At 39.9% G+C, this 144,179-nt stretch overlaps 4 protein-coding genes across 4 annotated transcripts; 1 reads left to right on the plus strand and 3 right to left on the minus strand.

Annotated features, from left to right (window-relative positions):
* Window positions 1–20,960: 20,960 nt before the first annotated feature.
* LOC134301276 (RNA polymerase II elongation factor ELL2-like) lies at window positions 20,961–23,761 on the minus strand. The gene is made up of 6 exons (XM_062985915.1): window positions 23,667–23,761; window positions 23,451–23,553; window positions 22,998–23,058; window positions 22,722–22,869; window positions 22,475–22,519; window positions 20,961–22,346 (listed from the first exon to the last, which is right to left on the minus strand). Exons 1-6 carry the CDS (start codon window positions 23,673–23,675, stop codon window positions 22,185–22,187), a joined length of 528 nt encoding a protein of 175 aa, XP_062841985.1. The 5' UTR covers window positions 23,676–23,761; the 3' UTR covers window positions 20,961–22,184.
* An 8,035-nt stretch (window positions 23,762–31,796) lies between these two features.
* On the minus strand, window positions 31,797–85,302 carry sgk3 (serum/glucocorticoid regulated kinase family member 3). Its single transcript, XM_062985614.1, has 17 exons — window positions 85,157–85,302; window positions 73,781–73,973; window positions 73,601–73,684; window positions 64,176–64,248; window positions 63,157–63,232; window positions 60,962–61,037; window positions 59,694–59,743; window positions 59,514–59,571; window positions 57,627–57,710; window positions 53,652–53,783; window positions 52,151–52,263; window positions 43,768–43,804; window positions 43,297–43,383; window positions 36,571–36,666; window positions 36,321–36,476; window positions 33,645–33,734; window positions 31,797–32,442 (listed from the first exon to the last, which is right to left on the minus strand). The coding sequence occupies exons 2-17, from the start codon at window positions 73,856–73,858 to the stop codon at window positions 32,272–32,274; spliced, it is 1,461 nt and encodes a 486-aa protein (XP_062841684.1). The 5' UTR covers window positions 73,859–73,973; window positions 85,157–85,302; the 3' UTR covers window positions 31,797–32,271.
* Window positions 85,303–90,279: 4,977 nt separating this feature from the next.
* mybl1 (v-myb avian myeloblastosis viral oncogene homolog-like 1) lies at window positions 90,280–111,531 on the plus strand. The gene is made up of 15 exons (XM_062985637.1): window positions 90,280–90,486; window positions 95,537–95,633; window positions 95,852–95,923; window positions 96,069–96,161; window positions 97,653–97,873; window positions 97,954–98,134; window positions 99,056–99,130; window positions 101,787–102,017; window positions 103,395–103,757; window positions 103,842–103,981; window positions 104,065–104,179; window positions 104,288–104,380; window positions 107,845–107,955; window positions 109,283–109,456; window positions 111,103–111,531. Exons 1-15 carry the CDS (start codon window positions 90,464–90,466, stop codon window positions 111,235–111,237), a joined length of 2,124 nt encoding a protein of 707 aa, XP_062841707.1. The 5' UTR covers window positions 90,280–90,463; the 3' UTR covers window positions 111,238–111,531.
* A 20,144-nt stretch (window positions 111,532–131,675) lies between these two features.
* Window positions 131,676–138,756, minus strand: LOC134301334 (uncharacterized; the record flags this gene model as incomplete). The annotated part of the gene is made up of 5 exons (XM_062985998.1): window positions 131,676–131,952; window positions 133,486–133,574; window positions 135,208–135,387; window positions 137,247–137,290; window positions 138,705–138,756. Coding segments are annotated over 5 exons (552 nt in total), but the record flags the coding sequence as incomplete, so codon positions are not given.
* Between the last annotated feature and the right edge of the window lie 5,423 nt (window positions 138,757–144,179).

A 144,179-nucleotide genomic window follows, 5' to 3' on the forward strand; every position in this document is an offset into this window, starting at 1 on the left:
TTTTCCAGGTAGGTTTCCAAATACGACCACATTTAAACTATGTTAATTTTTTTATATTACAATTCAAATGTTAAGATTACAACGATGCAATATTTGCTTAAATATAAGTATCATAATACAGAAGGAACGATATAAGTCAGGTTGTGTTTAGACTGTGTATAGACAGACAGTTAAATCCAAGCCTGTAATCGACACGTCCTGGTGAATTAAAGTGCTTGAGATGATTCCACATTTAGAGGTTCACATCGCCGCCAACAGGCCATGCAGGAAACATGACTGGAAATCAAAACCTTGTTCCATCATTAGCTACTGTGTTATACAACATAATAAACTACGTAGATGCACCAGACATATGTTTTTAGATTTAAAAGCATTTACTATGCCCATTTGTTTGACCACAAACTACACAAAAATTTAACATTTCCAATAAATAATGTCCAATTATTATCCAAAACAGCTCCCACTAATCAGTAAGTGGGTTTTTTTTAAAGAAAGAAAATACTATTTTAACTTGTATTAAATAATTTATTATTTGTACCCACAAGGATCTGTATTTATTATATGTATATTATATTTTTATGTTGCCTTGTAAAATAAGGCAACTTGCAGGAAAAATAAATATATATAATATATTTTATATAAATTAATATACCCATATGTAAAGTTTAAAAGTGCATTTAAAAGTGTGTTAAAGCAAGGTTAATGTTTATGTGTAAACTATATAAGTTATATATTTTATATTTTGTTATATATATATATATATATATATATACAGTATATATACTGTATATACGTATATATGTATATATAGGGCGGCACGGTGGCTAAGTGGGTAGCACTGTCGCCTCACAGTGGGTCCTGGGTTCAATCCCCAGGCGGGGCGGTACTGGTTCTTTCTGTGTGGAGTTTGCATATTCTCCCCGTGTCTGCGTGGGTTTCCTCCGGGGGCTCCGGTTTCCTCCCACAGTCCAAAAACATGCAGTCAGGTTAACTGGAGACACTGAATTGCCCTATAGGTGTGTGTGTGTGTGTGTGTATGTGTGTCTGCCCTGCAATGGACTGGCGCCCCGTCCAGGGCGTTACTTTGTGCCTTGCACACATTGAAAAGCTGGGATAAGCTCCAGCAACCCCCCCCCCCCCCCCCCCCCCATTACCCTAATTGGATAAGTGAGTGAATATATATATTATATATAAATTATTTAAATGAAGCAATACATTAAGAAAAAGGTTTTAGACTAGTAAAATAGTGTTCAACTACAGTGGTACCTTGAAACTCAATGTCAATTGGTTCTGGGAGTGGTGTTGAGTTTAAAAGGCGTTAAGTCTTATAAGGATGTATAGGAAACCTGTTAATGTGTTTCATGGTCCTGTAAAACTGCATATATTTTAGGCTCATGTAAAATAATGAGGTTGAACGACACTTATTCACTGAAAATAACACAAATATAATATAAAAGCACTGAAATAATAATAAAAAACAGTTAAAAATCAATCAAAAATACGATAAAACCTGCTCTTTACCTTTACTTCTTTATTGTTTTCTCATGCTTCTTAATTAGTGGACAGAACAAATAAGCAGTAATAAAAGTGTTTCTATGTTGTTCTTTTAATACATTAAGTTACTTTTTTTTAAATGATAAGCGTTTTAGATTCTTACAATTCAAACAAGCTGATTCTTAAAATTTCCTTGAGCTGTAACACAAGTTTAAAAATGAAACAGTGAGGAAAATCCAGATAAACACAGATACATGTGGAGCTTTCAGAGAGAATTTGACGGTAATTCCACACAGGTGCAGATTTGCTCAAGCCAAGCGCTTAATAAAATTACAGTATTTTTTTTACTTAACAAAGTCTGGATGGTCTGGAATCCTCTGACAACAGCACAAGTTTCCACTGTCTTTTTATCTATCTGAAATGATCTAGGGCCCAAAAAGAGTTTCATGATGCAGTTTTGATACGGTAGACTGTGTTAAGTGACAGTGGCTTTCTGAAGTACTCCAAGGCCACACGTGGCTAAATTTATCAAAATATCATGACTGCTTCTCATGCAGTGCCATCTGAAGATGAGAAGTTAAGCATATTTAAAAGTAGTTTCCGGCCTTGCCCTACACACGCTGACATTTTGAACTCAGTTGGAGTCCACCTGTTGCAATCTGAAATCATGGGACTAATTTTGGAAAGACACACACTTGGGTCTCTAGTTTACACTGCATTGTCAGGGCAAAAGACAAGCCATGAGTTCCAAGGAACCATCTGTGGATCTTCATGACCAAATTATGTCAAGGTATAGAACAGAACAGGGCTATAAAACAATATCTATGGCTTTAAGTGTTCCCAGGATGACAGTGGCCTCAATCAACCAGTTTCGGACACACAGCTATCTCTGGAGCACTTCATAAATCAGTCCTTTATGGCAGAGTGGCAAGACAGAAGCCACCATTGAGTAAAAGGCCTACAAAGGCATGTAAAGGTCTCTGGCAACATAAGAAAAAAGATTCTTTGGTCTGATAAGATAAAAATGTAACCTTTGGGCAGAATGGTGGTGGCAGCACCATGCTCTTGTGGTGCATGTCAGGGGCAGGGACAGGGACACTAGTAAGAATTGATAATATGATAGGGTGCATACAAATTTAGACTGGGGTGACAGTGACCTTAAACATACAGCCAAAACAACACTGCACTGGGTTCGAGGCATGTCTCTGAATACACTGTAAAAATTGATTCTGACTCGAAGCAAATTATACTTAAAATTTTATTAAAAATTACACAATAAAAATAAGTTCACGCTGTTTCTAAATATTTTTATGTTTATTGAACGTAAAGTTTGCAGTATAAACTGAACTCAACAAGCTCATCAAAATCTACTTAAATTTTGTAGACGTCAGAGCAACATTGGTGAACTAAGTTGGGACAACTTATTTTTGTTTATTTCAAATCTAGACAGAGAGAGAGGCAAGCTGCAACGGGCGCCATCATAAACGTTTGATTTAAGATAAGTTCCTTATCACCTCAAATATTAGTATGTCAGAACCTAATTTCTACATGTAAAATAACTTTGTAAGAGTATATTTGCAGATGTATGTTGACATTAAAGCCACAACTGGCTAACTGATTTGCTTTCTAAATTGTGAGCTAATTTTTCCTGTAGTTAAACTTTCTGTTGAACCACTACTTCTCATATTTCAAGGTTGATAACCTTAAATGTTGTGCTTTTTGGTGGGAAGATGGGAGGTGGATATGTAGTTTGCCAATGCCGTTTTGCTAGCGAGCTGAATCGCTATATTTGATGTCTGGAAATTGATTTATTTGAGTGGTAGTTAAGTGTGCTTGTATTTTAAGAAATACAAAAGCAAAAAAAATTAAGGCAATAGTTTGCATGGATCTTTCTATGTTGGGAGAACTTTAAAAAAATGAGTTGGTACAACTTAAATTTGTAGTCATTCATTTTGACTTTATTTAGTTGTATTTATTACAAAACCTGAGTAGATTCAACTTAAACCCCCCCCCCCCCCCCAACTCAAAATATTTAAGTTGACTCAACATAGTGATTTTAGTTATACTGTGATAATTTATTTAAGTATATTTTAAGTGGCTTAGATAGGTTCCATTTACTTAATAGAACAGAAAGTTAATTCAAATCAAAAAGATCCATGCAAACTATTACTATCAGCCCCTGCTGACCGACTGATGGTGCCTGCACAGGGTTGAGGAATAATGCTGATGGGGTGTGGCCCTCCATACACAGTGCCCATCAAATGCACTATCTGTACTGACTGTGCGTACCGGAGGGGGCGCATGTCAGTTGAGAGGTGTCCTCAGTCAGCGGTGAAGGGAGGAATCAGTATAGAGGACGCAATCAGGGTAAATGAAAACACGACTAGACTGGGGGATAAAAATTTGGGGAAAAAAGAGGGGGGAAAAAAAGACTGGTAAGAGTGAGTAATGCTTAGAAAGAGTGTTAGCAGACACGAATGGCACTAGTTCAGAGGTAGAGCCCCTGCTGCATAGCCATAGGGACAGACACCAAACTTTCCAGGTCGATGTGTCTAACACGTATTTCCTACTTAGTGACTCACTTGCTTAGATACCTGTTAAAAAGTGCTCTGGTTATAGAAGGCTCTCAGCTTTGACATGAGTGAATTGCCACCCCCGTAGAGAAAGAAGCTCTCATAGTCAACTGTATTCTGGACGCCAGCGAGCCCAACATCAGAGCTTAAAAGTGCTAGCTAATGATTAACATACATTTTTCTTTCGCGTCATGATTATTATTCACGTCTGTACTAATGATGTACATTTGAGACGGTCTGAGGTTAGAGTACTGAGTAAAGAGTAAAGTTAAAGTGGTGTGTAAATTAGCTAGATCAATGTTCGAGACAAGAGTATGCTCTGGCCTATGCTTAAAAAAGATACTGCAGCTTTTGTAGATAACTGGTCCACTTTTGAGGGAAGGCCTGGTCTTTTAAAGTAAGGTAACAGTGTTCACCTCTTGTGGAAGGGTGCTGCTCTCATTTCATGTAGCACAGTTGAGTTGGTTGTTAGTGTAGTGACAGATAATTTACAATCCAGAACCAAGACCTAGCACCTACAACCTTTAGATCCCAAACTATTAAAACTGGATCTGTTCACCCTGCCATCTGTAAAAAAAAAAAAAACATTCCCAAACAGCATGTACTGTATAATTACCTAATAAGATTAACATTAATCCAAATGATGTCCATAAAAACAATAATAAAGTTGAATTAAGTTTAGGACTACTAAACATAAGGTTACTTGCGTATAAGGCTGTAATCGTAAATTGTAAAAAATGATCACAGATCACTGTTTAAATGAAGTTCTTCTAACTGATACCTGGACTAGTAATGATTATTTAGGTTTAAATAAAGCCAATCATCTTGGATACAATTATGTACTTGTCACGCCTAAATGGTTGTGCAGGAAGAGCTGCCACAATTTATTACTGACTCCTTACTGTAAAACAACTTATTTAAAATTCTTGTTGCTGATGTAGCTAATTAATCTTCATTAGATACAAAAACTAAGCTAATTTTTTTTTAATTTATATCACCCCCCCCCCCCCCCCCCCCTCTTTTTCCCCCAATTTGTATCCCCCAGTCTAGTTGTGTCCAATTACCCTGATTGCGTCCTCTGTACTGATTCGACCCTTCACCGCTGACTGAGGACGCCTCTCAACTGACACACGCCCCCTCTGGCACGTACAGTCAGTACAGATTGCATTTTTCACCTGCACAAGTCGAGTTCATACACTTGACGGGCACTGTGTACGGTGGGCCACACCCCCATCAGCATTGTTCCTCAGCCCTGTGCAGGCGCCATCAGTCAGCCAGCAGGGGCCGCAGTCGCACCAGTTATGAGGACCTACGATCCGACTTTCTTACCCTCTAACCCTGAACAACAGCCAATCGTTGTTCATGCAACCACCCAGCCTAGTCGGAAAGGCAGAGCTGAGATTCGATATGATGTATTCGAAACCCCAACTCTGGTGAGCTAGCGTCTTTTACCGCTGCACCACCTGAGCGACAAAACTAAGCTAATTTTAGACTAATCATTATTTACTGTCCCTACTGGTTCTTACTCAGATTTACTTCAAGAATTTGCTGATTAAAGCTTTAATTGTTGGAGACTTTAATATTTATTATAAAAAGAAGCATGATCCACTTAATATCACATTTAGGTCTATTTTAGAATCTATGCATATCACCCAGAATGTAATATGACCTACTCACGACTGTAAAAATACCTTAGACTTAATATTAACTCGTGGTATTGACACAGACAACCTTGTAGTTCTACCACGAAATGACTTAATCTCAGATCACTATCTCTTAATATCTAAACTTTGTTTAACTAATAATTTGTCTACCACATCACTATCAGGTCTGCTACTGCAGCTGCGTTCATTGATAACCTACCAGAATAAACGACTGTATCGCCATCGAAGTCCAAACAGGCAATCCAACACTTAGATAATGTTGTGTAAAAAGCAACTAATGACCAGACACGTTTTTGTGTCTTTCATTTGTTACTTCAGTTTTCATTGTTTTGCCATTTTAGCACATACACACCTTTCTTAAACTCCCAGTCCTACAACTCTACAGCCTTACAACCCAAATTTTTCCCTGCCTCTGTCATCCCTGGCTTGCTCATTCGGAGTTTAGACCTGGGTTTAGGAATAGATTATAGATGGTTCACCAAGTCATCCAAGACATCTGTCTCCTAAGGTACCATACATTAATCAACCTAGGTGGAAATATATCCAACAATACTGGACTCTTAAAACATAATTTTGGGATCATTGGGACACCAACTGATGTAGTTGTACTTTCCAGCTTGATATCAAACATTTATAGCATTTGGTAGATTCTTTTATCTAAAGAAAATTACAATATATGACCGAGCAATTCAGGGTTGAAGGGCAACAGGAACAACTTGTGATTAACAGTTTAGTAGCTTAACTACTGAGCTATTATTAAGTTGCTTAACACTCTGTTATCTGTTATCATATATTGCACTTTATAATGTGATAAACATTTAAACTAAAATGAAGGCAGGCTAGTCTAGCACCAGCACTCTCTTAAAGCCACACTGTTGTACCATGTGCAGGATGGGGTTTGCCATTGTCTTGCAGAAAACAGCAGCGATGTCTCTGAAAAAGTAATCATCTAGATGGCAGCATAATTTCTTCCAAAAAGTGTATATACAGTATATACTCATAAGCATTGACATTGTCAGAGCCTCATACCATGACAAATGCTGGCTTTTAAACTACAATGTGGATCCTCATTCTATTTCGCCCAGAAAACGCAATAATAAACTGTGTTTAGAGACAAAGATTTTATAAAATATTTCCAAGTCTTTATGGTGTTTATTCTGAAAAGACACATGTGGTTTATAGTAAAGCAGACATTTATATATACACCGATCAGCCATAACATTAAAACCACCTCCTTGTTTCTACATTCACTGTCCATTTTATCAGCTCCACTTACCATATAGAAACACTTTGTAGTTCTACAATTACTGACTGTAGTCCATCTATTTCTCTACATGCTTTGTTAGCCCCCTTTTATGCTGTCCTTCAATGGTCAGGACTCTCACAGGACCACTACAGAGTAGGTATTATATGGGTGGTGGTGTGTTAGTGTGTGTTGTGCTGGTATGAGTGGATAAGACACAGCAATGCTGATGGAGTTTTTAAACACCTTACTGTCACTGCTGGACTGAGAATAGTCCACCAACCAAAAAAATCCAGCCAACAGCGCCCTGTGACCACTGATGAAGGTCTAGAAGATGACCAACTCAACAGCAACGATAGATGAGGGATCGTCTCTGACTTTACATCTACAAGGTGGACCAACTAGGTAGGAGTGTCTAATAGAGTGGACACGGTGTTTAAAAACTCCAGCAGCGCTGCTGTGTCTGATCCACTCATACCAGCACAACACACACTAACACACCACCACCATGTCAGTGTCACTGCAGTGCTGAGAATGACCAGTGGCATAACAAGGAGCTCATGTCGAGTCGAGGAGCCCCCCCCTCCATGGGCCCCAGTGCACCTGCCTTCCCGGTAGTTACACCCCTGAGAACCCCTTGTAACCCCTCAGGGGTTACAACCCCCCCCCCCCCCCCCCCCCCCCCCCCCCAAATAATGCCTGCTCTGTGGTGGTCCTGGGAGAGTCCTGACCATTGAAGAACAGCATGATAAGGGGGCTAACAAAGCATGCAGAGAAACAGATGGACTACAGTCAGTAATTGTAGAACTGCAAAGTGCTATTATATGGGAAGTGGAGTTGAAAAAATGGACAATGTGTGTAGAAACAAGGAGGTGGTTTTATAGATAGATAGATAGATAGATAGATAGATAGATAGATAGATAGATAGATAGATAGATAGATAGATAGATAGATAGATAGATAGATAGCACCTATGTGTATATACTATATATTTGTATATTATGACATATAAAATGACTTTACATGCTTTATGTGTCATATTTTAAATCAATTGAAAATTCGTAAAATCAATAAGAACAGCAAACAAAACATGAAATTTAACTATGGGTAGGGTTTTAATAGTTTAAACCAATACCATTTAACAATATGTGCTATATTGAAGTCTATGGCTTTATTTAGACATGAGATGTGGTATGTGAGGATTTATTTTGTCGTCTATAACCCTTTGGATGTCCTCTAACGGGATAAGACAAGGCCATCCTAATCAGCATTGCTTTAAATCCTCTCTATCTGGACATGACTGACCCTCATTGCATCTAATGTCAATCACTGGAATACATATACAGCATATAATGACAAACACTGTGTCACTAATACGCTTGATCTGTAATGGCTGTGATGATCAACCAACCCGTCTAGTCTCAACAATTAGAAGAGTAACTGCTTATTCCCCCCGGCAGCTGTGTACACACACGTGTCGACAGTTTATCCCACCGTCCAGACATTTTAATTTTCAGTGTCTGAGCATCTCTCCTGACATTAACACTGAAGGGGCGAATCAGTTTTTTTAACGACTTGTTTAGTGTGTAAAAGAGTGTACAATGCACGACATAGATTTTTAAACACATTTACACCCTCATATATGTTGCTTTACATTTAAAAGTTAGTAAAAGTTAATAATGTGTATTTACCTGTACAGGAGTGCTGAACTGAAGTGGCTGGTGTAGATGAGACAGTTAATTCTGCTTTAGGCAGAGTGAAGAGCTATTCCTTCAGGCTCAAAGACAGAGAAAAAAGCAATAAACACATGGTAAGACAGGATGTCGTCCATGATGGCGGTAAGTTTATCTGCCCTGCTGTGGTTATACTCCCCCTCACTCTCTCTCATCTTGCTGCACTTTGGGGGGCTGCTTTCCTCTATCGTCTCCCCTCAGCCTGACATTTTATATTCACCGACAGCGCATAAAGTCCCAGTATTTAACAAGTATTTAAGAGCATTAAACAAGTCAAAAAGTGCATTTAATTTTTTTTTTTTTTGTGTGTATTTTTTATTTTTATTGAATTGATGCTATTTTTACAATTACTAGTATGTACCATAACACATATTCGAGGTTAAATATAACCTGTACTTCCAATTCGAAATAATACAAGGTACTAACTAAAATGATCAAAAAAGGTAACCGTCTATGATATATAAAAGCTATTTTATTTAAGGAACTGTTTCATTCGCAGCGGTCGATGCAAGGTTTCGTTTGAGGCTTCAAACCAGCATGAAGTGTGCAGTGTGTGCATTACATACAAATATCCGCAGACGTGTAGGCTGTATGGAGTCTGTGCAACTGAGGGTAACCTTAACCACCTAAGTTCTGAGAGGCATCAGTCATACATTTCTTTCACATCTACATTTTCATTATCTATAGTCCACATTTCAATAGTGCACATGACACTACTGCACTATTTAAACCAGCACAAACAATAATGTATATATTGTATATATCTGCTGTACTTATATACTTTACTTAAATTATTCTTATTCATTTCTCTTTCATTTAGCCACTATTGTTTACTCATAACTCTGTAATTGTATACTAGTCTATACACTGTACAATCAGCATTACCTGTTTAATATTCTTGCCTTGGCCTGCAACACATTCCAAAAAAAGTTGGGACAGGGGCAATTTAGGGCTAGTAATGAGGTGAAAAAACTAAATAATGATGTGATTCCAAACAGGTGATGTCAACAGGTGATTGTAATCATGGTTTGGTACGAAAGCAGCATCCAGGAAAGGCTGAGTCTGTGATGAACAAAGATGATTAGAGGATCCAGTTTGTCAACAAATGTGTGAGAAAATTATTTAAATGTTCAAAAACAATGAACCTCAAAGATAGATTGGAAGGGATTTGCATATTTCTCCCTCTACAGTGCATAATATCATTAAACAATTCAAGGAATTGGGAGGAATTTCAGTGCGTAAAGGCAAAAGGAGCAAGCTTAAGCTGAACGCTCATGATCTTCCATCCCTCAGACGGCACTGCATCAAGAACCACCACTCAACAATAGCTGATATAACCACATGGGTGAGGGATTACTTTGGCAAACCTTTGTCAAGCACTACAATACAGAGTTACATGCACAAATGCCACTTAAAACTTTACTGTGCAAAAAAGAAGCCTTACGTTAACCATGTCCAGAAGCGACGTCGACTTCTCTGGGCTCGGAGGCATCTAGGATGGAGCATCACACAGTGGAAACGTGTATTGTGGTCAGATGAATCAGCTATCCAGGTCTTTTTTGGAAAAAATGGACGCCGTGTGCTCCGGACCAAAGACAAAAAGGACCATCCAGACTGTTATCAGCAACAAGTCCAAAAACCAGGGTCTGTCATGGTATGGGGCGGAGTCAGTGCCCTTGGCAAAGGTCATTTACACTTCTGTGATGGCAGCATTAATGCAGAAAAGTACATTGAGATCTTAGAGCAACATGTGCTGCCTTCAAGACGTCATCTTTTCCAGGGACGTCCATGCATTTTTCAACAAGGCGATGCAAAACCACATGCTGCACACATTACAAAGACATGGCTGCGGAAGAAGAGGGTACGGGTACTGGACTGGCCTGCCTGCAGTACTGATCTGTCCACAATAGAGAATGTGTGGAGAATTCTGAAACCAAAAATGCGACAACGACCCCGTACTGTTACACATCTTTAGACGTGTTTGCAGGAAGAATGAGACAAAATAAAATCTGAATCCTCTGTGCCAAAACATCAAGTGTGGTGAAAGTGGTAAATGCTTTACTGTCCCAACTTTTTTTGGAATGTGTTGCAGGCCTGAAATGCAGGAATGGATGTTTATTAAACATGAAATATCTCAGGTTCATCCTGTCTGCAATCAAATAAAAGTCAAAGTAAATGTAAGAAACTCCATGCTGTCCAAACTTTTTCTGATTTGTATTAAGGTACAGACGTAATGAAGTAAAGTACAGATACATAAAGTATTCAGTAATGAAGTATAGTAATTATGTACTTTGTTACTTATCACCTGTGGAAACAGCAAACTGATTGTCGCTGTTTGCAGATTATTATCAATTTAGGAGAAACTGATAGATCAACCATCTGCGCCTTCTTTCCTACTTTGATGATGAAGATTCTGCAACCAGGCCCAGCTGCTCTGGAAGTTGTCAGAGAAGTTTTATTCGACATTCTTTGGAATGGTTGTAACTGCTGTGTTTAGTGAATAAACAGTAGAAAACCTTTTTGTCCTTTATTACGTCCTATCTACTCTTCTTTCAATTAAACCTCAGTGTGTGCAAGTAACACAATCAGTGCTGATCTAGACTCTCCCGTCCATAAAAGGCATAAAGACTATATGAGATTTATATAAGAGAATCATTTAGGTAATTAAGGAAGACGATTCCCACAGTTTCTTCTTACTCTTCTTGCACTCTCTGTGTCAAATATTTGTAGTAGATGAAAGATAAGATAGTTGTGGCGAGGACCTTGGATTACCAGCTACTGCAGACCTTTGCTCGTTATAAAGCAGTAGATTCATTCCAGGCAGGGAGGAGCCTTTCAGTTTTTATTTTGAGGTAATAATTGGGTTGTTAAAGGTACAACTGATGGCTTTACTATGCCCTTTAAACTTATTGAATTGAAGCCCTTGGAACAACTGCATGGTAAAATACATTTGTAAGCATCTATTGGTGATTTAAGGGCTTTTATTAACACAAGCTCAGTGTGTTAATAAACATCCTGGGTCAAAACAAAAATATACAACCCCAAATCAGAAAAAGTTGGGACAGTATGGAAAATGCAAATAAAATAAAAATGCAGTGTTCCTTACATTTACTTTGACTTTTATTTGATTGCAGACAGGATGAACCTGAGATATTTCATGTTTTATCTGCTGAACTTTATTTCATTTGTTAAGATACCTCCATTCCTGCATTTCAGGCCTGCAACACATTAGGCAATTTAGGGCTAGTAATGTGATTCCAAACAGGTGATGTCAACTGCGATTTTATCACATGGAAGGTTGTTTTGTTGCTAAAACGTCTTTCCCGTGATAAAATCATAGCAGTAACGCACGGTCTCGAGTGGCTTATTGCTTTTATAAAACGGCGGTCAACATAAAATATAATAAAATACAACAATGTTCAATAAATAAATGTTTTTTATTTACAAAAACACGCGAAATCACGTAGTCCGTTAACAGTGTTGCAAGGCAACATGAGGGCGAACATAACATTCACTTTTTCTTTTCAGTGGCTTATTAATATGGAATGATGTGAGGTGGTCATAGGTGTGCGTTTATCGGGGATTTTACAACGGCTTCGAACGCAGCTCAGCCAATCAGATTTTAGGACCAGAACTATGCGTTTTATAAAGGTGATTGTAATCATGGTTTGGTACAAAAGCAGCATCCAGGAAAGGCTGAGTCTGTGATTAGCAAAGATGATCAGAGGATCTCCAGTTTGTCCACAAATGTGTGAGAAAATGATTGAAATGTTTACAAAGAATGAACCTCAAAGATAGATTGGAAGGGATTTGCATATTTCTCCCTCTACAGTGCATAATATCATTAAACCATTCAAGGAATCAGGAGGAATTTCAGCGTGTAAAGGCCAAGGGCGCAAGCTTAAGCTGAATGCCCGTGATCTTCGATCCCTCAGACGGCACAGCATCAAGAACCGCCACTCAACAATAGCTGATATAACCACATGGGTGAGGGATTACCTTGGCAAACCTTTGTCAAGCACTACAATACAGAGTTACATGCACAAATGCCACTTAAAACTTTACTGTGCAAAAAAGAAGCCTTATGTTAACCATGTCCAGAAGCGGCGTCGACTTCTCTGGGCTGGGAGGCATCTAGGATGGACCATCACACAGTGGAAACGTGTATTGTGGTCAAATTATTTAGCATTCCGGTCCGGTGTGCTCCGGACCAAAGACGAAAAGGACCATCCATTAGCAACAAGTCCAAATGTCAGGGTGTGTCATGATATGGGACTGTGTCAGTGCCCTTGGCAAAGGTCATTTACACTTCTGTGATGGCAGCATTTATGCAGAAAAGTACATTGAGATCTTAGAGCAACATGTGCTGCCTTCAAGACATCATCTTTTCCAGGAACGTCCATGCATTTTCAACAAGACAATGCAAAACCACATGCTGCACACATTACAAAGGCATGGCTGTGGAAGAAGAGGGTACGGGTACTGGACTGGTCTGCCTGCAGTCCTGACCTGTCCACAATAGAGAATGTGTGGAGAATTTTGAAATGAAAAATGTGACAACGACGACCGCAACTTTTTCTGATTTGGGGTTGTATATTATTTATGGTTTGTAGCACTAGTATTTTTATGCACACATAAATGCAGACTAGTTCTATGCAAAGACTCAAAGACTACTTGTAATAAGCAAGTTGTCTTGACCTATGGTCTTCTGGATAGCAAAGTCTCCTCTGAAATTTCAAATGTCATTTAACTTCCCGCTATGCCTTTCAAGTAACTTTAATGTGCCAAACATGCACATTTAAAAGGGCTATCACTTAACTTAAGATTGAACTGGTTGATAAAATTAAATGTGTTTATTATTCAAAGTCAGATAAGTTATCAGCAACATCAGTATTACAGCTCCCATCAGTCACTGGTACAAACAGTCAGCGCTTTTATTCTGGCGTCACTGTGGCTAACGATCGCTAATGCTTGCATGTACTGTATGTTCATGTGTGTGTGTGTTTTGTAGAAAAAAATACTATCCACCACTCTAATGAGTGTCATCTTGATTGTTTGTCACAAAGGTTCTTTTTATTGGCTGTGGTTTCAGTTAACCATTGGCTGGAAGTGGATGTTTAATTATACCAACATTATGGTGGTTTAAAGAGGCCACAGTGGTACCAGGTACCTATCAACTGTGATTTTGGAACAGGAAGAATAAGGGCAAAGGTTAATGCCAGTATAAGGCACTTGTCCATAAGCACAGATAGCACACATGTGCGTATGTGAAGATAGTACAATTGTTTTATAGCTTTCTGGAACATCCCTGCACCTTGACAGAAGACTAACTTCCTATTTACATATTTGCTGTCATATCCCTGTCCCACTCCTAAATCAAAATACACTGATCAGCCATAACATTAAAACCACCTCCTTGTTTCTACACTCACTGTCCACATCAGCTCCACTTACCATATAGAAGCACTTTGTAGTTCTCTTAACCTGCTCTCACCCTGTTCTTTAATAGTCAGGACCCCCACAGATCAGGTATTATTGAGGTGGTGGATCATTCTCAGCACTGCAGTGACACTGACATGGTGGTGGTGTGTTAGTGTGTGTTGTGCTGGTATGAGTGGATCAGACACAGCAGCGCTGCTGGAGTTAGGAGTTAGACACTCCTACCTAGTTGGTCCACGTTGTAGATGTAAAGTAGAGACGATCACTCATCTATTGCTGCTGTTTGAGTTGGTCATCTTCTACACCTACATCAGTGGTCATAGGATGCTGTTGGCTGGATGTTTTTGGTTGGTGGACTATTCTCAGTCCAGCAGTGACAGTGAGGTGTTTAAAAACTTCAGCAGTGCTGCTGTGTCTGATCCACTCATACCAGCACAACACACACTAACACACTACCACCATGTCAGTGTCACTGCAGTGCTGAGAATCATCCACCACCTAAATAATACCTGCTCTGTAGTGGTCCTGTGGGGGTTCTGACCATTGAAGAACAGCATGAAAGGGAGCATGCAAAGGGAGCAAAGCATGTAGAGAAACAGATGGACTACAGTCAGTAATTGTACACATTAAACTGGCCTGTGACAATGCAGCCCTATACACCAGGGTTCACAGCTATCTGGCCATAATGACTTGGTCTCTCAGGTATTCATGCTGCCCATATCTGCTGCATTCAACACATGTTCTTTGAGAAACTACCATCAGCCAACATTAATATATCCCGGTCTGTAACATGCATTTTTTAAAATGCATTTTCTCCCCTTTTTTCTCCCCCTTTTGCGCGTCCAATTGCCCAATTGCATCATGCTTCCTCTCTGCCTATGCTGATCTCTGCTCTGACCGAGGAGATCGAAGCTAACCCAAGCCCCCTCCGACACCTGGGCAGCAAGCCGTATGCATCTTATCACCCACACATTGATGAGTGTTGTGCCACCTAGCGTTGTGTACGGAGAGACACACCCTAAGAACACTCTTTCCTCATCTCTGTGTAGGCACCTCCAATCAGCCAGCAGAGGTCGTAATTGCACCAGTCTGACAGAGAGAGACCCCATCCGGCTTAGTCCCGCCCAGTGGCGTAACTACAGGGGGTGCAGGTGCACTGGGTCCCATGGAGGGGGGGGCCCTCCACAACATGAACTAAACCACCCACTTCACTGCCTCCCCCACTGGCTGCACATATTATGCATGAATTATGGCAAGCCAAACAGGAAATATATAGCAAACACTGATATATATGGAATGAAACTCGATATATTTGGAATGAAACTGATATATATATGAAATGAAAACCAATATATATATATATATATATATATATATATACATATATATATATATATATATATATATATACATATATATATATATATATTGGTTTTCATTTCATATATATATCAGTTTCATTCCAAATATATATCGAGCAAAATTAAACTTATATATGGAATTAAAACTGATATATAGTGAAACTCGATAAATATGGAATGAATACTGATATATTTATATATCAGTTTTTATTTTATATATATCAAGTTTCATTTTATATATATTGAGTTTCATTCCATATATATCAGTGTTTGCTATATATTTCCTGTTTGGCTTGCCATATATACTGTATATATAGGCCAATCGTATACAGGCCAATCGTTGTTCATGTGGTCGCTCAGCCTCAGCCGGCAGGCAGAGCTGGGATTCGATATGATGTATTCGAGATCTCAGCTCTGGTTGCACCTAAACGGCTGTAACATGCATTATTTTTACAAAATATGCATTGCCATGCACATTTCTAGGGGGTGGTCCTTATGTTTTGGATCATCAGTGTATGTGTTTGTATTATAAAACTGAATACCTGTTTACTGAATTGTACTAAAGACACAGTGTGTAAAAGATAAAGCTTTTTTATGAGAATAGTTCCATGGGAACTGAAGAAACCAAAAAGCCGCTACAGTTAACCAACTTGAAAACAACAACTGGAGAGCATTAGCAAAGAAGCTTCAAGAGACACAGGAAGTGTGTAGACTCAGAGATGAGTCTTTTTAGGTATGCTTTTACAGTAAATTGTTTACCCCAAGTGAAGTGCACAATTTATCTACCTATAAATTGACCAGTGTTCCCATAGATCACATCTGGGCATTGTACGGCCCGCGATCCACATCCGGCCCTCTGGCTGTACCCATCCAGCCCGCACGAGGTCAGTAGCAATTAAAAATCAGACGTAAATAAATGTACATTCTACGCAGGACTGTTTTCATTATTTTTTTAATTGATGTAAGTTTTAATTTACGTGTGTGTGAGTGTACAAGTTAGAGCTGGGCGGTTCCTGAATCACCCGGGTTAATGATTCAAATCTTTGTACTGAATCAGGAATCACGAGCCCGAAATCTCAATTAACCCGGATCCTATGAGTCCTCTGACTGGCTGCTGCTAAGTACACAAGGCGAGTGAGCGGGCTCACCGGAAACACTGCGGACTCCGGACAGTCCGTGAATCTAAGTAATAAGTTAAATATTCCAATAAACAAGCTGTTAAACACACTGGTGTTCATTATGTGGCTGATTTTATGCACATGCTATTATTAGTATTATCAGTAGTAGTGGTATAGATTAGTTAGTTTGTTTGTTTATTAGGATTTTAACGTCATGTTTTACACTTTGGTTACATTCATGACAGGAACGGTAGTTACTCATTACACAAGGTTATATCGAACACAGTCATGGACAATGTAGTGTCTTGCATGTCTTTGGACTGTGGGAGGAAACCGGAGCACCTGGAGGAAACCCACGCGAAACCCACACAGGAAGGACCCGGACCGCCCCACCTGGGGATCGAACCCAGGACCTTCTTGCTGTGAGGCGACAGTGCTACCCCCTTAGCCACCGTGCTGCCCGTATAGATTAGTAATGCAGCATATTTTCTTGTAAGCAAAACAACAACAGAATATAGTTTATATTATTATTAAAATGCAAATACTTACAGGCTACTTTAGGACTGTACCATTTAAGGAGTATCATAGCTCTTCCCCCATGGTAATTTATTGACTGTTTGTTTTGGTGCCACTGTGGCCGCCTGACTGGGTGAAGTTACCATGGCAATTTGTTGTTGACCATCCACCTTGAACCCCAGGCTCATTAATATACCCATCTGATTGGTAGGTGAGTCCATCCCCCTCTCTCCTATAATCAAGATTCCACTTAGAAAAAAGTGTCAGAGTGTGAGATGAGAATGAAGAGAGAAGGATTTATTTACAGAAGATGAGATGACGGATGACAAGTGATATTTGGATGCATTTTCACACAGTAAATCAATCGCACTCAAGATGTTAGTACAAGTGACTCAAGTGACTCGAGTGACTCAAGTAAACCGGATCACATTACTGAGTGACTCAGGTTAACCCGAGTCCATAAAATAAACCGAATTTACCACCACTAGTACAAGTGTATTTCAGCTTCACGGTAATGTGTTGGCATTCAGAATTGAGTGTGATTGATAGAGACAGTAGACACATGGACTTCTACAGTAAGTATGTATTTAGTGGGGTCAGATGTAAAGCTGTTTAAGGATCACAATTTAAATCTAGAGTTTAAATCGCCATTACGGTACTAAACACAAATAAATACGAAATAAGCTTTGCTAGCTTCTGTAAAATCCAGAATTGGAGCAGTCAAGACCAAAGAACATCCAGCAATACCAAAAGACTGCAAAACAGCAAATGAGGTATTTAGACTTAATGTTTTTACTCTGTCTGCTTCTCATTTCATTGCTTGATCTTAACAGTAACAGCTTATCAAAATGGTACAATTTACTGTTTTCTATGGGCAGCACTATGGGTGGCTAAGTGGGTAGCACTGTCGCCTCACAGCAAGAAGGTCCTGGGTTCGAACCCCAGGTGGGGCAGTCCGGGTCCTTTCTGTGTGGAGTTTGCATGTTCTCCCCGTGTCTACAAGGGTTTGCTCCGGTTTCCTCCCACAGTCCAAAGACATGCAAGTGAGGTGAATTGAAGACACTAAATTGTCCATGACTGTGTTTGATAATATAACTTTGTGAACTGATGAATCTTGTGTATTGAGTAGCGACAGTTCCTGTCATGAATGTAACCAAAGTGTAGAACATGACATTAAAATCTTAATAAACAAACAAACAAGGTGCCCAGGTGGCGCAGCGGGATATTCCGCTGACGCACCAGCACCGAGTTTCTGAACCTCCCGGTTCGAGGCTCGGTGTTGCCACCGGTCGGCTGGGCGCCATCTGGCGGGCATAATTGGCAGTGCCTGCAGGGTGGGGGACCGGACTATATGTGGGTGGGTGGGTCTTCATGCGCTGTGTAAGGACCCTGATTTGCAGAAGAGACGCCCGTGCAGAATGCACGGACGAGAAGAGGAGGGCTGTACACGTGTAAAGAAGGCGTGGGGCAGCGGCGTGCTCTCCTTGGATGCAGGTCTGGTGTGCCTGTTAGCAGCGGAAGACAGATTGGAAGCGCTAAAAATTGGGAGAAAAATTGAAAAAAAAAAAAAAAAAAAAAAAAAAAATATTGGGCAGAATTAAGTTTACCCTATTGGTCCAGCCCTTCACAACAGTCTTGGTTTCTTATCTGGCCCCTTGGAAAATGTAATTGCCCACACCTGCCCTATACATTCACTTGTATTGGATTTGGCTGCTTTACACTTTAGAGCTATCTGCAGGGTTTCTTCAGTCATCCAGTTGGGACGTCTTTTCTTCTTCACTTTGTCTAGATTTTGTTCGCGTTCTTCACGTATGATTGATTTCATGGTTTCCCATAATTCATCCGGAGTTTGTTCTTGGTCCATGTTTAACAGTCGGCTCCTGAATTCCTCTGGTATATTGTCGACATCGTACTTGGGTGCTGTCTTGACTTGATCGTTCTTTCGTAGCTTCACTTGAATTCGGCACACTAGAAGCTGCTGATCTGTTCCACAGTCCGCTCCAGGCTTTGTCTTCACAGATTTTATCGAACTTCTCCATCGTTGTCTACCGCATATGTAGTCAATTTGATTCCAGTGCTGCTTGTTTGGAGCGGTCCATGTGTACAGACGACATTTATGTTGTTGGAACATGGTGTTGGCTATGAACAGATCATTCGTCTTACAGAATTCCACCATGCGTTCACCGGCGTCATTTCGGTCTCCCAAACCATATTGTCCAACTGTTGGCATTTCTGTCTGATCTCCAACTTTGGCATTCCAGTCTCCCATCACTATGAGCTGATTGCATTTACTCACAGGATCTATTTCTTGCTGTAGATGTTTGTAGAACTGATTCACATGTTCTCCTTATCTGTTGTCGGCGCATAGATCTGAATGATGGTGGTGTTGATCAGCCTGACATGATGCGCTCGTCGATGGTTTTGTACTGCACAACCGCTGTGCTGTAGCGCTTCATGACGATGACTGCTACTCCATGTCTCCTCTGCCTTTCGTTGCCACTGTAGTTTACTACATGGTCATCTGATGTGAAGTGTCCTTGGCCGGTCCATTTCTGTTCACTGATGCCGAGTATTTTGAAGTCTTGAGCTACCATTTCTCATTTCACAATTTCGATCTTTCCTTGGTAGTTCGCACATCAGCCATTAGACGTCCCGGAGGCTTTGGTCCAATAGCGTCACAAATCCTGGATGCACTTTGACGCATCTTTGGCTCTTCCCCAGTAGAATGTTGAGTGCCGTCTGACCTGAGAGGCTCATATTCCAGCACTATGTCTTGAAGTCTGTTGTTGCCACTATTTATTGTGTTTTCTTGGCATGTATGGAAGCAGATTGCCAGGCCTTTCTTCCATGCAGTCATGCATACTCTGTTATGACCGCTGCTGCCCAGTCAGAAGATAAACAATTGACCAATGTTGGGGTCCACATGCAGCTATTGTCATTTTAACAGGGTTGGGTTTCCAAGCTGATGCCCAACTCTCCTCCTTTTACATCCGGGCTTGGGACCGGCATTGGCGGAACTGGTAGCTAAGTACTGGACTAGTTTTCAAAAGTCTTAAGCTGAACCACCCCCAAGTCGCCACAGTTGGACCCCTGAGTAAGGCCCTTAATCCTCAATGACTTTAATTGTTTCCTCCTGTTATACATTTCTGACATTTAGCAGATGCTTTTATTCAGAGTGACTTCCAATTGGGGTGAATACAGTTAGAGCATTTGAGGCAGCTAGGTGGTGTTGGAACATGAACCAGCAACGTTCGGATTACTAACTTATTGCAGCATTTAAGTACAGATAACCCTTGATCTAACGGACCTCCATTTAGTGATTTTTGGATTTAACGGACAAAATCTGGAAACCAAACGTCCAGTCTGGTTGTTTAAAATTCTCGTGAGAAGCGTAGCAACACCAGTAGTTCAGTAATTGTCCACTAGCAAACACACGTCTCACTGTTTACATGTGTGATAGGAGGCTCATTTTGTTCTCGACTTTTTAATCTGTGTTTTAGCTTCATTTAAGCACGTTCTGGTGATTAGTTATGACTTTGAAAGAAAAAGGGTGAAGGATAAAAGTCTAAATATGTTTTAGGACACTTTACTGTGAAACATAAGTGTTATCTTTACTTTATTTGGTTATATGTAGTTTTTATTTTGAAATACCAGTCAGATGATTAGTCAGTCATGTACACCGACTCAGCAGCCTCATGTGAAAGGTAAAGCCTCTTTATGTAGGTAACATCACAACCAAAACTATATATTTAACCCTTTATCATCCATGATCTTTATTTCTTGATTTCTTGTTTTTAAATGAAGGGAACACACACAGTATTTTAATGCACTGATATTTTATTTATTCTCAGTTGTAGTTCAGGTAAAAGGTAAAAGGATAAGAGTGAGGTACAAAGGATGTAGAGGATTTGTCCTATTGCTGGACATGGTGGCTTTTACTGTAAAAATGTGACAAATAAAACAAATAAATCATCATTTCTGTTAAACTGGGTTGGACAGAATCATTTCTCTCCTATCGATTAGAGTGACGCCAATCGTGGGAAGATAAAGTAGCCACTGTGTGATAGGAGAGACGAAATGGAATATGGTAAAAATGAAAGTAAAACCGTATCAAAATCTTCCCCAAATGCAGGTGTGAATACAAAGATACACATACAGTCTGAAACAGAAACGACATGTTCAACAATGAAACACAAACTCATCTGTGTCTGGAGCATCACATTAAAAACATGTCAAATAAACCAAATATAAAAGAGACTTCAAAGAAAATAGTAACGAGTTTTACAAACATTATGATGAACAAACACAAGCCAGTCATTTATTATTTGTACTTTACGATCAGAATATAAATATGTACCATATTGTAGCTACAAAACAATAAAAGTACAGATGTTTTTTAACACAGATGTGTCTATTTATTGTAGATAGTGAACGCTGTACATCTTCTTGTTCCTTTGTCGTTGGGATAGGGCGAGCACAAGACCCGCTTAGGCCAACTAGCCAACCTGAATTACAAGCCAGCTAGCCGGGTTAAGAGACAGAGTAGCCATCTATTTAATAGAAATAGCTAGTTACTCCAGCATTTTACAGGGTCACAACAGAGGAACAAGAATAGCACTATCTACAAAACACAGAGTACAAGATCAGAAATGTAATCATGTACTTTAACATGTAGCCACAATTTCATACATATATGTTCAGATTGTAAAGAACAAATACTAAAGGAATTACGTGGATTCGTCACTGCATTACGTTTGTAATCTTAGTTGCTATGATCCTAAAGTCGTGTTTTATATTTGTTTTATTTAAGCATCTTTTCAAATGTGATCCTACAAACATGAATGAGTTGGCATTTATTTGGGAATGTGTTGTAGCTGTTAGAGACTGTATGTGTATCTGTGTATTTACACCTGTATGGTAAAGGTTTGGTACTGTTGTACTCACATAGTAAAATACACTATTAATAGGGGGATTAATTTAACAATAATAATTTAGTAATCATGTTAAAAACAGGGACGGGGAGGGAAGAGAGTAAAATGAAGACTAAAAACATCCAGGACTGTTTCTCTCCTGGCATCTTTTGACTTTGGTCAGTAAATTGTTCCTCCACCAGTGATCAAAGTCAGCACAGAGCTTCTTGATGTGAGCGCGCTTGTGGTGGAGGTAAAAGAGTCGCTGTCTCTCGCTAGTGTGATTCAGGTTGTGCTACAGGTAGATACACACAGAGACCATTTCCATGTTAATAGGTTAACGGTATATTAGTATTACAATAGTATTAGTACATTAGTGTTATATTTGTATTAATAATGCTGAACAGTTTTGTCCAAACTCACTTCTAGCAAGTTCTTTTCTCCCTGGTTGTTTTTATCATGCACTTCCTGTACAAGGAGGAAAGATAAAGCTGTTCATTATGAAACAAAAATCACAATCCAAGTGTACAATAATAATAACTATGAACCAAAGTAGCAGAAATATGGATTTAATAATTCGATTTAATCAATGATGTAATTAATTCTGGTTGAATTGACCGTGCAACAATTAGCTGTTCAGTTTGTGTTTGTATCCGTCTGGTGTCCCAACCTGAAACTGTTTCAGTCCCGGCAGCAGATGGCAGAATGGTTGGATGCCATCGACGCGTGCATGAAGGGCGCAGTACTCTTTAGAGAGCTGTTTGTACGCTCTCATGTACTGCCGCCTCTGTGAGAGTGTCACCACTTTGGTGTATCTCCTGAAAAGAAGCAGAGACGTTACAGTAACGTTCAGCCGTTCTACACTGTAGAAAAGTGTTTGGAGGAGTGAAGTACAGAGAAAGCAGTTACAGTTAGTGTAGGATTATTAACAGATTAAAACACTCACAGTTTGTAACCAGGGGTCAGCAGGCTGGATGGTTCATTGACCAAAGCCGTTCCTGCAGCATCTATAAGAAGAACAAAGCTGTCATGTTAGACGTTTTATTACTGCTAATACTTGCTAATATTACAACCTGGTTCCTCACTGTACGTTTTTATTTACAGTAAATGATCCAGTGTTACTGTAGTAGTTTTTAATAAGTGTAATGATTTTGTAACCGTTGTGGTAACTGAATATTTTATGGCTGTTCTAATGATGCTAAAATTTACATGTAACTGTAATACCATGTTTCAGTTTTCCTCATTTAATCAATGTCAAGACCTGCATGATATGATTAGCATGTAGCTGTGAAGGATGAAGGATGAAGTATGTTCAAATCCCTTAATACAAGGTTTAAAGTGGATTAACCTGCTTATACTGTACTATGTGTAAACAAGCACATAAACGCTGTTCACACACCGGCTGGTGAGAGTCGCTCTTCTTCCTCAGCATGGTGTCTTTTGCTGGGTGACTCTTCTGTATCAGCCTCCCTGCACCTCTTTGTACCTTTAGTAGCATGAAGCTGGTAGCAACAACAACATGTACTCAGCATCAAACTATAGATATGGTTTGTAAAGACAGCTTAAGATATCTGGTTAAAAAAAGCTATAAGGACATCACATGATCAGTCTTTACCTGCTCCATGTTCACTGTGTGTTCAAAACACGATAAAGTGTCAAAGTTAAGAAAATGTGACGTTGATCTGAAATAAGGCTTGATAGCTTGATAGTGTGTCTGTCTCTCTCTGTGGTTCAGGTGAAATGTGAATTACAGCTCAGCTGCAGGTTACACTGAATCTTCAGAATGTTCGGCTGCATTGTGACATCATCGATGGTTAAAAGCCCAGTACAAACTGTAGTGAACTGAATTCTATTGAAATATATAGAAGACAAATATATGATTATAAAGCTCATTTAAATCAATAAATACACCTGTTTACCTCTATCTGGTTTGGAATCTGTCCCATATTGACCTGGCATTATCAGTTTCTTTCACTCTTAATAAGTTTTGTACCACCAGAAATCACTGGGTGTAAGTAATAGCCACAAATATGCTTTAACTCCGAGACGATTTTCACTCAGTACAAAGTCAAAAGCCATAACTGATCTAGATTTGAACTGGATAAACGTACTGGAAGGATATTAAGGCTTGAATCAAAAACTGACTTTAATATTTGCTTATCCACTTCATCTACAAACAGAATAAAGTTCAACACCACTGCCAAATAATGTAAATATTTATATGCTTAATGTTCAATGTAAACAATCTAAATACAACCCAAAATCAGAAAAAGTTGGGACAGTATGGAAAATGTAAATAAAATTAAAATGTGTCTTACATTTACTTTGACTTTTATTTGATTGCAGACAATATTTCATGTTTTATCTGCTCGACTTCATTTCATTTATTAATAAACATCCATTCCTGCATTTCAGGCCTGCAACACATTCCAAAAAAGTTGAGACCGGTGTAATTTAGGGCTAGTAATGAGGTGAAAAAACTAAATAATTATGTGATTCCAAACAGGTGATGTCAACAGGTGATTGTAATTATGGTTTGGTACAAGCGCAGCATCCAGGAAAGGCTGAGTCTTTGATGAGCAAAGATGATCAGAGGATCTCCAGTTTGTCAACAAATGTGCGAGAAAATGATTGAAATGTTTAAAAACAATGAACATCAAAGAAAGATTGGAAGGGATTTGCATATTTCTCCCTCTACAGTGCATAATATCATTAAATGATCGGGAGGAATTTCAGTGCGTAAAGGCCAAGGGTGCAAGATTAAGCTGAACGTCCGTGATCTTCGACCCCTCAGACGGCACTGCATCAAGAACCACCACTCAACAATAGCTGAAATAACCACATGGGTGAGGGATTACTTTGGCAAACCTTTATCAAGCACTACAATACAGAGTTACATGCACAAATACCACTTAAAACTTTACTGTGCAAAAAAGAAGTCTTATTTTAACCATGTCCAAAAGCAGCGTCAACTTCTCTGGGCTCTGAGGCATCTGGGATGGACCCACACAGTGGAAACGTGTATTGAGAATGTGAATGAATAGAGAACGTGTGGAGAATTTTTAAATGAAAAATGCGACAACGACGACCCCGTACTGTTGCACATCTTAAGACGTGTTTGCAGGAAGAATGAGACAAAATAAAAGCTGAAACACTAAATCACTTGCTCTCCTCGGTGCGAAAACGTCTTTTAAGTGTGGTGAAAAGGAACAGCAACATTACTAAGTGGTAAATGCTTTACTGTCCCAAGTTTTTTTGGGATGTGTTGCAGGGCTGAAATGCAGGAATGGATGTTTATTAATACATGAAATGAAGTTGAGCAGATAAAACATGAACTATCTCAGGTTCATCCTGTCTGCAATCAAATAAAAGTCAAAGTAAATGTAAGAAACTCTGTGTTTATTATTTGCATTTTCCATGCTGTCCCAACTTAAATATTGCTAAAATACTTAATTAACACAAATTAAGTGATAAGATGTCTAAAAACCACTCAATCCCTCGAATAAGAATGTTAAAATCATGTAATCCACTGATTGATGTTGATTAACCTGCTTTTATCATGATTATTACATTCACATAAACGCTGTTAACACACCGGCTGGTGAGAGTCGCTCTTCTTCCTCAGCATGGTGTCTTCTGCTGGGTGACTCTTCTGTATCAGCCTCCCTGCACCTCTTTGTACCTTTAGTAGCATCAAGCTGGTAGCAACAACAAATGAACAAAACAAAACATGAATGTAAAACTATTTTGTAAAAACACATCTGTTTAAGAAAAGCTATAAAAAAACACCACATGTTCAGTCCTTATCTGCTCCGTAGTTGTTGTTTATACACTGCCTGGCCAAAAAAAAGGTCACCACCTGAATTTAACTAAGCAAATATGTAAGAGCCTCCCATTGGATAATTACTGCATGGGTAATTATGTTTCAGCTGGCAACAAGTTATTTAACCCTAACTAATGCAGTGAGTAGCTTCTCATTTGTTAAACAATCATGTCGAAAGACACATCCTGTGGTCGTGGAAAAAATGTTAATCTGTTTCAGAAGGGTCAAATTATCGGCATGCATCAAGCAGAGAAAACATCTAAGGAGAAGCTGAAACTACTAAAATCAGGTTAAGAACTGTCCAACGCATTATTAAAAAGTGGAAGGACAGTGGGGAAACATCATCTTCGAGGAAGGAATGTGGTCGGAAAAAAATCTTGAATGATCGTGATGGGTGATCACTTAAACGTTTGGTGAAATCAAATGGTAGAAAAACTACAGTAGAACTCAGGGATATGTTTAATAGTGACAGTAAGAGCATTTCCACACACACAATGTGAAGGGAACTCAAGGGATTGGGACTAAACAGCTGTGTAGCCTTAAGAAAACCACTTGTCAGTGAGGCTAACCGGCAAAAACGGCTTCAATTTGCTAGGGAGCATAAAGATTGGACTCTGGAGCAATGGAAGAAGGTCATGTGGTCTGATAAGTCCAGATTTACCCTGTTCCAGAGTGATGGGCGCATCAGGGTAAGAAGAGAGGTGGCTGAAGTGATGCACCCATCATGCCTAGTGCCTACCGTACAAGCCTGTGGGGGCAGTGCTATGATCTGGGGTTGCTGCAGTCGGTCAGGTCTAGGTTCAGCAACGTTATGTGCACAAAGAATGAGGTCAGCTGACTACCTGAATATACTGAACAACCAGGTTATTCCATCAATGGATTTTTTTCTTCCCTGATGGCACGGGCATATTCCAAGATGACAATGCCAGGATTCATCGGGCTCAAATTGTGAAAGAGTGGTTCAGGGAGCGTGAGACATCATTTTCACACATGGATCGATCACCACAGAGTCCAGACCTGAGCCCCATTGAGAATCTTTGGAGAAGACTTTGCGTAGTGGTCCAAATCTCCCATCATCAATACAAGATCTTGGGTGGAAAATTAATGCAACTCTGGACAGAAATAAATGTTGTGACATTGCAGAAGCTTGTGGAAACGATGCCACAGCAAATGCGTGCCGTAATCAAAGCTAAAGGCGGTTCAACCAAATATTAGTGTGTGACCTTTTTTTTGGCCAGGCAGTGTATATTGTGTGCTAAAATAAAAGTCACACAAGTGAAGTAAATGAAATATTTATTGAAATAAAGCTCGATAGACTGTCTCTCACTCTGCTGTTCAGCTGAAATGGGAATCAAAATGCTGCTGCTGAAATTGTGTCTCTCTCTCTCAGGATTCTGGGATGTTCAGCTGCACTATGACAGTGATGGTTAAAAGCCCAATACAAACCAAAGTGAACTGAATTCAGCTGAAATGTGTAGAAGATAAATGTATGCCTACAAAGCTTATCTTTATCAATAAATATACATTTTTCCACTTATTTGGTTTGGGATCTGTCCATATCAAGTAGTCCAGCAGTGTTCTTTCTTTATAATCTGGCATGAAGACCTAAATCAATATTTATAAGGTTTAATTCATAGCACTGGGACAGTGACAGCCTAGTGGGTAGAGCTTTGGGCTATCAGTCAAAAGGTTGAGAGTTAGAATTTTAGCTCTACCACGTTGCCACTGTTAGGGCCCTTAACCCTCTCTGCTCCGGGGGCGCCGTCCAATGATTGACCCTGCGCTCTGACCCCAGCTTCCAAACAAGCTGGGATATGTGAAGTTCATGTGCTTGATTGGCCTGCCTGCAATCCAGATCTGTCTCATATAAAAAATGCATAGAATTGCATCTTAAAGAGTAGAATCAGACAACAGCAACCGCAAAATGTGAAGCAGCAAGTCTTGTATCAACCAATATATATGAATATTATTTATACACAGATGAGACATAACATTATGACCTTCTGTGGAAAGCACTGTGGAAAGCATACTTACCCATGGCATTCTGGTGCGGTATGCCAGCTGCTCTGAGGCTGACAAGAAGGCTCTTCAGAAAATCATTAAATCAGCTCAGAGAACCATCAACACTCCGCTGCCTTCACTAGAGAACATTTACAGAACCCGATGCCTGCGTCGGGCCACAAACATCATTAAGGACTCATTTCACCCTTGTTGCAACCTGTTCTCCTTGTTGCCCAATGGTAGGCGCTATAGGAGTATCAAGGCCCGCACTTCCAGACTCCTGAAAAGCTTTTACCCCTCCGCTATAAAAACACTAAACTATCAAACTTTACATCCTAAGAAATAATGTGCAATTTATAGAGACTGTGCAATAACCTTCTTATTTTTCTTTAAAGTTCTTTAAAACCACACGTTTATTTTTGTATCTAGATGTGTATATGTTTATTTTGTAAATACATGTGTATACAGTGGTGTTCAAAAAAATAGCAGTCCAACACCATTAACCTGATAAATCACTGTTTTTAGTAGAAATGCTATTTCTACATATCAAAAAATTTACTTGAAAGTGTAGTAGAGTAATGACAACAAAACAAACCCAACAATTAGGACATGCATCCCACTCATTCTGAGTTATTGAAGCATTGATTGAAAGCGGGTTGTTTAAAATAATAGCAGTGAGGTGTTTAATTGGTGAAGTCATTCATTCTGCAGAAGAACAGGTGTCAATTTTGGCCCTTATTTAATGTAGGAGGGTGGCAAATGTTGCACAGGTTGGTCATAGCGCATTTCCTTCTGAAATACTGGGTAAAATGGGTTGTTCCAGACATTGTTCTGATGAACAGCGTACTTTTATTAAAAAGTTGATTGTAGAGGAAAAAACATACAGAGAAGTGCAGCAAATTCTAGGCTGCTCAGCTAAAATGATCTCAAATGCCTTGAAGTGACAACCAAAACCTGAAAGACGCAGAAGGAAGCATGTTGTTCAAAAGGATTGAAGAATAGCCAAAATGGCAAATACTCAGCCAATGATCACCTCCAGAAAGATCAAGGAACATCTGAAGTTACCAGTGAGTACAGAAGATGATTAAGTGAAGCCAAGTTACCAGCAAGAACTCCTGCAAAGTCCCGTTGTTAAGAAACAGACGTGTCCTGAATGGGTTTAAATCTGCCAAGGAACACATTGACTGGTCCAAAGAGAAATGGCTCAACATTTTGTGGACTGGTAAAAGCAAAATTGTTCTTTTTGGGTCTAGTGGCCGTAGACAGTATGTCAGACGACCCCCGATCACTGAATTCAAGCCACAGTGCACTGTGAAGGTAGTAAAGCACGGTGGTACAAAATGATAATATGGGGATGTTTTTCATACCATGGTGTTACACCTATTTATCACATACGAGGGATCATGGATCAGTTTGAATATATAAAAATACTTGAGAAGATCATGTTGCCCTATGTCAAAGAAGAAATGTCCTTAAAATGGGTGTTTCAACATGACAATGACCCAAACCATCCTGGTTACAGACAAACAAGATTGAGGTAATAGAGTGGCCAGCACAATCCCCTGACTTCAATCTCATAGAGAACTTGTGGGCTGACGTCTGAAACCAAAAATGCAGAAGAACTGTGGAATGTCGTCTAATCATCCTGGACTGGATACCTGTTCAGAGGAGCCAGAAGTTGGTCGACTCCATGCAACACAGATCTCAGAAACAATTGTTATGCCACTAAATATTAGTTATTATTAGTTAAATATAAAAGTAAAGTGAAACCTCAAACATTTTTTTCAGTTTATAGATAAATTTTTTGAGTTTTTAAAGAAAAATGCTGGCACTGCTATTTTTTTGAACAGCCTAATATTAATTTTTCTTAACTTTCTGTAGAGGATTAACACAAACTGGCTAAATTTTGTTAATGTTTTGAATTAGAATTGAAAGTGGAGTATTTTCAGTGCATTTGCATTTATGGAAATAAAAGTTATTATAATGATTTTGTGCTTTATTCACTTTTTTAAAACCACTGCTATTTTTTTGAACACTACTGTATATGTCTGTGTGTACATACATGTACCGTTAAGGAGATGCTCAAAAAAGTGAGTTTTTCGCACTGTGCAATGACAATAAAGGCATTCTATTCTATCTTCCTAATATTGTGTTGGTCACCCTTTTGCTGCCAAAATAGCCCTGACCCGTCGAGGCATGGACTTCACTAGACCCCTGAAGGTGAGCTGCGGTATCTGGCACCAATATGTTAACAGCAGATCCTTTAAGTTTTACTCCTGTAAGTTGCGTTAATGTGATCATCAGACCAGGCCACCTTCTTCTATTGCTCCGTGGTCCAATTTCGATGCACACGTGCCCATTGTTGGTGCTTTCGGCGGTGGACAGGGGTCAGCATGGGCACCTTGACTGGTCTGTGGCTATGCAGCCCCATATGCAACAAACTGTGATGCACTGTGTATTCTGACACTTTTCTATCAGAACCAGCATTAACTTCTTCAGCAATCTGAGCTACAGTAGCTCATCTTTTTGCTTGTCGTCATTTTTCCTGCTTCTAACACATCAACTTTGAGGCTGAAATGTTCACCTGCTGCCTGATACGCTGCCTGGCCAAAAAAAGGGTCACCACCTGGATTTAACTAAGCAAATAGGTAACTGGATAATTACTGCATGGGTGATTATGTTTCAGCTGGCAACAAGTTATTTAACCCTAACTAATGCAGTGAGTAGCTTCTCATTTGTTAAACAATCATGTCGAAAGCCACATCCTGTGGTCGTGGAAAAGATGTTAATCTGTTTCAGAAGGGTCAAATTATCGGCATGCATCAAGCAGAGAAAACATCTAAGGAGAAGCTGAAACTACTAAAATCGGGTTAAGAACTGTCCAGCGCATTATTAAAAAGTGAAGGGACAGTGGGGAAACATCATCTTCGAGGAAGGAATGTGGTCGGAAAAAAATCTTGAATGATCGTGATCGGCGATCACTTAAACGTTTGGTGAAATCAAATGGTAGAAAAACTACAGTAGAACTCAGGGATATGTTTAATAGTGACAGTAAGAGCATTTCCACACACACAATGTGAAGGGAACTCAAGAGATTGGGACTAAACAGCTGCGTAGCCTTAAGAAAACCACTTGTCAGTGAGGCTAACCGGCAAAAATGGCTTCAATTTGCTAGGGAGCATAAAGATTGGACTGATGAGTCCAGATTTACCCTGTTCCAGAGTGATGGGCACATCAGGGTAAGAAGAGAGGCGGCTGAAGTGATTCACCCATCATGCCTAGTGCCTACCGTACAAGCCTGTGGGGGCAGTGCTATGATCTGGGGTTGCTGCAGTCGGTCAGGTCTAGGTTCAGCAACGTTATGTGCACAAAGAATGAGGTCAGCTGACTACCTGAATATACTGAATGACCAGGTTATTCCATCAATGGATTTTTTCTTCCCTGATGGCACGGGCATATTCCAAGATGACAATGCCAGGATTCATCGGGCTCAAACTGTGAAAGAGGATTGGATTGGCCACCAGAGTCCAGACCTGAACCCCATTGAGAATCTTTGGGATGTGCTGGAGAAGACTTTGTGCAGTGGTCCAAATCTCCCATCATCAATACAAGATCTTGGGGAAAAATTCATGCAACTCTGGACAGAAATAAATGTTGTGACATTGCAGAAGCTTGTGGAAACGATGCCACAGCGAATGCGTGCCGTAATCAAAGCTAAAGGCGGTTCAACCAAATATTAGAGTGTGGGACCTTTTTTTTGGCCAGGCAGTGTATATCCCACCCACTAACAGGTGCCGTGATGAACAGATAATCAGTGTTAACTCTGTAACAGTGTTAATCGCTGTAATTCAACTGACCAACCATGACACAAAGCCATACTACCATTATTTACTTTTAATTTCATGATTTCTTTAATCTGATTTAGCTTTTAATCATTAGGTTATTATAAAACACAGCATCTTTGGTCAAATTTTTGCAAAACCTGCAGTTTTCCAACAACAAAAAAAAATATCTCAGACTAATCCATAAGACATTTTTCATATAAGGATGAGGATAAACAAATATAAGTGCACTAAGTTTATAATTAGCAATAATCAAGTTCATTATTATATATCTGACCTATACAGTTAGAAGTATAACAAAGGCACTGTTTTAAAGTTCATAACCCTGACACAAACTGCCACCATAGAAAATAATCCTGAGCTGCATGTCAGGAATAACAGTACTATACAAAATAGAAATCTGTAGTCAGAAGTTTAAAAATATAGATCTGAAGAACCCTGCATCAATATATGTCTGTCCTTCTGTCAACAGTACGACCTTTTAGGTCCTCCAGTGGGCTTTGTTCCCTTTTGTTAAAACAGAACAGGCAAAGAAGTGTTCTTGTGATTTTTTTCTACAGAAAAGAGTCATCTGAAGGTGGTGCGTAGGAAAAGCCCAGAAAAGCATCATCAGCCTCCATGACACTGGCATTGACAATGGAATGATCTGTGGAGACACACACCGAACTGGTGACCATTTCATCTGTGAACTCGGGATCGAAGTTTGAAATGTCATAATCTGACTCCTGTAGGACAAGAACAAAAAATGCATTTAAATAATAAAATCCATTTACGTCGTAATACTGAGACATACACCAATCAGGCATAACATTATGACCACCTTCCTAATATTGTGTTGGCCACAATCCTGTCGTGCAGGTCCTTTAACTCCTGTAAGTTGTGAGGTGGCGCCTCCATGGATCGGACTTGTTTGTCCAGCACATCCCACAGATGCTCAATTGGATTGAGATCTGGGGAATTTGGAGGTCAAGTCAACACCTCAAACTGGTTGTTGTGCTCCTCAAATCATTCCTGAACCACTGTTGCTTTGTGGCAGGGAGCATTATCCTGCTGAAAGAGGCCACAGCCATCAAGGAATACTGTTTCCATGAAAGGGTGTACATGGTCTGCAACAATGCTTAGGTTGGTGGTATGTGTCAAAGTAACATCCACATGGATGGCAGAACATTGTCCACACTGCCTCTGCCGGCTTGCCTTCTTGCCAGAGTGCATTTTGGTGCCGTGTGTTCCCCAGGTAAGCGACGCACCAGCACCCGGCCATCCACATGATGTAAAAGAAAACGTGATTTATCAGACCAGGCCAGCTTCTTCCATTGCTCCGTGGTCCAGTTCCAATGCTCACGTGCTTATTGTTGGCGCTTTTGGCGGTGGACAGGGGTCAGCATGGGCACCCTGACCGGTCTCCGGCTATGCAGCCCCATACGCAACAAACTGCGATGCACTGTGTATTGTGACACCTTTCTATCAGAACCAGCATTAACTTCTTCATCAATTTGAGCTACAGTAGCTCGTCTGTAGGATCAGACCACACGGTTTACCACTGTTCCTTCCTTGGACAACTTTTGATAGATACTGACCACTGCAGAGCTGCAGTTTTGGAGATGCTCTGACCCAGTCGTCCAGCCATCACAATTTGGCCCTTGTCAAACTCGCTCAAATCCTTACGCTCGCCCATTTTTCCTGCTTCGAACACATCAACTTTGAGGATAAAATGTTCACTTGCTGCCTAATATATCCCACCCACTAACAGGTGCCGTGATGAAGAGATAATCAGTGTTATTCACTTCACCTGTCAGTAGTCATAATGTTATGCCTAGTCGGTGTATTACTTAATTCATTTCTATTGTTTAATGAATGCATTAAACTAAATGAGTTAGAAGACACTGCATTAAATCAGATATACAGATATTATACATAAAACATTTACCACATTGGGGTTAAATGGAGGTGGGATCTTCTTCTGCAGTAGGTCGTCCCAGTTAATGCAGGCGAAAAATTCATGGCTTCTGATTTCATTCTAAAATGAACAAAAAAAACCTCATGTAATAAAAACAACCCAAAATCAAAATGACCACATATCTTGAGTAATAATAAATTAAAAACAGGCACTTACATATCCAGAAAAAAATGCATACTTTAATAAAGTTGTAATGCTTTATTCATTTTCCACCCCAGATTTCTCCCACTATCTGATATATATACAGTTTAATGCAAAAATAGCAATAAGCAGCTATTTTCTATTTGTTCTTTTCACAGAAGTGACATATACCATGTAAGTGTATACAATGCACCTTTGCTCTTCAACTTGGGTGATACTTCAATATACCATTATACACTGATCAGCCATAACATTAAAACCACCTCGTTTCCACACTCACTGTTCAGTTTATCAGCTCCACTTACCATATAGAAGCACTTTGTAGTTTTACAATTACTGACTGTAGTCCATCTGTTTCTCTACATACTTTTTTAGCACCCTTACATGCTGTTCTTCAATGATCAGGACCCCCATAGGACCACCACAGAGTAGGTATTATTTGGGTGGTGGATCATTCTCAGCACTGCAGTGACACTGACATGGTGGTGGTGTGTTAGTGTGTGTTGTGCTGGTATGAGTGGATCAGACACAATGCTGCTGGAGTTTTTAAATACCGTGTCCACTCACTGTCCACTCTATTAGACACTCCTCCCTAGAAGGTCGACCTTGTAGATGTAAAGTCAGAGACAATCGCTCATCAATTGCTGCTGTTTGAGTTGGTCATCTTCTAGACCTTCATCAGTGGTCACAGGACGCTGCCCACGGGGTGCTGTTGGCTGGATGTTTTTGGTTGGTGGACTATTCTCAGTCCAGCAGTGACAGTGAGGTGTTTAAAAACTCCAGCAGCACTGCTGTGTCTGATCCACTCATACCAGCACAACACACACTAACACACCACCACCATGTCATTGTAACTGCAGTGCTGAGAATGATCCACCACCCAAATAATACCTGCTCTGTAGTGGTCCTGGGAGAGTCCTGACCATTGAAGAACAGCATGAAAGGAGGCTAACAAAGCATGCAGAGAAACAGATGGACTACAGTCAGTAATTGTAGAACTACAAAGTGCTTCTATATGGTAAGTGGAGCTGATAAAATGGACAGAAACAAGGAGGTGGTTAAAATGATATGGCTAATCGGTATATATTTTAATGGAAGGTGCATAAAAGTAATTTAAAACACACCAATATCTAATGTATCTTAAATTAGCTTAAGGTACAACAATAATTATGTAATTTTACGTAAATATGTATTTTTTTTTTGCTGTTTTTTTTAAAATGTTTTTTTAAAATGTACCTGTGATGATTAAATAATTAACTGTATATAATCAGAATCAGCCATACAATCCGTTTAAGGAACTTTAATATACACGTATTACAGGTTTTTCCACCAGGGGGCGTACTTTACACACAGAATACACAACACCACTAATGTGTGCTGTAGTACCTCCCCCCAAAAGCCACTTGTGTCCTGTTTCTTGACCTAGGTCTTAAATGGATGAAACACGTAAATATGAACATTCTGTACATAAAGTGGACTCATAAGTGGAAAGATGTTAATTCCAATTGGATTAATAAATAAAAACACACCGATCAACCACAACATTAAAACCACCTCCTTGTTTCTACACGCGTCCATTTTATCGGCTTCACTTACCATATAGAAACACTTTGTAGCTCTACAATTACTGACTGTAGTCCATCTGTTTCTCTGCATGGTTTGTTAGCCTCTTTTCATGCTGTTCTTCAATGGTCAGGACTCTGCCAGGACCACTACAGAGCAGGTATTACTTGGGTGGTGGGTCATTCTCAGCACTGCAGTGACACTGACATGGTGGTGGTGTGTTAATGTGTGTTGTGCGGGTATGAGTGGATCAGACACAGCAATGCTGATGGGAGTTTTTAAACACCTCACTGTAACTGCTGGACTCAGAGTAGTCCACCAACCAAAAATATATCCAGCCAACAGCACCCCGTGGGCAGCATCCTCGTCCTGTGACCACTGATGAAGGTCTAGAAGATGATCATCTCAAACAGCAGCAGTAGATTAAACAGAGCGATTGTCTCTGACTTTACATCTACAAGGTGGACCAACTAGGTAGGAGTGTCTAGTGGGTGGACAGTGAGTGGACACAGTATTTTAAAAATCCAGCAGCGCTGCTGTGTCTGATCCACTCATACCAGGACAACACACACTAACACACCACCACCATGTCAGTGTCACTGCAGTGCTGAGAATGATCCACCACCTAAATAATACCTGCTCTGTGGTGGTCCTGTGGGGGGTAACAAAGTATGTAGAGGAACAGATGGACTACAGTCAGTAATTGTAGAACTACAAAGTGCTTCTATATGGTAAGTGGAGCTGATAAAATGGACAGTGAGTGTAGAAACAAGGAGGTGGTTTTAATGTTATGGCTGATCGGTCATCACAGATAATATTAACCAGTGTATTTAAAAAATAAACTAACCACATAAAAGGGAGCATCTTACTACTTATTAAGATTCCACACTTGTCAGCTATCAGCTGAATCAGTGATCCAACAATACAACAACAGAGACTCACAAAGTCATCTTTGTATCCCAGCCTCCTGGTGTTGTCTTTCTCCAGCAGAGCCTGCAAGATGGACCAGGCAGCCATGGACACGCCAAGTCGCTTCGACAGCTCCTTATGCAGGATGTTGTCGTACATTTCATGCGTGTCCCTACTGTAAAACGGAGGCTGTACAGGACAGTAAAGAAATGGCAGTTAATTACAAGCAAAATATACTTAAGAGCTGGTTTACAAGAGCGAGGAGGTGGACAGTTTCTTTTACCAGGCCGTAGAGCATCTCGTACAGTACAGATCCCAGACACCACCAATCCACAGTGTTATCGTACGGCTGTTTTTTTAAGACCTCCGGAGCCAAATACTGTCAGGATAACACAGACCAAATTTAGGATGAAGGGTTAAGGTACAGTTTATTTTTACATATTAGTTAATGCCACCGCATTAGATAATATGGTCAGGACTCTCACCACCACAGAGCAGGTATTATTTAGGTGGTGGATCATTCTCAGCACTGCAGTGATACTGACATGGTGGTGGTGTGTTAGTGTGTGTTGTGCTGGTATGAGTGGATCAGACACAGCAGCACTGATGGAGTTTTTAAACAACTCACTGTCACTGCTGGACTGAGAATAGTCCACCAACCAAATATATCCAGCCAACAGCCTCCCGTGGGCAGCGTCCTGTGACCACTGATGACGGTCTAGAAGATGACCAACTCAAACAGCAGCAATAGATGAGGTGGACCAACTAGGTAGGAGTGTCTAATAGAGTGGACAGTGAGTGGACACGGTATTTAAAAACTCCAGCAGCGCTTCTGTGTCTGATCCACTCATACCAGCACAACACACACTAACACACCACCACGTCATTGTAACTGCAGTGCTGAGAATGATCCACCACCTAAATAATACCTGCTCTGTGGTGGTCCTGTGGTGGTCCTGACCATTGAAGAACAGGGTGAAAGCAGGTTTAAAAAGCATGTAGAGAAACAGATGGACTACAGTCAGTAATTGTAGAACTCGGAACAATGAGGTGGTTTTATTGTTATGGCTGATCAGTGTATATATAATAATATTATTAGTCAGTCATACAGCAATACACATAATTAAACAACACTGCACACACTGGACTTTCTAATACTAATTAAGCATTGTGTAAATTCGATGAACTATTTAAGTATTAATGTTGACTATGTGCTTTCATTTATGACCATAATTACTATCCCATAATAAGTATTTAAAGCATGAGGCACCATGACACAAAGCCATCTCAGACTGGCCCCACTGACATGACAATGAGCTCATTGTACTTCAAACGCTTTTCCTGTCACCAGATCTAAATCAAATAAAGCTCCTTTAGGATGTGGCACAAAAAGAGATTTGCAGGATAAATGTGTACAGCTGACAAATCTACAGCAATCTGGAATGGATCATCAAACATCTTGGATTTATAATGTGTGCAAAGTCAGATTAAATGTTAAGAAACTTTTTTTATTTGAAGAAGTATGTAAAATCCATGCTACATTGTATTATGGCTGTTCTGTCAGCAGAAGGGTCTCAGGATAAGTAAGGTGTTCCAAATATAGTGGTCAGTGAGTGTATATTACAAATTTCTGAAGTTGATTTTAATGGCACTAATGTTAAGACAGGTTATACTATTGTTATGTGTTTTATTTTATATAATAGGATTAGTTAAAAAACAGATCTGCATAGGGTGGCCAGCCGTCCGGTTTTAGGTTGGACAGTCCGGCTTTTCAGCAACGCTACGCTAGGACGGACACTTAAAAATCCTCCTTTTGGAGTGAACTGGTTTCAGTTTTGATCAATATTATCTGTCATTGGCTCAGGTACATGTCAAAACAAATGCTTTGTATTTCATTGGTTTAACAGCCTCATTTGACTGCTTACAGTGCCAATCGCAGAAGGTCCGCCCTCTAAATGCTAGTCTGTGACTGGGTGGTTAAATTCCGCCCGCCCGCTCTGTTCTGCATACACCTCTACCTGGGTCAGTTAGTCAGCTCTCATGCTCAGGAATGCTGTGAAAATTTCGTGAGTCAAACAGTAATTTGTTATAGAATTCTTGCTTAAATTGGTCAAAAACTCTGTTATATGGGTTATGGTTTCATTCTGTGTGTTGCAGTATCGTGTCCCCCTGTTCCTAATATGACGTCCTCCTTTTTGTGACTATGAATATGGCCACCCTAGATCTGCATCACATCACAAAAATACAGTACATCAGCATAAGGTACATTTTAAAATGCTAAGAATTAGCAGCTGGATAAAAGAGGGCAACATGGAATGCTCTTTATTTTTCATGTATGCATTGTATACAGTGTATCACAAAAGTGAGTACACCCCTCACATTTCTGCAGATATTTAAGTATATATTTTCATGGGACAACACTGACAAAATGACACTTTGACACAATGAAAAGTAGTCTGTGTGCAGCTTATATAACAGTGTAAATTTATTCTTCCCTCAAAATAACTCAATATACAGCCATTAATGTCTAAACCACCGGCAACAAAAGTGAGTACACCCCTTAGTGAAAGTTCCTGAAGTGTCAATATTTTTTGTGGCCACCATTATTTCCCAGAACTGCCTTAACTCTCCTGGGCATGGAGTTTACCAGAGCTTCACAGGTTGCCACTGGAATGCTTTTCCACTCCTCCATGACGACATCACGGAGCTGGCGGATATTCGAGACTTTGCGCTCCTCCACCTTCCGCTTGAGGATGCGCCAAAGATGTTCTATTGGGTTTAGGTCTGGAGACATGCTTGGCCAGTCCATCACCTTTACCCTCAGCCTCTTCAATAAAGCAGTGGTCGTCTTAGAGGTGTGTTTGGGGTCATTATCATGCTGGAACACTGCCCTGCGACCCAGTTTCCGGAGGGAGGGGATCATGCTCTGCTTCAGTATTTCACAGTACATATTGGAGTTCATGTGTCCCTCAATGAAATGTAACTCCCCAACACCTGCTGCACTCATGCAGCCCCAGACCATGGCATTCCCACCACCATGCTTGACTGTAGGCATGACGCACTTATCTTTGTACTCCTCACCTGATTGCCGCCACACATGCTTGAGACCATCTGAACCAAACAAATTAATCTTGGTCTCATCAGACCATAGGACATGGTTCCAGTAATCCATGTCCTTTGTTGACATGTCTTCAGCTAACTGTTTGCGGGCTTTCTTGTGTAGAGACTTCAGAAGAGGCTTCCTTCTGGGGTGACAGCCATGCAGACCAATTTGATGTAGTGTGCGGCGTATGGTCTGAGCACTGACAGGCTGACCCCCCACCTTTTCAATCTCTGCAGCAAAGCTGACAGCACTCCTGCGCCTATCTTTCAAAGACAGCAGTTGGATGTGACGCTGAGCACGTGCACTCAGCTTCTTTGGACGACCAACGCGAGGTCTGTTCTGAGTGGACCCTGCTCTTTTAAAACGCTGGATGATCTTGGCCACTGTGCTGCAGCTTAGTTTCAGGGTGTTGGCAATCCTCTTGTAGCCTTGGCCATCTTCATGTAGCGCAACAATTCGTCTTTTAAGATCCTCAGAGAGTTCTTTGCCATGAGGTGCCATGTTGGAACTTTCAGTGACCAGTATGAGAGAGTGTGAGAGCTGTACTACTAAATTGAACACACCTGCTCCCTATGCACACCTGAGACCTAGTAACACTAACAAATCACATGACATTTTGGAGGGAAAATGACAAGCAGTGCTCAATTTGGACATTTAGGGGTGTAGTCTCTTAGGGGTGTACTCACTTTTGTTGCCGGTGGTTTAGACATGAATGGCTGTATATTGAGTTATTTTGAGGGAAGAATAAATTTACACTGTTATATAAGCTGCACACAGACTACTTTTCATTGTGTCAAAGTGTCATTTTGTCAGTGTTGTCCCATGAAAAGATATACTTAAATATCTGCAGAAATGTGAGGGGTGTACTCACTTTTGTGATACACTGTATATACGTATATATACGTATATATATATATATATATATATATATATATATATATATATATATATATATATATATATATATATATATATATACACACACATATACACACACATATACACACACATATATACACACAAAACCCCAAATCAGAAAAAGTTGGGACATTGATTTTGATTTGATTGCAGACAGTTTTAACCCAAGATATTTCATGTTTTGTCTGCTCAACTTCATTTCATTTGTTATTATTCCTCCATTCCTGCATTTCAGGCCTGCAACACATTCCAAGTTGGGACGGGGGGAAATTTAGGGCTAGTAATGATGTGAAAAAACTAAATAATGATGTGATTCCAAACAGGTGATGTCAACACATAATTGTAATTTTGAACCAGCATCCAGGAAAGGCTGAGTCTTTGATGAGCAAAGGTGATCAGAGGATCTCTAGTTTGTCAACAAATGTGTGAGAAAATGATTGAAATGTTTAAAAACAATGAACCTCAGAGAAAGATTGGAAGGGATTTGCATATTTCTCCCTCTACAGTGCATAATATCATTAAACAATTCGAGGAATTTCAGTGCGAAAAGGCCAAGGGTGCAAGCTTAAGCTGAACGCCCGTGATGTACTGTTGCACATCTTAAGACGTGTTTGCAGGAAGAATGGGACAAAATAAAAACTAAAACACTAAATCACTTGGTATCCTCGGTGCCAAAACGTCTTTTAAGTGTGGTGAAAAGGAATGGCAACAGTACAAAGTGGTAAATGCTTTACCGTCCCAACTTTTTTTGGAATGTGTTGCAGGCCTGAAATGCAGGAATGGATGTTTATTAATAAATAAAATAAAGTTGACCAGATAAAACATGAAATATCTCAGGTTCATAATTTATATTATTATTGTATATAATAATAATATGTCAGTAATGAAGTTAGTACATGATTGCTTGTTTAGACAATAACTGTTTCATAAACATTCACTCTCCGGTCATTCAAGCTGAAATATGGATTTAATATTTTTGCACTGCTAAACATTTATGTTAGCTTTCTTTGGTCACAGCAGCATTAATAAGCACTAATAAGATCTTCGTATACCAACAATGTCATAAGAATGAATCATACTGAAGAACTTAAAGCCTTTATTGTACTACTATAGCAAGCCACTTTTTAAATGTGTCAATTCATTATATTAGAGGCGACATGAACACTGGAGCTTTATGAATTTGTTTTTCATGGCAAAGCAGCCACAGTCACAGGCAGCCTAACTGATACATTTGGGTTTTCTTGAAAGTCGGGACACTAGTTGGCTAAAATTAGTCTGACAATAACAGTCTCAGGCTGTTTTTGATGTTATTTTTAAAGCTGAACTCATTAGTAATGAGAACCCAATGCTAGCACATACAATGACATTGCAGCGTGTTTAACTTTGCCACAGTGGCTTGGGGAATGGTTTCCTGTGTTAGTAGAACAATGTGTACAAAACAAGCTCCATAAAAAACATTCTGGATTTGATTTAAGTGCGACGTAGAAGAACTTAACTGGGCTGCATAGAAAACCTGACTTCAACCACATCCAACACATGCAGAATAAAATAAAATATCCAACATTATATTAACACTGTTCCACTTTCATACTAATGCATACATTTACATTTCCAGCCTTCAGCTGACGCTTTTACATTTACATTTTAAACATTTAGCAGTCGGATTTTATCCAAAGTGACTTTCAGTACAGTTACAGTATACAGTCTGAGCAATTAGGGTTTAAGGGCCTTCCTTAAGGGCCCAACAGCAGCAACCTGACAGTGGTGAAGCCTGAACCAGCGACCTTTCAGTTACTAGTCCAGTACCTAAACCACTAGGCTACAACTGCCCTAGAATACGATTCTTTTTTCCCCCAATATTCCTCCCAATCTAGTCATATCCAATTACCCAATTGCATTACATTTCCTCTCTACTGATGCTGATCTCCACTTCTGATTGAGGAGAGCGAGACTGACACACACCCTCCAACACGTGTGCAGTAGCCGACTGCATCTTTTTACCTGCATGCGGCGAGTTCATATGCAGATCAACTTTGTGTATGGAGAGCCACACCCTGACCAGCACATTATTCCTCCACTCCGTACAGGCGCCATCGATCAGCCAGCAAAGGTTGTGAATGCATCAGTTATGAGGTCCCTATCCGGCTCCCCACCCTGTTTGAACAACAAGCCAATCACATATAGCCACCCAGGCCAGCCGGATGGCAGAGCTGAGGTTCAAACCGGCGTGTTTTAGCGCTGCGCCACCTGAGCGGCCTACAATACGTTCTGATCTTTTTACATTGTCCACAAACTGTAGGTCATGTTCAGTATTTAATCTAGTATTTAATACACTAATCTAGTATTTAATACACAGGAGGGTGCTGATGTCCTGTGAAAGCCTTCATGACTTTGTTACCTGCTCGCTCTTCCTTTTAGTTATGCTGTAATAATTAGGGGTGCCGGAGTCTCATGCTACTCTCTGCAAAACTGACATTTTACTCTTAACGATTTCACATTGTAACTACATCTTCTGTTCTTTTACCCCGAGGTTAAAGACTGCACGTCGAGACTGCTGTGCCAACAATGCTGCTCCTGCTAGATGTGACGGACACCTGGCTTGTTTGCACCAAAAATGTGAAGAACTCACTACAGACTTTAAATAATGAAGAACTCTAATTATTTTTTGCTAGTTATAACTTTTTGTTTCATTTAATTTTGTGTATGTATGATTTGTGTAAATCCTATTTATTCAGATTATCCTCCAGGTCACCCAAGGATGATGGGTCCCTGCTGAGTCTGGTTCCTTTTAAGGTTTCTTCTTGTAATTTTAAGGGAGTTTTTTCTTGCCACTGTTGCCCTCGGCTTGCTCAACAGGGGTTTTTGGTCTGTAGGTCCTGGATTCTGTAAAGTTGCTTTGAGACAATGTTCATTGTAAAAAAGCACTACACAAATACAATTGACTTTACTTGAATGTCAATGTTCTTTCAGTTATTCTAAAAATATTACCTCAGGTGTCCCACAAAATGTAGTAGTTGTGTCGGCTTGAGACATCCCCTCTTTGCAAAGCCCAAAATCTGTCAAGACTATATGTCCCTAAAACGACGGAAAACAAGTTTAAAGTTAAAGAAGGGTTTTACCACAATACATGGCATTTAATCTAAGATAAAAGGAAGCTTTTATTCAGAATACTGATGAAAGGACTCTGGGCCATGAGCCAATTTTGCCACATTCTTAGTAACCTTCACCAGGAAATGCTAACTACAGCCTAATCTAATAATAGATCATCCTATTCAAATCCTATTCAACACATTCAAATGAGATACAGTCAGTAAGTAATGGTGATTCTCTGATGAAGACTTGTGTAACACTGTTAGAATGTCTGGCTCGTTAATCTCCCAGTTAAAACATTATATAAGGAAATGTGGCAGATTTATTCTTTAATGGTTTAGTAATAAAACTAAAGCAAAAAATACTTACTTGGTAGTCCAACAGGATATTTTCTGGTTTCAAATCCCTAGGAAAAACAATGATTTTTTTTTTTTACATATTTGTATAAATACTTAGCTATTCTCAAGAAGCTGAGATAACCTGCATTACAGTGATAATAATGATACAATGTCATGTTGCATAACTTGTTGATCCACATGTTGCCGTGGGAAAAGACAAGTCCAAAATGCATTAACACATCAAATAAACAATAGGTCATTTAATTATATTGTTGGAAGCTTAGTGGGTAAAGCTGTGGGTTACCAACTAAAAAATCCCGACTTACATTTACATTTTTGGCACTTAGCAGAAAAGTGCTTCCATAGTAAACATTAACTTACTGTAGTTTAAAAAGACAACAGTCCAATAATACAAATCTTCTGAACACCCTGTTAGTACCAAATGTGTTTATTTTACATTTATATATACAGTGTATCACAAAAGTGAGTACACCCCTCACATTTCTGCAAATATTTTATTATATCTTTTCATGGGACGACACTATAGACATGAAACTTGGATATAACTTAGAGTAGTCAGTGTACAACTTGTATAGCAGTGTAGATTTACTGTCTTCTGAAAATAACTCAACACACAGCCATTAATGTCTAAATGGCTGGCAACATAAGTGAGTACACCCCACAGTGAACATGTCCAAATTGTGCCCAAAGTGTCAATATTTTGTGTGACCACCATTATTATCACTGCCTTAACCCTCCTGGGCATGGAATTCACCAGAGCTGCACAGGTTGCTACTGGAATCCTCTTCCACTCCTCCATGATGACATCACGGAGCTGGTGGATGTTAGACACCTTGAACTCCTCCACCTTCCACTTGAGGATGCGCCACAGGTGCTCAATTGGGTTTAGTCCATCACCTTTACCTTCAGCATTCTCAGCAAGGCAGTTGTCATCTTGGAGGTTGTGTTTGGGGTCGTTATCCTGTTGGAAAACTGCCATGAGGCCCAGTTTTCGAAGGGAGGGGATCATGCTCTGTTTCAGAATGTCACAGTACATGTTGGAATTCATGTTTCCCTCAATGAACTGCAGCTCCCCAGTGCCAGCAACACTCATGCAGCCCAAGACCATGATGCTACCACCACCATGCTTGACTGTAGACAAGGTACAGTTGTCTTGGTACTTCTCACCAGGGCGCCGCCACACATGCTGGACACCATCTGAGCCAAACAAGTTTATCTTGGTCTCGTCAGACCACAGGGCATTCCAGTAATCCATGTTCTTGGACTGCTTGTCTTCAGCAAACTGTTTGCGGGCTTTCTTGTGCGTCAGCTTCCTTCTGGGATGACGACCATGCAGACCGAGTTGATGCAGTGTGCGGTGTATGGTCTGAGCACTGACAGGCTGACCTCCCACGTCTTCAACCTCTGTAGCAATGCTGGCAGCACTCATGTGTCTATTTTTTAAAGCCAACCTCTGGATATGACGCCGAACACGTGGACTCAACTTCTTTGGTCGACCCTGGCGAAGCCTGTTCCGAGTGGAACCTGTCCTGGAAAACCGCTGTATGACCTTGGGCACCATGCTGTAGCTCAGTTTCAGTATACAGTATACAGTATACAGTATATACAGTGTATCACAAAAGTGAGTACACCCCTCACATTTCTGCAAATATTTCATTATATCTTTTCATGGGACAACACTATAGACATGAAACTTGGATATAACTTAGAGTAGTCAGTGTACAGCTTGTATAGCAGTGTAGATTTACTGTCTTCTGAAAATAACTCAACACACAGCCATTAATGTCTAAATAGCTGGCAACATAAGTGAGTACACCCCACAGTGAACATGTCCAAATTGTGCCCAAATGTGTCGTTGTCCCTCCCTGGTGTCATGTGTCAAGGTCCCAGGTGTAAATGGGGAGCAGGGCTGTTAAATTTGGTGTTTTGGGTACAATTCTCTCATACTGGCCACTGGATATTCAACATGGCACCTCATGGCAAATAACTCTCTGAGGATGTGAGAAATAGAATTGTTGCTCTCCACAAAGATGGCCTGGGCTATAAGAAGATTGCTAACACCCTGAAACTTAGCTACAGCATGGTGGCCAAGATCATACAGCGGTTTTCCAGGACAGGTTCCACTCGGAACAGGCTTCGCCAGGGTCGACCAAAGAAGTTGAGTCCACGTGTTCGGCGTCATATCCAGAGGTTGGCTTTAAAAAATAGACACATGAGTGCTGCCAGCATTGCTGCAGAGGTTGAAGACGTGGGAGGTCAGCCTGTCAGTGCTCAGACCATACGCACACTGCATCAACTCGATCTGCATGGTCGTCATCCCAGAAGGAAGCTGACGCACAAGAAAGCCAGCAAACAGTTTGCTGAAGACAAGCAGTCCAAGAACATGGATTACTGGAATGCCCTGTGGTCTGACGAGACCAAGATAAACTTGTTTGGCTCAGATGGTGTCCAGCATGTGTGGCGCCGCCCTGGTGAGAAGTACCAAGACAACTGTATCTTGCCTACAGTCAAGCATGGTGGTGGTAGCATCATGGTCTTGGGCTGCATGAGTGTTGCTGGCACTGGGGAGCTGCGGTTCATTGAGGGAAACATGAATTCCAACATGTACTGTGACATTCTGAAACAGAGCATGATCCCCTCCCTTCGAAAACTGGGCCTCATGGCAGTTTTCCAACAGGATAACGACCCCAAACACAACCTCCAAGATGACAACTGCCTTGCTGAGGAAGCTGAAGGTAAAGGTGATGGACTAAACCCAATTGAGCACCTGTGGCGCATCCTCAAGTGGAAGGTGGAGGAGTTCAAGGTGTCTAACATCCACCAGCTCCGTGATGTCATCATGGAGGAGTGGAAGAGGATTCCAGTAGCAACCTGTGCAGCTCTGGTGAATTCCATGCCCAGGAGGGTTAAGGCAGTGCTGGATAATAATGGTGGTCACACAAAATATTGACACTTTGGGCACAATTTGGACATGTTCACTGTGGGGTGTACTCACTTATGTTGCCAGCCATTTAGACATTAATGGCTGTGTGTTGAGTTATTTTCAGAAGACAGTAAATCTACACTGCTATACAAGTTGTACACTGACTACTCTAAGTTATATCCAAGTTTTATTTCTATAGTGTTGTCCCATGAAAAGATATAATAAAATATTTGCAGAAATGTGAGGGGTGTACTCACTTTTGGGATACACTGTATATATATATATATATATATATATATATTAGGGCTGTCACGCAATTAACATTTTTAATCAAGATTAATCGCAATTAAAGAACCAAATTAATTAAGCATGTGCAAAAATAACAAAGCACAATTTGAACAGTTATGCACATTTTTATTGCAAGATCACGTTTACCAATAAAAAATAAATACATTATGATCAAATGATTAAATCTAAATTCTTTTTAGAAAGCCAGTCAATGCCTATATAGAGTTGTTAACAGCTACCCATCTTTCAGCCAGTTATTTAAAATGACAAGTCTGTTCACATTATCTGACAAAAGTGAGGATCTTTTCCTGTTCATAACCCTGCCACTGAAAACAGGCGCTCATAATATGAACCATTTGTAGATGCAACACCAGTGGTAACTAGGAGCTCATGGACCCCAGTGCAAAAAAAATGTTTGGGCCCCCTCAACAAATTGCATATGCTGATAGCTGATCAGAATGAATTAAAAGTACTCGCTCAGAAGTTACACTTCAAGTCCAAATTCCTGCGTCAGGTATTGTTAATGCACAGTTTCAGTTATTTTAATTTTACTTAACGAAAATATTGTAATGTAATAATAATATAATAACAACCTGGCGAGAGTAGCCAAGGGGGGGGGGGGGGCTGGGGGGCAGTGAGGTGAGTGGTTGAGTTCATGTCATGGAGGACCCCCCCTTCCTGCCATGGGCCCCAGTGCACCTGCCCCCCCCTCCCTCGTAGTTATGCCCCTGCGCAACACCTATAACATCCTGTCTAACCACATCGTTAACTTATGTTTAAGCAATTATACGGTCCATTGTGATCTATTTAACACCCGTGTTTGTAATGTTCCCACGACGTGTTCAGTTCATGGACTTTCCATCCAAATTTTACTGAAATAAAGTTAGACTGAGTCTGAGCTCATTTCACCTGTAACGCGTATCCATGCGTGCAGACGCCTGAGACAAATGCGTGCTTTCACCAAAGATGATATTAAAGCGTGAATTATTAACTGTAATTTTGTCTAGTGATTATTTCTCACGCTTTTTTAAAAATAAAAATGATTATTTAAAATACCCGATATTTCGCAATATAAAGCATCAGCAGCTCGAGTAATTTGTAACTGGAAAAGACGTGTGTTATCGCTACAGTATAAACACAATGTTGCTATGTTAAAGCAGCGCAAATTACCACAGAGACACATTTACGTGGCACAAACAGCCCAATAAAAAACTGTTTGATAAAAAATTTTTATCTTGATAAATGTTTTTAATGCCGATTACAATTTTATCATGTTCATTAATGCAATTAACGACAGCCCTAATATATATACACTACCGCTCAAAAGTTTGGGATCACTTGCAAATTTCCCTCTTTTCCAAAGAAAAACACATTTTCATGCAATTCACAAACAATTTAGTCCATTACACAATTATTTTAAATGTATCAGATGATTTTTGAAGAATGAAAATGTTTGCATTAAAGCCTATTTTTGTATAGAGGCCTATTTTGCATATAGTCCTATTATCAGCCATTCTTAGTCCTCTGCCTCAATCTCCTGGTTTGGCTGCCAATCCAAGTTAAGAATGTTATTAGGCTAATTGATTGTTAGGAAACCCTTTTTTAATTTTGTTGCACAGCTGAAAAACGTTATACTAATAAGGGAGCATAAAAGGGAGCACAACATTCTAGGTTAGTTTAGTATCTGAAGCATCAGCAGTTGTTGGCTTGCTTACTGGCTCAAAATGGCCAGAAAGAAACAATTTTCTTTAGAGACTCGTCAGTCTATTGTTGTGTTAAGAATGGAAGGCTACTCAATGCGAGATATTGCAAAGAAACTTAAAATATCTTACCATGCTGTTAACTACTCCCTTCAGAGAGTAGCACAAACTGGCTCTAATAAGGACAGAAAAAAGAGTGGGAGGCCCCGATGCACAACTGTACAAGAAAATAAACGTCTTAGACTGTGCAGTTTGAGACAAAGATGCCTCACAGGTTGTCAACTGACAGCTGCACTAAATGGAGCCCGTCAAACACCAGTGTCAGCATCAACGGTGAAGAGGTGACTTCAGGATGCTGGACTTCATGGCAGAATTGGCAAGAAAAAGCCATACCTCACACTGGCCAATAAAAAGAAAAGACTGCGATGGGCCAAAGAGAAAAGACATTGGACACTGGAAGATTGGAAGAAGGTGTTGTGGACAGATGAGTCCAAGTTTGAGGTCTTTGGATCAAACAGAATAACATTTGTGAGGCACAGGAACAATGAAAAGATGCAAGACCAATGCTTAATGCCAGCTGTCAAGCATGGTGGAGGCAGCGTGATGGTCTGGGGATGCTTTGAAGGTGGTAAAATAGGAGATTTATATAGAGTGAATGGGATTTTGAAGAAGGAAGGCTACCACAAGACATTGCAACGCCATGCCATACCCTGTGGACAGCACTTGATTGGAGCCAATTTCATCCTACAACAGGATAATTACCCCAAAACACACCTCCAAAATGTGTCAGCAATATTTAAGAAATAAGAAGTCAGCCAGAATTTTGACTGTAATGGAGTGGCCAGCACAGTCTCCGGATCTGAACCCTATTGAGCTGTTGTGGGAGCAGCTGGACTGTATGGTACGGAGGAAAACTGCATCAAGCCAATCCATGTCATGGGAGATGCACCAGGAAGTATGGGGTGAAATCCTCGAAAATTGACAGCTAGAATGCCTAAGGTCTGCCAGGCTGTAATTGCTGCAAAAGGTGGCTTTTGTTGATAAAGGCTAAATTTGAAGTACACAGTCATCATTTCCATCAAAATAAATTTTTTTTACTTAGACAATGTCTGCATGTCCTGTTTATTAGCTATATTTCCTAATCTCATGTGTGTTTTCATTGAAAACAAGAAAATTTCACAGTGATTCCAAACTTTTGAGCGGTAGTGTATATATATATGAAATGATGAATGTAATGAATAACTACCGTTGAGGTATTTGAATGTAACCAAAATGTGTAAAACATGACGTTAAAACAAACAAACATAAGCTTACAGTGTTCTGATACTGCCTACTGCAGTAATGCTGTGCTCTCTTTGACACCCTAAACTAAAGTCCTCCTGATTATATGAAGGAAACTTTTCTGCTGTGCCACTTAAACCTTGATGATGTCATAACATTTATGAATAGAAGTCCAAGTGAGTGAACTACAAACAGCAGTTCATGAAGACACAGTAGCTGTATTCATGTGTAAACACATGCCAGCCAATGCTCTCTCTTGTTGTAAAGGAGCGGTTGCGGAATAGGAAAGACGACATTCTTTGGGTGGAGGCCAGCAACACCTTGGCAGAAAATCTGGGTTTGTTTGTTTGTTTATTTCATAATGTCATGTCAGCTGCTATGGCTAATATCATGGCTAGCTACTAGATTCAGTCTTTAAACGCTAAAGTGGGGGGGTCGATTTACTTTCTTTACTTGTGCATATGGTGGTTAGAGTGATTGTGTAACTACTATGAGGGTGTAGAGTTTTAATTGTTTTTTTAATAAATAATAATCGAATGTAAGCTGTTTTTGGGGGGGTACTGAGGTAAAGATTTCTTTGTAGCTGTTTGTATTGTAGAATTTTGTTTCAATAGTGTTCATCTGTTGGCATGAATAGAGGATGTGTTTAATAAAAGATCTTGATCCACAGAGGGGACAAAAGGGGGCCTGGTCTCCTTTTAGCAAGTAGGTATGGGTCAATTTGGTGTGTTTTATGTGGCATCTTGTGTAGATACTTTCCCACCATTTTCTGGGGTATTGCACTCTATCCATTTTTATGGTAGGATGGATCTTGTAGAGTTTGTTGGTGGAATGTGTTTCCCATTCTTTTTGCCAAGCTGCTGTGGTGTATGCTTTTTTATATATATTTTGACTATTGCATTTTCTCCCCCTTTTAGCGCATCCAGTTGCCCGATTGCGTCATGCTTCCTCTCCACCAATGCCGATCCCCGCTCTGATTGAGGAGAACAAAGCAAACCCATACCCCCTCCGACACGTGGGCAGCAGCTGTATGCATTTTATCACCTACACTTTGACGAGTGCAATGCGGATCAGCACTGTGTTTGGAGAGACACACCCTGACAACACTTATTTGCCCGACTCTGTGCAGACGCCATCAATCAGCCAGCAGAGATCGTAATTGCATTAGTTATAAGAGTCTCTATCCGGCTTAATATCCCACCCCTATCTGAACAACAGGCCAATCGTTGTTCATGTGGCCGCTCAGCCCAGCCAGCAGGCAGAGCTGAGACTCGATACGATGTATTCGAGATCCCAGCTCTGGTGTTCCAGTGTGTGTTTTCCCGCTGCGCCACCTGAGCGGAGGTGTATGCTTTTATAATTGGTCTGAGATTAGATGGCGTGTAAGGGCATTGTTGAGTAAAGGCCACAGCTTTTTAGTTGCTTTAGTTTTTGAGTGATGATTGCTATTATCGGGGTTGTGGAATTAGAAAGTTGAGCTGCTGGCTATCTTGTATGTGGCCTAAGACTAGTTGTATGACTCGAGCCTCTGCCGTAAAGATAGAGCAGTGGTTTAGAAATTAGATTCCCAGGCTAAACTGGCCGACTGCTATGGCAGCGGTGGAAATATGGGTGAAAATCCCAAAAATGAAAACAAAACTAGGAACCCTTACAAAAATGAAAAGCTCTAGGATGGGGTGATATTTTAAATGCTTAAAAAGGTCACTAAAGTCCGCTCGGGTGGCGCAGCAGTAAAAACACACGCTGGAATCCGAGCCGGGATCTCGAATACATCGAATCGAGTCTCAGCTCTGCCTGCTGTCTAAGGCTGAGCGGCCACATGAACAACGATTGGCCTGTTGTTCAGATATGGGTGGGATTAAGCCGGATAGGGTCTCTCTCTCGTAACAAATGCAATTACGCTGACCTCTGCTGGCTGATTGATGGTGCCTGCACAGAGATGAGAAAAGAGTGCTGTCAGGGTGTGTCTCTCCGTACACAACGCTGAGCCGCACCGCACTCGTCAAAGTGTAGGTGATAAGATGCATACGGCATGCTGCCCATGTGTCGGAGGGGGCGTGGGTTAGCTTTGTTCTCCTCAATCAGAGCAGTGTTCGGCATTGGTGGAGAGGAAGCATGACGCAATCGAGCAATTGGATGCACTAAAAGGGAGAAAAAAGGGAAGAAAATGCATAAATAATAAAAAAAAAAAGGTCACTAACCTGTAAACAATGTTAAGAGAGTGCAGATAGCCTAAAGCACTCGCCATCTCAGCAATATAGAACCTTGCTCTGGGCTCAGCAAATGTTCTCTCTTTTTGAAGGTGGAAGAAAAGCTAAAAACAAAACATCAAATTAAATACTAATTTTAGGTTCATACACATGAAACAAAACGTTACTCAACCATTTCCAAGGCAAAGGTCAGTCTATCTAAAGCTTGTCGTGTTTATACTCCTACACTGAGGTTTCCTACTTAACGCTGAGTAGGTTAAAATGGCCAGAATCATGTGCTTATTCGTAAAGCTGAGCTGTCTGTTCGTCTAGTACGTCAGCACAGGGATACCACACTGCACAACTTCTTCCTCATTCTATTACATTTAATAACAGTACAGAATTTTAAGCAAGACAAGAAAATCACAAGCACACCCAGCACACTTCCTCAAAATGTATTTTTATTGCAAGATCATGATGAATAGATTTTACTGGATAAGTTCAGTATTATTAGTTCTTAGGTATTTTCCCTAAGCTTCACCTCCTCTGCTGTTCTATCTTTAGTTTCCCAAAATCAGGTGACGATTCTCATGTACAACCCCAAATCAGAAAAAGTTGGGACGGCAAATAATAGAAAATTACTTTTTCCAAAAAAGACCTGGAATGCTGATTCATCTGACCACAACACACGTTTCCACTGTGTGATGGTCCATCCTAGATGCCTCCGAGCCCAGAGAAGTCGACGCCGCTTCTGGACATGGTTAACATAAGGCTTCTTTTTTGCACCGTAACGTTTTAAGTGGCATTTGTGCATGCAACTCTGTATTGTAGTGCTTGACAAAGGTTTGCCAAAGTAATCCCTCACCCATGTGGTTATATCAGCTATTGTTGAGTGGCGGTTCTTGATGCAGTGCCGTCTGAGGGATCGAAGATCACAGGCGTCCAGCCTTAGCTTGCGCTCTTGGCCTTTACGCACTGAAATTCCTCCTGATTCCTTGAATCGTTTAATGATATTATGCACTGTAGAGGAACGAATACATGAATCCCTTCCAATCTATCTTTGAGGTTCATTGTTTTTAAACATTTCAATCATTTTCTCACACATTTGTGGACAAACTGGATCCTCTGATCATCTTTGCTAATCACAGACTCAGCCTTTCCTGGATGCTGCTTTTGTACCAAACCATGATTACAATCACCTGTTGACATCACCTGTTTGAAATCACATCATTATTTAGTTTTTTTACCTCATTACTAGCCCTAAATTGCCCCCGTCCCAACTTTTTTTCGAACGTGTTGCAGGCCTGAAATGCAGGAATGGACGTATATTAACAAATGAAATGAAGTTGACCAGACAAAACATGAAATATCTTGGGTTTAAACTGTCTGCAATCAAATAAAAGTCAAAGTAATGTAAGGAGCACTGCATTTTTATTTTATGTGCATTTTCCATACTGTCCCAACTTTTTCTGATTTGGGGTTGTACATTATTTACAAGGAAAGAAATACTCACTTCTCCCCCATTGATGAAATCCAGGACAAAATACAATTTATCTTTCGTCTGAAAGGAGTAGTGCAATCCTACTAGAAATGGGTGCTTGATGTTCTTCAGCAGCACATTGCGCTCAGCCATGATATGTTTTTGCTGTTATCAGTGTTTACAGATATAAAAAAACAGAAAATGATTGTATGGTTAATGACATTTAATAATAATAAAAATAATAAATTCAACTTATATAGCAGCGCCTTTCATAGTATCCAAGGATGCTTTACATAGGAATCATAATCACAAACAAGATCAAACAGATACAGAACAAAATGAGTGAAAGTGCTGGGTAAACAAGAACGTTTTTAGAAGAGATTTAAACTCAGAGAGAGAGGAAGGGAGACAAAGAGGGAGAGGAAGAGAGTTCCACAGTGTAGGGGTCAACCTAAACCTTGGAGCTAACCAGGAGACCAGCATCCAACGACCTTAACCTACGAGCAGGGACATAGCGGTGTAGAAGATTAGCCAGATACAAGGGGGCCAGACCAGAGATGGCACGTAAGTCGCACGCACAGCGACTTCAGACTCGACTCGGACTCATTTCAAATGACTCGGATTTGACTCGTAAAAAATTACTTAGCTAAATTAACATTAGTTACATGTGACAATTATACTGTATTTATATACTGTATATATATATATATTTATACAACAGTTAGTTCCGACCTTACAATCTGATTGGTTGAGAAGCGTTCTAGCCGTGCTGATATTCGTGATAACAGCACGGCCTTTTCACACCACAACTGTATTACTCCGCTGACGCGTTGCCATTAACGACAAGCTTCATGCACACAAACGCGCACGCAAGGCGACACAGACTTTATTCCCCGATCGCGTATTAAATCCGTTATCTGATACACAATCTAGCGCACTGTGTAGGGAACATAAATCAATTGTCTAATTCACAATCTACTGCACTATGTAGGGTACATATATCCGTGATCTGATACACAATCTAGTGCACTATGTAGGGAACATAAATCAATTGTCTAATTCACTATCTAGTGCACTATGTAAGGAACATAAATGCATGATCTGATACACAATCTAGTGCACTATGTAGGGAACTTTAATGTGTTTGTAACGCGAACAGTTAGCTTAATAGTCCAGTTAGCAGCTCCTAAGAGTTCTGTTATCACCCATATCCTTTGGTGTGTGCGAGAGGTTTTTTATTTCTTTTTTTCCCTTCGGAGGTTCTTGCCTTTTTATTCTTGTTGTTCTTACCTCCCTGAAATGAGTTTTTGCAACTTGGGATGTCTGCTTTGTAGTGTTAAACTTTTGGCGGAAGGTATTGTCAATATTAAAGCATATTTATTATGAAATTCAGGGCTTCGCCTTCGGCTCGTGCCTGCGACCGAATCACAGCCGTGATGTTATTCGCGATAACACACTCCCTCTCGTGTTTTATTGCTTAAATATACTGTATGTGTGTGTGTGTGTGTGCGTACAGTAAAGCCCAAAATTATTCATACCCCTGCCAAATTTTGACTTAAAGTTACTTTTATTCAACCAGCAATTTTTTTTTTTTGGACCCGAAATGACATAGACGTCTCCCCGAAGAAAAGGCGATGTACAAGAGGCATCATTGTGGGAAAAAAATATTTCTCAGCTTTTATTTACATTTGAACAAAAAGTGGCATGTCCACAATTATACATACCCTTCTCAATAATCAATAGAAAAGCCGTTATTGGCTATTACAGCAATCAAACGCTTCCTATAATTGCTGACCAGCATTTTGCATGTCTCCACTGGTATTTTTGCCCATTCATCTTTAGCGATGAGCTCCAACTCTTTCAGGTTGGAGGGTCTCCTTGCCATCACCCTGATCTTTAGCTCCCTCCACAGATTCTCAACTGGATTCAAGTCAGGACTCCGGCTGAGCCACTGCAAAACGTTAATGTTTTTGTCCGCTAACCATTTCTTCACCACTTTTGCTGTGTGTTTTGGGTCGTTGTCGTGCTGAAATGTCCACTGGTGCCCAAGGCCAAGTTTCTCTGCAGACTGCCTGATGTTGTTGTTGAGAATCTTGATGTATTGCTCTTTTTTCATGGTGCCGTTTACTGTGATTAGGTTCCCTGGTCCATTGGCTGAAAAACACCCCCAAATCATTAGGTTCCCACCACCTTGTTTGACAGTGGGGGGGTGTTCTTAGGGTTGAAGGCTTCTCCTTTTTTACGCCAAATGAAGGATACATCATTGTGGCCAAACAATTCAATTTTTGTTTCATCTGACCATAAAACAGAAGACCAGAAGTCTTCTTCTTTGTCCAGATGAGCATTTGCAAAGGCCAAGCGAGCTTTTGTGTGCCTTTTCTGGAGAAGTGGCGTCCTCCTTGGTCAGCGTCAGTGGAACCCAGCAGTGTGCAGTGTCTGTTGTACTGTCTGCCTTGAGACGTTGCCACCAGCAGAGCCCAGATTCACCAGGATGGCCTTGGTGGTGATCCTTGGATTCTTTTTCACCTCTCTCACTATCCTCCTGGCCGGCACAGGTGTCAATTTTGGCTTCCGACCACGTCCTCTGAGATTTTCCACAGTGCGGAACGTCTTGTACTTTTTAATAATACTTTGCACTGTAGCCACTGGAAACTTGAAAACATTTAGATACGGCCTTATAGCCCTTTCCTGACTTGTGAGCAGCCACAATGCGCAGCCGCAGGTCCTTAGTGAGCCCCTCTGTCTTAGCCATGACTGTCCACAAACCAACTGCATGAAGCGTCGCTCCCTACTTAAAATGGTGGAATACCCTACGTAGTGCACTTCACAGTATCAGATAATGTGAATGGAACGTGCCTACAGAATTGGCGCTAATGATTTTAAGAACCGCTTTCTGAACCAATCAGACCTTCTGATTGTAATTGTTAGTAAGAAATGCTGTTATTTGCATGTATTAAGTTTGCAGCGTCACACAGATGTTTGTCAATGAAACGCTTGATTGGCTTTATAACGAGTTCATGTTTTCCTTCACAACCGGGAAAAGTTTGGAGGTTTTTAATTATAAGCACATTTACAAAATAACAGATTCTATTCCTAATGGGACACACGGTTATAAATTTAATAGCATCTGGAAGAACATAAGCTAAGGTAAGCAGTATTATGGATTTTTTTGCTGTGTTTGGGATTTTGGCCGCTGTGCCGTAATTTGCAATGAAAACAAAACATCAGTTTAAGCTTTTAACTGGTACCTAGGAAAGTAATGGCACTAAGTAAAACGGCAAAATACAGTCGCTAATCTGATGTTGTTTTTTATCTGAACTTACATATTATTTGTTTGTTTCTACGCTACACTTGCATTATATGTTTTGTGTATATTATATTGACTCGTGACTTGACTCGGACTCTAGCCTAAAGACTCGTGACTCGACTTGTATTTTGTGACTTATGAACATCTCTGGGCCAGACCACGAAGTGCCTTAAAAGTGAGCACTAAATTTTGTATTGAATACGCTTATTGACTGGGAGCCAATGGAGTCCTTCTAAAACCGGGGTGATATGCTCAACTCGTGAACAATCTGCAGGGGTCAGAGGGATTTTGAGGGAAGCCCATAGAGGAGAGAATTGCAGTAGTCTAGTTTGGAAGTAACAAAGGCATGTCCCAGGGTCTCAGCAGCTTTGAAAGACAGAAACAGACACAGTCGAGCGACATTTCAAAGCTGGAAGAAGGCAGACTTAGCCAGTGAACCTATATGTGGCTCAAATGACTGGAGAGGGTCGAACAGAACCTCAAGATTACGTGCCTGGGAAGAATACTTAACAGGGATACCAGCAATAGAGAGGGATGTGTTAGTGAGAGAAGAGACAACAGATTTAATATTTAAGATGACACTCTATGGATCCCGAAGGAAATTGCAGATAATCATTTAGAGCCAATGATGAGATGAGATACTCAGTCTTATAAGCATGAATACAATAGTATAAAAATAACTTTAGGTGTTAGATGTTTACCTCTCTTCTTTTTAAAATGATCTTTTTCTGCAGGACTTTGATTGCGTAACACTTCCCATCTCGTTTCCTCTTTGCAAGTAGAACCTGTTGGTGTGAGAAAAGTAGTAGTTGGTTAATAGCACTGTATGAGTGCAAAAATGTATAGCTCTCATTTCTCAGTGGGAAATCCCATTCATATTAGCTTCTAACCACATACTCGGTTTACTTGGGGAAAAAAGGTTTCATTACCTACAGAACTGATACTATCACAATTCATGTAGTGAAGTGGTAAACACACATTACCTTAAAATCCACTGTAAAAACAAAAGCACTTGCCTTTAAGCCTAACATTTGTCTGATTGATAGAATAATGCATCTTAAAGGTGAAATATGCTGAAATAAGTACTACTATAGCTCCAGCATCATCAGCTGAATACAATTATTTATTTATATTAGATCAGCTGGATGGCGGAGCTGAGTTTCGATCCGAGAAAGTGCAATTTAATGTGAAAGTAAATCCATGCTAATGTGGGGTTAATATTGTTTATAAATAATAACCAAAATCACTTAATAAAACATTATAATAATTGAAAATGCCCTTAAATGACCTTCCATACATTGTTGTGTGTGTTGTTCTCATCCTAAATATGACTTTTATAGTACAAATATGTAAATATCATACATAGTCAATGGTGGTCACTCACGTACTTCAAAAAATCACCATCCCCCACATAATCGTTAATAACAGCACTTAAATGCAGCGGTTGGTATTGGTAACCGTTTTGTTAAATGAACACTACTAGAATATCTGAATTATTTGGCATAAATGATCACATTTTAAAGTTTTAATTGTTTAATACATAAATCTATTATAAATTACTGTAACTGTTTCAAAGTTAGGCAGTCTAGAATAAAAAAATAAGTCATTTTTGTGGCAGAATCCCAAATGCAGTTTTACTAAAACAAGTGCTTTACATACACTGACAAGGCATAACATTATGACCACTGACAGGTGAAGTGAATAACACTGATTATCTCTTCATCACGGCACCTGTTAGTGGGTGGGATGTATTTGTCAGCAAGTGAACATTTTATCCTCAAAGTTGATGTGTTAGAAGCGAGAATCATAGGCAAGCGTAAGGATTTGAGCGAGTTTGACAAGGGCCAAATTGTGATGGCTAGATCTGACTGGGTCAGAGCATCTTCAAAACTGCAGCTCTTTTGGGGTGTTCCCGGTCTGCAGTGGTCAGTATCTATCAAAAGTGGTCCAAGGAAGGAACAGTGGTAAACCGGCGACAGGGTCATGGGCGGCCAAGGCTCACTGATGCACGCGGGGAGCGAAGGCTGGCCAGTGTGGTCCGATCCAACAGACGAGCTACTGTAGCTCAAACTGCTGAAGAAGTTAATGCTGGTTCTGATAGAAAGGTGTCAGAATACACAGTGCATCACAGTTGCAGGGCTGTTTTGGCAGAAAAAGGGGGACCAACACAATATTAGAAAGATGGTCAATAATGTTATGCCTAATCAGTGTAGGTATGTAAACTGTGCATCAACATTATCAGAAAAATGGCATGTTAGTTCGTTTTCTAAAAGTATGAACTTTTTTAAAACTTTAATTCTTTGCATAAGTCTGCATGACAATGGACGTGTATTTGTCACTACCAATTGACATTTATTAGTTTTATATTTCATTACCATTACTGATGCTATTTGTTTTTAAAGGAGTAATTATTATTTTAATTATTTTGAGCTCAGGTGCCACAGCGGTCTATTATGCTGGCCCACTAGCACTAAGATCTGGGTTCAACCGGCCAGGCATCTACACAGACATGATTGGCTATGCTTGATCTTTAACCCATAATAAAATTTTATTATTAAAGCAATGCATTACATTTAAAAAAAACATACCTTTCCAAAACTCCCTTTTCCGATCACTTTTAGAAAATCAAAGTCAGTGGGTTTTGCACTGAAAAAACATAAATAATATTAAAATTATTTTCTAATAAATAAATCCATATTATTTCTTAGCCTTAGGTTACAATGCACACATTAGAATATAAAGAACACCAATATGAAAACTGCACATACTGGGGATTTGCAGATGGTCCGAGGTTGATATTTCTGGATGTAGAGTTATTCTGCAAAGATAAACAACAGTTTAGCTTAAACTTTACTATAAACAATATACATTATGTGGCAACATAAAAGTGGACACCTGACCATAAGCTTTGTGGGCATCCTATTCCAAAACCATGTGCATTAACATGGAGTAGTGCTCCAGCACAAGATTTTCTAAACTTCATAGTATTTATTTATTTATTTATTATATTTTAACGTCATGTTTTACACACTTTGGTTACATTCATGACAGGGCAGTTAGTTACTGGTTACACAGGATTCGTTAGCTCACAAGTGTAATATCAAACACAGTCATGGACAATTCAATGTCTCCAATTCACATCACTTGCATGTCTTTGGACTGTGGGAGGAAACTGGAGCACCCGGATGAAACCCACGCGGACTCCACACAGAAAGGACCCAGACTGCCTACCTGGGGATCAAACCCAGGACCTTCTTGCTGTGAGGCGACAGTGCTGCCCACAACTATTGTTGAAACCAGATCAGCTGAATCTGAGCAACCAAAGGCCAAACCAAAGCATATTTTTTATTTTATCTTTCACTAGTGTAGTGTGGATGCCAAAGGCAGTTTTTATTGATAGAAGAAGCAAACAATTGCATAATCAGATCAGAGAGTTTATTAATATACTATGCTGCCAGTCAAAATAATACCAGCTTTAAGCCACAATTTAGTGGTTCCTGATTTCATGATAAAAAATGTTTTCTATTTTATTTATGCATTTTCTCCCATTTCTCCATAATTTAGCGTAGTCAATTTGTTTTCCGCTGCTGGTGGATCCCTGATTGCAGTTGAGCTGGGTATATTGCTGCTCATGCCTCCGACGACTCGCGTGCAGCCCTTAGCGGAACCCTTTTTCACTCTGCACAGGCGCCTCTCTATCTGCCGATCAGGGTCCTTACACAGCGTTTGAAGAGCCCACCCACATAGTCCGGTCATCCCACCCTAGCAAAACCGTGTCTGCTGCAGGCACTACCAATTATGCCCGCTAGATGGCGCCCAGCCGACCGGCGGCAACGGCGAGTTTCGAACCGAGTAGTTCAGAATCCCGGTGCTGGTATGCTAGCGGACTATCCCGATGCCCCATCTGGGTGCTCAGGTGATGAAAAATTTTATCATCCAAGATCAGACACTGAACCCAGCAGTCAAAACTCAAACTACTTTTTATAAACTTTTCATTAGTTCTTTATACAGAGAAATGACTTGATGTGTGACAAACCCTCTCATCTTCATCATCTGAGGCATCTGAGAAGTTTTTTGATTTGTCCATCTGAAGAAAATCTCGGACATCAGGGCTACATGATTAAACAGAAGAGTAATAACATATTAGCTTTACAATACTTTTAGTCACTACTTTTAGGAGTAATATTAGTTAACCAACAATGAAAATAAATTTTGCATCAATTTAGGAAATAAAAAAGTGTTATTTGTAGACATAGTATGTATTCAGAAGTAGGTAGACACCCAGTGAATAACATACATACCAGTGACATAACATGACATACAGTAATCAACATACATACCAGTGGACTACAGCAATATGAAAAAAGCCTATTTTATATTTGTAATATTTATGCAGTTTTTTCACTACTACAGTTTCAGATCTATAAACAATATACAGTGTGAAGCAAAGACAACTGAAATAAACACAAAAATACAGTTCTTAGGCAAACTTTAAGTTTTTTTTTACTCTAGGCCATTTGTTGTTATTTTTTTTTATATATGAAAAGTAAAACCAAGACATTTCTGCAAAGAAAAACAAGAGTGAGTCAAAATTCTTCCACAGCGATGTAAAATACTCATCACAATTTACTGCATATGTTTGATTGCAGTTGTTGCTGTTACTAGGTTTAGGAGGCAAGTACGTTTTCACATGAATGATATACACAGATCAGCCATAACATTAAAACCACCTCCTTGTTTCTATAATCATTGTCCATTTTATCAGCTCCACTTACCATATAGAAGCACTTTGTAGTTCTACAATTACTGACTGTAGTCCATCTTTCATGGTCAGGACCCCCACAGGATCACTAAAGAGCAGGTATTATTTAGGTGGTGGATCATTCTCAGCACTGTAGTGACACTGACATGGTGGTGGTGTGTTAGTGTGTGTTGTGCTGGTATGAGTGGATAAGACTCAGCAGCGCTGATGAATTTTTAAAACACATCACTGTCCCTGCTGAACTGAGAATAGTCCACCAACCAAAAACATCCAGCCAACAGCGCCCGACCACTAATGAAGGTCTAGAAGATGACTCAGACAGCAGCAATAGATGAGCGATCGTCTCTGACTTTACATCTACAAGGTGGACCAACTAGGTAGGAGTGTCTAATAGAGTGGACAGTGAGTGGACACTATTTAAAAACTCCAGCAGCACTGCTGTGTCTGATCCACTCATACCAGCACAACACACACTAACACACCACCACCATGTCAGTGTCACTGCAGTGCTGAGAATGATCCACCACCTAAATAATACCTACTCTGTGGTGGTCCTGTCGCGGGTCCTGACCATTGAAGAACAGGGTGAAAGCAGGTTAAAAAAGTATGTAAAGAAACAGATGGACTGCAGTCAGTAATTGTAGAACTACAAAGTGCTTCTATATGGTGGAGCTGATAAAATGGACAGTGAGTGTAGAAACAAGGAGGTGGTTTTAATGTTATGGCTGATCGTGTATAGTGTGAAGCAAGGACAACTGAAATAAACATAAAAATAAAATTCGTAAGTATGCTTTCCGTTAACTGGGGGGTCAAAACCTACAACAGCAATTTAAAAGACTCATCGCTAGTTATGCATATGTTTGATTACTGCTGTTAGGTATAGGGGGCAATTACTTTTTCACATGGGGTGATATAGGTTTTGAATACATTTTTATCTTCAGTAAAAGGAGTGTTTAATCAAATCATCATTTTGTGTTTATTCATGCTGGTTTTATATTAATTGAAATTGGAAGTTGGAAGATTTAAATGTGACAAATTAGCAAAAATAGAAGAAATCAGAGGAAAACTTTTTGTTTAGTTTATTAAGTTTAGGGTGGCAGTCACTTTTTACATCATAAATGTGTTGCATAATCTCTTTTCTCTTTGTGTTTTGTCAGGATCTCATAGTCTATTATATTTTTAATGTATTTTATATGCTGAAACCCTTCAATGGTACAAATTCACAAGAAAATTAAACATCAATAATTTTTAGCGGCCATCATACACATTAATGATTTTTAATTTTTGATAACATTTGATAACATTTTTTATTTTTGCTGGGTCTCCTTAAACATTCTGCTGTGTGTTGTATTTCTGTTTGTTAATACATGGCTGAATCGTCAAAGTCAAATTAGCATAAATCTGGTGGAATTGACACCAAGCTTGTTCATGAATATTAATGCTTGTGAAGTGTATTGAAATGAACTCACTGGCTGCTGAGCTGTGGATGGGACACGATCTTCTGAATGAACTCATGTAAGCCTGTTTTTCTTTGCTTTATAAACTCTGATGTGGATGAAAAAAAGGTTCAGTTAGTAAAAACACAAATTACCAATCTAACAATAAATTAAGAGATTCTAGAAATACATTATAAAGTTTGAGACATTTTCTTACAATCAGTAAATGTACTAATGTGAATATTGTTAGATATAGATCATTTATATCATTTTAGGGACAGTGGTAGCCTAGTGGGTAGAGCTTTGGGTTACCAACAGGAAGATTGGCGGTTCAAATCCAGGCTCTGCTATACAGCCACTGTTGGGTCCTTGAGCAAGGCCCTTAACCCTGTCTGCTCCAGGGGCGCCGTACGATGACTGACCCTGCGCTCTGACCCCAGCTATCAAACAAGCTGGGATATGCGAAGAAAGAATTTCATTGTACTGTACACCTGTATATACTGTATATACTGTACATACAGTATATACACATATCCAACAGAGAATTTATCCTCTCGGCTTTCGCGGTAAAAAGATGAAACTGGTAATTCGTTAACTAAGCTGTCACTTATACAGCTGTATGTTTATACAGCTGTTTTTCAAGCCTTGAACCATGACTGAATCCTTGAAACACATGCGCACTGATCCTTGGAGTTGTTAATGCACGACACCATAATGAAATAGAGTGAGCAAAATGAATAAATCTTTACCATAGATAAGAGCACAACTCACCGATTCGATTTCAATAAATAATTCGTTTGAAAAGAGTCGTTTCGGACTTGTTTTTATCGCTCATGTGTGAAAGAGAGCATGTAGCACAGTGCTTTTGTGCTCTGTTTTAAACATTCTCAGATGGTAACCTGTGTATCCTAGGCATACTCGATATAAAGAATATGGTCATTTTCAGTATCGTGTAAAAAATAATATCGAATATATATCGTTTATATACACCGCCCAGCACTAAGTGTGATTCAATATGTAATCCACTGTAGTGAATATGCTTTATACATCACCTGGGTCAAAGTTGTCCCCAAATATTCTCTTCGCAGGTATCTTCAAATTCAAAGCAGGATACTGTTTTCGTAACTGCATAAAAAAATTATACGAATAATAAGAATAAATTATTTACTGTGGCTAAAATAATTCAATGAGCAGAAAACGTTCCCGATGTTTAAATTTGCATCAAAGACAACAACTATTTAAGTTCAAGAGTTCAAGATAGACATTGTCATTTCAGCTATATACAACTGGGAGGATTTAAAATAGAACAACTACAGAATGGAAAATCAGTGTGAATCCTAAGCTTTTTTCGCTGCAACAAGACGCTGCTCCCACCTAGTGGTGATTGGACACAATAACACCTGAAGAGTTTTGGAAATGTAATTGCTTTTGTAGCGATCTCTAATTATTTATTCTTTCTGTGCGGCCTGGTAATAAACGACCCACGGATCAGTACCGGTCCGTGGCCTGGTGGTTGGGGACGTCTGTTCTAAAGCACATGTACACTGATCAGCCATAACATTAAAACCACCTCCTTGTTTCTACACACACTGTCCAATTTCTCAGCTCCACTTACCATATAGAAGCCCTTTGAAAGTTTACAATTACTGATTGTAGTCCATCTGTTTCTCTACATGCTTTTTTAACCTCCTTTCACTCTGTTCTTTAATGGTCAGGACCCCCCAAAGGGCCACTACAGAGCAGATATTATTTGGGTGGTGGATCATTCTCAGCACTGCAGTGACACTGACATGGTGGTGGTGTGTTAGTGTGTGTTGTGCTGGTATGAGTGGATCAGACACAGCAGCGCTGCTGGAGTTTTTAAATACCGCGTCCACTCACTGTCCACTCTATTAGACACTCCTACCTAGTTGGTCCACCTTGTAGATGTAAAGTCAGAGACGATCATGTCTCATCTATTGCTGCTGTTTGAGTTCGTCAACTTCTAGACCTTCATCAGTGGTCACAGGACGCTGCCCACAGGGCGCTGTTGGCTGGATGTTTCAGTAATTGTAGAACTACAAAGTGTTTCTATAAGGTAAGTGAAGCTGATAAAATGGACAGTGAGTGTAGAAACAGGGAGGTGGTTTTAATGTTATGGCTGATTGGTGTATACTAAAGCAATAAGCCACGAGAGGCCGTACGTTACTGTGATTTTAGCACGGGGATGACGTTTTGGCACGACGCGAAGCGGAGTGCCTAAAACTTCTTTCCCCGTGCTAAAATCGTAACAGTAACGTACGGTCTCGAGTGGCTTATTGCTTTTATAAAACGGCGGTCAACATAAAATATAATAAATACAACAATGTTTAATTCATAAATGTATTTATTGTGTATAAACTTACAATAAAGCGCTCTTCCGCGACGCAAAATAGTTCGATTAACAGTGTTGCTAGGCAACATGAGGGCGAAAATAACATTAAATTTTTCTTTTCAGTGGCGTATTAATATGGAATGATGTGAGGTGGTCATAGGTGTGAGTTTATCGGGGATTTTACAACGGCTTCGAACGCGGCTCAGCCAATCAGATTTTAGGACCGGAACTATCCGTTTTATAATAATCAGTAAAGCACTAATCAGTAAATGTACTGCCATAGTATTTGCTTTTTTTGCCTGGCATTAGTGAAACCATGGCAACCAAATGCCCACAGACAATGATGACGCTGCCGGTATAAACACAGGGCGATGAGTGATCAGAGATTTGAGCAACAAGGCAAAAAAAATCACTGCAGTTTAGCCTAAAAAAAATAATACTGCAGTGAATATCATGTATCCTTAATTTATCAGGTGTGATGATTAGGGATGTAACGATACACTCTACCCACAATGCGATGCGATTCACGATACTGGGTTCATGATACGATTTTTTCCCAATTTTTTAAAACAAAATGAAATTGAAGACAAACTATGACAAAGTTTCCTTTTATTATTTCTCTTTAAAAAATAAAATAAAATACAGTAGACCTTTGACTTACGAATTTAATTGGTTCCGAAGGGCTGTTCTTAAGTCAAAATGTTCATTAGTTAAACCTATTTTTCCCATAAGTAAATAAAATTAATCCGTGTCAGACCTCCCAGACCCCCCTTACCTAACCTCTTAAAGTCTTAAATTGTCTTTTTTGTTATAAATACAAGTATATTTTCCTGTATATTCCTGTAATAAACAATAATAAACAACAATACACAGTAGTACTGTACATAAAACACACATCACATTTCAGTACAGTACGTGTGCTGTACCATACACCATAATACATTTTTTCTTTTTAATATAAAATGTATCTACCAGAAACAACAATAACTCATATTTTTCTATTATATCCTTCTTTATTTTAATAATGTTGTATTTTGTAGATGTAATTGCTCGAAAGAAAGAACACCTTACTCAGCGATTTCCTTTGTCTGATACACAGTGACAGTTACTGGCAGGAGTAATGATACAACAACAAATGTAATAGATTTTTTTATTTTCTCACCACTGTGCTTCCTCCGCAACTTCTTTGAGGCCATTTTATTATTGAATTTTACAAACTGTAAAGAAAACACTGGAAAAACACCGTCCACTTTCCGAATGTGTGTGTATATATATACAGGGGTTGGACAAAATAACTGAAACGCCTGGTTTTAGACCACAATAATTTATTAGTATGGTGTAGGGCCTCCTTTTGCGGCCAATACAGCGTCAATTCGTCTTGGAAATGACATATACAAGTCCTGCACAGTGGTCAGAGGGATTTTAAGCCATTCTTCTTGCAGGATAGTGGCCAGGTCACTACGTGATGCTGGTGGAGGAAAACGTTTCCTGACTCGCTTCTCCAAAACACCCCAAAGTGGCTCAATAATATTTAGATCTGGTGACTGTGCAGGCCATGGGAGATGTTCAACTTCACTTTCATGTTCATCAAACCAATCTTTCACCAGTCTTGCTGTGTGTATTGGTGCATTGTCATCCTGATACACGGCACCGCCATTGGATGCACATGGCCCTCCAGAATGGTTCGGTAGTCCTTGGCAGTGACGCACCCATCTAGCACAAGTATTGGGCCAAGGGAATGCCATGATATGGCAGCCCAAACCATCACTGATCCACCCCCATGCTTCACTCTGGGCATGCAACAGTCTGGGTGGTACGCTTCTTTGGGGCTTCTCCACACCGTAACTCTCCCGGATGTGGGGAAAACAGTAAAGGTGGACTCATCAGAGAACAATACATGTTTCACATTGTCCACAGCCCAAGATTTGCGCTCCTTGCACCATTGAAACCGACGTTTGGCATTGGCACGAGTGACCAAAGGTTTGGCTATAGCAGCCCGGCCGTGTATATCGACCCTGTGGAGCTCCCGACGGACAGTTCTGGTGGAAACAGGAGAGTTGAGGTGCACATTTAATTCTGCCGTGATTTGGGCAGCCGTGGTTTTATGTTTTTTGGATACAATCCGGGTTAGCACCCGAACATCCCTTTCAGACAGCTTCCTCTTGCGTCCACAGTTAATCCTGTTGGATGTGGTTTGTCCTTCTTGGTGGTATGCTGACATTACCCTGGATACCGTGGCTCTTGATACATCACAAAGACTTGCTGTCTTGGTCACAGATGCGCCAGCAAGACGTGCACCAACAATTTGTCCTCTTTTGAACTCTGGTATGTCACCCATAATGTTGTGTGCATTGCAATATTTTGAGCAAAACTGTGCTCTTACCCTGCTAATTGAACCTTCACACTCTGCTCTTACTGGTGCAATGTGCAATTAATGAAGATTGGCCACCAGACTGGTCCAATTTAGCCATGAAACCTCCCACACTAAAATGACAGGTGTTTCAGTTATTTTGTCCAACCCCTGTATATATATATATATATATACAGTGTATCACGAAAGTGAGTACACCCCTCACATTTCTGCAAATATTTCATTATATCTTTTCATGGAACAACACTATAGACATGAAACTTGGATTTAACTTAGAGTAGTCAGTGTACATCTTGTATAGCAGTGTAGATTTACTGTCTTCTGAAAATAACTCAACACACAGCCATTAATGTCTAAATAGCTGGCAACATAAGTGAGTACACCCCACAGTGAACATGTCCAAATTGTGCCCAAATGTGTCGTTGTCCCTCCCTGGTGTCATGTGTCAAGGTCCCAGGTGTAAATGGGGAGCGGGGCTGTTAAATTTGGTGTTTTGGGTACAATTCTCTCATACTGGCCACTGGATATTCAACATGGCACCTCATGGCAAAGAACTCTCTGAGGATGTGAGAAATAGAATTGTTGCTCTCCACAAAGATGGCCTGGGCTATAAGAAGATTGCTAACACCCTGAAACTGAGCTACAGCATGGTGGCCAAGGTCATACAGCGGTTTTCCAGGACAGGTTCCACTCGGAACAGGCTTCGCCAGGGTCGACCAAAGAAGTTGAGTTCACGTGTTCGGCGTCATATCCAGAGGTTGGCTTTAAAAAATAGACACATGAGTGCTGCCAGCATTGCTGCAGAGGTTGAAGACGTGGGAGGTCAGCCTGTCAGTGCTCAGACCAGACGCCGCACACTGCATCAACTCGGTCTGCATGGTCGTCATCCCAGAAGGAAGCTGACGCACAAGAAAGCCCGCAAACAGTTTGCTGAAGACAAGCAGTCCAAGAACATGGATTACTGGAATGCCCTGTGGTCTGACGAGACCAAGATAAACTTGTTTGGCTCAGATGGTGTCCAGCATGTGTGGCGGCGCCCTGGTGAGAAGTACCAAGACAACTGTATCTTGCCTACAGTCAAGTATGGTGGTGGTAGCATCATGGTCTTGGGCTGCATGAGTGTTGCTGGCACTGGGGAGCTGCAGTTCATTGAGGGAAACATGAATTCCAACATGTACTGTGACATTCTGAAACAGAGCATGATCCCCTCCCTTCGAAAACTGGGCCTCAGGGCAGTTTTCCAACAGGATAACGACCCCAAACACAACCTCCAAGATGACAACTGCCTTGCTGAGGAAGCTGAAGGTAAAGGTGATGGACTAAACCCAATTGAGCACCTGTGGCGCATCCTCAAGTGGAAGGTGGAGGAGTTCAAGGTGTCTAACATCCACCAGCTCCGTGATGTCATCATGGAGGAGTGGAAGAGGATTCCAGTAGCAACCTGTGCAGCTCTGGTGAATTCCATGCCCAGGAGGGTTAAGGCAGTGATAATAATGGTGGTCACACAAAATATTGACACTTTAGGCACAATTTGGACATGTTCACTGTGGGGTGTACTCACTTATGTTGCCAGCCATTTAGACATTAATGGCTGTGTGTTGAGTTATTTTCAGAAGACAGTAAATCTACACTGCTATACAAGCTGTACACTGACTACTCTAAGTTATATCCAAGTTTCATGTCTACAGTGTTGTCCCATGAAAAGATATAATAAAATATTTGCAGAAATGTGAGGGGTGTACTCACTTTTGTGATACACTGTATATATATATATATATATATATATATATATATATATATATATATATATATATATATACAGTGTATCACAAAAGTGAGTACACCCCTCACATTTCTGCAAATATTTCATTATATCTTTTCATGGGACAACACTATAGACATGAAACTTGGATATAACTTAGAGTAGTCAGTGTACAGCTTGTATAGCAGTGTAGATTTACTGTCTTCTGAAAATAACTCAACACACAGCCATTAATGTCTAAATAGCTGGCAACATAAGTGAGTACACCCCACAGTGAACATGTCCAAATTGTGCCCAAATGTGTCGTTGTCCCTCCCTGGTGTCATGTGTCAAGGTCCCAGGTGTAAATGGGGAGCAGGGCTGTTAAATTTGGTGTTTTGGGTACAATTCTCTCATACTGGCCACCGGATATTCAACATGGCACCTCATGGCAAAGAACTCTCTGAGGATGTGAGAAATAGAATTGTTGCTCTCCACAAAGATGGCCTGGGCTATAAGAAGATTGCTAACACCCTGAAACTGAGCTACAGCATGGTGCCCAAGGTCATACAGCGGTTTTCCAGGACAGGTTCCACTCGGAACAGGCTTCGCCAGGGTCGACCAAAGAAGTCGAGTCCACGTGTTCGGCGTCATATCCAGAGGTTGGCTTTAAAAAATAGACACATGAGTGCTGCCAGCATTGCTGCAGAGGTTGAAGACGTGGGAGGTCAGCCTGTCAGTGCTCAGACCATACGCCACACACTGCATCAACTCGGTCTGCATGGTCGTCATCCCAGAAGGAAGCTGACGCACAAGAAAGCCCGCAAACAGTTTGCTGAAGACAAGCAGTCCAAGAACATGGATTACTGGAATGCCCTGTGGTCTGACGAGACCAAGATAAACTTGTTTGGCTCAGATGGTGTCCAGCATGTGTGGCGGCACCCTGGTGAGAAGTACCAAGACAACTGTATCTTGCCTACAGTCAAGCATGGTGGTGGTAGCATCATGGTCTTGGGCTGCATGAGTGTTGCTGGCACTGAGGAGCTGCAGTTCATTGAGGGAAACATGAATTCCAACATGTACTGTGACATTCTGAAACAGAGCATGATCCCCTCCCTTCGAAAACTGGGCCTCATGGCAGTTTTCCAACAGGATAACGACCCCAAACACAACCTCCAAGATGACAACTGCCTTGCTGAGGAAGCTGAAGGTAAAGGTGATGGACTAAACCCAATTGAGCACCTGTGGCGCATCCTCAAGTGGAAGGTGGAGGAGTTCAAGGTGTCTAACATCCACCAGCTCCGTGATGTCATCATGGAGGAGTGGAAGAGGATTCCAGTAGCAACCTGTGCAGCTCTGGTGAATTCCATGCCCAGGAGGGTTAAGGCAGTGCTGGATAATAATGGTGGTCACACAAAATATTGACACTTTGGGCACAATTTGGACATGTTCACTGTGGGGTGTACTCACTTATGTTGCCAGCCATTTAGACATTAATGGCTGTGTGTTGAGTTATTTTCAGAAGACAGTAAATCTACACTGCTATACAAGTTGTACACTGACTACTCTAAGTTATATCCAAGTTTTATTTCTATAGTGTTGTCCCATGAAAAGATATAATAAAATATTTGCAGAAATGTGAGGGGTGTACTCACTTTTGTGATACACTGTATATATATACAGTGTATCACAAAAGTGAGTACACCCCTCACATTTCTGCAGATATTTAAGTATATCTTTTCATGGGACAACACTGACAAAATGACACTTTGACACAATGAAAAGTAGTCTGTGTGCAGCTTATATAACAGTGTAAATTTATTCTTCCCTCAAAATAACTCAAAATACAGCCATTAATGTCTAAACCACCGGCAACAAAAGTGAGTACACCCCTAAGAGACTACACCCCTAAATGTCCAAATTGAGCACTGCTTGTCATTTTCCCTCCAAAATGTCATGTGATTTGTTAGTGTTACTAGGTCTCAGGTGTGCATAGGGAGCAGGTGTGTTCAATTTAGTAGTACAGCTCTCACACTCTCTCATACTGGTCACTGAAAGTTCCAACATGGCACCTCATGACAAAGAACTCTCTGAGGATCTTAAAAGACGAATTGTTGCGCTACATGTAGATGGCCAAGGCTACAAGAAGATTGCCAACACCCTGAAACTGAGCTGCAGCACAGTGGCCAAGATCATCCAGCATTTTAAAAGAGCAGGGTCCACTCAGAACAGACCTCGCGTTGGTCGTCCAAAGAAGCTGAGTGCACGTGCTCAGCGTCACATCCAACTGCTGTCTTTGAAAGATAGGCGCAGGAGTGCTGTCAGCATTGCTGCAGAGATTGAAAAGGTGGGGGGTCAGCCTGTCAGTGCTTAGACCATACGCCGCACACTACATCAAATTGGTCTGCATGGCTGTCACCCCAGAAGGAAGCCTCTTCTGAAGTCTCTACACAAGAAAGCCCGCAAACAGTTTGCTGAAGACATGTCAACAAAGGACATGGATTACTGGAACCATGTCCTATGGTCTGATGAGACCAAGATTAATTTGTTTGGTTCAGATGGTCTCAAGCATGTGTGGCGGCAATCAGGTGAGGAGTACAAAGATAAGTGTGTCATGCCTACAGTCAAGCATGGTGGTGGGAATGCCATGGTCTGGGGCTGCATGAGTGCAGCAGGTGTTGGGGAGTTACATTTCATTGAGGGACACATGAACTCCAATATGCACTGTGAAATACTGAAGCAGAGCATGATCCCCTCCCTCCGGAAACTGGGTCGCAGGGCAGTGTTCCAGCATGATAATGACCCCAAACACACCTCTAAGACGACCACTGCTTTATTGAAGAGGCTGAGGGTAAAGGTGATGGACTGGCCAAGCATGTCTCCAGACCTAAACCCAATAGAACATCTTTGGGGCATCCTCAAGCGGAAGGTGGAGGAGCGCAAAGTCTCGAATATCCGCCAGCTCCGTGATGTCGTCATGGAGGAGTGGAAAAGCATTCCAGTGGCAACCTGTGAAGCTCTGGTAAACTCCATGCCCAGGAGAGTTAAGGCAGTTCTGGGAAATAATGGTGGCCACACAAAATATTGACACTTCAGGAACTTTCACTAAGGGGTGTACTCACTTTTGTTGCCGGTGGTTTAGACATTAATGGCTGTATATTGAGTTATTTTGAGGAAAGAATAAATTTACACTGTTATATAAGCTGCACACAGACTACTTTTCATTGTGTCAAAGTGTCATTTTGTCAGTGTTGTCCCATGAAAAGATATACTTAAATATCTGCAGAAATGTGAGTGGTGTACTCACTTTTGTGATACACTGTATATATATATATATATATATATAGAGAGAGAGAGAGAGAGAGAGAGAGAGACGGTTGGAGTTAACTTGTTCGTGACGTCACGTGTTTAGCAAATTTTGGTTTGCAATCCGAAATTTGTTCGTACAGTTGAAAAAGATCTTTCGTAACCCAAAATGTTCGTATGGTAAACCGTTCGTAACCCAAGGGTCCACTGTACTGTATTTGTGCTTATCTGTTATTTATCTAAATAATGAATTCCCTTTTTTTCTGAGGTAGGTACAACCTATGCCAAATTAAGCTTATTGTGTAAAAAACTAATGAAATTTTAAAACAAATCCTACATGATATAAATAAATAAAGAAAGTATCCTCGCATAAATAAATTTGACTGGAAAATTCCGAACCTGGCAACCCTGTAGTGACGTCAACCAGGCGAGGTGAATAGCGCCAGTGCCCTCTGCTGTTTAAAGTGAATATCGATTCATCTTAAATGAATAACCAATTCAAATCGTAGCACATGTGCACCGATTTTTAACTGTCTTGTGATGCATCGTTACATCCCTAGTGATTATATTTTCATAAATGTCATTCAATCACTGATTTAAAAGAAGGTTGGAACTATTGTGCTTTTAGTTTTAACTTACATTTTAAAATACACATAAAACATGAACATTATGCAACATTTACAGAGTAATTTACACGACTACTTACTGTATTATACAGTTTATCAAATTCTGCGTATCTTCTGAAAACAAACCACTCATGTCTTCCAACATTTACAATCACTTTGTAAACCTAAAATAACAACAAACAGAATTATAGAGTAAAATTTGCTATGCAGCTTTTTAAAATAAAGTAAACTTTCAAAACAGCAGACATGAAGGTACTCACAGTGTAGCGTTTCTTCTTGTCTCTTTGCTCATTGTGGCAGGGAATGCTAACATTAGGGCAGTTGGAGTGCTCGTCCATGCTTATTGTTTTTGCTGGCAACGTTCAGAGAAGGCAGCTGAGTGTAACAGTGTTTCCTTAGTGCTCTGATCTGGAACACGGCTCAAAAACGCAACCGGGACTCTTCATTCTTCAGCTATGTGAAAACAAACAAAAACATCATCAGAAAACGAGAGTGGTGACCTGTGGTGAGGTTTACCAAACATGTCTGCACAGTACAGTCCATTAGGGAACATCGAGTCCTGCTTCAGAAAGCAGCATGAATAGGACAGCTTGGCATGACGGCAGTGAGACCACGTTAGGGTCAGTAATTAGGTCCAACAGGCGCACAGTGAGAAGCATTGAGCAGCCTGGGTAGCCAGATTTGCTCCTCCTCTTTTTCTTTCTGCACCATCCATTTCGATCCATCACTGCCACAATGCCCCTCTGCTAATGACAGCTAGCAAGCAAATCTGCAATATCTATTATACACTGACTAGGCATAACATTATGACCACTTTCCTAATATTGTGTTGGTCCCGCTTTTGCTGACAAAACAGTCCTGACCCGTCGAGGCATGGAGTCTGACACCTTTCTATCAGAACCAGCATTAACTTCTTCAGAAATTGTTGGATCGGACCACACGGGCCAGCCTTCGCTCCCCACGTGCATCAGTGAGCCCTGGCCGCCCATGACCCTGTCGCCGGTTTACCACTGTTTCTTCCTTGGACCACTTTTGATAGATGCTGACCACTGCAGACTGGGAACACCCCACAAGAGCTGCAGTTTTGAAGATGCTCTGACCCAGTCGTCTAGCCATCACAATTTGGCCCTTGTCAAACTCGCTCAAATCCTCACGCTCGCCCATTTGTCCTGCTTCTAACATCAACTTTGAGGATAAAATGTTCACTTACTGCTTAATATATCCCACCCACTAACAGGTGCCGTAATGAAGAGATATTCAGTGTTATACACCAACTAGGCATTACATTATGACAACTGACAGGTGAAGTGAATATGCTGCTATCTAAATATTTAGCATGTTCCTAATAAGCTTTTGTAATAAAAAAATTATTCATTCTATTTTAAATGAACAATGAAGCGTCGGTTTGTTCAACGCTCGGCTTGAGCGGTGCAGTGAATCATCATTAAAGTGTGAATATGAGACGAATAACAATCAAATCCACTCTGTGTTTAGCTGTACAGTACTTCCCGCACTGTATCACTTATAAACTTGTGTTAAAGCTCGGGGTGCTGAAAAATTATGGTAAAAAAAAATAAAGCTCAACGTGGATTAATTAATGTACTAAAAGGACGACACAGGAACACTAAACCTTTCTTAATTATTACTGCTCATAAGTTCTCTCCACTAATGAAATTCCTAGCTCGTTGTTTTAGTACAATAAATGTATATAAAACACTGAAATACAACTGAAAAACAGTTAAAAATTAATATACAAATACAATAAAAGCTGCACTTTACCTTCACTTCTTGTTTCCCTGTGCTTCTTAATCATGGATGCTTGATCTTGGAATACCGTATTCCGTTCAGTAAAGGCGCATTCCAAGATCAAGCATCCTACACGATTAGGAAGCATAAGGAAACAATAAAGAGGTAAATAAAGGTAAAGTGCAGGTTTTATTGTATTTTTATATTAATTTTTTTTTACTGTTTTTCAATTGTATTTTAGTGTTTTTATATATTGCTGTTATTTTCAGCATATGAGTGTCAAAAACAACCAAATTATTTTACATGAGCCTAAAATATATGCGGTTCCACAGGACCATAGAACGCATTAACAGGTTTCTCATCTATTCTTATGGGAAAAAATACCCGGAAACTCAACACCTTTTAAACTTAACGATTTTGAAATAGATTTGCCAAGTGAAAGAGAAAGTTTACAGTGAGACAGACCTATTATGTTAGATAGCTTGAAGGTGGTGGCACTGCCAAAAACACAGAAGAGGGAGCTGAAGGTTGCAGAGATGAAAATGCTGTGATTAGGAATGAGTTATTTAAAGGGACGGCACAGGTAGGATGTTATTGAGACAAAGAATGAAAGACTGAGATGTTTGGGGATGTACAGAGGATGGATGAGAGTTATATCGGGAGAAGGGTGCTGAGGATGGAGCCACCAGGCAGGAGGAGGACAGAAAGACCAAAGAGGAGATTTATGGATGCTGTAAAGAAGGACAGAGGACGGATGGTCAGGACAGGGCTAGATGGAGACAAGATTTGTTTGTTGTTTGAAATTTCACAACAACTTTTAAAATTATATACCTACATGTACACTGATCAGCCATAACATTAAAACCACCTCCTTGTTTCTACACTCACTGTCCATTTTATCAGCTCCACTTACCATATAGAAGCACTTTATAGTTCTACAATTACTGACTGTAGTCCATCTGTTTCTCTACATACTTTTTTAGCCTGCTTTCACCCTGTTCTTTAATGGTCAGGACCCCCACAGGACCACCAAAGAGCAGGTATTATTTAGGTGGTGGATCATTCTCAGCACTGCAGTGACACTGACATGGTGGTGGTGTGTTAGGGTGTGTTGTGCTGGTGTGAGTGGATCAGACACAGCAGCGCTGCTGGAGTTTTTAAATACCGTGTCCACTCACTGTCCACTCTATTAGACACTCCTACCTAGTTGGTCCACCTTGTAGATGTAAAGTCAGAGACGATCGCTCATCTATTGCTGCTGTTTGAGTTGGTCATCTTCTAGACCTTCATCAGTGGTCACAGGACGCTGCCCACGCTGCTGTGTCTTATCCACTGATACCAGCACAACACACACTAACACACCACCACTATGTCAGTGTCACTGCAGGGCTGAGAATGATCCACCATCCAAATAATACCTGCTCTGTTGGGGTCCTTACCATTGAAGAACAGCATGAAAGGAGGCTAACAAAGAACGAAGTGCTTCTATATAGTAAGTGGAGCTGATAAAATAGACAGTGAGTGTAGAAACAAGGAGGTGGTTTTAATGTTATGGCTAATCAGTGTACTGTATATTAGGAATGCAATGAACAAAAGAATTATAGTTATAATATTTACAGTAATGAACAGTAATTGTATCCATGATGGTACCATTAAAAGTTAAGTAGAGTTTAAAGGTGCATTACTCACTGTTGGAGAGTTTACAGTATTAAAAAAAGACTTAAATTTCTAGAGAACATAAGAAATGAAACAGAATTGTTACAATGGAATTGTAACATAATATGGAAAATATTATTAATATCAGCATCTGGAACATGCAAAAGACAGACTGACTTATTTGCATTTCTGTTGCCACACTACAGAAACTCATTCATGACAATTTTACTGCTCACAAATGAGTTCCTGCCGTAGTTCCCCATGTTATTAAATTGAAACCCAAATTTATCTTTGTGCACTTACAACAAATTAAAAATACAGAACGTTAACACAATTTAGTTACAATTAATGATCATGGGTGTGTTCGAAAACCTAGTGAGCTCTGTACATAGGCAGCATTTTACGTCATCCTATGCGCACTCCAGAGAAGGAGGCTGTTTCAAATCCTAGATGCCTTAATATCCTCCCTTCAACCTTATTTTGAGTGGAGAACAAGTGAGCGTCCGATGTTTCCTTAGCAGTGAAGGCAATCCCAGCATTCAGTGCAGCATGACTTTTCTCACAAAAAAAATACAAAATATGGCGGACGGTGCGGAGAAATGAATGTTAGTGAGTTATTTTCAAACGTAAATAAATTATTATTGATTTTTAACTTGTATAAACTTGCACAAGTGTCGTTTATTTGCAAATTCAGGCTTGTCATCGAATTTAACCGTTTTTGGTACACGGAGGGAGATGTTAGTTGACATTAGGGCTGGACGATATGGCTAAAATTTATATCACGATATAACTCCTAATTTCGGTCGATCCGATATAATTCCGATATCGATATAATACAAATAGTGGAAGGCTGTACCTGCAAACCTCTGAAAAATTTATTTGCAAAGTCTATAAAATCTCACCCTTTAAAACTACATAATATTTTAGAAATAATAATAATAATAATAATACAAATAAATTAGCTTTCACCTTTTACTTGTATTCAGCATTTGTATACAGACAAAAACACAACACCATCCTCAAATAAACACAAGCTTTAACAATATATAATATAAAATATTAACATATGTCTTAACCAGAGGTGGAAACAGTACTAAAAGTACTCAAGTAAAAGTACTATTACTTTCATGAATTTTTACTTAAGTACGAGTAAAGTTACTAGTCAAAAAATCTACTCAAGTAAAAAGTAACTCATTTAAAATGTACTCGTTACTTAGAATGTAAACGTTACTTAGTTACTTTATTAACAGCAGGGGGGGGGGGTCTCTTCTGTGTAATGCAAACAGGACAAGTGAATATAAATCTCACAATAGTTGTTTTTAATTCAAATATAATAGAAAAAAACATGTTGATACAACATTTAAAACATTTAGGGGTGTGTAATGTGTCATTTTAGTCCCATAAAACCTTTTCAAACTGTATAACCACTAGTGATGTGTCGTAGAATGATTCGAATCTATTGAACGGCTCTTTAAACTGAAATAAAGGAACCGCTTCTGGGAGTCGTTATGTACATACGTATACGGCTCTTTAAAAGGAACCGAGACAGAAGATCCGACTCCCCGTCGCAGAATTCTCTGCAGCAGTTTCCCAGACGCGATTTCTTTAGCGTTTATTATTTTACTCAGTAACGGATCTTATTTAAAATGTAGCGAATTACAATTCTTAATACAAAACATACTTAAGTAAAAGTAAAATTACAGGCTGTGAAATCTACTTTAAAAAGTACAAGTACACAAAAAAACTACTCAGTTACAGTAACGTGAGTAAATGTAATTCCACCTCTGTAAAAGTTACTTTCCACCTCTGGTCTTAACCAACTTTAATCCACAACATGGACTGATTATTTGTATGTAAACATTTTCGAACAAAAGTGCTTCAGAGTTGCTGCAGAATTTGCTATATCAGGTGTTGTGCTTGACAAGGACGGATTAAGGATAGTCTGGGCCCCTGGGCCCCCCCTCCAAAAACATAAATAAATTAATACATTAAACAACCTGTCAATAACTAACCCTAACACAAGAATCTATTTTATATAAGTTTCTTTCTACTCTTCTTTCTTGCAAAGTCATCCACTAATTCATCAAAATTAAGCTGTCTGACCAAATCTGATTCAATGGCCAGAAGTGACAGTGAGTTCAGGCGGTTTTGGCACATCCTAATCCTGAGTTCATTCTTAATACGAGCCAGTTTGGAGAATGAACGCTCCCCTTCACAATTTGTGATAGGCACAGTCAAAAAAAGTCTAAGTGCTATGTAGACATTTGGAAAGGTTGACTGTAAATTCAAATTTATCATGGTTTTGAGCATTTTACTAGGACATTTTTCTTTTTCTGTTATGAATGATTTGTATTGTATCAATTCATCTGCCAGGCTCATGTTCAGATCTGAAGGATATGCTGCAGCGAGTGAGTTAGCCTTTAAAGTGAGCTCACTGTTGGACATATTGTCAGGCATGAAAAGAACATCAAATAGCTCAGTTAAGTGTGTGTATGCATTCAAACTGCTTGAAATTGCTTGTCTTAAATTTAAATAATTGCTAAATTGCTAAATTAATTTGTGTCTCTGCGCTTAAGAGAAATTGAACATAATAATTTTGAAACAATACAAATTCAGAAACATTAAGTAAGGGCCTGAATCGCATATTTGCAACAAAACGTCTGTTATGAAATATGGTAGCTTGCCTGGCAATTTGTAGGTCCCTAGAAAGTCAAGGAGCCATGGTAAACGACTTCTATGGAAGTCAAGGGCCCCATAGCAGGGGCCCTCGTGATCAAGGGCCCTCTAATGGTATGCCCTGCTCTTCTCTAGGGCCCCCTGGTAGGGGCTCTCATAACCAGGGCCCTCTAAAAATATGCCCCCCTCTTTCCTAGGACCCCTAATAGCCAGAAGTCGAAGTCAGAGCAGTGCCACAACGCCTCATCCATTTTCATAAGGGCCCCAAAAGCATGGCTAGGGCCCAAAAGCATGGCTAGGGGCCCCAAAAGCATGGCTAGGGGCCCCAAGAGGCCCTGGGGTCAAAGTCCCTAATAGTCAGAGCATCCTTAAAATGGAGGGCCCTCGGAAATAAAAATATATTGCATCATAAATGTTGATAGGCATCGCAAAATGTTTTGGGCCAGGGCCCTCCCCCGGGGCCCCCTGACCTCGAGGGCCCCTTGGCGCTGGCCCCACTGGCCCGGTCAGTAATCCAGCCATGGTGCTTGAAGACTACAGAAAAAAAGAGTCTAGTCTTTCCTCTCATCATCTATTTCTACTGCTTCTTTTTAAACTGTGGATGCTCGTTCACTCACAGCTGTTGAACTCATTTAGCCGCTAATATCCACCGTGTTGTAGCGGAGTGTAATCAGAGCGGTAACGCTGAGCACCGGCTTCGTGCCTGTGGCGTACGTCATCACGCACTGACGTAATATATATCGATCGAATTTGTTTAAAAATCATATCACCGTTATTGAAACATTTTCTATCGCGATATATATCGATATTGAATTATTGTCCAGCACTAGTTGACATGCTAGCACGTTGTACCACACCATCCCATTGGTTTGAATAGCATGAGGCGAACTGTGTTAGCTTGGTTAGCGAAAACTGATGGAATCGCTGTATAAGTAGCACATTCATATAACCTGCCTTATAAGTCAATGACTTATTAGAATCCGCTCTACTGAGGCAGCTGCCTGTGTAGGCAGTAACACAGCAAGGCAGCTCACTAGGTTTTCGAACACACCCCGGTGTCATGTTTTTCGCTGTTCCATGACGATACAGACTACTCAGAAATACAAATACTCTTATTTTAAGTAAGGATGCCAGTTGTTAACTAGTTAACCGATTAGGGGGTTGGCTCAGTGAGCAGCACTGTCGCCTCACAGCAAGAAGGTCCTGGGTTTGATCCCCAGGTGGAGAGGGCTGGGTCCTTTCCGTGTGGAGTTTGCATGTTCTCCTTGTGTCTGTGTGGGTTTCCTCCCAAAGTCCAAAGACATGCAAGTAGTGAGGTGAATTGGAGATACTAAATTGTCCATGAGTGTGTTTGACATTAAAAGACTTTGTAACCATGATGAACTTTGTGTAATGAGTAACTACCTGTCCTGTCATGAATGTAACCAAAGTGTAAAACATGATGTTAAAATCCTAATAAACAAACAAACAACCCTTTACAGTTGACGTAAACTGTGAGACAGAGTTCAGATGGCTGATTTGAGACTCGCACTCACCTTCTTCGAGTGCACGTGACGGCGCATTTAGACAACAGCTCATCATAAGCTTATTATCTTATAATAACTACACTAATCTCATGAAAAAGAGCTTTAATTTACTGACTGTATCTTTATTACAACCCCAAATCAGAATAAAATTGGAACACTATGAAAAATGCAAACAAAAACACAGAGTTTCTTACATTTACTTTGACTTTTGTTTCATTGCAGACAGGATGAACCTGAGATATTTCATGTTTTATCTCCTCAACTTCATTTCATTTTAATATGCATCCATGCCTACATTTCAGGCCTGCAACACATTCCAAAAAGCATTTACTACTTTGTAATGTTGCCATTCCTTATTACTCACTCACTTTCTTAACCGCTTATCCTTTTAAGGTCATGGTGGGGGGGGGGGGCTTTTCAATGGGCACAAGGCATACAGTAACACCGTGGACGGGGCGCCAGTCCATCGCAGGGCAGACACACACACATATACACACACCCATTCACCTATAGGGCAATTCAGTTAACCTGACTGCATGTGTTGGTCTGTGGGAGGAAACCGGAGCTCCCGGAGGAAACCCACACAGACACGGGGAGAACATGCAAACTCCGCACAGAAAGGACCCGGACCGCCCCGCCTGCGGATCGAACCCAGGACCTTCTTGCTGTGAGGTGACAGTGCTACCCACCAAGCCGAATATTGGTTGACATTGCATTGTTTGTTTTTAAATTCCTCACACATTTTCTTTTGGGGACAGGTCAGGACTCCAGGTCCCACTCAAGGTTTCTTGCTGTAATTTTAAGGGAGTTTTTCCTTGCCACTGTCGCCCTCGGCTTGCAAACAGGGGTTTTCGGTCTGTCGGTCTTGGATTCCGTAAAGCTGTTTTGAGACAATGTCCATTGTAAAAAGCGTTATACAAATAGGCCAGTCCCGTAGCCTCTTCTTCCACAGCCAGCCATGCCTTTGTAATGTGAGCATCATGTGGTTTTGCATTGTCTTGCTAAAAAATGCTTAGTCACCCCTGGAAAAGATGTCGTCTTGCAGCATATGTTGCTCTAAAATCTCAATGTAAATTACCTTTGCCAAGGGCACTGACACAGCCCCACACTACGACATACCCTACGATTTGGACATCTGACCACAATAGACGTTTCCACTGTGTGATGATCCATCCAGATGCCTCCGAGCCCAGAGAACTTGACACTGCTTCTGGACATGTTTAACATAAGGCTTCTTTTTTCAGCTATGAATTAGGGCTGCCTCGACCTAGTCGATGACGTTGACGCTAAAGATTCGTCGACGTCAATTAGGGCTGGACGATATGGCAAAAATTTATATCACGATATAACTCCTAATTTCGGTCGATACGATATAATTCCGATATCGATATGAATAACACAAATGTCTTAAGGCATTTCTTAAGTCAAAATGTTTGTTAGTTAAACCTATTTTTCCTATAAGAAATAATGTAAACACAATTAATCCATGCCAGACCTCCCAAACCCCCCCTTACCTAACCTTTCTAATGTCTTAAATGCTCTTTTTTTACCAGAAACAACAATAACTCTCATATTTCTCTATGATTTCCTTCTTTATTTCAATAGTATTGTATTTTGTAGGTGTCATTGCACAAAAGAAAGAATACTTTACTGAGCCGAATTCCTTCTTCTCTCTCACTCACTGTCCCCGCTGTCTGATACACAGTGACAGCTACTGGCAGGAGTAATTATACAACAACAAATGTAATAGATTTTTTTATTTTCTCACCACTGCACTTCCTCTGAACCTTCTTTGAGGACCTTTTAATATAGAATTTTACAAAATATAAAGAAAACATTGGAAAAACACCGTCCGCTGTCCGAATGTTCGCTCACTGTATATACAGAGAGAGAGAGATGGTCGGAGTCATCTTGTTCGTCCGAAATGTGTTCATACGTTAAGTTGAAAAAGATCGTTCGTAACCCGAAATGTTCGTATGGTAAACCGTTCGTAACTTAAGGGTCTACTGTACATATTTTAATAGCTTCAACCAAAAAACCCAAACTCTGAGCTGATAAATAACTAAGGACGATGCTTTTGTCTCGTATTTCAGAACAAGTAATCAAACCACAGGGTGACATTTAATCCCGAAAGTGAAAACAGGAACAGATAACTGTCTGATGTTTGCTACAGTTTGAAGCTAAGGAAAAATTCCAAAGTCAGAGTTATGCAACTCAGAAGAAACTAGTATTGCCTCCATTACACCGGTTCCAGTCCATGTACCAAAAACAATGCTTTTACTATTGTTATCTGACTTCTCTTAATCTGATAGCGTACCAAATTTAAACGAACGCAAACACAGACACCTAGTAACTTGCTGTACAGGATGTCAAACCTGATCCATGGCCTTGTTAAGAACAAGTTTGGACAGATGACATGCATTGTGTTTTATGTTAAATATTGAATACGCCTTTACACCTTTAGTGTTAATGTCTAATTTAAATCTGGTGGAAAGGTTACTCAGTAGTAAATGGTCCCAGTTAGGTGATCTGAACTAATGGTTGCGTACATTTAAAAACATTCATCACCAATACAGCCCACATTTCATTTCATTATTGTTTGTTTGTTTATTTATTAGGATTTTAATTTTTTCATGTTACATTCATACATTTACACTTTGGTTACATTCATAACAGGAACAGTAGTTACTCATTACACAAGGTTCATCAGTTCACATGGTTATATCGAACACAGTCAACAATTTAGTGTCTCCAATTCACCTCACTTGCATGTCTTGCAAGGACGGGGAGAACATGCAAACTCTACAAAGAAAGCAATCTAAGCAATTAAGGGGTTAGAGCCTTGCTCAAGGGCCCAACAGCATAAACCTGGCAGTGATGGGGCTTGAACCAGCAACTTTCTAATTACTAGTCTCGTACCTTAACCATTTATACACTGAAAATAACACAAATATAATATAAAAACACTGAAATAAAACACAAGTTTAAAAGTGAAACAGTGAAGAAAGCGACAGTTCACTGTCAATTTAAAATAAAATAATTGTTTTTTAAAAACAAACTGAAGACGTTGAGAAGGAAATGTTGAGTTTAGGGGACGCTGAGTTACAAGGTACCACTGTATAATATAATATATTCAGTACATTGAGTAGACTTTTGCAGATATTTTGCATATATATATATATACACACTGATCAGCCATAACATTAAAACCACCTCCTTGTTTCTACACTCACTGTCCATTTTATCAGCTCCACTTACCATATAGAAGCACTTTCTAGATCGACAATTACTGACTGTAGTCCATCTGTTTCTCTGCATGCTTTGTTAGCCCCCTTTCATGCTGTTCTTCAATGGTCAGGACTCTCCCAGGACCACTACAGAGTAGGTATTATTTAAGTGGTGGGTCATTCCCAGCACTGCAGTGACACTGACATGGTGGTGGTGTGTTAGTGTGTGTTGTGCTGGTATGAGTGGATAAGACACAGCAGTGCTGCTGGAGTTTTTAAACACCTCACTGTCACTGCTGGACTGAGAATAATCCACCAACCAAAAATATCCAGCAAACAGCGCCCTGTGGGCAGCATCCTGTGACCACTGATAAAGGTCTAGAAGGTGACCAACTCAAACAGCAGCAATAGATGAGCGATCGTCTCTGACTTTACATCTACAAGGTGGACCAACTAGATAAGAGTGTCTAATAGGGTGGACAGTGAGTGGACACAGTATTTAAAAACTCCAGCAGCGGTGCTGTGTCTGATCCACTCATACCAGCACAACACACACTAACACACCACCCAAATAATACCTACTCTGTGGGGGTCCTGACCATTGAAGAACCACTTTCACCACCCCTAATGTAAATGTAAACAAAACGCAGTGCTATCTCTGTGTGTTTTTGTGTACATTTAGATTAAAACATCCGTGTTTACAGAGAAGTACTATAACACAGCACAATATTAGGACATTATACATGTGTTCTAAACTTTAAGAGCATTTAAATCTCACACTAACAGATGTTTAACAGTAACTTACCTCAGGGAACCAGGTTTCATTCCAGTGAATCGTCTCCAGTGTCGAAATGCAGAGGAAGTTCGGAACAAAACTCCAAACTCAGCTGTGTAAAAATGTTTTTAACGCTGTAGGAGAACAAGCTTCACTTTCCGCCATTCCATTATTCTGTTTGTTATGCAAGCAAACCGCCAAAAAAAAATCCAGAAAATGTTATGACGTTTTTCCTGAAGCTGTGAAGATACTCGTCACGGGATCAAACCTAAAGAATGAAGAAATTCCTATAGAGAAAGAACAACAGCGCCCTCTAGCGATACAAAAATATACACTTAAACACACTAACACAGTGGTACCTCATAACTCGACGTCCCCTAAACCCAAAATCTTTGAAACTCTTTGAAATGTGTACCCTCAAACTCAACATATACCTTAAACTCAACGTGTTTACCTTTTTTTAAATGATTTATTTGTTCATTAGGATTTTAACGTCATGTTTTACACTTTGGTTACATTCATGACAGGAACGGTAGTTACTCATTACACAAGATTCATCAATTGACAAGGTTATATCGAACACAGTTTTGTATCTCCAATTCACCTCACTTGCATGTCTTTGGACAGTGGGAGGAAACCCACACAGACACAGGGAGAACATGCAAACTCCGCACAGAAAGTATCCGGACCGCCTTACCTGGGGATCGGACCCAGGACCTTCTTGCTGTGAGGCAACAGTGCTACCCACTTAGTCACTGTGCCGCCCCTGCAGTAAGACGTCATCAAAGTGCGAATATGAGACGAATCTGCATTTGTGTTCAACTGGATTTTCCTCCTGTTTCACTTTTAAACTTGTGTTATATTGTAAGAATCAGGTTTTTTTTAGAGTCTAAAACACTTTTCATTAAAAAACAAAATGCTTAACGTGACTTAATGTATTAAAATTATGACATAGAAACACTAAACTTCTCTTAATTATTAGTGCTCATAAGTTCTCTCCACTGATGAAATTCCTCACTCGTTTGCGTACAATGCCACGTTAAGCTTTGTGTAACAGTTATTTATTTTTAACTGTTTTCAATCATTTTTCAGTGTTTTTATCTTATATTTGTGTTATTTTCAGCATATAAGTGTCAACCACAACCACATTATTTTACATTAGCCTAAAATATATGCAGTTCCACGGGACCATGGAACACATTAACAGGTTTCCCAAACATCCTTAAGGGAAATAATACCTTGAAACTCATCGCCACTCCCAGAACCAATTGATGTTGAGTTTCAAGGTACCACTGAATTTACTATATACAGACTGCTCATTTACAGTAGTATTATTGCGTGTATTGTTGCCAGGTCGGGTAAAGAAATGTTAGTGAATAATGATCAAACATCCATTAATGAATTCTTTTTTACCACTGTTTTATCCTATTTATGGTTGCGGTGGGTACAATTCACTGGGCGAATGGTAGGAAGGCAGTAGCAGCCTAGTGGTTAAGGTACTGGACTAGTAATCCAAAGGTCGCTGGTTCAAGCCCCACCACTGCCAGGTTACCACTGTTGGGCCCTTGAGCAAGGCCCTTAACCCTCAATTGCTTACTGTCACAGTACTGTAAGTCGCTTTGGATAAAAGCGTCTGCTAAATGCTGAAAATGTAAATGTAGGAAACACAGAGGACAGGCTGATAGTCTATCACAAGGCAAAGGCACACACATTTATATGTAGAGCAATTTTAGAGGCTCCAGTTAATCTGACGGCATGTCTCTACTGTGAGAGGAAACCAGAGCTCCTAAAGAAATCCCACACAGACAAGGAAAGAACATGCAAAGTCAGACACGGGAGAACATGCAAACTCCACTCAGAAAGAATCTGTCTTGCTGTGGGGCCACGATGCCACCCTATGATAAAATATGATACAATTTATTTTTGCAACATTTGTAACTTTGTCCGTCATTTACTTTGCAATGAATGTAGCAATTAATAACCAAATGCATGCTTAAGGACGTCTAGTACAGTTGTAACAACATCTATGTTTACATGAACATTTACACCACGTTTACACCACTAAATAATACAGACAGGGTCATTTCATTTATTGTCTTTTGTCATTGTCCTTTTTATTCTATTTAGGGTCACAGTGGGTAAGATTCACTGGGCGAAAGGTAGGAAACACATTGAACAGGTTGCCAGTCCATCACAGGTCAAATGTTAGTGTCTTTAATTAACCTGACTGCATGCCTTTGGACTGTGGGAGGAAACCAGAGCACCCGGAAGAAACCCACACAGACAGACTAGGTGCATGTTCTCCCAAGGAATCAAACCCTGGACCTTCCTGCTGTGAGGCGACGATGCTTCCCACTGAGCCACCATGCCAACCTATGATAATCCCTCATTTTTGGAATGAATGCAAAAATTAATAACCATATGCCTATGAAAGGATGTCTAGTGCAGTGCTAACAACATCCATGTTTACATTCATTGTCTGTTTAACCCCCTTTTTATCCTATTCAGGGTTGCAGTGGGTACAGTGGACTGGGTGAACGGTAGGAAACACCCAGGACAGGTCGCCAGTCCATCACAGGGCAAATGCGCACATTCATTCAATTTTACTATCTCCAATTTAGTAGCTTGAAAGATTTTTAGTTGAAAGATTTTAGAACTTATCTATGGTACAGATTAAACTTGAGGTAAAAACTATTATTTGAAAATATTAAATTACACATACAGGTTTGCAGCTTGGTAGTATAGAAGGTAAAGTGGGTGCCACCCAACAACATGGGTTCTGAGGTCTGTTTGATCTTTTGATTCTCATGTAACTTTATGTTTACTCATCTTTACAAGGCGTGGCAATAACTGTGGAGTGGACTGTTCAAATAACCAAAATGACTTGACAAACACATGAGACGTTTTTGAATAATCACATACCCAACTTCAAAGACAATGTTGGGTTCAGTAATTTCATTGTTATATTAACTGCTTCAAAAGTCTTCAAGTCTGTATTACAGAACAATGCTATTCATAAAGAAGTAAAGGGTGCCAGTTCATCACAGGGCAGAGCACACACATTTCCCTCACTTACTCCCACCTAGGAACTTTTAAGAGTAGCCAAATCATCTTTTGTCTGTGAGAGGTAACCAGTGTAACAGGAGGAAAGACTTGTAGACGTGAGGAGAACATGCCGAAATGTCAGAAACGTTGTACCCCTCCTTAATACGTTCCCACCCTCCTTTGACATGGTTGTCCTACAAAATGATGAACTGGTAGCTACAAGTTTTCTTTACTAGTTGACAACTTTAACCTTGTATCTGGGGAATGAGAAGCGGGTATGAAGAGAGTGTCAAGGGTTGATAGGATGTAATGATGATCATATTATCCACGATCTCTTTTAACCATTTTAAGGCACCTCTGTACCTCCTGTGCCACTGTGCCGCAAACCTGTACAACTTTTTAGTTTTACCCCAGGTTTAATCCTTGCCACCAAGCAGGCCTAAAAACTTCCAGTGGTGCTTTTTAGATGTGGAAGTGAGTAAATGGTAAGGTGTGTGGTTTCATGCGATGGATTTGCACCCTGTCCAAGGTGTACCCACCATGACCCAGGTGGAATCCAGGTCCAATCTGTGTGGAGTTTGCATCTTCTTCGTGTCTGCGTGGGTTATTTCCCGGTGTTCCGGATTCCTCCCACAGTCCAAAGACATGTAGTCAGGCTAAGTGGAGACTACCTTTCGCCCAGTAAACTGGACCCACCACGACCCTGAATAGGACAAAGCTTTGGTAAAAAGGATGATTTGGGTGGCAAGGTGGCTCAGTAAGTAGCACAGTCGCCTCACAGCAAGGGTTTGGGTTCTTGGGTCTTGGGTTTGATCCTCTGGTGGGTCGGTCTGGGTCCTTTCTGTGTGGAGTTTGCATGTCTGTGTGGGTTTCCTCCCACAGTCCAAAGACATGCAAGTGAGGTAAATTGGAGATTAAAAAATTGCCCTAGGGGTGGGTGGGTGTGTGTGTCCTGTGATGGACTGGCGACCTGTCCAGGGTGTTTCCTACCTTTTGCCCAGTAAATTAGACCCACCGCTTATTTCACCTCACTTGTATGTCTTTGGACTGTTGAAGGAAACCCATGCAGACATGGGGAGAACATGCAAACTCCACACAGAAAGGACCCGGACTGCCCCACCTGGGGATCGAACCCTGGACCTTCTTGCTGTGAGGCGACAGTGCTACCCAACTAGCCACCATGCCGCCCTAACTGGTGATTTTAAAAAAATCAGTGATGGACTGGCGAATTGTCCAGGGTGTTTCCTACCGTTCGCCCAGTGAAATGGACCCACCGCGACCCTGAATAGAAAACAGCTTTGGTCAAACGGATGACTTTTGGGAAAAAAACAACAAAAAAACAACACTCCATCCACAAGGGTGCGACAAAGTATCAAAAAATAATATCAGCTTGTATTTTTCCTTAAAAGTGTATGTTAGGGAAAAGCATGTTAGGGTAAAAATAGGACTATTAACTCAAAACAAAATGACGATATTTCTCATATTTAGGTAATATACTCGTTACATAATGTTTAATGTATATATACTGCTGTGCATTATTATTATTATTATTATTACATATACGAAAAATATAATTTTATAATCATATAACTTTTTATATAATCAATATAATTGATTTTATATAATTAATAAATAATATGAGTGTCACTAATGGAAGTTTCGAAATAATGTACTAAAAGCTGACTTCTGATTGGTCCATTATGACAGCGCCGTGCACTCCTGCTTTCCTAACCAATCAGCTGCGAGGCCGCGTGGGGAGATTCAAACAGAGGCTGCGCGCGAGATTCGGCGGGATGGACAAACTCATCTACACACACACAGTGACATCAGTATATAGTAATGTGTGTGTGCGTGTGTGTGTGTGTTCTTACAGTGTGTGTTCGTACAGTGTGTGCAGTGATCAGAACAAGGCGCGATATACACACAACAATATGTTTATCTTTTATTAGCGCACGATCTGTGTTTCTTTATTCTGAAGTGATAACAGTGATAACAGCTGTATAGTTAGTGTATGGTTAGTGTATGGTTAGTGTATGGTTAGTGTATGGTTGGTGCTGCGTGTTGGATGATTATTTCTTGTTTATTTGGAGATCGCGCGGTCGCTGCTTTGGAAATCGTTATTCTTCTGAAAACCATCGGAGTGCAGGATATTCTCTAATGGAAAGATAAAGTATCTGACAGCACTATGTAACGGGATCAATGGCAGTACAGTCGATTCTGCTTTATACCTGGATTTGGGAATTTCTTTGATACTTCTGCATTGGAGAAAACTGTCAATACTACAGAATTGACATGGCCAACATGAAACCACGCAGGTTAGAACACGATTAAGATATTTATGCATTCATTTATTTATTTTTATACAATTATAGCAGTTTTTAATGAAAGCAGCTGCTGTTTGATGAGATTACATGCATACATTATAGTGATCATGACATTGACAGCTGCTGTTATGCTTTGTTGGCATACAATGCCTTTAATTAATACATATAACACTTACTTACTATATAATACAAACGTATTAGTATAATAACACTAATCGATTGCCTTAAAAGACTGAAAATCAGCCTTAATAACATAAACGCTTAGTTACAGCTGTCACTACAGTACTATAGCTATCTAGGTAGAAGTTGGTTGCTATGTTCGCTGTATCAGATTGCCAGTTGCTATGTTTGCTAATCGTTTATACACCTTTGAAATGTATTATTTCATATCTGTCACTACTATATAGTGTTATATTATATACAGCTACAGATTTGCCTATGCTATGTACCTAAATATTGTAGTTAGGAAGCCAGGTTGCTTTTCCACCGCATACTAGCGCACTACGTAGTATGCCAACTTTTACCCTACTAATGGTGTCAACACGTACTGTTTAGTACGTTAGTACGTTAGTATGCGGTTTGCTTCCTAGCCTAGCTAGGACGCATTGAAAGCTAAGCGTAGTTTTGTCATTCTAGCAAAATATATTCACAAACATCACGTTATTTAATTGATCTTGATTGAATTAAATATATTACAATATAATATATGTCATTCTGGGTCAATGTTATTTTTAAAGTAAGTAAATTAAATATGTGTAATAATACCTCTAGCTAACGCTTGCTAATTAGCTGCAAGCTCGCAAACCCATGCACTGTTACTGATCTGTCAAATGTAGTTTTACTGCTTACTCAGTTTTGTGTATTTTTATGATTTAAAAACAAAGTAAGTTTAATCATAAACCTGGTTGACAGCTACATGTAGTTCTGAACTAAATAAAAAAACATGAGACTTAATTTAATGTGTAAATGTTCTGGCTCCTATCCAATGACACATTATCTAAGTACTGATAATAAATACTATAGTCACTAAAATTAAATGTGTAAAAGTTAATGTAATGTAATGCATAATCATTAAACAATTTAAAGAGTCCTAGTTGGTCCAAAGATTTGAGGTGGTTTGAACATCCAAAATAGATGAGATGTTCCTTGTTCAAGAAAAAAACTGCTTAAAGTACACATGTACTGTATGTACAGTACTGAAAGCACATTAAACATTAAAAAAAAACAGCTAGCTCTATCCAATGTTTTCAAAGAAATGGCAAAACAATTAATTACATTTGTATATGTCAATACATGTAAAATTAAGCAGGCATGTTATGTATTAAATGATTCAAGAATGTACAAAATGAGATGGTAAAACTACCAGTCACTCCCAGTCCAAAATGCTTGGTTATAATAAGGAAAGCATGTCTAAACACTGTCTAAATACTGATTTGTTATACATTAAATAACAGCCATCTGGGAAACCTTTTTATATTTCAATTCAAACATTCAAAGATGCTTTCAACTTTTTTCTTGAAATGTATTTAACTGCATCAATATTTGTCAAATTTCAAGCTACACATAGACTGCTCACTAACACATAAGATACATGTATATGTATGTAGAGAACAGGTAACAATGTTCTGAAATAACAACTAAATGTAGAGGGAAAACTAAAATAGCAGGTTTCCAAGACCTAATCTGCTGTGTGGCAGGCACTGATTAAATAAATTGCATGGTATTGTTCTTCTGTGTAAGTAATACGTGCATTTCACTTTGTGTGCCAGCCCATACAGTTACTGTATGTCTTTAATTCATAAAACAATGTGAACATTTATAGGTAAATAGAAGTATGTATTAAACAATTAAAAGATGCCCAAACACTTCAAGTTGCATAATAAGTGAGATGGGGGTGTAACCTTATGTCTAGATTTCTCTCTTATTGCAAACCATGCAAGCAGAATTGCTTAACTATACAATAAATACATCTTTGTATAAGCAAAGTAAAGGTAGTACAGTACAGTACAGTACAGAACAGCTAATCTCCTGGTGACCATAACACTTCTTATTGTATCAGATGGAGATTTAATACATTTTTACAATCATTTTTACTACACATGTGTATTCAGACTACAGGTGGGAACATCTGTAAGAAAAAACCTAAACAAATTATTAAAAGGGAGGGAGAGGTTTTGCTTGAAGGCTCTAAACACAGAAGCATTTCTTTACCTAATTTATGTCTGAATGTATAGCTTTGTGGTGTGTGTGTGTTCATGCCACTCGCCCCTTTCTCTGTGCCTCCTGAAAAGGGTGGGGATCAAGCTGTTTTGCCACAGTAATTCAGTGGATCAATTTTTCCTTAATTGATCATTTTTAAGTGTGTTGCTGTGGACAAACTGATGAAAACAGCTCACGTTCTGGCATCAGTTCTTATTTCTTCCTGATTGTACCACTCTGTCTTAGTGGATGTTGTGATATAATAACATAATTACACAATTTTTTTAAGTCAAGTGTCTGTGCTTTTATAACATTTTTTACACTAAAACAACTTGGCCCAATGAATCAGATATTAAAATCTGTAAATGTACTTCAATTGTTAAAACATGTTTAACAGTTTTTTATAATATGGTTTCGCTATACCATGCTGTCTATGTCCAGGCAGTAATTAATCATGCATTTGTAATTAAAGAGAAAAGTCTTAGTGAACAGATTTGAAAAGTCAGGAATAGAAGCTGACTGATTATGTGTACCTATTGGTTGGGACACAACTTGGCCAGCCTACTGAACAAGTGTTGTGCTCAGTGCACCTCTGGAGGAAAAAGAGGTCGCTTGTTTGGAGTTGTTTATAGAGTCCCACTTAACTCTTTCATAGAGGGGGGGGGAGCTCTATATTTCACTTTAGTTGCTATGTTTCTTGGCTGAAATGTCGCTTTCATTAGCTGCGTAACACTTACAACCAATAGCAGGGCCTGTCTGGCACATTAACATGTCTAGTTGTGTTTTAAATTTCAGTATTGGTGCCTTTTAGACAGAGTAGGACTTTGTTCTATAATTACACTTGAACAACTCCGAACTTAGTAGTATGTTGGGAGCACAGAGCCTGTAGACTGTTGCTAGTGTTATGCTGTTGTTCTTGTTAGATAAAATCATACTTGCACTAAGTTGGTAAAGTTGGTGCAAGTCTTGTCGATTTTTACTCTGAGCCAGTGCTTTGGTATGACGTTGTGCGCTCCAGTATCCCAGGATACCGTGTCCCCTTACTGCACAACTGTGATTAAATCTTGAGGTTCTTCAGTGGGAAAGTGTTACCAAGCAACTAAACATTCCTGTGAGCCAAAGTGCTGTGGATATCCAGACTTGTTTTGACATAAAACCTGCTTTAATAACACTTTCTGTAGTGTAATGGTATTTTATAAGTATGCCCACCACTGCTGAGATTGGGGTTAGAATCTTAGCTGTGCTATCGGCCAGCTGGGCATCTACACAGACATTATTGGCTATGTCTGGGATTGATGCATCAAGCCCTATGATGGATTGGTGCCCTGTCTAGTGTATTCCTGGATTGTGCATAATGTTTCCTGATGGAACCAGACCTGCAGACTGGGTTAGAGTAGTTGACAATGAAAAAGAAATGAATATTTTTACAGTTAGTGTCCAAATACATATTTTGTCTTTTTAAATATACTTTAGTGAAGTGATGAGAAATACAGCAATATACACAATCTGATGATTGAGGTGTATAGATAGACGTAGAGATGTAAAATAGAGTTCTGAGCAATATGACAAGCTATACCATCTGGTAATAGACATTTCTACCGTTAGAGATTTAGTTATACTATTTATATCACTGTATAAACAGTACATGACAAATTGACTGCAAATGTCAAATTGACCAATTACAACATTGCCAATCATTAACACCAATTTATAAAACTAAAAACATTCCTAAACAACGTTATAATTCTTCTAGTCAAATGTTGTAAAAACTGGAGACGTTGGCTACCATCGGCCCCTATTCATTTTTACTTGGCTTGCTTTAGGGCTGCCACTAACGGCTATTTTTCTATTGATTAATCTATACTGTAGACTATTTTGTCGATTAATGTCAATAATTAATTTTCCTCCAAAAAAATGTAATTCAGAATCTCATTTAAGCTTCTTTTATTTTAACAACAAACTGTATGGCATAATAATATGACAAAACTAAATGTAAACAGGGTTTATGTCCATATTATAAAATTCTCAAGTGCTCCATATTAAACAAAGTGCAACATGTGTTTATGGCAGATTAAGAAGCTTAATGAAACAATATAGAAGTAAAAGTTCTTCGCTAAGAAATACGGTATTCCAAGATCTCTGTGATTAAGAAGCATAATGAAACAATATAGACGTGCAACAATCGCGCAAGTGCTGCTGTGGTATCATCAAAGCTTTGCACAGTGTACAAACCACCTTTTTGTTTTTGTGCCAGTATTCCCAAACTTTTGATGATTTGGGTCTTGGAAAACTTTGAGCTTTTTTTGATAGCTCTTTACAGTCGGCCTCTGACTGCTGCAGACGCCATTTTTATGACTGCGCTTAATGCCGCCAACCAGTGACTGGACCAAATACGACTTAGGCCATGCACGCAGCAAGCAGTGCTGAGGAAAATCATATCAACGGTTATATGAATGGAAACATTGTAGAAATTAAAAAGGATCATTTACAAGCATAGTTTTAAAAACTGTCGCCTAGGTCGACCAATCACGGCAGCCCTAGCTTGCTTACTGGGTAATCTGTGCATTTTAAATTAAAATCACATAGACTCCCCACAGGGGGTTGAAGCATGAAACATGTCAAGTTTGACTTATTACCGATTCTCAGGCCAGTTGTGGAGAGATTGGACTATCTCTAATAATGGATTGTACATGGTTTTAGCACTAGGGCTAACAAGGTTTGCCTCCTGGTTTGAACCAGGTTCTGATTAAATGCTAAAGAACTAGAAATCAGGTCTATGAAATATAAAATATTTTTAAAATGTTAAGGCATTTTAATTTGAATTTCTTTTCTTCCTTCCTAGTGAGGATGATGATGAGGAGCTTCATTCCACAGACCCTGACAAGGAAACCAAGCACTCAAAAAAGATGCTCAGCAGAGTGAAATGGTCCAGAGAAGAGGTATTTTATGCATGTTTATCTTAAATGACTTAAAAATTAAAACTGTATTTTATTAACTTTGAGAATGTTTGTGTATTATATTAAAATGAACAGTGGCGTAATCCTTTGAAATCCTTTTTATGTTTTATAGTGCCAAGAAAGTGACAGATCAATTATTCTATCCATAGCACTATTGTGATTAAAATGTGACACTTGATAATTATTTATTCTGTAAACAGGATGACAAACTTAAGAAACTTGTTGAGCAGCATGGCGCAGACGCATGGAAAACAATTGCTAATTATTTTCCGGTAAGTAATAAAATGACTTTAAATGCAGCACTTCTTAGGTTTATCCTGTTTGTGGATAATTAGTAGTTGTATAATTGCTAGTTGATTTAGTTAGGTGTGTGGTACCTGCAGTTGTTAAACAGGGATTTTGTTCCTTCTTTGACAGACGAGGACAGATGGTCAATGTCAGCACCGCTGGCAGAAAGTCCTCAACCCAGAGCTGGTGAAAGGGCCCTGGACAAAAGAGGAGGATCAGAGGGTAAGAAGAGCAGGGCGTTTACCAGCCTGAGGGAATGACATGGGGGGTGGGCTCCAAAATAAGGACATAGTCCAGAAAGTAGCAGGAGTTCTATGTGGTAGACCCAATTTACACGTGGTTGTTTTAATTGTCTGTTGTCTGGATTTGATCCTGAAAAGATGGTTACTGTATGTTGCCAGAGATTTTAAATATACTGTATCTTGCTTATGGCCACTGGGCAGCCAATTGCATGTATCCCATGTTTCTGTTTCATGTTATTCTATGCAAATAATTGCGCCTGTATTGAAAATGACGATTTTGGCATTACATTTAAAACCTCAGAAGTGTAATTATGTAATATATTCAAAGGGTTTTGTTAGCTAAACTAGTGTTGTTAAGGCAGGTGGGTTTTTCTTTTTTTTTTTACATATGTACAGTCTCTAACCTAATGAAAACTGTTGACATTTTAATAACTGATAGCTCCTCTCCGGATGCATTTAAAAAACTTGAAAATTTCTCTGCATGCTTTGTTAGCTCCCTTTGATGCTGTTCTTCAATAGTCAGGACCCCCACAGGACCACTACAGAGCAGGTATTATTTAGGTGGTGGATCATTCTTAGCACTGCAGTGACACTGACATGGTGGTGGTGTGTTAGTGTGTGTTGTGCTGGTATGAGTGGATCAGACACAGCAGCACTGCTGGAGTTTTTAAATACCGTGTCCACTCACTGTCCACTCTATTAGACACTCCTACCTAGTTGGTCCACCTTGTAGATGTAAAGTCAGAGACGATCGCTCATCTATTGCTGCTGTTTGAGTTGGTCATCTTGTAGACCTTCATCAGTGGTCACAGGACGCAGCCCACTGGGCGCTGTTGGCTGGATATTTTTTAGGTTGGTGGACTATTCTCAGGTCCAGCAGTGACAGTGAGGTGTTTAAAAACTCCAGCAGCGCTGCTGTGTCTTATCCACTCATACCAGCACAACACACACTAACACACCACCACCATGTCAGTGTCACTGCAGTGCTGAGAATGATCCACCACCTAAATAATACCTGCTCTGTAGTGGTCCTGGGAGAGTCCTGCAGTTGAAGAACAGCATGACAGGGGGCTAACAAAGCATGCAGAGAAACAGATGGACTACAGTCAGTAATTGTAGAACTACAAAGTGCTTCTATATGGTAAGTGGAGCTGATAAAATGAACAGTGAGTGTAGAAACAAGCAGGTGGTTTTAATGTTATGGCTGATCAGTGTATATGTGATGTGAGTCCTAAAGTCCCAATCATGATGGAGTACAGAATTAAAAACCTGATGTACTACTGAATAGTAAATGCTGAATATTAACTGAGAACATGATACCCTATACTAAATAAATAATTAATTTAGCAACCCTGTACACTCATAGTTTAAAGCAATAAGTCAGGTATAACAACAGCAAGTCCAGTCAATATTTTTCTCCTTCTGCTTTTGTGCTACTGTAATTTTCCTAATTTATCTTTTTCCTCAACAGGTGATAGAGCTGGTGCACAAGTATGGCCCCAAACGATGGTCAATCATTGCTAAGCACCTGCAAGGCCGCATAGGCAAGCAGTGTCGAGAACGCTGGCACAACCATCTCAACCCTGAGGTGAAAAAGTCCTCCTGGACCCAGGAAGAGGATCACATCATCTATGAAGCTCACGAGCGCCTTGGTAACCGTTGGGCTGAGATCTCAAAGCTGCTACCAGGAAGGTACGATACTGTGTTTTAAGCTGTTTTTTCTGGATGTAAATGCATGTAAGTTTGGCTAACTGTCTGACTACAACATCTAGGACAGACAACTCTATTAAGAACCACTGGAACTCCACGATGCGCAGGAAGGTGGAGCACGAGGGTTATTTGCAGGAGGGCGGCAAGAGCTTCCTTACCGAACAGCCTTTGAAAAGACGTCACAAGACTTGCCCTCCTGCAGAGCATCTGAATACTCAGCTTCTGATCAATGGCCAGTCCCAGGTATGACCCTAGCTTTAAACTAAATCTGAATGTGCTCATACACTTACATATACACCAATCAGTCATAACCACCTCCTTGTTTTTACACTCACTGTCCATTTTATCAGCTCCACTTACCATATAGAAACACTTTGTAGTTCTACAATTACTGACTGTAGTCCATCTGTTTCTCCGCATGCATTGTTAGCCCTCTTTCACCCTGTTCTTCAATGGTCAGGACCCCCACAGGTCCACTACAGAGCAGGTATTATTTGGGTGGTGGATCATTCTTAGCACTGCAGTGACACTGACATGGTGGTGGTGTGTTAGTGTGTGTTGTGCTGGTATGAGTGGATAAGACACAGCAGCGCAGTCACTGCTGGACTGAGAATAGTCCACCAACCAAAAACATCCAGCCAACTGTGACCACTGATGAAGGTCTAGAAGATGACCAACTCAAACAGCAGCAATAGATGAGCGATCGTCTCTGACTTTACATCTACAAGGTGGACCAACTAGGTAGGAGTGTCTAATAGAGTGGACAGTGAGTGGACACGGTATTTAAAAACTCCAGCAGCGCTGCTGTGTCTGATCCACTCATACTAGCACAACACACACTAACACACCACCACCATGTCATTGTAACTGCAGTGCTGAGAATGATCCACCACCCAAATAATACCTGCTCTGTGGTGGTCCTGTGGGGGTCCTGACTATTGAAGAACAGGGTGAAAGCAGGCTACAGTCAGTAATTGTAGAACTACAAAGTGCTCCTATATGGTAAGTGGAGCTGATAAAATGGACAGTGAGTGTAGAAACAAGGAGGTGGTTTTAATGTTATGGCTGATCAGTGTATATTCAAGCGTAGTGTATAGTGTTTAAAAGCAGAGCTATTGTACTGGCTACATACTGTATAATGTTGTTCGTGTTTTGCATTTCTAGCTGTCAGAATATTTGTATGGCTCTGTGAGTGGGCAGGGTATGGACAGCATCACAGAGAGCTCGAGCTTCATATCGGTGAGTCCTGCTTTCACTGTTGCCTCTTTTGGTTTGTTCTCTCTCCCTCTCTCTGTTATTTTCCTCCTCCCAAGGCCTGTTCTTCTTTGTCTTAATCAAAAGTGTCTGTTTTGACGTTATAAAGCACTTTTCCTGAATTAAATCATAGGTAACACAATGTTCTGAAAGGACTCTGACCTTTATAAAATTAGCCTAATTCTATAAATGTGTAAACATCTGTTCCATCTCGTACCAGATGGAATTTGGGATCAGAGCCTGTGACCTGTTTTTGATTTTGCCAGTAAACTCCTTGTCTCAGTGTCTCTTCCTGTCTCTTCCTTCCTTTCCTTTCTGATTCCCTCCCCACAGCCGTGCCACGACGATCCCGACAAAGAGAAGCGAATTAAGGAGCTAGAGATGCTGCTAATGTCAGCTGAGAATGAAGTCAGAAGACAATCGGGTCCTCGTGTAAGAACCACTGTGTGTGCGCGTAGAATAGAGCGCTGTAGGCTTTCCCCTTCCCTTTTTCCGTACCATCCTCATTCCCTTTTGCCCCCACCCTCACCCTCACATCTGCGCTTGATGACCCCGGCTTACCCTCACTGTTACCCCACCTGATATTGGCCTGCTGTCAGTAACTAGATCCCTAAGTGCACAGCATGAGCGCCTGGCGGAGAAAACCAGCTTGAAAGACATTGCTTTATCATTTTTAGACAATTCATGGAGCACAAAGTAGTCATTTATCTTCAGTTGAAGTGTTTTAGATGTACCTATTGCCTGTTTTGTTTCTGTTAAACTAAATTTTATTTTATTTGGGTGAATGATGAACTTATTAATGTTCACCTGATGCAACAACATCAGGCAGGTGGTTTATTCACAGAATAAACATTATGTTATATACACTGATCAGCCATAACCATATCAGCCACAAAAACACACTTACTATCATTTTAATCAGCTCCACTTACCATACAGAAGCACTTTGTCCTTCTACAATTACTGACTGTAGTCCATCTGTTTCTCTGCATGCTTTGTTAGCCCCCTATCTTGATGTTCTTCAATGGTCAGGACCCCCACAGGACCACTACAGAGCAGGTATTATTTAGGTGGTGGATCATTCTCAGCCCTGCAGTGACACTGACATGGTGGTGGTGTGTTAGTGTGTGTTGTGCTGGTATGAGTGGATCAGACACAGCAGCGCTGCTGGAGTTTTTAAAACCGTGTCACTGTCCACTCTATTAGACAGTCCTACCTAGTTGGTCCACCTTGTAGATGTAAAGTCAGAGACGATTGCTCATCTGTTGCTGCTGTTTGTAGGGATGCACCGATCCAACTTTTTCAGTTTTGATACCGATCCGATACATATACTTTGCATATCGGTCGATACCCGATATCGATCCGATACCATCGTTGAATTAATAAACCGTATACTTTATCATGTGGGAAAGACTTAAGGCATCAGGATTGACTTAAACATTACTAAGTTTGCAAAACAAAATATAATTAACACAGATATAAATGTACTGAACTGCTATTTATTTGTCAATAAAATAATAAACAATTCTGCAGGACCTTGGCACAGCATTAAAATTCAAAATAAAAAAATATCTTAAAATATTTTAAAATAAATTAAATGTATCAGCTGAAACTGAAGTAGTTACACAAACAGTAATCAATCTTATTATTATCAAACGTAAATAAAATATTACTGATTTTTAACTTGTATAAACTTGTACCGAGTGTTTTTATTTGCAAGTTCGGGCTTGTCAGGAAATGTAACCGTTATCGGTACCTGAAGGGAGGTGTTATATTGACGTTAGCGTGCTGTGCTACCTCAATTCATTGGTTTTAATGGCAAGATGCTAAACGCGAAACCCGATGGAAGCGCTGTCTAAGTAGCGCGTTCGAATAATATTGACTTTTTAGAATCCTCTCTACTGAGGCAGCGTATCGGCCCCATGGATCGGCCTAATTATCCGATACCAGATCTATCTCATTTTGGTAATATCGGCACCGATATCCGATCTTAATATCGGATCGGTGCATCCCTAGCTGTTTGAGTCGGTCATCTTCTAGACCTTCATCAGTGGTCACAGGATGCTGCCCACGTTGTTGGCTGGATATTTTGGTTGGTGGACTATTCTCAGTCCAGCAGTGACAGTGAGGTGTTTAAAAACTCCAGCAGCGCTGCTGTGTCCGATCCACTCATACCAGCACAACACACACTAACACACCACCACCATGTCAGTGTCACTACAGAGCTGAGAATGATCCACCACCCAAATAATACCTAACCTGTAGTGGTCCTGTGGGGGTCCTGACCATTGAAGAACAGCATCATGAAAGGGGGCTAACAAAGCATGTAGAGAAATAGATGGACTACAGTCAGTAATTGTAGAACTACAAAGTGCTTCTATATGGTAAGTGGAGCTGATTATAAAATAGACAGTGAGTGTAGAAACAAGGTGGTCATAATGTTATGGCTGATCGGTGTATATTGGTAACTAATTAGGACTTTGTTACTTCATTCACTAATCTGGCATCAATATTATTTTTTCAAGCTTTTATTTGTCTTTTCATCATCCTAAATTTTTTACTTATCATTTAAACCCCCTCCTTTACAATTCACTTTCCTGTAAACATAGTTTCTTACTTAAAATGCTTTGATTCCATACAGATCCCAGAGAGCTACTCCAGCTGGTCAGACAGCCTCCCGGATGATACCGTGAACACCACGGGGAGTCCAGAGCAGACGAATGGTGAGCTGTGTCGATCAGAAAAAGGCTGCACTCCGGTTGTACCTCTGCAAGTTTCTCCTAGCAAATTCCTTGCAGCCGAGGCCAGTGCTGTGCTGTCCAGCCTGGGGACTATTCCTGATTTTGCAGAAACTATCAGCCTCATTGACTCGGTAAGCTGAGGACGTTTACTTACCCTGAACCACAGCTAAAATACTTAGGAAAATTAAATGCGACTTGAATGAAAAATATTTGCTACTAACCGGTAAGACCTTGATGAACTAGCATTTCTTCTTTATTAATCAAATAGACTTTATTAAGAAAAAATATTTAAAAAGGGAGGAAGGTGGTGCAGTGATCTAATTTCTACCGCTGTTGAGATCTTAAGCTCTCAAGTTTGAATATTAGCTGTGCTATCTACCAGCCTGGCACCCACAGAACACAATTGATTTCTTGAGGGAGAGATGGCCGAAAGGGTTTCACATTGGTACTGGAAGTGTGGTCTTGGCTGGCTGATCGAGGCACCTTCATGAGAGGTAGTAGTGTGTGAGTCTGTGTACGCAGTACTGCTCTCTGTGTGACTACATCTCTGGCAGGTAAATAGACCGCGTACATGTTGAAGCGGACATGTGATGGTCTGTGACATTCTTCAGGAGGAGTCTGCAGCAGTGAAGGAAGTTAAAATTGGGATTTGGATATTACTAATTGGGAGAAAAATACAAGAAATGTAGCACTTTATGGCTAAAAGTATGTAAACACCTTTTAATTATTGAGTTCAGGGGTTTCTGCTATGCCTATTTACATGTGTGTAAAATCTGTTTAGTTAAATAGATTATATTGTATAATTCCACCGTTCTTCAACGGTCAGGACCACCACAGAGCAGGTATTATTTAGATGGTGGATGATTCTTAGCACTGCAGTGACAATGACATGGTGGTGGTGTGTTAGTGTGTGTTGTGCTGGTATGAACGGATCAGACACAGCAGCGCTGCTGGAGTTTATAAATACCGTGTCCACTCTATTAGACACTCCTACCCAGTTGGTCCACCTTGTAGATGTAAAGTCAGAGACGATCGCTCATCTATCGCTGCTGTTAGAGTTGGTCATCTTCTAGACCTTCATCAGTGGTCACAGGACGCTGCCCACGGGGCGCTGTTGGCTGGATATATTTGGTTGGTGGGCTATTCTCAGTCCAGCAGTGACAGTGAGGTGTTTAAAAACTCCATCAGCGCTACTGTGTCTGATCCACTCAGACCAGCACAACACACACTAACACACCACCACCATGTCAGTGTCACTGCAGTGCTGAGAATGATCCACCACCTAAATAATACCTGCTCTGTAGTGGTCCTGGGAGAGTCCTGACCATTGAAGAACAGCATGAAAGAGGGCAAACAAAGCATGCAGAGAAACAGATGAACTACAGTCAGTAATTGTAGAACTGCAATATATGTTAAATATATGTTTCCTAAAATATAGGTTTCGAGGAAACATGTACCAAAATAACTAAAATAAGAAATTAACTAAACAATTCTATTTTGCTTTGCAGGATCCTGTGACCTGGAGCGATGTGGCAAGTTTTGACTTATCTGAATCTGTGAGCCTTCCAAAGCCTTCTGTTCTTGGTAGGGCATACCCAACTCCAGAAAGCAGTAGAGATGATGCTGGTTACCATCTCAGTGCCCCTGCTCCCTGCAGGCTCCGTTTTGGACTGGGAAAGGGGAAACCTAGCCCCCAAAGTACACCCTGCATGATTAAATTCAGCTCTCCTCCACTGTCCATGCAAAGGAAGAAGACGAACGAAAGATCTGAGTCACCCACTAGTGACAGAATCTGTGGCTCTTTCATAGACGACACCAACAGCTCACCCAAAAACACACCAGTCAAGGGGCTTCCATTCTCCCCTTCTCAGGTATGCATGTGTCATTTGTGCATCTGGTTTTCTGTGTGTCTTATAACAAGCTTATATCAGTTCTGTTTCTGCTTTTAATTGCAGTTCTTTAACATATCGGGGGCTGAGCATTTAAACCTGGACAATCCTGCACTTACGTCCACCCCTGTGTGCGCACAGAAGAACTTCCCCAGCACACCTCAACAGAGGGAAACCACACCCAAACACGAGAAAGAGAATGCTGGGTAACCATGATTTTGATCATTTATGTAAATATGCACATTTATTTATTTATTGGAAAATTAGATTTTCCCATTTCCCTGTTTAGTTTCAGGACCCCTAAGATCCGTAAATCAATAGTAAGCCATACACCGAGGACACCCACTCCCTTCAAAAATGCCCTGGCAGCACAAGAGAAGATGCATGGACCATTAAAAATGGTGGTATGTGTCCTAATCAGTCAGTAGCTGTAGTATTTTTATGAGTGGTTTTGATTTTTACTATTTTAGTAAATGAAATTATTAAAAATTTGTTTTTTTCTGCTGGAGCAGCCTCAGCCACTGGCTTTCCTAGAGGAGGACATTAGAGAAGTGTTGAAGGAGGAAACAGGGACAGACATCTTTACTCATAATAGGCTGTATGAGGTACTATTTTATATTGTTCTTGTTATTAAAATGTCTGTCTTGATTTTTGTTGTAGGGATGGGTACATGTACCTAAGCACTAATTTAACAACATTTATTGATCAAATAAAGTAGGTTCAAATCCTGGCTTTTACATACAGCCACTGTTGGGCCCTTGAGCAAGGCCTGTAAACGTCTTGGCTCCAGGGGCGCAATACAATGTTTGCCCCAAAGGAAGGGAAATGTGGACAAAGACTTTTGTTGTAATGTTGTACACAGGTATATGCATATACAAATAAAGACGTTCTTATGCTTTATTATTTTTATTATTATTACAATCTTCATTCACAATTTTGCACTTCTTTGGTAGCAATTCACTGAGCAAAATACTAAACCTTGGCTATACAAAATACTTGCCAAAACACCCCCCCCACCCCCTTCACAGTTTTGACCAATTAGGTTAAATACCCTGCTTAGGGGCCCAACACAGGCAATATGCCAGTTGTAAGGCTTGAACTGCTTGAACCTTTTATTACTAGTCCAGTATATTAACCACTGAGCTACCACTAAGAGAAGAATTTGCTAATGCAAATGTTATATTTGTAATAGAGCACAGTAGGTACATGTTATATTAGTAATAGAGCACAGTAGGTACATGTTATATTAGTTATAGAGCATAATAGGTACATTATATATCAGTAATAGAGCATACTAGGTACATGTTATATTAGTAATAGAGCACAGTAGGTACATGTTATATTAGCAATAGAGCACAGTAGGTACATGTTATATTAGTAACAGAGCATACTAGGTACATGTTATATTAGTAACAGAGCACAGTAGGTACATGTTATATTAGCAATAGAGCATATTAGGTACATTATATATTAGTAACAGAGCACAGTAGGTACATGTTATATTAGTAACAGAGCACAGTAGGTACATGTTATATTAGTTATAGAGAACAGTAGGTACATGTTATATTAGTTATAGAGAACAGTAGGTACATGTTATATTAGTAATAGAGCACAGTAGGTACATGTTATATTAGTAATAGAGCACAGTAGGTACATGTTATATTAGTTATAGAGCATAATAGGTACATTATATATTAGTAATAGAGCATACTAGGTACATGTTATATTAGTAATAGAGCACAGTAGGTACATGTTATATTAGCAATAGAGCACAGTAGGTACATGTTATATTAGTAACAGAGCACAGTAGGTACATGTTATATTAGCAATAGAGCATATTAGGTACATTATATATTAGTAACAGAGCACAGTAGGTACATGTTATATTAGTAACAGAGCACAGTAGGTACATGTTATATTAGTAACAGAGCACAGTAGGTACATGTTATATTAGTAACAGAGCACAGTAGGTACATGTTATATTAGTAACAGAGCACAGTAGGTACATGTTATATTAGTAACAGAGCACAATAGGTACATGTTATATTAGCAATAGAGCATATTAGGTACATTATATATTAGTAACAGAGCACAGTAGGTACATGTTATATTAGTAATAGAGCACAGTAGGTACATGTTATATTAGCAATAGAGCACAGTAGGTACATGTTATATTAGTAACAGAGCACAGTAGGTACATGTTATATTAGCAATAGAGCATATTAGGTACATTATATATTAGTAACAGAGCACAGTAGGTACATGTTATATTAGTAACAGAGCACAGTAGGTACATGTTATATTAGCAATAGAGCATATTAGGTACATTATATATTAGTAACAGAGCACAGTAGGTACATGTTATATTAGTAATAGAGCACAGTAGGTACATGTTATATTAGCAATAGAGCACAGTAGGTACATGTTATATTAGTAACAGAGCACAGTAGGTACATGTTATATTAGTAATAGAGCACAGTAGGTACATGTTATATTAGCAATAGAGCTCAGTAGGTACATGTTATATTAGTTATAGAGCACAGTAGGTACATGTTATATTAGTAATAGAGCATATTAGGTACATGTTATATTAGTAACAGAGCACAGTAGGTACATGTTATATTAGTAACAGAGCACAGTAGGTACATGTTATATTAGTAACAGAGCACAGTAGGTACACGTTATATTAGTAACAGAGCACAGTAGGTACATGTTATATTAGTAACAGAGCACAGTAGGTACATGTTATATTAGTAATAGAGCACAGTAGGTACATGTTATATTAGTAACAGAACACAGTAGGTACATGTCATATTAGTAATAGAGCATATTAGGTACATTATATATTAGTAACAGAGCACAGTAGGTACACGTTATATTAGTAACAGAGCACAGTAGGTACATGTTATATTAGTAACAGAGCACAGTAGGTACATGTTATATTAGTAATAGAGCACAGTAGGTACATGTTATATTAGTAACAGAACACAGTAGGTACATGTCATATTAGTAATAGAGCATATTAGGTACATTATATATTAGTAACAGAGCACAGTATGTACATGTTATATTAGTAATAGATCATAGTAGGTACATGTTATATTAGTAATAGATCATAGTAGGTACATGTTATATTAGTAATAGATCATAGTAGGTACATGTTGTATTCATAATATTGCACACTAGGTACATGTTATATTCATAATATTGCACACTAGGTACATGTTACATTCATAATAGTGCACACTAGGTACCGTATTTTCCGCACTATAAGGCGCACCTAAAAGCCTTTAATTTTCTCAAAAATCGGTCGTGCGCCTAATAATCCGGTGCGCCTTATGTGTGCACTGAGTTCCAAAATCTGTAAAAATGTTGTTGTGCGACTTTGGTAAGCGCTCCTCTTGATTTACTATCGGACCATTTCCCGCTGACACAGGGACGTAATACGTACACTACGTACGCTTACCTCCGCCACGCCTCCTTTGCTTCCGTTACCATTTTTTTTGTAGACCGTATGTTTTAGCATGCGCCTTATAATCCGGTGCGCCTTATAGTGCGGAAAATACGGTACATGTTACATTCATAATAGAGCACATCAGGTACATGTGATATTCATAATAGAGCATACCAGGTACATGTTATATATGTAATAGAGCATACCAGGTACATGTTATATTCATAATAGGGCTCACTGTGTACATGTTATATTTATAATAGAGCATACCAGGTACATGTTATATTAATAAAATAGCACACTAGGTACATGTTATATTAGTAATAGAGCACACTAAGTACATGTTATATTAATAATCGAGCACACTGGATACATGTTATATTAACAAAATAACATACTAGGTACATGGTATATTAATAATAGAGCACACTGGATACATGTTACATTAACAAAATAACATACTAGGTACATGGTATATTAATAATAGAGCACACTGGATACATGTTACATTAACAAAATAACATATTGGTACACGTTATATTCATAATAAGGCGTAATAAGTATATGTTATGTTCCTAACAGAGCATTTATTTCTATGTTTGTTGTTATTTCTAGGTGGATGCTCCTGCCAGGAAGGTTAGGAAGTCGTTGCTGTTGGACAGCTGGGGAAAAGACTCTCTCAGTGTTCAACTGTTTCCTCAGCAACAGCTCAGCAATAATGATCCAGTAAGAACACAGTCTTCTGATTGTTGTGATTTAGTTTGTTCAAAATCCCTACAGTCTTTAGTTAATGAGTATCTTGAATGTTAATAATTCAGATACTATATGTATATTATAGGGTAGAAATTTCATCTATAAATTATTTTGTTATTTTAAACAATAATATCTGTTTTATTTATTACCTACTAATAATTTGCAGCTCCAACTGTATTTTTTACCCTTTATCAATCATTTTACTTAGATTTTTCTGTTCTTCTAACATAAACATTATCAGGTTAAGAAGAGACTAGATTATGAAAAATAACATTTATATCTATACAGTGAATTCAGAAAGTGTTCAGACCCCTTGACTTTTTTGCACAATTTGTGTTTTGTTGATTTTGAATAGATATAATAATTTTCACCCATCAATCTACATGTGATGACCCATGATGTTAAGGTTAAAATATGCTTTTATGAGTTTTTTCAAAATGAATTAAAATCAAAGACTGAAGTCTTTTATTGACAGAAGTATTCAGGTTAGATGGCAGATGTCTATAAACTACCATCTTTAGGTCTCTCCACAGGTGTTTGTTGCTGCTTAACTCTAGGCTTTGGTGAGGCCACTCAGTGACATTTAGAGCCTTGCCCCAAAACCACTACAGTGTTGTTTGGGCTGTTAAAAGGCCTGTTTTGCCCAATTGTCTGATTTGCCTGGACACCAAGTTTAGGTGCAAGGATGTGTCAAGCTTCTTTGATTTGACAGTTATAAAGGCCATTCACAGATGACTCCTTGGACTTAATGGCTTACAGACCCAGTTGTGTGCCTTTTAGTGTCCAATCAATTTAAATTGCAACAGGTGGACTCCAGTTGATTTTGAAGATACACTTGACCATAATTTAGAGTACCACAGCAGAGGGTCTAAATACTTTTATGAATGAGAGATTACAGTTTTTGATTTTTTGATAATGTTTGAAAAACTCTAAAAGCATATTTTTACTTCATCTCGAGTGCGTAATTGTAGACTGATGGGTAGAAATAGCATTACATTAATTCACAATCAAATCCACAACACATTGTGCATAAGATGTGCAAACCATCTCGGGGTCTGAGTACTTTCTGAATCCACTGTAAGTTAAACCAGCTGGATAACACTAGCAGGGTGAAATAAATCGACTATATTCTTGGTTGACCACCAAAGCTGTTATACTGTATACTAAGTTAAATTCTCTACCTACACACTAAAGTTGACCACCATAGTGATCCATTATTTACCACAATTATCTGTCAGTGTAAATATTTAGATTTAGATTTAGTGGGAGTACTGGTGATGATCGCTTTCTAATCCCCCAGTCTCATAATGATGGCTTGCTGAGCAGTGCTCTGCTGATGACCCCCCTGGCAGAGGGAGAGGAGCACACTTACTCACTAAAAATGGATGACCACCTTCCCATTTGCTCCATTAGCACTCCTGGAAAAAAAGAGTTGCACACACACAGAAGCCCAGTCTACCAAACGTCTGCTCAGGTTTGTAACAGTCCTGTAGTTACTGAAATAATTAATAGTGTTGTGTTAGTAATTAATATGAATTAAGCATAAAAGTAAATGTAACCAATGTTTTCTCAGCACTTGTGTGAGGGTAAAATGTTGGAGATATTACATTGCAAATACTTTACTTATGCCTGCCTGTGGCATGTCAACTAGTTAACTAAGTAGAGTTGGGAACCAGAAAATCTGTTCCAATTTAGAACCGAACACAAAACAGCAGGTACTGATTACAAACAAAATTTTGGTTCCTAAACCCAATAACCCTTTATTGTTGTAAACAAAGGATACTTCTATGCAAAGACACACACACACGCATATATCTTCCTGGACCTGTGTTACTATGTTATGCATCAAACAACATGAACCACAGTAAACCAAGTTAAGTGTAATGTTGTTGTCAAATCTCCCTAATTTAGGTGCGCAAGGTTTAAAAATCATTTTAGGGTATTACTGAACATTTTAGGGTATGCTGATTTGGCCAACTGTTGGGTTTCATTTTTTAATTTACCCTCTGTTGTATGTATTGACGTGAATGTTAACACTTAAAAGAATACAAATATATTTGGTGGTGCCCAGGTGGCACAGCGGGATATTCCGCTAGAGATTCTGAACTCCTCGGTTCGAAACCTGGCGTTGACACCGGTCAGCTGGGCACCATCTAGCAGGTATAATTGGCAGTGCCTGCAGGGAGGGATGACCGGGATTGCTCATATGTTCAAATTTACCGCTGATTGTAGTTTAAACATGCAGGTGTCATGTATCATTCATTCATTTATTGTCTGTTTTACCACTGCTTTATCCCATTAAGGGTCACAGTGGGTCTCATTCACTGGGCGAAAGGTGGGAAACACCCCGAACAGGTCACCAGTCTATCACAGGGCAAACCCAGACACGCACACTCATACCTGGGGGGAATTTAGTATATCCAATTAATCTGACTGCATGTCTTTGGACTGTGGGAGGAAACCGAAGCAGCCGGAGGAAACCCACGCAGGCTTAGGGAGAACATGCAAACTTCACACAGAAAGGACCCAGACCGCTCCACCTGGGACAGTGCTGCCCATCACTGAAGTATTTCATGCATAAAGTGAAAGTGTAACCATAGTAGTGGAGGGGGTGTGGGTTTGGGATGTCAAGAGGACAGGGCATTGTTTCTAATTTAGGGGGTGCTGGAGCCTATCCCAGCTTTTCAATGGGCGCAAGGCACACAGTAACACCTTGGACGGGGCGCCAGTCTATCGCAGGGCAGACACACATACACACACCCATTCACTTATAGGGTAATTCAGTGTCTCCAATTAACCTGACTGCATATTTTTGGACTGTGGGAGGAAACCGGAGCTCCCGGAGGAAACCCACGCAGACACGAGGAGAACATGCAAACTCCGCACAGAACGAACCCAGGACCTTCTTGCTGTGAGGCGACAGTGCTACCCACCGAGCCACTAATTCACATATTATTCATATTTATAAATTCTGTCCTTTTATGACAATAAAGGTGTGTGAAATATGTAGTTTATGGGTCAGTTCCTTGCCATGTTTCATGAATGTTTAAGTATTAAAAGCATAGAACAATGTTTTATTAAACATATTAAAATAACCCCATATTTCTATACTTCTTACAGCCTCATGTGGCCAACGAGTGGGAGGCAGTGGTGTTCGGGAAGACAGAGGACCAGCTGATCATGACAGAACAAGCCAGGCTATACATGACCTCCTCCCAGCTGTCCTCCTGCACTTCCAGAGCTCTGGTGCTGTGAGCTCCAGCTCCTCCCTGCTTCCTACAGCGGCAGTCCCCGAGCCGTTCTACGCACTTCACCTTTAGACAATCTGGTGTAGGAGACAAAATGTTCACCTTTTTGTATATGCTTGCTAAAGACGTAACTATATGATGTTAAATTGCAGAATACTTTAATCCATGATGAGGCACACTAGACACGACTGTGATTTAGTACTTTGTAAAAGAAAGCAACTTTCTTTTTAACAAATATTTTTTAAATTTCTATTTATGTATCGTCCTCCTATTCTCCCAATTTAAACATCTGCCCTGGATATACACCGATCAGCCATAACATTAAAACCACCTTCTTGTTTCTACACTCACTGTCCATTTTATCAGCTCCACTTACCATATAGAAGCACTTTGTAGTTCTACAATTACTGACTGTAGTCCATCTATTTCTCTACATACTTTTTTAGCCTGGTTTCACCCTGTTCTTCAATGGTCAGGACCCCCACAGAGCAGGTATTATTTGGGTGGTGGATCATTCTCAGCACTGCAGTGACTCTGACATGGTGGTGGTGTGTTAGTGTGTGTTGTGCTGGTATAAGTGGATCAGACACAGCAGCGCTGCTGGAGTTTTTTTTTTATACCGTGTCCACTCACTGTCCACTCTATTAGACACTTCTACCTAGTTGGTCCACTTTGTAGATGTAAAGTCAGAGACGATCGCTCATCTATTGCTGCTGTTTGAGTTGGTCATCCTGTAGACCTTCATCAGTGATCACAGGACGCTGCCCACGGTGCTCTGTTGGCTGGATATTTTTGACTGGTGGACTATTCTCAGTCCAGCAGTGACAGTGTGGTGTTTAAAAACTCCACCAGCATTGCTGTGTCTGATCCACTCATACCAGCACAACACACACTAACACACCACCACCATGTCAGTGCCACTGCAGTGCTGAGAATGATCCACCACCCAAATAATACCTGAACACTGAAGAACAGGGTGAAAGGGGGCTAAAAAAACATGCAGAGAAACAGATGGACTACAGTCAGTAATTGTAGAACTACAAAGTGCTCCTATATGGTAAGTGGAGCTGATAAAATGGACATTGAGTGTAGAAACAAAGAGGTGGTTTTAATGTTATGGCTGATCGGTGTGTATCTCTCTGTACCTATCACACGCCCCCTCCGACACGTGCAGTTGCCAGCTGCATTTTTTCACCTGCACGAGGCGGGTTCACACAGGGATCAGTATAGCATATGGAGAGTCACGCACTGCTGTCTATTATTTGTTGTCCCAAGGGCAGTGAGGAATTCATCTGGCCCCTCCACCTGGCAGACGTTAGCCAATCATGTTGGTGCCCAGCTGACCGGTAGCAAAACTGAGATTCGAACTCATGAGCTCGAGGTCTTAGCACTGATAGGCTAGCGTGTTTTACCGCTGCGCCATCCGAGCGTCTCACGGCAGTTTTATTGACATTTTATGACACTTATAACCCTAAACAGTGTGGAGAATGTTTAAGTACCTAATGAGGGTTACTTCTTTTTATCTTTGCTTTGTGTTTTTAATGTGATTGGAAATTAAGCACTATTATTTTCATTGTGTAATTCTGGAAAAGTCTTTGTGCTTTTCATTTAGTCATATCCGTGCCAAAGCAGGGCACGTTTTAAGATTTTTGAATTCTGCTTTGATAAAAGCATTAAGTAACGGTCTGTCTTCCAGGGTTTTTAACTTTTTAGCTTTTTAGAGGATTTTATAAGCATGGCATCCTAAAAATGGGAGAGCACCAGCAGTGTTGCACTACTGATTGTAGCTATCTGGAAATAAAAGGAGCCTGAACAGTTTGGGGGGGAACTGGATGGCACCTGCAATGTGACTGTTTTGGCTGGAACCGTATAAAAGGTTCTGCTGTGTTGTGTATTTTGCTGAGTATGAGACTCTCTGAATGTATTGTACAGCATTGAACTGCTAGGTAGCATCGAATGGAAGGGTACTTTTTATGTTTGTGTTCTAATTTATTTCCTGCTGCATGATTAGTTGTTAAGATGCTTATTGAAGGCTTGGATTGTCCGATTTCAATACCAACCTGTCATGACTGCAGTTGTGCGTCTAAGCAGTCTAGTCTTTAGTCAGTCTGATAGAAATCATATTCCGTACTGATTGTAATTGTAACGTGCAGTCTGAAAGAAGTAACACGTTAAGACGTTTATGTTCTTGGTAGGATGTTTTTTTTTTTCCTAATTAAAGGCTGTAGGTTTTATTTATTAAAATCTTTACTAATTTATTTATTTGAAAGATATAAGAAAGATCTTTAATTTAATGCATGTGGCTACCTATCATCAAATTCCATTAAATTTTTCAGACATCAACTACCACATTGTTCCTTTATAATCAGTCTCGATCCAGTTTGTACCAGTAAGTCCTATTCAAAGTTCTCGAGTTTTATGTAAAATCAGTTTTATGACCATACAGGTAGCAACATTCAGCCTCAAATTGTTCGCGTAGGCAAATTGCACTTTTTAAATGTTAAGTGTTGGTTTGTTTGTAGTGTCTGTATGTTTTATTGTTTTTTTTTATCTCCTTTTAGTGTTTACATTTTGTGAGTCTTTGTGATGGTGTTAGTGGCGATATTCTTGTAAAGAAAAAAAACACAGATCGTTTGAATGGCCAAAAAGAAAGACCCTCTCAATTAATAAAAGTTGTGCTAGCAGTTGCTGAGAACTGGATAGAGGCCATTTGAATAATATAAACACAATCCCTGGGAAAAATAGGAATATTTTACTGCACCTCATATCTTCTTAATGTTGACTGGTATTGAAAGTAACGCTAGAGAAGTTAAGACCTACTGAAAACAAGTGTTGATAAAATGCCAAAAGCTTATTTTGAGTTATAAGTTGGCCAGCCCAACACTAGAATCCAACACAATGTCCTTAATGTACTTTTATTTCATGTCTGACTTCCCTGACCTATTTACCATGTTCATAACATAACATAAAATTCAATATTCTTTAATGTAACAAAGCAAAAACAAAACAACAAAAAAAACTTTTACTTGCTTTGAGACGTGGATATACAGTTTGTCTCTTTTAATATAGATGCAAGGCTATGTGTATAAAATTCTCTTTTTAACACTCGACCACCTAATCGTAGATGTGGAGGAATGTAGATGTTTGTAGCCGTTCAAAACAATGCATGAGAAGCAGTATATTACATTTATCTGACATATACACGTTTACACAATGTTATATTGCAACATGACACTATTTTACTGAACATCTATCACCTGCCTCTGACACCCACCAATAACCTTTTGTAACCCTTGTATTTACTGAGGGGAAAAATAAAATGCTTTGTTCATTATACTGTGGTCTTGGCTCTTTTTTATAAGTTTGTGCACATTCATCTAAAATCTGCAACTTCTTATTTTTGTTGGTTTGGTTCCACTTCCTGCCCAACCCCCCTTTTTTTCCCCGAATGAATTTATTAAAGCTCTTGTATGCTGCACGGATTGGTTTGGCTTACAAGCTTACCCACAACTGGACTGCCACAAAAATACTATGGAAATAGAAAATACTAGGTTTACTTAATGACTATTAATAAAATTAATATAATTGTGTAATAGGGCCCTAGTAAATTTACGCCAGTCATTAAATAACACTCATTAATTGAATGATAGAATAAATGGAAGCTACAATACAAAGCACAGCCTATGTTGACTGTTGAATGTAAACCTACAACATCCAGCGACGGTGGGAGGCTTCATGTTTCATGTGTCTCAAATATGAAAATCATTGTTCGTGTTTTGACGCACACACCCTCTGCGTCCACAGAATTGGTTGGGAGTAGGGCTGCAGCTATCGATTATTTTTGTAATCGAGTATTCTATTGATTATTCCAGTGATTAATCGAGTATTTGGATAAGAAATACTTTTGCTTTAATAAAGAGCAAAAATAAATACATATAAGATTAAATAAGACATGTCTTTTAAAACAGACTACATTTTTATTCCTTGTTCTGTCAGGATTGTATCTCCTAGATATGGTAGATTTGGTGTTTGTGTGCATGTACGTGTGTGTTTGTCTTAGCCTTCAAAAAAGCCTGTGGTGGTTGTAATAAAGAAAAGTCAGCGTATTAACAAGACGCTCTGATTCTGTGGATGTTGTTCTGAGTTTTCGTTTTTTACAGCTTAAAATGATCTCAAACTTTCTGTCATTTTCTCTGTCCAGTCTCCTCTGTTCGTCCCTCGATATTTTCTCTCTCTCCATTTTACAGTCCGTGCTATAAAATCTCGGCTGCGTTTCAAATCGCTACTTTCATACTGAACAGTACGCAGGAGCGGCGAGCGTGTCCAAATAGTAGTATTGATTGAACTGTATGCAAAAAGTACCCGGATTAAGTCCTGTTAAGTACTGTTTAAGTATGTGATTTCGGTGAACGCGTTGTGAAAGTGAAAGTCCGTGCGAAACACCGTGAGCTGTATATAGTTTTATGGATTAAACGATGCCTCGATGCGAAAAATTTGAATCGATGCTTTTTAGTAATCGAATTACTCGAGTTTCTCGAGGAATAGTTTCAGCCCTAGTTGGGAGTTTTCCAATTTCAGTTACCCGAGTCGTGTTTTCAGCTGCTTTACGCTTCAACATCTTGGACATTTTGACTAACCAATTGCTAACTGAATTGCTGTAAGATTGCTGGACACCTCATAGTGCAAATTAAACAGTAGACGTGAGGCGAATTGCCAAACACACATATTACTCAGTTCATGATTGTAAATTAGGTAGGGCCTTAGTCATAGTCCTGTACATAATCATATTTATCAATGCTTTAGACTTTGAAATATTTGTAGTGACAGTTTATTTAACACAGGTATACTTGCAAAAGTTCATGATTTTTGTAAGGTGGTGTAACAATGCTTTAGTGACCATCCTTCAATAATGTTGCCTAATACTTTATAAAGTACTTATTTATGATTATGATTATTTACATTATTTATAAACATTATAAAACTCCCTTAAAGCTGTCATTTGATAGAAATTTACACCATGAAAGTTCTCTGAAATTTTTCTAAGCCAGTATCTTGCCCAGTTTTAGTCCTCCTTTCTCTAGATACCATGTGCCTATACTGTCTTTGTAGATGAATACTGTGAGCTGATTGCTACATTTCGTTTCTGGACCTGTATAAAGGTTGGGGGTAGCTGCCATCTCTGGGTCCACAGCCACACACCCCTTCAGAACAAGGGGTCTCTCTGCAGGTCAGCTGCTCCGGCTAAAGGGGCCCACTCGCCCATGTAATAATGTCTTTTGGCTCCATTGTTTTCAAGTCTGTTAGTTTTACAAACCCGTTCGCTCGATTGTCCCCGAATAGAGGGGCGCAAGGCCCCACTGACGTGCCTTCTGCTGCCTACAGCAATTACAATCCCATGGCACACGTCCTCTAAACAATTTCTCCCTCTCACTCATGCTATTCAGCGCCTTTCAGTGGGCCAACACTGGCTTGAAGGACGTCAATGGCTCCATTGATTTCTAAACTTGAGCTGCCTCTTTTGTACAGTAGGTGTGTGAATGCAGTTGTCAGATTCCTGCTGGCCGGACCCAAAACAAACACCTGTTGGATGACCTAAAATAAAGTTGAGCTAATTATTAAGCTCTTAAGACATTAAAATTATAAGCATAGCTGCTATTTTAATGGCCCAGTTCGACATATATTAATAAACAACTGAACTTTCAGTGTGAAATTTAGGTACAGCTGCTTTTAAGGCTCATGCAGACTCAATGACACTTTATTAGGAACACCATATTAATACTGGGTAGTACAATTCACGTAGCTGCATCATTTAATTGCAAATTTGTCAGCTGTAAATTTATGCTCTGAATCTCCCATTGTACTGCATCACAGATGTGCTTTACTGGATTTAGATATGGTGACTGAGGAGGCAAATCACAGTCAGCAACAATAATTAATAAGGCTGTGACATTCACACTACATTCGTTTGGTTTTAGGTGGCTTGTCATCATGTGCCACTGCTGGACACTTGAACAAACGCTTAGCTTAATTAAAGGCTTCACAGAAAAGTGTCTGGCCAATGAATTTATATGAATATTAATGTCCTATACAAGTGGTTGAGTTCAAATCTCAGGAGAGCCACTGCTATTCCCTATGCTAAACCCTAGGCCCTCATTTATATGGTTTAATTATTTCTGCTTCACTTGTTAGTCTTTTGAACTACAGTATGTTTCAAGATGGTGTAATTGGAAGAGGAATTCACATTATACCATGTGGTAATTGTTATCATAATACTGGCCTTACAAAGACCACTTGAGAAGTCTGTAATATGTAAATGAACACTGTAACAATCCACATGTTTGTGTTCATTAAGTGACTTTAAGGTTCCAGGTATGTTTTTCGTAAATTGTAGCATTAGTGAATCAAAACAAATTATGTATAACTTAGAGAGATTTTGAGACATCTATGAAATAAATTCTGTATGATATATATGATACTTAATTCTTTATAGTATATAGATAGATAGATATATACTATAGATAGATAGATAGATGGATGGATGGATGGATGGACGGACGGACGGACGGACGGACGGACGGACAGACAGACAGATAGATAGACATGGATGGATTAATGGACAGATTAGATAGATAGATAGACATGGATGGATTAATGGACAGATTAGATAGATAGATAGATAGATAGATAGATAGATAGATAGATAGATGGATGGATGGATGGATGGATGGATGGATGGATGGATGGATGGATGGATGGATGGATGGATGGATGGATGGATGGATGGATAGATAGATAGATAGATAGATAGATAGATAGATAGATAGATAGATAGACAGACAGATAGAGTTAGACAGATAGACATAGATACAGTTTGCTCTTTATCCACACCTAGCTGGCTGGCTGGCTGGCTGGATGGATGGATGGATGGATGGATGGATGGATGGATGGATGGATGGATGGATAGATAGATAGATAGATAGATAGATAGATAGACAGAGTTAGAAAGATAGATAGACATACAGATAGATACACATACAGACAGACAGACATGGATGGATGGATGGATGGATGGATAGATGGTTAGATAGACAGACAGACAGATAGACATAGATATTACAGAGTTAGATAGACAGACAGACAGAGTTAGACAGATAGATATACAGACAGATAGATAGACATACAGACAGACAGACATGGATGGATAAAGGGATGGTTAGATGGATGGATGGATGGACGGACGGATAGACAGACAGATAAATAGAGTTAGACAGACAGACAGACAGACACAATCCATCCATCCATCTACAGTGTATCACAAAAGTGAGTACACCCCTCACATTTCTGCAGATATTTAAGTATATCTTTTCATGGGACAACACTGACAAAATGACACTTTGACACAATGAAAAGTAGTCTGTGTGCAGCTTATATAACAGTGTAAATTTATTCTCCCCTCAAAAAAACTCAATATACAGCCATTAATGTCTAAACCACCGGCAACAAAAGTGAGTACACCCCTAAGAGACTACACCCCTAAATGTCCAAATTGAGCACTGCTTGTCATTTTCCCTCCAAAATGTCATGTGACTCGTTAGTGTTACTAGGTCTCAGGTGTGCATAGGGAGCAGGTGTGTTCAATTTAGTAGTGCAGCTCTCACACTCTCTCATACTGGTCACTGAAAGTTCCAACATGGCACCTCATGGCAAAGAACTCTCTGAGGATCTTAAAAGACGAATTGTTGCGCTACATGTAGATGGCCAAGGCTACAAGAAGATTGCCAACACCCTGAAACTGAGCTGCAGCACAGTGGCCAAGATCATCCAGCGTTTTAAAAGAGCAGGGTCCACTCAGAACAGACCTCGCGTTGGTCGTCCAAAGAAGCTGAGTGCACGTGCTCAGCGTCACATCCAACTGCTGTCTTTGAAAGATAGGCGCAGGAGTGCCGTCAGCATTGCTGCAGAGATTGAAAAGGTGGGGGGTCAGCCTGTCAGTGCTCAGACCATACGCCGCACACTACATCAAATTGGTCTGCATGGCTGTCACCCCAGAAGGAAGCCTCTTCTGAAGTCTCTACACAAGAAAGCCTGCAAACAGTTTGCTGAAGACATGTCAACAAAGGACATGGATTACTGGAACCATGTCCTATGGTCTGATGAGACCAAGATGAATTTGTTTGGTTCAGATGGTCTCAAGCATGTGTGGCGGCAATCAGGTGAGGAGTACAAAGATAAGTGTGTCATGCCTACAGTCAAGCATGGTGGTGGGAATGCCATGGTCTGGGGCTGCATGAGTGCAGCAGGTGTTGGGGAGTTACATTTCATTGAGGGACACATGAACTCCAATATGTACTGTGAAATACTGAAGCAGAGCATGATCCCCTCCCTCCGGAAACTAGGTCGCAGGGCAGTGTTCCAGCATGATAATGACCCCAAACACACCTCTAAGATGACCACTGCTTTATTGAAGAGGCTGAGGGTAAAGGTGATGGACTGGCCAAGCATGTCTCCAGACCTAAACCCAATAGAACATCTTTGGGGCATCCTCAAGCGGAAGGTGGAGGAGTGCAAAGTCTCGAATATCCGCCAGCTCCGTGATGTCGTCATGGAGGAGTGGAAAAGCATTCCAGTGGCAACCTGTGAAGCTCTGGTAAACTCCATGCCCAGGAGAGTTAAGGCAGTTCTGGGAAATAATGGTGGCCACACAAAATATTGACACTTCAGGAACTTTCACTAAGGGGTGTACTCACTTTTGTTGCCGGTGGTTTAGACATTAATGGCTGTATATTGAGTTATTTTGAGGGAAGAATAAATTTACACTGTTATATAAGCTGCACACAGACTACTTTTCATTGTGTCAAAGTGTCATTTTGTCAGTGTTGTCCCATGAAAAGATATACTTAAATATCTGCAGAAATGTGAGGGGTGTACTCACTTTTGTGATACACTGTATATAGATATTACAGTATGCTCTTTTTCCACATCGCGGCTGGCTGGCTGGCTGGCTGGATGGATGGATAGATTTAACTTTTTTTGTCTAATAAACACTTAAGAAAGCAAGTTCTGGGGTCATTTAATGTGCAAAATTATAATGTCTATTATTTATCAGAAAAAAAAAGTATAAATCATGGCATATCACTGGCTTAATGGCATACTGTAAACATGAAATCACAGTACGCTCTTTTTCCACATCATGCATCTGTACAGTGCATTAATAGCACAGTCACAGTATGAGTCATCTAAAAAATAACACTTCCGTTCAGAGACGTAAACAACAACGCATGGCCGCTTGTTTACAAATCCATGTATGTATGTGTGTATATTTAGGTCCCAACACAGCATGTGGCAGGGTGCAAACTCATCAGTGCGAATCCCCTCCCCCACGCTTGAGTGCACATTGCCAGCCTTTGTGCATGCCAGACAGCAGATGGTAGGCCATTATAGCGTGACAGCCCCAGTCATCTGGCAGGCACCCCCAGTTCGGGCGGGAAAGCCACGCAAAGTGCTAGAGCTATCGCCAGGTCTGTGTGTATGCTTAATTAGGTCAGAGTTTCCATTGGCTTGTACACGGCTGCTGCTGAGTTTGGACACTAGACAGACCAGATTAGACGCATAGCTATAGTGGTAAACATGGAAGAGGAAGCTTTGAATAAACACAGTGGAGTGGGAATGGTGTTACAGTAAGCTCCTGCCATTAATGTTTTAAGAGAAGCAGCCAAATGACATTTAAAAAAAAACTAGACAGTGTAATACTAAAGCTTTGAAAAAAATAATTTTTTTTTTTAAAAACAAGACGTTTAATGAGAGACTGTGTCGCATTTAGGTGTTTTATTCATTGTGGAATGTTGCAGGCCCAGTACAAAGTACAAGAGTGGCATGGTGGCACAGCTGGTAGCCTAAGGGTCTCATGTTTGAGTCTCAACTCCACCCACCTCTACTTGACTCCAGCTCAGGATACTTCAACTTTCTCCCACCTTTAAAAACAAACAGGTGGATTGAAAACTCTACGTTGTCCCAAGGTGTGTGCAATAGATAGGGGGGCTTGTCCAGGGTACATGGTGTTCCTGGGTGGAACCATGCCCAACACTGCCCAGACCAAAATGAATAGTTTGTGAATATACACCGATCAGCCATAACATTTAAACCACCTCCTTGTTTCTACACTCACTGTCCATTTTATCAGCTCCACCTACCATATAGGAGCATTTTGTAGTTCTACAATTACTGACTGTAGTCTATCTGTTTCTCTACATACTTTTTTAGTCTGCTTTCACCCTGTTCTTTAATGGTCAGGACTCTCCCAGGACCACCACAGAGCAGGTAATATTTAGGTGGTAAATCATTCTCAGCACTGCAGTGACACTGACATGGTGGTGTGTTAGTGTGTGTTGTGCTGGTATGAGTGGATCAGACACAGCAGCGCTGCTATGTCCACTCACTGTCCACTCTATTAGACACTCCTACCTAGTTGGTCCACCTTGTAGATGTAAAGTCGGAGACGATTGCTCATCTATTGCTGCTGTTTGAGTCGGTCATCTTCTAGACCTCCATCAGTGGTCACAGGACGCTGCCCACGGGGCGCTGTTGGCTGGATATTTTTGGTTGGTAGACTATTCTCAGTCCAGCAGTGACAGTGAGGTGTTTAACAACTCCATCAGCATTGCTGTGTCTTATCCACTCATACCAGCACAACACACACTAACACACCACCACCATGTCAGTCTCACTGCAATGCTGAGAATGATCCATCACCCAAATAATACCTGCTCTGTAGTGGTACTGGGAGAGTCCTGACCATTGAAGAACAGCATGAAAGGGGGCTAACAAAGTATGCAGAGAAACAGATGGACTACAGTCAGTAATTGTAGAACTACAAAGTGCTTCTGTATAGTAAGTGGAGCTGATAAAATGGACAGTGAGTGTAGAAACAAGGAGGTGGTTTTAATGTTATGGCTGATCGGTGTATGTTAGAAAGGAACAGCCACGGCAGCATGATTAAAAAAACCTAATTACTCTTTTTCTTTTTTGTTCCCTAAACCTAAACTAAGAAGAAAGTTTGTTTAATGAATCAAAATTTGTCGTTTTTGTCTTTTTTTTACTTAATTAATTTAGGGTAGATTTCAAGTAGAAAATTACTTTGAGACTTTTGAGATTTAAAGACAAAATTGTCCCGACAACCCTGCAAAATAAAAAGTCAGCCAGCTCATTATTTTTTCTATTTATTCTATTGGTTCAGCTTATAGATCTTATAGATGCAAAGTGCAGCTTTCACTAATCTACTACAGGAAAGATTTACATTTTTAAATAAAGGTTGCCCTCCAAAAAAAGCACCTGGTGAATGAGTGCGGTCGCTGCGGGCAAACATTGTAATCTTGGAGTCTCCAGCTTAACAGCTGCTATGCAGGTGAATACCAGGTACCAGCTGCCATAGATGTAAAAAGAAAAAAAAGCTAGCAGCCAGTCCATGAGTACTCCTCCTACACCCCCCTCACCCAGGAGAATAAACCAAGACATCAATGTGACATCAGCACTCACTCAATTTTCTCTGGGATTAAGAGTAATTAAAGCAGTTGGAGAGCTCTCCGTCAGAAGCCGAGAGAGAAGGCTGCAGGCTTTTAGACTTGTAAAGCAGTGCTGAGCAGATGGCCGAGGCACCTTACAACCTAAAAGCCTCAGAAAAGCCAGTTAGTTGAAAATAGAGAAGTTTTAGAAATGGTAGTCATATACTCATGGCATATTATAGCGACAAATCTTATGGACTGTATTTAGACACCATCTTGCTAATGGTGTGTAAAGAGAAATCGCAGAGATAATCGCATAGGCAACAGTGTGCTTCCCACAAAATTTCATGGGTAATAATTAGGCCTGCCAGGGGGTTTGCTTTTCAGCAGCTATAAAAGGGGCATAATAGAAAGATGTTGTGTGTTCAAGTTTTCTAAATACACATGCAACCATTTAGGACAGTTCTCATTAGAGATTTGATATACAGACACACTCAATTCAATTTCCTCGGCTCCTTCCCGTTAGGGGTCGCCGGCGGATCATGATCCGCATTATTGATTTGGCACAGTTTTTACGCCGGATGCCCTTCCTGACACAACCCTCCCTATTTTATCCGGGCTTGGGACCGGCACTACAATGCACTGGTTTGTGCATCTAGCGGCTAGGTACCTATAGGACAATTAAGTGTCTCCAATTAGCCTGGCTGCATGTTTTTGGACTGTGGGAGGAACATGCAAACTCCGCACAGAAAGGACCCGGACCGCCCCACCTGGGGATCGAACCCAGGACCTTCATGCTGTGAGGCGACAGTGCTACCCACTTAGCCACCAAACCACCTATACAGGCACACTATACAGACAAAAGTAATGGAACACCTACACATTACACCTACAGGAGCTTTTATGACATTGCATTCTAAATAAATAGGTGTTAATATGGAGTCACTCCCCCCTTTGCAACTATAATAGCTTCCAGCCTCTTCTGGAAAGGCTTTCTACAAGATTTTGGAGTGTAACTGTTGGATTTCTCCCCATGCATCTAAAAGACCATTAGTGAGGTCAGACACTGATGTTGGACGATATCTCCATTGTAATTCATCCCTAAGGTGTTCAGTAGAGTTGAGGTCAGGGTCTGTGTGGGCCAGTCAAGTTGTAGCCTAGCGGTTAAGGTACAGGACTAATAATCAAAAGGTCACTGGTTCAAGCCCCACCACTGCTAGGTTGCCACTGTTGGGTTTTGAGCAAGGCCCTTAACCCTCAATTGCTTAGACTGTATCCTGTCACAGTACTGTACGTCGCTTTGAACAAAAGCGTTTGCTAAATGCTAAAAATGTAAATGTAAGTTGTTCCACACCAACTTACCCAACCTTGCCATTATGGACCTTGCTTTGTACAGTATGGCACAGTTATGCTGGAACAGATAAGGGCCTTCCCCAAACTGTTTCCACAAAGTTTGAAGCAAACAAATGTCCAAAATGTCCTGGTATGCTGAAGCATTAAGATTTCTTTTCACTGGAACTAAGGGTCCTAGCCTAACACCTGAAAATCAAACCCATAGCATTATGCTTCCTCCACCATACTTTACATTTGGCACATTTACATTTTCAGCATTTAGCGGACGCTTTTATCCAAAGTGACTTATAATTATGACTGAATACACCTTTGAGCAATTGAGGGTTAAGGGCCTTGCTAAGGAGCCCTTGGTGGGGCTTGAACCAGCAACTTTCTGATTACTAGTTTAGTACCTTAACCACCGAGCTATCACTGCCCTAACAGCACAATGTGGTCAGACAGGTAACGTTCTCCAGGAATTCATCAGTTCATACATCAGATTGCTAGAAAGAGAAGTGTGATTCGTCACTTCACAAAACATGTTTTCACTGCTCCAGAGTCCAGTGGCGGCATGCTTTACAGCACTCCAGCCGATGCTTGGCATTGTCCTTGGTGATTTGAGGCTTGCATGCAGCTGCTATGCACAATGCGCCTCAGCACTTAGTTCCTTAACTGTACCATTATGAAGTAGATTTAAAAAAAAAGGTTAAGGTATGCAAGTTTTTAGTGAAAAAAACTGTAATAGATAGATAGATAGGTAGATGGATGGATGGATGGATGGATGGATGGATAGATAGATAGATAGATAGATAGATAGACAGACAGACAGACAGACAGACAGACAGACAGACAGACAGACAGACAGACAGACAGACAGACAGATAGATAGATAGATAGATAGATAGATAGATAACTTTATTAATTCCATAGGGAAAGTCAGTTATTACAGCAGCTCCAGGTACATTAAAGCAAAAAGTATTAAAGTACAAAGAATTAAAATACGCAAGTAATGTTGTACACAGTATGTAATTGAATAAATAGAATAAAATAAAATAAAAAACGTAGTTATATAAAAAACTTGTCTTCTAGAATTAAAATTGTAGATGAGATATGTAATATGTAATATACTAAGTTGTTGTAAGTGTTAAATAATAACAGATATGTAGTATAGTCTTTATAAAGTGCTAGAACATGCTCCATGAGTCTGTCCTGATAGTACTTTAGTGTTCAATGATGTCCCGAACCAGTGAAGAATTATACAGCGTCATCGCTGCTGGTATAAACGATCTTCTGTACCGTTCCCTGTTACAGCGGAGCTGGATGAGTCTGTTGCTGAGTGTGCTCCACTGTCCGACTAACAGCTCATGAAGGGGGTGTGATGGGTTGTCAAATATGGTTTTGAGTTTATTCAGTGACCTCCTTCCAACCACCAACTCGAAACTGTCCAGAGAGCAGCCCAACACTGAGCCAGCCTTCCTGATCAGTTTATTGAGTTTCTTTACATCCCCTGCTCTGAGGCTGCTTCCCCAACACACTGCTGCAAAGAAAACAGCCCCCGCAACAACAGACTGGTAAAACATAGCCAACATTTTGTTGCACATATTAAAGGACCTGAGCTTTCTCAAAAAGTAGAGTCTGCTCATCCCCTTCCTGTACACAGCCTCCGTGTTAGCCCTCCAGTCCAGTCTGTTGTCAAGCCAGACACCCAAGTAAAACATGTCTCAATGCATAATTGCAAGGAATTTCAAGATTTCATCATCTATAGTCCATAACATTATTAAAAGATTTTAAGAATTCAGTCTAATGTCTGTTCATAAGAGGCAAAGTCAAAATATATGTTTAATGCCTGTGACCTTTTACTGTCTCAAATTGTATGACATTTAAAAAACAACATGATTTTAAAAGTATCAAGCAAAAATAAAACAGTTGGTGTCCTTATTTCTCAAATGATAAGAAAACTGGTAGCACTGTTGCCTCACAGCAAGAAGGTCCTGGGTTCAATTCCCAGGTAAAATGGTTCTGGGTCCTTTCTGTGTGGAGTTTGCATGCTCTCCCTCCGTCTGGAGGGATTCCTGTGGGTGCTCCGGTTCCCTCCTACAGTCCAAAGACATGCAGTCAGGTTAATTGGAGATACAAAATTGCCCCTAGTTATAAGTGTGTGTGAGTGTGTTTGCCCTGTGATTGACTAGTTTTTTTTTTTACCTTTTGCCCAGTAAACTGGACCCACCGCCACGTGAATAGGATAAAGTGGTGATAAAACAGACAATGAATACATATATAAACAAACTCACTCACTCACTTTCTTAATCGCTTATCCAATTAGGGTTGCAGGGAGGGGGGGGTTTGCATGCTGGAGCCTATACACAGTAACACCCTGGACAGGGCGCCAGTCCATCGCAGGGCAGACACACATACACACACACACCCATTCACCTATAGGGCAATTCAGTGTCTCCAATTAACCTGACTGCATGTTTTTGAGATGTGGGAGGAAACCGGAGCTCCCGGAGGAAACCCACGCAGACAAGGGGAGAACATGCAAACTCCACTTAATAAGGACCCGGCCCTCTCCGCCTGGGGATTGAACCCAGGACCTTCTTGCTGTAAGGTGACAGTGCTACCCACCGAGCCACCGTGCTGCCTACGAACAAACAATAACAATAAAAACTATAGTTGTCTTTTTACTGTTTTCATTTGTTTTCAAATGGATCTGTCCATTTATGTATCTTTACTTAGATTACTAGGGTTTCCTTTAAATTTGTCACCTATCTGTATATTGTTTGTTTGTTTATTAGGATTTTAACGTCATGTTTTACACTTTTGGTTACATTCATGACAGGAAATGGTAGTTACTCATTACACAAGGTTCATCAGTTCACAAAGTTATATCAAACACAGTCATGGACAGTCAGTAGCGGCAAAAAAATTTTTGGGCCCCCTCAACAAATTTCATTTATATATGTATCTGTATATATACGTAAATGCTTTATCATAATGAATTAAAGGTACTCACTCACTTTGAATATTTTATTTAACAAAAATATTGTAATATAATAATAACGACCTGGTGAGTGCAGTCAATGCGGTGGGGGGTTTAGTTCATGACGTGGAAGGCCCCCACCCACCATGGGCCCCAGTGCACCTGCCCCCCGGGTAGTTACGCCCCTGTGGACCATTTAGTATCTCCAATTCACCTCACTTGAATGTCTTTGGACTGTGGGAGGAAACCGGAGCTCCCGGAGTAAACCCACGCAGACATGGTAAGAACATGCAAACTCCACACAGAAAGGACCCGGGACCCTATCTGTATATCAATAGTATTCGCAGTACAACAAATTATACCAAATAATACAGTCCATTTCATTGAACTTTTTTTCAAATTAAAATATAGTTTTTATTTAAATATAAGCATTTAAGTCTATTAAAAAGCACTTCAAACAAAGAGACTGTAATCTGGATATAATTGTATTGAATATACACAGTACAGTCTGTCTACACCATACAGTCTACAGTGAGGATAGAAAAATGTCTACATTTGGCTTAAGCACTTAAAATACTGTATGCCCATTTGTCAGATAATTTTTTATTTTACAGTTTATTTCCCTATTTTCCTACACATACGTTGATATTCCATTATGTCATGTTAGTCATGCTTCCACAAGACTGAAATTACTGTTACTGGAGCCATGTTCTCATTCAGAAATGAAGGGCGTTTTCCACTGCACATTTGAAAAAAATGCACTGCCACAAAAGGAAGTCAGCTCAATCTGGGTTTGAATGGTAACCGCTTAGCTGAAAGGGAAAACCACAAAGGTATATAGTCATGTGATGAAATGTCACACTGCATGTTTTCTCATTTAATGTGCTATAATGTATGAGGACTACATTTCCCAGAATCCCTTTGTTTTGATCAACTATGAAACTTCAAGCTATGATAATTTATGTTAAGCCTGTTAAGTAAGGGAGTGTGTTTTGTTCCATGCTTCATAGAGGCACAGTTATGTAATTAGTCGTATGTAATTGGATTGATGTGGGGGTGGGGGGTTAAATTAAAAAAAAAAAAACATTGTCATTATACAGCATTTTGGCTAAAAAATATTCAAACACAACCCCCTTCATCATAGTAAATGTTATTAATGAACACGCTAGTGTATATTATAATATTAAAGATAACATTAAACGCCCAGGTGGCGCAGCGGGGTGTTCCGCTTGCACACCAGCGCCGAGTTTCTGAACTCCCCGGTTCGAAACTTGGTGTTGCCATCTAGCGGACATGGTTGGCAGTGCCTGCAGCAGATACTGATTGGCCACCGTATCTGCAGGAAGGGGGTCGGACTATGTGTGGGTGGGTGGGTCTTCGTGCGCTGTGTGGGGACCTGTGCAGAAAGCAAGTGCGACAGAGGAGGGCTGTGCACGTGTCGAGGGACGCATGTGCAGCGACGTGCTCTCCTCGGATGCAATCTGGAGTCTCTGGTAGCAGCGGGGGACAAAAATTGAGTGCACTAAATTTTCGGGAGGAAAATGGGGAGAAAAATGCTTTAAAAAAAAAAAAAGAAAAAAAAAAGATAACATTAAAGATATACATATTCACTAATGATTTGGTTATATGATTGTAAAAGATAATATGGTACAGTGGTTGGTGGGTAGAGCTGTCGCCTTACAGCAAGAAGATCATGGGTTTGATTCCCAGGTGGAGACATCCAGGTGCGTAGGCTTCCTCCAGGAGCTTAGATAATATGATAATAAAAGATATTCGAAATCATTTGATGTTTTGTCCTTGATTAAAGTAGTAATTAGGAGGTCTGGCATTGTCTTGATGAAATGAACATAGACTTTCTGGGAAAGTAACGTCACCTCGACAACAGCAAATCCCAATATACACCTCCATGTCAACGGTACCTTCACTTAAATGCAAGTTACCTATAATGTGGGCACTGATGCACCCCCATACCATGACAGATGTTGGCTTTTGCACCTTTCACTGATAACAATATGGTTAGAGCTTTTTGTCTTTGGCACTGAGAACTTGGTGTTAGTTTTTTTAAACAAGCTGAAATGTGGACTAATGAACCACAGCACATTTTTACAGTCTTTCAGGTCATCTAAGATGAGCTTGGTCCCAGAAAACGCAGCATTTCTACATACAGTAGATGTACAGCTTTCTCTTTGCGTAACAGATTTTCCATTAGAATTTCTTGATGCAGTGGTAAATTGTGTTAAGTAACCACGATTTTACAAAGTACTCTCAAGCCTGTGTGGCTATACAGTGGGGTCAAAAAGTATTTAGTCAGCCACTGATTGTGCAAGTTCTCCTACTTAGAAAGATGAGAGAGGTCTGTAATTTTCATCATAGGTACACTTCAACTATGAGAGACAAAATGAGAAAAAAAAATCCAGGAAATCACATTGTAGGATTTTTAAAGAATTTTTTTGTAAATTATGGTGGAAAATAAGTATTTGGTCAATAACAAACAAGCAAGATTTCTGGCTCTCACAGACCTGTAACTTCTTCTTTAAGAAGCTCTTCTGTCCTCCACTCGTTACCTGTATTAATGGCACCTCTTTGACCTCGTTATCTGTATAAAAGACACCTGTCCACAGCCTCAAACAGTCAGACTACAAACTCAACCATGGCCAAGACCAAAGAGCTGTCGAAGGACACCAGGAAGAAAATTGTAGACCTGCACCAGGCTGGGAAGAGTGAATCTACAATAGGCAAGCAGGTTGGTGTGAATAAATCAACTGTGGGAGCAATCGTAAGAAAATGGAAGACATACAAGACCATTGATAATCTCCCTTGGGGTCAAGATCTCATCCCGTGGGATCAAAATGATCATGAGAACGGTGAGCAAAAATCCCAGAACTACACGGAGGGACCTGATGAATGACCTGCAGAGAGCTGGAACCAAAGTAACAAAGGCTACCATCAGTAACACACTACGCCGAGAGGGACTAAAATCCTGCAGTGCCAGGCGTGTCCCCCTGCTTAAGCCAGTACATGTCCAGGCCCGTCTGAAGTTTGCCAGAGAGCATATGGATGATCCAGAAGAGGATTGGGAGAATATCATGTGGTCAGATGAAACCAAAATGGAACTTTTTGGTAAAAACTCAACTCGTACACCATACCTACTGTGAAGCATGGGGGTGGAAACATCATGCTTTGGGGCTGTTTTTCTGCAAAGGGGACAGGATGATTGATCCGTGTTAAGGGAAGAATGAACGGGGCCATGTATCGTGAGATTTTAAGCCTAAACCTCCTTCCATCAGTGAGAGCATTGAAGATGGAACGTGGCTGGGTCTTCCAGCATGACAATGATCCCAAACACACCACTCGGGCAACGAAGGAGTGGCTCCGTAAAAAGCATTTCAAGGTCCTGGAGTGGCCTAGCCAGTCTCCAGACCTCAACCCCATAGAAAATTTGTGGCGTCCGTGTTGCCCAGCGACAGCCCCAAAACATCACTGCTCTAGAGGAGATCTGCATGGAGGAATGGGCCAAAATACCAGCTACAGCGTGTGCAAACCTGGTGAAGACTTACAGGAAACGTTTGACCTCTGTCATTGCCAACAAAGGTTATGTTACAAAGTATTGAGTTGAACTTTTGTTATTGACCAAATACTTATTTTCCACCATAATTTACAAATAAATTCTTTAAAAATCCTACAATGTGATTTCCTGGATTTTTTTTCTCATTTTGTCTCTCATAGTTGAAGTGTACCTATGATGAAAATTACAGACCTCTCTCATCTTTCTAAGTAGGAGAACTTGCACAATCAGTGGCTGACTAAATACTTTTTGGCCCCACTGTACACTGATCAGGAATAACATTATGACCACCTTCCTAACATTGTGTTGGTCCCCCTTTTGCTGCCCCATATGCAACAAACTGTGATGCACTGTGTATTCTGACACCTTTCTATCAGAACCAGCATTAACTTCTTTAGCAATTTGAGATACGGTGGCACGTCCCCACGTGCTTAAATGAGCCTTGGCCGCCCATGACCCTTTTGCCGGTTTACCACTGTTCCTTCCTTGGACCACTTTTGATAGATACTGACCACTGCAGACCAGGAACACCCCACAAGAACTGCAGTTTTGGAGATGCTCTGACCCAGTTGTCTAGTCATCACAATATAGCCCTTGTCAAACTCGCTCAAATCCTCACACCTGTCCATTTTTCCTGCTTCTAAGAAGCCTTAAAGGGAAGAAGATCTTCATGTGATGATGATGTGAAAGCAGCGGTGCATCAGTGGCTACACGCTCAACCCAAAACATTTTTTTGCTTATGGCATTACAAAGTTGCTGTTACGATGCTGGGAATAATGCATTGGAAGGTGACTGTGTAGAAAAGTGATGTAATAAATAGTTTTAAAAAGTGCAGAAACTTTTTGAAGAATCATGGTATCATTTTCTGCTTGTGTGATGTTTGATGATTTGTAATGCAATAAGCATAATTAATAAACAACACATAATATTGATGCTAGCCCCAGAACTATGTATATTGGGTCCTGTTGGTGTCACTTTAGTTATTAACAAGGTACCTCTTTTCTGGCGCCAGTAATACCATTACTGTGCAGTGGAAAAGGTCTACTGGCAAAATTATCACAATGTCCCAGTATCACAATGAGATCGTTTAATCATCTCAAAACAGCTACGTGATTCACACAGTGGATTTAACACTAGCCTGTCCTGTAGGTTAATGGCATTCACTCGGGTTTGAAAGCCCCGTTAATGGCCCCCTGACTTTGACTCCTCTTGCGGTGTTTGGATAGGATCCTGTACAGCAGGCTGGGTGAGCTGTGGGCCATGAATGGGACCTGGGTGTCCTGCTTCAGAGTGAGGAAAGCTCCCTCCTCCTCTTCTTTGCCCCTGGGGGCCTGCTGCTTACCTCCCCTGGGCCACATACAGAGAAAAAACAAACACAAAGACACTATTTATTCCCGCTGACCCAGATTCCAGTGCTTTGAGAGAGAAAGAGGGAAAAAGGAGCAGGCTGTTGTGGCACAGGCCATAACATTGGTGGCTTCCACTACTTAGGGCAACATGTACACTTCCCAAATTGAGAAACTCCCTAATACCCCATCAGAGCAGAACTTTTTTCAATCTATAGCAATAGGAAAAAAACTGGCATGCAGTTTATTTTGGCTTAACTGTGTCCAGATTTTTGTGAGCAGTTTTATTTATTTAATTATTTTTAATTATTTTGTATTTTTAGCTTTTTTTTTTTTTCAAAATTCAGATATGTTTAGTATGGTTTTGTTAATTGTATCTAATTAATATATGTAATATTTGATATTAGATTTCTCAATGTAGATTTAGTTAGCTTGCATTGCAGGTAATTGTGTTTAGAAAATTGAAAATTATTTTATTTTATTTACAGACAGAATCAATTATTATTATTATTATTATTATTATTACTATTACTATTATTATTATTATTATTACTACTACTATTATTATTATTATTATTACTACTACTACTACTACTACTACTATTATTATTATTATTATTATTATGATTAATATTATTATTATTACTATTATTAATATTATTATTATTACTATTATTATTATTATTATTATTACTACTATTATTATTACTACTACTACTACTACTATTACTATTATTATTAATAATAATATTATTATTATTACTACTACTATTATTATTATTATTATTATTATTATTATTATTACTACTACTTTTGTTATTATTATTATTGCTGTTTTAATCAATTTTTGTAATTGTAATTAATTTTTTCTTTTCTTTATTTTTATTATTATTAGATGCATGGCAGTGCAGCAGGTTGCATGGGTGTTGCACCGCACCACTGTGTAAGGCCGGCTTGTTCTCATGTCCCTGTGGGTTACTCCAATTTTCTCCCACCTTTAAAAAACATGCTGAAAGTGGGCTGTACACTTAAAAATTCTTTTAGGTGTGGGTGAGGGAGTAAATAAGTGGGTTTGTGGTGCCCTGTGTTTATATTTAATAGTTATAACAACAAAAATATTAATATTGTATTACCAGTATTAATAATATTTTTAATGGATTTATTTACTTTGTGCTGAATTTAAACTGCTAATTTATTTGGTTTCATTGAATTGCAAATATTTAAAGGTTGTGGCTAAAATTCTGATGGTCCCTTGTCCTGACATAAAATAATCCATATCTATAAAACACACTTTCCGCTCTTTACTGGTTCTTTTGACGAGGACACCGCTTATTGCTGGGTGCCATTGATCAGATCTGGTGTCCTGATTGTGTGCATTGTAAACTAATGAGCTATAGGATGGGCCACCTGTTTGGGGTGTGCAGGCCTGGGAGGGGGAGCAGCTGCTTGGGATGGTATGGGTGGATGGGCTGGTTGAGGAATTGTCAGGATGGGCGGTAAGGATAAAATCAGTGAAATGGGCGGCAGCTCTCACCCCGCATGATCCCTGAGGATCACCACAGATCCGACGTGAACCGAACTGTGCCTCCTTAAACCTTGGCTGTTCTTAGCACTGCGGTCACTCTGTAAGATAACAGTAACAGGATTGACACCATTTTTTTACTGTCCTTTACATAAGACCAGTTTATATAACACATTCCATTAATGGAAATGCAAATTAGTTAAAAAATTACATTCATTTCTATTTTTATTTATATAACAATTGGGGAATTTTTCATTTATGAATATATTTCATATATTTTCAGTAACTGCTTCATTCTGGTCAGGGAGCACTGGGCACAAGAAGACCTTAAAGACAGGTCACCAGTACATCACATGGTTTCACACGCCATCTAACTTAGGGGCAATTTAAAGCAGCCAATTCACCAACCAACACACACGCACATTGTTTTTATTAGTATGAGAGGCTTTTCAGATTCTTAAAAATCACAGATAATAAAAAAAATAATAATTTAATTGAGATATTATGTTTGGAGCAATTTTCTGTTCTTAAAATTCATCTAATTTATGACAACTGTTTTTTTTTTTGTTTTTTTTTCAAATCTTATATTTATTTATTACAATTTTCTTACTCCTGTTTATAAGAGGTGGGCAATGTTAAATTTTAAAGTATTTGAGGGCATTTTTCAGAGTACAACACACATCCCAATATTATTTTGCTAAAAATACAAACCAAACTACATTGCCATTATTTACTAGGGTTTACTAGGGTTCAAATATTAATATTAATTAATAAAAATAAAAAGAATTTTGGAGGCACAATTACATAATCACTGGTTATAACAGTGATTTATTTAATTAATTATTTATTAATTTAATTATTTATTTTCATATCCATATTTATGAGTCGCAACATCGAATCTGGTTCACATACCAGACATGGAGCAGGACCAGTTTTACACTAAATGCCTTACATTGCCTAATGCAACCCTCCTATTTTTATCCGGGCTTGGGACCGGCACTAAGAGTGCACTGACAAGTCCACCTCCCGATGGCCTGGAAATACGTATGTGCTTCAATCGTTCAGTCACAAAAAAAAAGAATAGTTGCAGAAATCATTCATGTTTTAGACTTGAACTGTAGCAGCACATTTAATTAAAATTAAAAACAAACTAAACACATGCTAAATGTATCAAGCAAGAAAAAAAATGTAGCTATTTACTGTAAGGGCAGTTGTAGCCTAGCACAGCGCTCCCCAACCTTTTTTGCACCAAGGACCTGTTTCATATAAGATAAAATTTCACAGACTGGCGGGGGCGGTAGAATAACTGTACTACTCACAAATGAGCTTTTTTTCGCTGCAACAAGACGCTGCTTCCACCTGGGGGTGATATGAGATGATAAACACCCGTGTGTTGGAAATGGAAGCAGTGTTTTCATTGCAGATGTAGCGATCTCTAATTATTAATTATTTCTGTGCGGCCCGGTAATAATTTACCCAAGGAATGGTACCGGTCCATGGCCCGGTGGTTGGGGACCACTGGCCTAGCGGGTAAAGTACTGGACTAGTATTCGAAAGGTCGCTGGTTCAAGTCTCACCATTGCCATGTTGCCACTGTTGGGTCCTTGAGCAAGACCCTTAACCCTCAGTTGCTTATACAGTATACTATCACACTACTGTATGTCTATATATCTAGTCTATATGTATGTATACAGTAAGGCCTGCCCTGTGATAGTAATGATAGTGCTTACTTACATGGTGTGTGTTTTGACTCAGTTCGATGACATATGACGCGGGAAAGTAGCCCTGTTGTCCATTCTGCAGCTGTCCAAACCACCTCGAGTCACCCTCCTTAAAATGAATTTGTATTACATCCTCCTTAGTCAGGTTCACTTCATCTGGCCGGCGAGGTACGTAGCTGTGTGTCACCACCACCTAGTGGATTTAAAGCGTAGTAATACTGAAGCATGCATGTAGCAGACACACGGATGAAGAACAATGTATTTATATTAAACAAAGCCTGGCTAATGAAGGTGGTAAACTGTTTATAAGAGAATGACCTGGCTCTAAAGTTAAAGATCCTTTCCTATCCTAGATTACTTGAACCTACATACTGACCTACTGATTTTAGGGCAGTGGAAACAACTTGTTGGACTTGATGGATTTCAGTCTTCAGTGCTAGATACACTATATTGCCAAAAGTATTCACTCACCCATCCAAATAATTGAGTTCAGGTGTTTCAATCACTTTCATGGCCACAGGTGTATAAAACTAAGCACCTAGGCATGCAGACTGCTTCTACAAACATTAGTGAAAGAATGGTTCGCTCTCAGGAGCTCAGTGAATTCCAGTGTGGTACCGTGATAGGATGCCACCTGTGCAACAAGTCCAGTCGTGAAATTTCCTCACTACTAAATATTCCACAGTTGACTGTCAGTGGTATTATAACAAAGTGGAAGCGATTGGAAATGACAGCGACTCAGCCATAAAGTTCCCAACTTTGTGGGAACAGTTTGGGGATGGCCCCTTCCTGTTCCAACATGACTGCGCACCAGTGCACAAAGCAAGGTCCATAAAGACATGGATGAGCGAGTTTGTTGTGGAAAAACTTGACTGGCCTGCACAGAGTCCTGACCTCAACCTGATAGAACACCTTTGGGATGAATTAGAGCGGAGACTGCGAGCCAGTCCTTATCGTCCAACATCGGTGTCTGACCTCACAAATGCGCTTCTGGAAAAATGGTCAAAAATTCCCATAAACACACTCCTAAACCTTGTGGAATGCCTTCCCAGAAGAGTTGAAGCTGTTATAGCTGTAAAAGGGTGGGCCGACATCATATTAAACCCTATGGATTAAGAATGGGATGTCACTCAAGTTCATATGCATGTGAAGGCAGACGAGCGAATACTTTTAGGCAATATAGTGTAGATGGATGGATAGATAGATAGTCTATTGGTCTAAAAGGAAATTAAAGAATTGTGAATAATTTGTGTAGTGTAAAAGCTAGATGCTTTACCATGGGCATTAATAAAGACTTGTGTTGCTCTATGCTGTTCCTCTCCTTTATTTGTCCTCTCTTCCTTAAAGGTGTTTCAATTTATATTAAGGTGTTGGATAGGATTAAGGTCAGTGATCCTTGCAGGCCAGTCAAGCTTTTTCCTCAATGCAATCGGACAGATAGGATTCTCCTGACAACCAGGCAAAGTACAATTCAGAAACGTCCAACAGCATTGTGCTTTACACCAAGTATTCCCATGCCTGGCATTGCGCATGGTGATCTTAGGTTTGTGTGCAGCTGCTTAGTCATGGAAACCCAATACAACCAATACCAAAACCAATACCTTTGCTAAAGGTACAAGTGATGTAGCATAGGACTAATCTATCCCTGCCCCTATAAAATGATTACAATATTCAGTGATAAAGATCAGTGTTTGCTTTATTTTAATCTAAAGTAGGTATTGTGCCAGGATGAGCTTCCAAGACAGAGTAGAGCAAGGACTAAGCCATGAACAGAACGGGGGGTTAGTTGGGGTGGTTACGGCCTTGGAACTAAGTGTTACATCCAAGGACAGAAGAATTTTGCACTTGGTGGTTTAATCTTGTCAGCTTGTGTAGTTTACAGCTTTGTAGCAGAGCTGCTGTTGCTTTTAAATGTACCAGATGAATCAGCTAGTTTGAGTGATGCACAGCACCAGGCTCCTGAAGACCTAAAACCCTTGTCTTTAGTCCTGACCTATAAAGAGCATGTTTTCCCAATGTTTGTAAATGTTTATATAAAATAGAAAACAATACCTTTTCTGGTTCTTTATTTCTATGTGGGTGTCGTCCTCTATTCACTGTCAAAATACACACATCCAGAACAATATTAAACTGTACTTAAGATGTTCAAAACAATTAAAAGACCAAAAGTTCTTTAATAATCAATTGCATAACTTTAAATAAATACTAGGTTTTTATAGGTAAATAATTCTCAACATGGTTTTCCCGCCAGAATCATTAAGACAAGCACAGAAGCACTTACACTTTTCCCCAATGGATAAATTAAGACTATGAATATGCAAATTGACACAGACCCAAGTGAACACTCAGCCAACCCCTCCTCCTTAAAACTGCTATGATAAAATTTGCATAATTGCATATGCATGTCGCCATGTGTTCAATACTAACTCAGATATATCAACGAAACATCCAGTTTTCTTTTTTTATCTTCTTATTTTAAAGGCCTAGTATTATGGGATGCATAATTCCCAAATTTAAGTCCATTTAATTTAGGGATGTAGAAGTTTAAACTGGTCATTTAACTTTGCAGATTGGGCTCTATTACATGTTATTGGTTGAGTTAGCAAAGTGGCTGACTTCTCTGTGTCCATATTAATAGGTGTAGTTTGATTGCACCCAATTACAAAGTATTTGCACCCAAATTGACACTTTGTGCTGAGAGGAAATGTGTCCAAGTGGTAAAACTGGAGCATTTTGGAACATGGGTAACAATTTATTACTATCAAGCAATCTTTTTTTCCCCAATTTTTTCTCTCAATCTAGTCTACTGATGCTGATCCCCACTTCTGATTGAGGAGAGCGAGACACGTGTGCAGTACCGACTGCAGATTTGTGTACGGAGAGCCACACCCTGTCCACATTATTCCTTGACTCTGTGCAGGCACCATCAACCAGCCAGAAGAGGTCATAACTGCATCGGTTATAAGGTCCCTATCCGGCTTCCCACCCTATATAAACAACAGACAATCATTGTTCATGTAGCCGCCCAGCTGAATTTCGAACTGATGCTTTGGTGCGCTAGCGTGTTTTACCGCTGCGCCACCTGAGCGGCTACTATCAAGCAATCTTTACATCACCATGGGCTTAGAAGCTGCTGTGCAAGAAAGCAGCACCTTAAAACTGACTGAAGATTGTCGCTTATTACATGGACAAAGAATCCAAGCCCATGGCAGTATGAAGCTTGCTTGAGTGTTGACAGTTTGCTTGACCCACTCATGTCTTAGCAGCTTTTATTCAAGGCAGATTATTAAAATATATTTTCTAAGAAGAACAATTGCAGATATGGTTAAAATTCACTGCCATGCCATAAAAAACCTATAAGATACATCTATAAACTTTTTGCTCAATGGATTCTATTGAATACAGCGGTACCTACACTGACATACAGCTATCCCATGCTAACCTATTAGTTAAAAAGCATGCTCACTTAATTAGTTCTACATAGAAACATTGGTCTATAACAATACTAACCTTGTGGAGAAAAGACAGAGGTAAAAACCTCAAAATGTTCATCACTCTGCATGTACAGTGTATCACAAAAGTGAGTACACCCCTCACATTTCTGCAGATATTTAAGTATATCTTTTCATGGGACAACACTGACAAAATGACACTTTGACACAATGAAAAGTAGTCTGTGTGCAGCTTATATAACAGTGTAAATTTATTCTTCCCTCAAAATAACTCAATATACAGCCATTAATGTCTAAACCACCGGCAACAAAAGTGAGTACACCCCTAAGAGACTACACCCCTAAATGTCCAAATTGAGCACTGCTTGTCATTTTCCCTCCAAAATGTCATGTGATTTGTTAGTGTTACTAGGTCTCAGGTGTGCATAGGGAGCAGGTGTGTTCAATTTAGTAGTACAGCTCTCACACTCTCTCATACTGGTCACTGAAAGTTCCAACATGGCACCTCATGGCAAAGAACTCTCTGAGGATCTTAAAAGACGAATTGTTGCGCTACATGAAGATGGCCAAGGCTACAAGAAGATTGCCAACACCCTGAAACTGAGCTGCAGCACAGTGGCCAAGATCATCCAGCGTTTTAAAAGAGCAGGGTCCACTCAGAACAGACCTCGCGTTGGTCGTCCAAAGAAGCTGAGTGCACGTGCTCAGCGTCACATCCAACTGCTGTCTTTGAAAGCTAGGCGCAGGAGTGCTGTCAGCATTGCTGCAGAGATTGAAAAGGTGGGGGGTCAGCCTGTCAGTGCTCAGACCATACGCCGCACACTACATCAAATTGGTCTGCATGGCTGTCACCCCAGAAGGAAGCCTCTTCTGAAGTCTCTACACAAGAAAGCCCGCAAACAGTTTGCTGAAGACATGTCAACAAAGGACATGGATTACTGGAACCATGTCCTATGGTCTGATGAGACCAAGATTAATTTGTTTGGTTCAGATGGTCTCAAGCATGTGTGGCGGCAATCAGGTGAGGAGTACAAAGATAAGTGTGTCATGCCTACAATCAAGCATGGTGGTGGGAATGCCATAGTCTGGGGCTGCATGAGTGCAGCAGGTGTTGGGGAGTTACATTTCATTGAGGGACACATGAACTCCAATATGTACTGTGAAATACTGAAGCAGAGCATGATCCCCTGCCTCCGGAAACTGGGTCGCAGGGCAGTGTTCCAGCATGATAATGACCCCAAACACACCTCTAAGACGACCACTGCTTTATTGAAGAGGCTGAGGGTAAAGGTGATGGACTGGCCAAGCATGTCTCCAGACCTAAACCCAAGAGAACATCTTTGGGGCATCCTCAAGCGGAAGGTGGAGGAGCGCAAAGTCTCGAATATCCGCCAGCTCCGTGATGTCGTCATGGAGGAGTGGAAAAGCATTCCAGTGGCAACCTGTGAAGCTCTGGTAAACTCCATGCCCAGGAGAGTTAAGGCAGTTCTGGGAAATAATGGTGGCCACACAAAATATTGACACTTCAGGAACTTTCACTAAGGGGTGTACTCACTTTTGTTGCCGGTGGTTTAGACATTAATGGCTGTATATTGAGTTATTTTGAGGGAAGAATAAATTTACACTGTTATATAAGCTGCACACAGACTACTTTTCATTGTGTCAAAGTGTCATTTTGTCAGTGTTGTCCCATGAAAAGATATACTTAAATATCTGCAGAAATGTGAGGGGTGTACTCACTTTTGTGATACACTGTATATGTGCTGCATCCTGAGTCCTGTGTTGGTGAAACACACTGACTGTGCTTTATTCTCTCAGTCTCCTCTATATAAACCCCATTCACTAATCCACTGCTGGAGATATTTAAAGACACTAAGTACTAACAATTAACAGTGATGTAAAAATAGTAATTGACATTCTTCCCAATTGCTTGTTATTGCATACGTGTCACACTGAATGATTTCAGCTTATTAAACAAAATATAATAAGAAATGGAGTAAAAACTGAGTAACAACACATCACATTTATATAAATCAAATATAAGTTAATCTAATTTGATTTAATTATATATCACCTACCATTCTCAAGAGCAATTGCCTCCTTGATTGCCTCAATTTTTACCCTTACCATAAAGGCTCAAGCTGAAAAAAAAACATCTAAAGACGTGTAAGTGTTAATGACTTTACAATATAAAGGAGTCTAGATTGATTGAAATAAACAATTATGCTTGGAAGAGTTGAACGTAAAAGAGGAGGAGGACAGGCAGCAACAAGATGGATGGATACAATTAGAAAAACAATGAAAGACCCATTGACCTTTGTAAATGTATTTTTACAGGTTGCCCCAGGCATAGGTAAAACGTGATTGTGGCCCACAATTATAACTGAAATCACGTTGAACATGTTTTCATGTTCAGCAATAGATGAGCGATCGTCTCTGACCTTACATATACAAGGTGGACCAACTAGGTAGGAATGTCTTATAGAATGGACCGTGAGTGGACACAGTATTTAAAAACTCCAGCAGCGCTGCTGATCCACTCAGTGCGCAACACACAGTAACACACCACCACCATGTCAGTGTCACTGCAGTGCTGAGAATGATCCACCACCTAAATAATACCTGCTCTGTGGTGGTCATGACCATTGAAGAACAGTGTGAAAGCAGGCTAAAAAGATATGTAGAGAAACAGATGGACTACAGTCAGTAATTGTAGAACTACAAAGTGCTTCTATATGGTAAGTGGAGCTGATAAAATGGACAGTGAGTGTAGAAACAAGGAGGTGGTTTTAATGTTATGGCTGATCTGTGTATATAACCGTTATTAATATTGGCATGCAATGCTCCACAGTAACACATATGACGCCCGACCCTACCGACCCCTCAATGGAGAGATATGTCTGGGCCTAGTCAAAGTCCAGACTAACTAAATATAAATGCTGTGATAAGAATAGAAACAATTTTATGCATTAAAACTAGCATTGAGTTTTATTTAAAGAAGAATGGTCTACAATGTATTTTATGTGAAAGACCAAAATTTAATTATAGAAAATGTTTAGTAACAGTCATTGTTACTGTACTAGTTGTGTACTTATGTTTTCTTTGTGTAATACCATGCTTATTTAACAATCAATTTAGAATGTATTTATTTAACATTACAGTACATCAAAGTATAACACAGTATAATTTATATTTTTCTGCCTATCTGGTTCAATGTAAAGTTAAGAAACTTGGATACTTGTCAGCCTACGATGTCCCATTGATTTTGATATTGTCCCATATTCCTGTTTTGATTGATTTTACAGCAGTCGACAGATGGTTGCAGCCTCATCAGAACCCATCCTACCATAAAGAATGGTGTCAGTGGTCAAACAGCATCAATCAGCTCAATGAAGAATGGATTATACTGTCATTAACAAAGACCCACCAGCTCCAGAGGAACCTTATAATATAAACACAAGACGTCTTTATCTGAGCATCTGTTTTAAAAGGACAAATAATTAAGATTAACATGATTACAAAATAAACATTTAACTTTAAATATTTGGACCTGTTCAGTTTCCACTTATTTCCAAGCTAATCCTGGTATACTCAGGAAAATAATTATGCACTATTGTTTGCACTTAGAAAACACTATGGTGGAAAAAACAAACAAGTACACCGATCAGCCATAACATTAAAACCACCTCCTTGTTTCTATACACATTGTCCATTTCATTAGCTCCACCTACCATATAGAAGCACTTTGTAGTTCTACAATTACTGACTGTTGTCCATCTGTTCTCTGCATGCTTTGTTAGCCCCCTTTCATCCTGTTCTTCAATGGTCAGGACCACCACAGGACCAGTACAGAGTAGGTATTATTTAGATGGTGGATCATTCTCAGCACTGCAGTGACACTGACATGGTGGTGGTGTGTTAGTGTGTGTTGTGCTGGTATGAGTGGATAAGACACAGCAATGCTGCTGGAGTTTTTAAACACCTCAGTGTCACTGTGGGACTGAGGATAGTCCACGAACCAAAAATATCCAGCCAACAGCACCCCGTGGGCAGCATCCTGTGACCGCTGATGAAGGTCTCAAAGATGACCAACTCAAACAGCAGCAATAGATGAGCAATTGTCTCTGACTTTACATCTACAAGGTGGACCAACTAGGTAGGAGTGTCTAATATAGTGGACAGTGAGTGGACACGGTATTTAAAAACTCCAGCACAAGTGTCACTGCAGTGCTGAGAATCATCCACCACCTAAATAATACCTGCTCTGTGGTGGTCCTGATCAATAAAATGAAGAACAGGGTGAAAGCGGCTAAAAAGGTATGTAGAGAAACAGATGGACTACAGTCAGTAATTGTAGAACTACAAAGTGCTTCTATATGGTAAGTGGAGCTGATAAAATAGACAATGAGTGTAGAAACAAGGAGGTGGTTTTAATGTTATGACTGATTGGTTTTAATGTTATGACTGATTGGTTTATGTAACTACTTAAGTTTTAGTGATATTTATATATAGCACAAAACCTACCCTATATCTCAGCACTGTTTGAACTATTGGGCAGGTGCAGCCTAGCGGTTAAGCTAATGGACTAGTCATCGAAAGGTTGCTGGTTCAAGCCCCACCACTGCCATGTTGTGCCCTTAAGCAAGGCCATTAACCTTAAATTGCTTAGGCAATATACTGTCGTGCAGAAAATGTAAATTGATCACAATTATTTTAAAATGAAAACAACTTATTATAAAATATAAAAAGTATACTAATAAAAAGTTATTTATTGTTTACGCGTCTTTAAATTAGGGGTCCTAATTGTCTTCTAATTCTGTTTAGGACAGCATGGTACCCCTGACTGTATTTTACCCTAATTTAAACCCTTCTTTATTCTGTAGTTTTGTATTTCGCTTCTGCAATTGTTAGGTAAATCACAAGAGGGCGCCAAAACATCATATTTCATGCAACGAGCATCATTGATAATTATTAATCTAGATTTGCTTTTTTCTTTTTCTATAAAATATTATTCAATAAACATTTTAACTTCTTTTTTGTATTAAAAGCTTCTCAAGTGTCACATCATAGCCAAACCCAGGCATGTTTTGATGCAAAGGCCATTCTACAGTACATAATTGCAGGCAAGTAGCAAATAAGATTACACTGTAAACCTTGATGTAAACCAGTTTAACTAAATCATACATATATGTGTTTAATTATACTTTTCAATTATTAAGTTTTTTAAAACTAGTAAAATGTAACTTTACAGAAAAATAAAGATATAAGTTTAAATGATCTTAAAATATTTTTACAATGTTATGTAAAAACATAATGAGTCAAGTGTGTTGTTTTAACGAAGCTTTAATGACCATCCATATTTACTTCAGGTCAGGGTACCACTGGCTATCACGTGGAGGTTTGTGTGACTCAAGGATGTGCCCCTGCAGACCATCACTGACCCACCACTAAACAAGTCATACTGGGTGATTTTGCAGGCAGCATAACGTGCACCACAGCATCTCTAGTACACCGCTTAATGCAGAAAATTGGG

Source organism: Trichomycterus rosablanca, chromosome 23, assembly GCF_030014385.1.
Source record: "Trichomycterus rosablanca isolate fTriRos1 chromosome 23, fTriRos1.hap1, whole genome shotgun sequence".
In the NCBI taxonomy this organism is placed as follows: Eukaryota; Metazoa; Chordata; class Actinopteri; order Siluriformes; family Trichomycteridae; genus Trichomycterus; species Trichomycterus rosablanca.

What these genes read in the sequence shown, in the direction of transcription:
- LOC134301276 (XM_062985915.1), bottom strand. An exon ending in AGAGCGACTCTCACCAGCCG is followed by an intron (nt 23,059 to 23,450) that starts GTGTGTGAACAG and finishes TTCTTCTTATAG; the next exon opens with ATGCTGCAGGAACGGCTTTG. An exon ending in GAGAAAAGAACTTGCTAGAA is followed by an intron (nt 22,347 to 22,474) that starts GTGAGTTTGGAC and finishes ATCTACCTGTAG; the next exon opens with CACAACCTGAATCACACTAG.
- sgk3 (XM_062985614.1), bottom strand. Translation starts at nt 73,858, where the DNA reads ATGGACGAGCACTCCAACTGCCCTAATGTTAGCATTCCCTGCCACAAT. An exon ending in ACAAGAAGAAACGCTACACT is followed by an intron (nt 73,685 to 73,780) that starts GTGAGTACCTTC and finishes TTGTTATTTTAG; the next exon opens with GTTTACAAAGTGATTGTAAA. An exon ending in CATCCACAGCTCAGCAGCCA is followed by an intron (nt 61,038 to 63,156) that starts GTGAGTTCATTT and finishes TTAATCATGTAG; the next exon opens with CCCTGATGTCCGAGATTTTC.
- mybl1 (XM_062985637.1), top strand. Translation starts at nt 90,464, where the DNA reads ATGGCCAACATGAAACCACGCAG. An exon ending in CAATTGCTAATTATTTTCCG is followed by an intron (nt 95,924 to 96,068) that starts GTAAGTAATAAA and finishes CTTCTTTGACAG; the next exon opens with ACGAGGACAGATGGTCAATG. An exon ending in TCAAAGCTGCTACCAGGAAG is followed by an intron (nt 97,874 to 97,953) that starts GTACGATACTGT and finishes TACAACATCTAG; the next exon opens with GACAGACAACTCTATTAAGA.